This window comes from Thamnophis sirtalis, unplaced genomic scaffold (assembly GCF_051295495.1).
Source record: "Thamnophis sirtalis isolate CommonGarterSnake01/CBP01778 unplaced genomic scaffold, rThaSir2_p1.2 scaffold_2, whole genome shotgun sequence".
NCBI lineage: Eukaryota > Metazoa > Chordata > Lepidosauria > Squamata > Natricidae > Thamnophis > Thamnophis sirtalis.
This window is the reverse complement of record NW_028261382.1, coordinates 47,647,911-47,789,066: the sequence shown is the minus strand read 5'-3', so window position 1 is coordinate 47,789,066 and position 141,156 is coordinate 47,647,911. Positions and strand designations below refer to the sequence as shown.

At 46.5% G+C, this 141,156-nt stretch overlaps 6 protein-coding genes and 2 long non-coding RNA genes across 8 annotated transcripts in view; 3 read left to right on the top strand and 5 right to left on the bottom strand.

The window, feature by feature from the left end:
• LOC148048761 (uncharacterized) overlaps positions 1-2,117 on the bottom strand; it is a 2,687-nt gene extending 570 nt beyond the window's left edge. Inside the window, exons 1-2 of the long non-coding RNA XR_015695354.1 lie at positions 1,800-2,117; positions 829-945 (exon numbers count right to left, since the gene is read on the bottom strand). This is a non-coding gene — a long non-coding RNA (uncharacterized LOC148048761). The remainder of the gene's footprint in view (positions 1-828; positions 946-1,799) is intronic.
• A 10,797-nt stretch (positions 2,118-12,914) lies between these two features.
• LOC148048760 (cystatin-like) lies at positions 12,915-16,511 on the bottom strand. The gene is made up of 3 exons (XM_087703726.1): positions 16,232-16,511; positions 15,376-15,501; positions 12,915-13,227 (listed from the first exon to the last, which is right to left on the bottom strand). Exons 1-3 carry the CDS (start codon positions 16,442-16,444, stop codon positions 13,147-13,149), a joined length of 420 nt encoding a protein of 139 aa, XP_087559852.1. The 5' UTR covers positions 16,445-16,511; the 3' UTR covers positions 12,915-13,146.
• Positions 16,512-25,650: 9,139 nt separating this feature from the next.
• On the top strand, positions 25,651-33,432 carry LOC148048759 (cystatin-like). The gene is made up of 4 exons (XM_087703724.1): positions 25,651-25,933; positions 26,678-26,770; positions 32,306-32,338; positions 33,096-33,432. Exons 1-4 carry the CDS (start codon positions 25,718-25,720, stop codon positions 33,174-33,176), a joined length of 423 nt encoding a protein of 140 aa, XP_087559850.1. The 5' UTR covers positions 25,651-25,717; the 3' UTR covers positions 33,177-33,432.
• An 839-nt stretch (positions 33,433-34,271) lies between these two features.
• On the top strand, positions 34,272-35,415 carry LOC148048758 (cystatin-like). Its single transcript, XM_087703456.1, has 2 exons — positions 34,272-34,481; positions 35,224-35,415. Exons 1-2 carry the CDS (start codon positions 34,272-34,274, stop codon positions 35,413-35,415), a joined length of 402 nt encoding a protein of 133 aa, XP_087559582.1.
• A 7,588-nt stretch (positions 35,416-43,003) lies between these two features.
• Positions 43,004-44,922, bottom strand: LOC148048757 (cystatin-1-like). The gene is made up of 3 exons (XM_087703455.1): positions 44,713-44,922; positions 43,869-43,988; positions 43,004-43,081 (listed from the first exon to the last, which is right to left on the bottom strand). Exons 1-3 carry the CDS (start codon positions 44,920-44,922, stop codon positions 43,004-43,006), a joined length of 408 nt encoding a protein of 135 aa, XP_087559581.1.
• A 5,464-nt stretch (positions 44,923-50,386) lies between these two features.
• LOC148048756 (cystatin-like) lies at positions 50,387-52,344 on the bottom strand. Its single transcript, XM_087703453.1, has 3 exons — positions 52,129-52,344; positions 51,255-51,377; positions 50,387-50,464 (listed from the first exon to the last, which is right to left on the bottom strand). Exons 1-3 carry the CDS (start codon positions 52,342-52,344, stop codon positions 50,387-50,389), a joined length of 417 nt encoding a protein of 138 aa, XP_087559579.1.
• A 1,722-nt stretch (positions 52,345-54,066) lies between these two features.
• Positions 54,067-56,021, bottom strand: LOC148048755 (cystatin-like). Its single transcript, XM_087703452.1, has 3 exons — positions 55,806-56,021; positions 54,932-55,054; positions 54,067-54,144 (listed from the first exon to the last, which is right to left on the bottom strand). Exons 1-3 carry the CDS (start codon positions 56,019-56,021, stop codon positions 54,067-54,069), a joined length of 417 nt encoding a protein of 138 aa, XP_087559578.1.
• A 4,251-nt stretch (positions 56,022-60,272) lies between these two features.
• On the top strand, positions 60,273-103,684 carry LOC148048754 (uncharacterized). The gene is made up of 3 exons (XR_015695353.1): positions 60,273-60,397; positions 61,187-61,429; positions 103,408-103,684. It is a non-coding gene; the product is annotated as an uncharacterized LOC148048754 (long non-coding RNA).
• The last annotated feature ends 37,472 nt before the right edge of the window (positions 103,685-141,156 follow it).

Sequence of the window (141,156 nt, the reverse complement as noted above, 5' to 3'; positions counted from 1 at the left end):
CTTAGTTCTACGTTCCTTCTCTCCTTCATAAGTTTCCATCTGTTGCTTCATGTCCTGCTTTCTGCTGCTTTGGAAAATAAGTGGACCCCCCTTCCTCCTCTTTCTGGCAGCCCCTCAAATATTGGAATATCATTCTGCTGTCTCTCTTAGTCCTACTGCAACCTTTTTTGTACGTTTTTGCTTCAGCTCCCGAATCCTCTTTGTTGATTTTCCCTGCCCACTTTCCAGAGTCTCAAACGTATTTTTTTTAATATTGAGGTCACCAAAACTGGATGCAATATTCCAAGGGCGGCCTTATCAAGGCATTATAAAGCAGTGCTATTATTTCAGGTATTTCCATCCATTGCATCATATCCTGCCTTCAGGTGCTTTGGAGACCAGGTTCACCCCCGTTTTAAGAGCCGAGGTGGCGCAGTGGTTAAATGCAGCACTGCAGGCTACTGCTAGATCAGCAGTTCAGCGGTTCAAATCTCACCGGCTCAGGGTTGACTCAGCCTTCCATCCTTCCGAGGTGGGTAAAATGAGGACCCAGATTGTTGGGGGCAATATGCTGACTCTCTGTAAACCGCTTAGAGAGGGCTGAAAGCCCTATGAAGCGGTATATAAGTCTACTGCTATTGCTATTGCTATTTTCTTTGGGGCAGCCCCTCAAATAGCAAACACGGCTAATGTGTCCCCCCAAATGTTTTGCATTGAAATCGCCCATGAAAATAATTAAAATATCTTTTGCAGAGGGGGCTGCCAAAGCCAGACAAGGCAGGAGATCAAATAATTTAGTTCATCAATGAAACCACAAATAGATAATCGGAATTTGGCATCCAATCTCACCTTGTTTTTCCCTTGACCACATTCCTGGATCTTCAGATATGTCAACCTGCCGGCCTTCTTTTGACATGTTGTTTTCACCAACTCCACCTTAAGAAAGTAATCCTTCCAAGGAACCCCCTGGATTTCAAAAGGAGTACATGTCCTTTTAATTAATTCAGAAACATGATCGGCTTCATTGGTTACAACCAGTTAAGGACTTTATGCCTCGAGAGCAGCAAGGACATCCGTTCAAGCGGAAATATTTCTGTACCCGATACGAACAGCAGAAATCATGTCCTTTTGGGCCACGATAACAGTCCCTCCACTAGGACACCCCCTAAGCTCCCTCCAACACCCCCAAACCCTTCGAGCCCAGGTGGCACAGTGGTTAGGCTAACTCTGCCAACTGCCAGGAGTTCAATCCTGACTGGCTCAAGAGTGACTCAGCTTTCCGTCCTTCCAAGATAGATAAAATGAGGACCCAGATTGTTAGGGGCAAATATGCTGACTCTGTAAACCACTTACAGAGGTCTGTAAAAGCACAGTGAAGCAGTATATAAGTCTAAATGTTCGTTCCTTTGTTCCTTTGTTCGTTCGTTCGTTCGTTCGTTCGTTCGTTCGTTCGTTCGTTCGTTCCTTCCTTCCTTCCTTCCTTCCTTCCTTCCTTCCTTCCTTCCTTCCTTCCTTCCTTCCTTCCTTCCTTCCCATGGTAGATTGCAGGCTAATTCTGCTGACTGCCAGCTGTTCGATCCTCACTGGCTTAAGGTTAACTCAGCCTTGCGAATCAAAATGGGGAGCCAGATGGTTGGGGGAGCCAACTCTGTAAACCACTTAGACACAACTGTAATGCACCGTGAAGCTCTATATAAATCTAACCGCTTTTGCTATTGTTCCCAGAACAATCCCGAGTTCTTTAGCTACTCCAGGGATCCAACGAGGCTTCCCCACCCCCATCCCCACCCCAAATATCCTCCGCACCTCCAGACACACACCCTCGGCTCTGCCTTAAGAAGGCCCAGATGTTTGAAATAGTAGGGGCTGTCCCTTCTGCCCGCATTGTATTTCAGCACGGCGAAGGCGAGGGCTCTCTGCAGCACCGGATTAGTGAGGGGCACGTCGGAAAGATTCCCGGGCAGGTCCTGGAACAGCAGCAGGAGGGCGCCGAAGAGGCGGAGAAGGGACGGGACAGGCAGCCGGGAGCGCACCATGCGGCTGGCGAGAGAGAGGGTCGCTGGCAGGCGCAGAAGCAGACCGACCTCCACGGATTTGCTTTAGATGTGCAGGAGCCGCAGGTGGCAGCGGCGATCACCTGCGGGGGGCCACGCCCATTCTGCATAAGTCCCGCCCCCGTGGCGGGACCATCTCCGCTGCCCAGGTGCTCTCCGCCTCCGCTCGCTTTGGGTTCCCCTCCGGCCCAATTCTCCCCCCTTAGTTGAGGTTAGGACGAAGTGGGGGCGGGGGAAAGACAGTTGAGTTACTACTCGCGGTCTGCCTCCGCGCAGGTGAGTGCTGCTGCTACCTGCTACTCCTTGCACATCTAAGGCAAATCCGTGGAGATAGGTCCGTTTCTGCACCTGCCAGCGATCCTCTTTCTCGCCGGCCCCATGGCGCGCTCCCGGCTGCCTGTTCCGTCCCTCCTCGGCCTCATCGGCGCCCTCCTGATGCTGTGCCCGGAGCTGCTCCTGGGGAGACTTATACGCGTGCCCCACACCGATGCGGGGGTGCAGAAAGCCCTCGCCTTCGCCGTGGAGAAATACAACCAAGACAGTCGCGACATTGCCAACTATTTCAAGCAGCTGCGCCTTATTAAGGCACAGTCGCAGGTGTGTGCCTCGAGGGGGGAAGGGTTTTTTTTGGTGGGGGGGCAGTCTTGTTGGATCCTTGGTGCAGCCAAAGGACTCGGATTTGTTCTATAAACAATAGCAAGAGTGGTTAGACTTATATAGCGCTTCATGGTGCTTCACAGCCCTCTCTAAGAGGTTTACAGAGTCAGCCTCTTGCCCCCAACAATCTTGGTCCTCATTTTACCCACCTTGGAAGGACTATAGGTTGAGTCGACCTTGAGTGGGTCAGGATCAAACTGCTGGCAGCGGGCGGAATTAGCCTGTAATACTGCATTATAAGAGAAAGGAAGGAAGGAAGGAAGGAAGGAAGGAAGGAAGGAAGGAAGGAAGGAAGGAAGGAAGGAAGGAAGGAAGGAAGGAAGGAAGGAAGGAAGGAAGGATAACATTTAGACTTATATCCCGTTTCACAGTGTCTCTAAGCAGTTTACAGAATCAGTCTCTTGCCCCCAACAGTCTGCGTCCTCGTTTTACCGACCTCGGGAGGACGGAAGGCTGAGTCACCCTTGAGCCAGTCAGGATCAAGGCAGCTGACTCTAGCAGTTGGCAGAGTTAGCCTTTCAATGCTGCAGTCTACCCACTGCGCCACCAGGGCTCTTAGTAGAAGGGTTTGGGGGTGCTGGAGGGAGCTTAGGGGGTGTCCTACCGGAGGGACTGTTATGGTGGACCAAGAGGACAGGATTTCTGCTGTTCGTATCGCTTGAACTGATGTTCTTGCTGCTCTCGAGGCATTAAGCTCTTTCCGGGTTGCAACTGATGAGGCCGATCATGTTTTCCAATTAATTAAAAGGCCACGTACTTATTTTTTAAATCCAGGTGGAAAATAGGAAGGTAGTCAAATACCGTCTGAGGGTGGAGTTGGTGAAAACAACATGTGTAAAGAACGCCGGAAGTTTGACATATAAGAAGATCCAGGAATGTAAGAAAATTCGAGGGAATGAGGTGAGATTTCAGAATCCTTCAGAAAAGCTGTTAAAAACCTGGCTGTTCCGGCAGGCCTGGGGGTGTTGACCTTATTATGTAGGGCCCAGCCCCGATCAGAACGTATGCGTGTTGGGGAATTTTTAATTTTTTTTAATTTTTAATTTTTATTTTGTTTTTCTTTTCTTGTTCTTGTAAGCCGCCCGGAGTCCTCCGGGATTGGGCGGCCTATAAATCTCATAAATTGAATTGGATTGAATTGAGATCGGATGCCAAGTTCCGATTATGAATTTGCAGTTGGATTGATAAATTAAATCGCCTTGTTTGAGCTCAACAAGCCACCTCTGCTTAAGGAGATTTTAATAATTTCCACGGACGGTTTCAATTCAAAACGTTAGGGGTGTCACGTGAGTGGCATTTGCTATTTGGGGAGCTGCCCCATAGAAAACGGGGTCTTCAATGCAACTGAAGGCAGGACAAGAAACAACAAATGGTAAACATATGAAATAGTGGCACCGCTTTAAAATGCCTTGATAAGACAATACTTGGAATATTCCATTCAATTTTAGTCGCCATGATATTTAAAAAAAGATGTGGAGACTCTGGAAAGAGTGCAGAGAAGAGCAACAAGGATGATTAAGGGACTGGAGGCTGGAACGTATAAAAAACTGTTGCAGGAACTGGGCATGTCTAGTTTAATGAAAAGAAGGACCAAGAGAGACATGATAGCAGTGTCCCAATGGGGACACTTTGGACTTCCATCACTGGAAGTTTTGGTGAAGAGATACAACAAACACTTGTCTGAAATGGTACAGGGTCTCTTGCTTGAACAAGGGGTTGGACTAGACGACCTCCAAGGTCCTCGTTCCCTTCCAGGAACCAACCTGCCAATTTATAATTATACCGGGCGATTCACCGAATGAAATGAAGTTGGCAAAAACAATCTGTATTTGGACCTCCAAATGACTTCTTCTGCTCAGGCTAAGGATTCTGAGGGTGTCCAGCAGCCGAGCAACCTCTGGTGTGGAAGCTGAGTTCACACCAAGCTTTGATTCTTCTGACACAAATCAAGAATGAGACGGTTTGCTCCAGCACAAATTCACCTCTTCTGAGTGTCTGAAATTGTTCCTTGAAATCCAGGGAGGCCTTTAATTCCATTTCTCCTCTTTTCTATAATCTTCATCTTTGAGAAGAATCAATATTTTGCTTATTCAGTTAATTAATCTTAATAAATCCATCAGCATGATGTTCCTGCTTGTGTCCCTTTCTTGTCCCAATCCCATCCAACCTTAAAGTTGGACTACAAAGCACAATGGCTTGTCCAAGAAAGGGGGGATGGGGTCTCCCCTTGGCTTTTGGTATCCCCATCCATGAGGTCCTTTTTAACCCATGAGTGTCCCACCTGGGAGGAAGAGAGGCCATCAGAGACCCCTGAAGCATCCTTGGTGGGAACTGCAACAGCTGCCAGATGCTGAATGGGGAAGGAATTTGGTTCTTTCCCAAACTTCTGGAAACTTTAGCTGTGGTTGTTGGATGACAGTTTTCTTTTCGGGAACTACAATTAGCAATTTTCACCGAATTAATACTGTTTCTTGAGACCCCTCCCTCCCTCACATGATTAACCCCAAGCAGGAGACCCTACACCATGTCTGAGAGATGGGCACTCCAGTCTCTTCATGAAAGCTTCTTGAAAACTAACAGGAGCAGACGCTTAGTAACGTCCGTAGTAGGGGGGGAGAGGCTCCTCTTTCTTCTCCATGGCTTTGGGGAGGGGGCGACAATCCTGGTTGAGGGGGTATTTCCCCGCATCCCATTGTCCACGTGGAGCCTTGGCTTCTGCTTAGGTAATACAGAATTACCAGGAACGCTGGCGTTTTGTAGCAGTCCCGAGTAGTAACTTGATAGTATCCCTCGCCCTCCCACAACATACTTCAGCCTAACCTCAACTAAGGGGGAGAATTGGGCCGGAGGGGAACCCAAACCGCGCGGAGTCGGCGAGCCCCTGGGCAGCGGAGGCGGGCTAGCCACGGGGAGCGGGGCTTATGAAGAATGGGCGGAGCCTCCGCGCAGGTGAGCGCCGCTGCCACCTGCAGCTCCTTGCACATCTAAGGCAAAAACCTCAAGGCCGGTCTGCTTCCCTGCCTGCGACCCTCTCTCTCGCCAGCCCCATGGCGCGCTCCCGGCTACCTGTCCCCTCCCTCCTCGGCCTCTTCGGCGCCCTCCTGATGCTGTGCCCGGAGCTGCTCCTGTGGACTCCCTGGAAACTTTCCGACGTGCCCCACAGCGATGCGGGGGTGCAGAAAGCCCTCGCCTTCTCCGTGGAGCAACGAGGACGATAATGAGGCTGCCAACTATTTCAAGCAGCTGCGCCTTTGGAAGGCCCAGTCGGAGGTGTGTATCTGGAGGTGGGGAGGGGTTTTTTTTGGGGGGGCAGCCTCCTTGGGTCCTTGAAGTAGCCAAAGGATTCGGAATTGTTCTGAAAACTATAGCAAGAGTGGTTAGACTTCTATACCGCTTCACGGTGCTTTCCAGCCCTCTCTAAGCGGTTTACAGAGTCATCCTCTTGCCCCCAACAATCCGGGTCCTCATTTTACCCACCTTGGAAGGACTATAGGTTGAGTCGACCTTGAGTGGGTCAGGATCAAACTGCTGGCAGCGAGCAGAATTAGCCTGTAATACTGCATTATAAGAAGGAAGGAAGGAAGGAAGGAAGGAAGGAAGGAAGGAAGGGAGGGAGGGAGGGAGGGAGGGAGGGAGGGAGGGAGGGAGGAAGGAAGGAAGGAAGGAAGGAAGGAAGGAAGGAAGGAAGGAAGGAAGGAAGGAAGGAAGGGATAACATTTAGACATATCCCGTTTCAAGTGTCTCCAACCAGTTTACAGAATTAGTCTCTTGCCCCCAACAGTCTGGGTCCTCGTTTTACCGACCTCGGAAGGACGGAAGGCTGAGTCACCCTTGAGCCAGACAGGATTGAACTCCTGGCAGTTGGCAGAGTTAGCCTAACCACTGTGCCACCTGGGCTCGAAGGGTTTGGGGGGTGCTGGAGGGAGCTTAGGGGGTGTCCTAGTGGAGGGACTGTTATCGTGGCCCAAAAGGACATGATTTCTGCTGTTCCTATCGGGTACAGAAATATTTCCGCTGGAACTGATGTTCTTGCTGCTCTCGAGGCATAAAGTCCTTAACTGTTGGCAACCAATGAAGCCGATCATGTTTCTGAATTAATTAAAAGGACATGTACTCCTTTTGAAATCCAGGGGTTTCCTTGGAAGGATTACTTTCTTAAGGTGGAGTTGGTGAAAACAACATGTCAAAAGAAGGCCGGTAGGTTGACATATATGAAGATCCAGGAATGTGATCTGGGTCCTCGTTTTACCGACCTCGGAAGGACGGAAGGCTGAGTCACCCTTGAGCCAGTCAGGATTGAACTCCTGGAAGTTGGCAGAGTAAGCCGGCAATGCTGCAGTCTACCCACTCTGCCACCAGGGCTCTTAATAGAAGGGTTATGGGGTGCTGGAGGGAGCTTAGGGGGTGTTCTAGGGGAGGGACGGTTATCGTGGCTCAAAAGGACAGGATTTCTGCTGTTTGTATCTGATACAGAAATATTTCCGCTTGAACTGATGTTCTTGCTGCTCTCGAGCCATAAAGTGTTTTCCTGGTTGAAACTGATGAAGCCGATCATGTTTTGTAATTGGTTAAAGGGCTTACTTACTTATTATTAAATCTAGGTGGAAAATGGGAATGCAATCGTATATGGTCTGAAGGTGGAGTTGGTGAAAACAACATGTCAAAATAACACCGGAAGATTGACATATGAGAAGATTCAGGAATGTGAGCCATTTCCAGGGAATCAGGTGAGATTGAATGCTAAATTCTGATGATAAATTTGCAGTTTAATTGATTGCTCAGCAGCCGCCACCTCTGGTTAAAGAGATTTTATTATTTTAAATGACCATTGCAATTCAAAACATTAGGGATGACACGATAATGGCATTTGCTCTTTGAGTGGCTGCCTCAAAGAAAACGGGGGTCAATCTATTTTCCAAAAGACCTGAAGGCAGGACGAGAAGCAATGGATGGAAACACAGGCAATAGTAGCACTGCTTTATAATGCCTTGATAAGGCCATCCTTGGAATAATCCATCCAATTTTAGTCATATTTAAATATTTAAAAAGAGAGAGAGGGTAGGAGTAGGGGAGAGGTAAGGGAAGAAGGAAGGGGAAGGAGAGGAGGAAGGAAGGAAGCAGAGAAGGAAGGGAGGAAGAAAAGAAAGGGAAAATAAGGTGGTGTTACAACAGGCGCTAGGGATGATAAACAAAGCAACTCAAACTGTGTATTATAACCTTTTAAATGGAATAACAAAAGTATAAGAATGGCAAAGAAAAAGAATAACTATGTGAATGTATACCTATAATTGTATGTAAGAGAATAAATGATAGTAAGAAATATATAGCACAATATAGGTAAACAATATTTGGGTATAAATAGCTAAGTATAAATAAATATAGAATTGTACATAAAAAATGGATAACGAATAAGGGGACCGTGAATGCAAGAAAGAAATGTATAGAAGGGAAAACACTAACTGCAAAGAAACCGATACGGAACTGCTGTATGATATATGATGGAACTTCTTGTTCCTATGTTGTTTTAAGTCACGTGTTTGTTTTTGTTGATGTGCTTATGTGTTTAAAATAAAAATTAAAAAAAAAAGATTAAGGCCATCCTTGGAATATTTCATCCAATTTTAGTCGCCGCAATATTTTTTAAAAAAAGATATTCAGACTCTAGAAAGAGTGCAGAGAAGAGCAATAAAGGTGATTAGGGGACTGGAGGCTAAAACATAGGAGGAACGGTTGCAGGAACTGGGTAGGTCTAGTTTAATGAAAAGAAGGACCAAGGGAGACATGATAGCATTGTCCCAATATTTGAGAGGCTGCCACAAAGAAGGGAGGGCCAAGCTATTCTCCAAAGCACCTGAAAGCAGGAGAAAAGCAAGAGGTGGAAACTTTTGAAGGAGAGACACAATGTAAAAACCTTAGAACCTCCTTAGAACCTCCTTAGAACCTTCCTGACAGTGAGAAACAATTAGCCATGGAATTGCTTTCCTTCAAAAGTTGTGAGTGTTTTTGTTCGTTTGTGTATCTTTCATTGATATATTTTCCCTTAATGAACATTAAAACCCTCAATGTTTATCTGAACAGCATATTGTCTGGGTACAATTAGTTTTCAATAACACAAAAATGATAATCATAGTAGTATCCATAATATAGATATAATTAATAAACAATAATACTAGGATTAGCTGATCCATACTAGAAAACTTTCATTACATAATTATTCTTAAGATTTTAGTTTCTATAACCTCTGTTTCTATTAATTAACCATTGGTAAAAGAAGTCCCATGTTAAAAAGTTTTCTGTTTCTCCCTTCTCCTTTATTTTTAGTGTCAATCTCTCCATCCCTGCGGGTTCTAATATTTTTATTATGACACTTTCATCTGAAGGGATCTCTTCCTTTATCCACTGTTGTGCAAACAGAATCCGTGCTGCTGTCAACACATGTAAACTTAGATATGGACTCACTTCATTAGACTGTTCCGGGGAAATACCCAGCAGGAATATTTTTGGTTTAAAATCAATAAGTTGCTCTATCATTCTTTCTAAACATGTATGTATTTTAGGCCAGTAGTTTTTTTTTGCCTTTGGATTTCCATCACTGGAAGTTTTTAAGAATTGATACTACAAAGACTTGTCTGAGATTGCACAGGGTCTCTTCCTTGAACAAGAGGTTGGACTAGATGACCTCCAAGGTCCCAACTCTGTTTTTCTCTCTTCCCTTACAGAGAACACTCTGCCAATTTACAGTTGTACCCGATCCTTCGAGGAACATAATGATCTTGGCAGTCACCGTCTGTTCCTGATCCGGGCCTCCAAAGGAACCTCTTCTACTCAGGCTAAGGATTCTGAGGGTGTCCATCAGCCGTGCAACCTCTGGTGTGGAAGCTGAGTTCACACCAAGCTTTGACACAAATCAAGAATCAATATTTTGCTTATTCAGTTAATTAATCTTAATGAAGCTATCAGCATGATGTTCCTGCTTGTGTCCCTTTCCTATCCAAATCTCCTCCAACCTTCAGGTTTTGTCTCCCACAACACAAAGACACAATTGTTTGTCCAAGAAAGACTTTGCTTTGTCCAGAGTGGGGGAAATGGGGGTCTTGCCTGGGCTATGCAATCCATGAGGTCTTTTTGAGTGTCCCACCTGGAGGAAGAGAGGCCATCAGAGACCCCTGAAGCTTCCTTGGTGGGAACTGCAACAGCTGCCCCCCGGAGGGGAACCAAATCGCACGGAGGCGGCGAGCACCTGGGCGGCGGAGATGGTCCAGCCATCGGGGCGGGGCTTCTACAGAATGGGCGTGGTTTCCAGGCAGGTGAGTTTCACTGCCACCTGCGGCTCTTGCAGATCTAAGGCAAATCCGGGGAGGTCGGTCTGCTTCTGCGCCTGCCAGCGACCCTCTCCCTCGCCAGCCCCATGGTGCGATCCCGGCTGCCTGTCCTGTCCCTCCTCGGCCTCTTCGGCGCCCTCCTGATCCTCTCCCCGGAGCTGCCCGGGTAGCTTGACGACAAACCTTTCACTGATCATGATGTGCAGAAAGCCCTCGAAGTCGCCGTGCAGCAATACAACAAGGACAGAAGTGACAGCGCCAACAATTTCAAGATGCTTCTCTTTCTGAAGGCGCGGTATCAGGTGTGTGTTTGCAGGTGGGGGAGGATTTGGGGGGGGCAGCCTTGTTGGAGCAGCCAAAGGACTCGGGATTGTTCTGGAAACAATAGCAAGAGCGGTTAGACTTATATACCACTTCACGCTGCTTCACAGCGCTCTCCAAGCGGGTTAAAGAATTGGTTCCACCACAAAAGCGTGTGACTAAAGCGTGGTGACAAAACTGCACCGTCAAAACCGCGCGACAACAATGCGCCAACAACAGCGCGCTGATAGAAGCGCGCTGTAACATAACCCTAAAAATAGCCCTAAACCTAACCCTAAACTAACGCTACACCTACCCTAAACCTACCCTAAACCTAACTCTAAACCTTACCTTAAGTTAAATCGCGCTTCTGTCGGCGCGCTGTTGTGGGCTCGCTGTTGTGGGCGCGCTTAATCTACCGCGGTTATGTCGTGCCACGTCATAAGTTTCCATCCATTGTTTCTCGCCTGGCCTTCTGCTGCTTTGGAGAATAAGCTGACGCCCCTCCTCTTTATGGCAGCCCCTCAAATATTGGAATATTGCTATCCTGTCTCTCCTAGTCCCAATGAATTCCTGCAACCCTTCTTTATGTCTTTTTGTCTCCAGCTCCCTAATCCTCCTTGTTGCTCTTCTCTGCCCTCTTTCCAGAGTCTCAACATCTTTTTTTAATATTGTGGCAACTAAAAATGGCTGCGATATTCCAAGGGCGGCCTTATCAAGGCATTATAAAGCAGTGCTACTATTTCAGGTGTTCCCATCCATTGATTCTTATCCTGCCTTCAGGTGCTTTGGAAAATAGGTTGACCCCCGTTTTCTTTGGGGCAGCCCCTGAAATAGCAAACACGGCTAATCTGTCACCCTTAATGTTTTGAATTGAAGTAATCCATGAAAATCATTAAAACGTCCTTTTGCAGAGGTGGCTGCTGAGCTCAGACAAGGCAGGTTTGTTCAAATAAACCCCAAATAGATAACCGGACTTTGGCCATCCAATCTCACCTCCTGATTCCCTGGAAGTTTCTCACATTCCTGGAACCTTTTATAGATCAGCCAACCGGCCTTCTTTTCACATGCGGTTTTCACCAGGAGCACCTTAAGATGGACTTCCACCGAACCACCCACCTGGATTTAAAGGTAAGTACGTGGCATTTTAATTAATTAGAAAGCATGGTGGGCTTCATTGGTCGCAACCAGGAAAGGACTTTATGCCTCGAGAGCAGCAAGGACATCAGTTCAAGCGGAAATATTTCTGTACCCGATACGAACAGCAGAAATCCTGTCCTTTTGGGCCACGATAACAGTCCCTCCACTAGGACACCCCCTAAGCTCCCTCCAGCAGCCCCAAACCCTTCTATTAGGAGCCCAGGTGGCACAGTGGTTAAAATTCAGCATTACAGGCTAAGTCACCAACTGCCGGGAGTTCGATCCTGACTGGCTCAAGGGTGATTCGGCCTTCCGTCCTTCCGAGGTGGGTAAAATGAGGACCCGCTTAGAGAGGGCTGTGGAGCACCATGAAGTGGTATATAAGTCTAACCGCTCTTGCTATAGTTTCCAGAACAATCCCGAGTCCTTTGGATCCTATTCCAAGGATCCAACGAGGCTTTTCTCCCCCTCAAAAAAAACCCCCTCCCCATCCCCAGATACACACCTTGTACCGCTCTTTCCTAAGGCTCACCACCTTGTAATAGTTTGGCCAGTCCGTTCTCTCCCGGTTGTAGTGCTCCACGGCTATGGCGAGGGGTACCCGCACCTCCGGATCAGTGAGGGGCACGTATGGAAGTCTCCCCGTTAGGAGCTCCGGGGACAGCACCAGGAGGGCTGCGATGAGGCCGAGAAGAGACGGGACAGGCAGCCGGGAGCGCACCATGTGGCTGGCAGGCGAGGAAGCAGATCGACCTCCATAGAATTCCCTGAGATCTGCAGGAGCCGCAGGTGGCAGCGGGGCACACCCGCGTGGAGGCCACGCCCATTCTCCAGAAGCCACGCCTTCCGTGGCTACCCCACCTCCGCTGCCCAGATGCACGCCGTCTCCACGCCCTTTGGGCTCCCCTCCGGCCAAATTCTCCCCCCCCTAGTTGAGGTTAGGCTGAAGTCAGAGGGGTGGGGGAAGGGGGGGAGTCAGTTGAGTTACTACTCGCGGTCTGCTAAAAAACCTCACCGTTCCAGTATTAATTATGTTAAAAATTGTTGATTTTTGTTACCAAAAATAAAACTGTCAAACACATCAAACAACCCCAGCTAAAGTTTCCAGAAGTTTGGAAAAGAATCAAATTCCTTCCCCATTCAGCATCTGGCAGCTGTTGCAGTTCCCACCAAGGATGCTTCAGGGGTCTCTGATGGCCTCTCTTCCTCCCAGGTGGGACACTCATGGGTTAAAAAGGACCCCATGGACTGGGAAAGGCCCAGGGAAGGCCCCCATTTTCCCCCAATCTGGACAAAGCAAAGTCTTCCTTGGACAAACAATTGTGTATTTGTGCTGTGGGTGTCAAAACCTGAAGGTTGGAGAGGATTTGGACAAGAAAGGGACACAAGCGATATAATGCTGATAGCTTTATTAAGATTAATTAATTGAATGAGCCAAATATTGATTCTTCTCAAAGATGAAGATGATAGAAAAGAGGAGAGGTGGAAGAAAAGGCCTCCCTGGATGTCAAGGAACAATTTCAGACGCTCAGAAGAGGTGAATTTGGGCTGAAACAAACCGTCTCATTCTTGATTTGTGTGCCAGAAGAATCAAAGCTTGGTGTGAACTCAGCTTACACACCAGAGGTTGCTCGGCTGCTGGACACCCTCAGAATCCTTTGCCTGAGCAGAAGAGGGTCCTTTGGAGGTCCAGATCAGCCACAAAATGTGGTTGTCAACTTAATTAGCATTAGAGGGAGTATACGGTTTATAACGTTAAAATAGCAGAGTTGTTTCTGGAAGGGAATGAAAGAGAAAAACAAGGTTGGAAGGGACCTTGGAGGTCGTCTAGTCCAACCCCTTCTTCATACAAGGGTCCCTGCACCATTTCAGACAAACACTTGTCATTTCCCATACATTTCCAGTGAGGAACACCCACAACCCCTGGAGTCCATGGCTATTTTTTCTCACTGTTGGGAAGTTTCTCCTTAGTTCTAGGTTGATTAGATTAGATTTGAGATTAGATTTAATGAATTTATAGGCCGCCCAATCCCGAAGGACTGCAGGCGGCTTACAACAAATACATTTAAAAAACAGAAAAGTTAAAAACAAAGAAACATAGGTTAAAAAAAAAAGCCACAATATACACCCAGTCTAATCGGGGCTGGACCTCAGTCATGAGGTCAACAGCCCGGGGGCCTGCCAGAATATCCAGGTCTTAATAGCCTTTCGGAAGGCCATGAGAGTGGGGAGGGTCCGGATCTCTGGGGGGAGTTCATTCCATAGGGTCAGAGCAGCTACAGAGAAGGCCCTCCCCCGGGTGGTTGCCAGCCGACATTGTCTGGCTGACGGCACCTGGAGAAGGCCCACCCTGTGTGATCTTATCTTCTGCTTATGCACTCAGTGGAGGGGGCACCAGGCGGTGCTCCAGGTCTCCCTTGCATGCTACACAACCATTCTCTCAATCATGCCCCACTGTAGTCATTTAAAAACATACATAATTACAGTAACATAGCAGTATAAAATTAATTAGTTTAAATTAAAAGTGGGTTCATTCATCCTCATTCACACCACCCATTGCTTCTCTCCTTCATGGGTTTCCATCTGTTGCTTCATGTCCTGCTTTCTGCTGCTTTGGAAAACAAGTGGAACCCCCCCCCCCATCCTCTTTCTGGAAGCCCCTCAAATATTGGGATATGGTTGTCCTGTCTCTCCTAGTCCTACTGAATTCCTGCAACCTTTCTTGTATGTTTTTGCTTCAGCTCCCTAATCCTCTTTGTTGATCTTCTCTGCCCTCCTTCTATTATATAAATATATATGTGTATTGTATTGTATGAATGTTGTGCTTTTAACAATGTACTCTCTTATGTGTTTAATCTGTTTGTCCCCCCTTCCTTCTGAACTGTGAGCCGCCCTGAGTCCCCCCAGGGAAAAGGGCGGCATATATATATATATATATATATATAATATATATATATATATATATATATATATATATATATATATATATATATATATATATATATATATATATATATATATATATATATATATATATATATATATATATATATATATATATATATATATATAAGTCACAACCCCTGGTATGCCCAAATATGGGAGGAAGGTCACACTTCCACTCTCTGTCTTCGGCTCATCACAAGAGACCATCCAGACAGAAACCCAATATTTTTTACTGTTGCCTTTTTGTTACATTTGTTATATTTATGCTGATAAATAAATAAAGGGAGACTAGTATAGATCTATTTCAAGCTATTTAGCTCTCATCAGCTAGCCACACCCTTATTGGTTTTCTGTCTGGATGGTCTCTTCTGACGAGCCGAAGACAGAGAGTGGAAGTGTGACCTTCCTCCAATATTTGGGCATACCAGGGGTTGTGACTTTAAATATATACCTCTCACCCTGGCTGCTGATAAGGAGTCGAGCTCTGTAGCTCATGGTTAACACATCTGCCTAAGAGGCAATAGAGCACAGGTTCGATTCCCAATAAGGGTGTGGCTAGCTGATGAGAGCTAAATAGCTTGAAATAGATCTATACTAGTCTCCCTTTATTTATTTATCAGCATAAATATAACAAATATATATATAGTGGCGACCAAAGCTGGATGCAATATATTCCAAGGGGGGCCTCATCAAGGCATTATGAAGTGGTGCTACTACCTCGTGTGATCCCATCCATTGCATTTCCTCCTGCTTTCATGCGCTTTGAAGAAAGGCTGACCCCCCCCTTTTCTTTGGGGCAGCCCCTCAAATAGCAGACACCGCTATCGTGTCACACACCCCACCCTAATGTTTTGAATTGAAATCGTCCATTGAAATTATTAAAATCCCCTTTGCAGAGGTGGCTGCTGAGCTCAGACAAGGCAGGTTTTATCAATTAAACCGCTAATAGATAATCGGAATTTGGTATCCAATCTCACCTCCTGTTTCCCTGGAAGTGGCTGACATTTCTGGATGTTCCTATATCTTTTAACGAAACCAGCCTTCTTTTCGCAGATTGTTTCTACCAACTCCACCAGAAGATGATGTTCCGGCACATCACCTGGCTGGATTTAAAAAGAAAAACATGGCCTTTTAATTAATTAGAAATCAATGATGAGCTTCGTTGATTGCAACACGGAAAGGACTTTATGCCTCGAGAGCAGCAAGAACATCAGTTCAGGAGGAAATATTCCTGCATTAGATACGAACAGCAGAAATCCTGTCCTTTTGGGCCACGATAACAGTCCCTCCGCTGGGACACCCCCTAAGCTCCCTCCAGCACTCCCCAAATAGTTTCTATTAAGAGCCCCGTGGCACAATGGTTAGACTGCAGCCTCGAAGGCTAACTCTGCTAACTTCCAGGAGTTCGATCCCGACTGGCTCAAGGGTGACTCAGCCTTCACTCCCTCCCAGGTTGGTAAATTGAGGATCCGGATTGTTGGGGGCAAGAGGCTGATTCTGTAAACTGCTTAAAGACACTGGAAAGCAGGATATAAGTGTTCTTCCTCCCTCCCTCCCTACTTCCCTGGGGTTAGATTACAGGCTAATTCTGCTGACTTCCAGCAGTTCGATCCCGACCGGGTTAAAGTTAACTCAGCCTTCCGAGGTGTCTAAAATGAGGAGCCAGATGGCTGGGAGCAAGAGGCCAATTCTTTAACCCGCTTAGATAGGGCTGTGAAGTGGTATATAAGTCTAACCGCTCTTGCTATTGTTTCCAGAACAATCCCGAGTCCTTTGGCTACTCCAACAAGGCTGCCCCCCCAAAAAAATCCTCCCCCACCTGCAAACACACACCTGAAGCCGCGCCTTCAGAAAGCGAAGGACCTTGAAATAGTTGGCGCTGTCACTTTTCTCGTTGTATTTCTCCACGGCGACTTCGAGGGCGTTCTGCACCATTTTATCAGTGAAAGGTTTGTCTTGAATATACCCGGGCAGCTCCGGGGAGAGGATCAGGAGGGCGCCGAAGAGGCCGAGGAGGGACGGGACAGGCAGCCGGGATCGCACCATGGGGCTGGCGAGGGAGAGGGTCGCTGGCAGGCGCAGAAGCAGACCGACCTCCCCGGATTTGCCTTAGATCTGCAAGAGCCGCAGGTGGCAGTGACGCTCACCTGCGTGGAATCCACGCCCATTTTGTAGAAGCCCCGCCCCAATGGCTGGACCATCTCCTCCGCCCAGGTGCTCGCCGCCTCCGTGCGATTTGGGTTCCCCTCCGGCCCAATTCTCCCGCCTAGTTGAGGTTAGGGTGAAGGGGGGAGGGGGAGAGAGACAGTTGAGTTACAAGTTTCGGTCTGCTACAAAACGCCAGCGCTCCTGTCAGTCGTGTATTTCCTCAGCGTAAGTCAAGGTTAGGTCAGTCAGGTAAGAGAGGCGCGGAAGTAGAGAGACCTCGACGTGTTTGCCTTAGATCTGAAGGAGCCGCAGGTAGCCCGGCGCTCACGTGCATGCAAGCCACACCCCCATTACTACACCATCTCCGCTGCTTTGTAGTTACTGGGGGGGGGGACCTAAAGTTTCCAGAAGTTTGGGAAAGAACCAAATTCCTTCCCCATTCAGCATCTGGCAGCTGTTGCAGTTCCCACCAAGGATGCTTCAGGGGTCTCTGATGGCCTCTCTTCCTCCCAGGTGGGGCACTCATGGGTTAAAAAAGACCACATGGACTGGCAAAGCCCAGGGAAGACCCCCCCCCCCACTCTGGACAAAGCAAAGTCTTTCTTGGACCAGCCATTGTTTCTTTGTGCTGTGGGTGTCAAAACCTGAAGGTTGGAGAGGATTTGGACAAGGAAGGGACACAAGCAGAAACGTCACGCTGATAACTTTATTAAGATTAATTAACTGAATGAGACAAATATTGATTCTTCTCAAAGATGAAGATTATAGAAAAGAGGAGAAGTGGAGGAAAAGGCCTCCCTGGATTTCAAGGAACAATTTCAGACACTCAGAAGAGGTGAATTTGGGCTGAAGCAAACCGTCTCATTCTTGATTTGTGCCAGAAGAATCAAAGCTTGGTGTGAACTCAGCTTTCACACCAGAGGTTGCACGGCTGCTGGACACCCTCAGAATCCTTCGCCTGAGCAGAAGAGGCTCCTTTGGAGATCCAGATCAGTCACAGACTGTGATTACCAACTTCATTCGAACCAGCGGGAACATATTGTATATAACTTTAAAGTAGCATATTGGTTTGTGGAAGGGAATGAAAGAGGACAAAAAAGGTTGGAAGGGACTTTGGAGGTTGTCTAGTCCAACCCCTTCTTCATACAAGAGTCCCTGTACCATTTCAGACAAACACTTGTCATTTCCTATACATTTCCAGTGATGGAACACCCACAATCTCTGGAGGAAAGCAGTCCATGGTTAACTTTTCTCACTGTTGGGAAGTTTCTCCTTAGTTCTCTCCTTCATGGGTTTCCATCTGTTGCTTCATGTCCAGCTTTCTGCTGCTTTGGAAAACGGGTGGGCCCCTCCTCTTTCTGGAAGCCCCTCAAATATTGGGATATGGTTGTCCTGTCTCTCCTAGACCTACTGAATTCCTGCAACCTTTTTTGTATGTTTTTGCTTCAGCTCCCTAATCCTCTTTGTTGATCTTCTCTGTCCTCTTTCTATTACAGAAATATATATATTGTGGCGACCAAAGCTGGATGCAATATATTCCAAGGGTGGCCTCATCAAGGCATTATGAAGTGGTGCTATTATCTCGTGTGTTCCCATCCATTGCATTTTCTCCTGACTTCATGCGCTTTGAAGAAAGACTGACCCCCCCTTTCTTTGGGGAAGCCCCTCAAATAGCAAACACCGCTATCGTGTCACCCCCCCTAATGTTTTGAATTGAAATCGTCCATTGAAATTATTAAAATCCCCTTTGCAGAGGTGGCTGCTGAGCTCAGACAAGGCAGGTTTTATCAATTAAACCGCTAATAGATAATCGGCAATTGGCATCCAATCTCACCTCCTGTTTCCCTGGAAATGGCTGACATTTCTGGATGCTCTTAAATATCATATGCAAACCAGCCTTCTTTTTGCATCTTGTTTCCACCAACTCCACCAGAAGATGATGTTCCTCCCAAACATTTACCTGGATTTAAAAAGAAAAACAGGCCCTTTTCATTAATTAATTAGAAAATAATGATGAGCTTCGTTGATTGCAACCGGAAAGGACTTTATGCCTCGAGAGCAGCAAGAACATCAGTTCAGGAGGAAATATTCCTGCATTAGATACGAACAGCAGAAATCCTGTCCTTTTGGGCCACGATAACAGTCCCTCCGCTGGGACACGCCCTAAGCTCCCTCCAGCACTCCCCAAATAGTTTCTATTAAGAGCCCCGTGGCACAATGGTTAGACTGCAGCCTAGAAGGCTAACTCTGCTAACTTCCAGGAGTTCGATCCCGACTGGCTCAAGGGTGACTCAGCCTTCACTCCCTCCCAGGTTGGTAAATTGAGGATCCGGATTGTTGGGGGCAAGAGGCTGATTCTGTAAACTGCTTAAAGACACTGGAAAGCAGGATATAAGTGTTTTTCCTCCCTCCCTCCCTACTTCCCTGGGGTTAGACCGACCAACCCGGATTTGCCTTAGATCTGCAAGAGCCGCAGGTGGCAGTGAAACTCACCTGCGTGGAAACCACGCCCATTCTGTAGAAGCCCCGCCCCAATGGCTGGACCATCGCCGCCGCCCAGGTGCTCGCCGCCTCCGTGCGATTTGGGTTCCCCTCCGGGGCAGCTGTTGCAGTTCCCACCAAGGAAGCTTCAGGGGTGTCTGATGGCCTCTCTTCCTCCCAGGTGGGACACTCAAAAAGACCTCATGGATTGCATAGCCCAGGCAAGACCCCCATTTCCCCCACTCTGGACAAAGCAAAGTCTTTCTTGGACAAACAATTGTGTCTTTGTGTTGTGGGAGACAAAACCTGAAGGTTGGAGGAGATTTGGATAGGAAAGGGACGCAAGCAGGAGATTAAGATTGATTAACTGAATAAGCAAAATATTGATTCTCGATTAGTGTCAAAGCTTGGTGTGAACTCAGCTTCCACACTAGAGGTTGCACGGCTGATGGACACCCTCAGAATCCTTAGCCTGAGCAGAAGAGGTTCCTTTGGAGGCCCGGATCAGGAACAGACGGTGACTGCCAAGATCATTATGTTCCTCGAAGGATCGGGTACAACTGTAAATTGGCAGAGTGTTCTCTGGAAGGGAAGAGAGAAAAACAGAGTTGGGACCTTGGAGGTCATCTAGTCCAACCTCTTGTTCAAGGAAGAGACCCTGTACAATCTCAGACAAGTCTTTGTAGTATCAATTCTGAAAAACTTCCAGTGATGGAAATCCAAAGGCAAAAAAAAATACTGGCCTAAAATACATACATTTTTATAAAGAATGATAGAGCAACTTATTGATTTTAAACCAAAAATATTCCTGCTGGGTATTTCCCCGGAACAGTCTAATGAAGTGAGTCCATATCTAAGTTTACATGTGTTGACAGCAGCACGGATTCTGTTTGCACAACAGTGGAAAAAGGAAGAGATCCCTTCAGATGAAAGTGTCATAATAAAAATGTTAGAACCCGCAGAGATGGAGAGATTGACACTAAAAATAAAGGAGAAGGGAGAAACAGAAAACTTTTTAACATGGGACTTCTTTTGCCAATGGTTAATTAATAGAAACAGAGGTTATAGAAACTAAAATCTTCAGAGTAATTATGTAATGAAAGTTTTCTAGTATGGATAAGCTAATCCTAGTATTACTGTTTATTAATTATATGTATATTATGGACACTACTATGCTTATCATTTTTGTGTTATTGAAAACTAATTGTACCCAGACAATATGCTGTTCAGATGGACATTGCGGGTTTTAATGTCCATTAAGGAAAAAATATCAATAAAAGATACACACACGAACAAAAACACTCACAACTTTTGAAGGAAAGCAATTCCATGGCTAATTGTTTCTCACTGTCAGGAAGTTTCTCCTTAGTTTTTACATTGCGTCTCTCCTTCAAAAGTTTCCACCTCGTGTTTCTCCTGCTTTCAGGTGCTTTGGAGAATAGCTTGGCCCTCCCTTCTTTGTGGCAGCCTCTCAAATATTGGGACAATGCTATCCTGTCTCCCTTGGTCCTTCTTTTCATTAAACTAGACATACCCAGTTCCTGCAACCATTCCTCTGTTTCAGCCTCCAGTCCCCTAATCACCTTTATTGCTCTTCTCTGCACTCTTTCTAGAGTCTGAATATCTTTTTTTAAAAATTGCGGCGACTAAAATTGGATGAAATATTCCAAGGATGGCCTTAATCTTTTTTTAAATTTTTTATTTTAAACACATAAGCACATCAAAAAAAACAAAAACATGACTTAAAACAACATAGGAACAAGAAGTTCCATCATATATCATACAGCAGTTCTGTATCGGTTTCTTTGCAGTTAGTGTTTTCCCTTCTATACATTTCCATCTTGCATTCATGGTCCCCTTATTCGTTATCCATTTTTATGTACAATTCTGTATTTATTTATACTTAGCTATTTATAACAAAATATTGTTTACCTATATTGTGCTTTATATTCTTACTATCATTTATTCTCTTACATACAATTATAGGTATACATTCACATAGTTATTCTTTTTCTTTGCCATTCTTATATTTTTGTTATTCCATTTAAAAGGTTATAATATACAGTTTGAGTTGCTTTGTTTACCATCCCTAGCGCCTGTGGTAACACCACCTTATTTTCCCTTTCTTTTCTTCCTCCCTTCCTTCCTCCTCTCCTTCCCCTTCCTTCTTCCCTTACCTCTCCCCTACTCCTACCCTGTCTCTCTTTTTAAATATTTAAATATGACTAAAATTGGATGGATTATTCCAAGAATGGCCTTATCAAGGCATTATAAAGCAGTGCTACTATTGCCTGTGTTTCCATCCATTGCTTCTCGTCCTGCCTTCAGGTCTTTTGGAAAATAGATTGACCCCCGTTTTCTTTGAGGCAGCCACTCAAATAGCAAATGCCATTATCGTGTCATCCCTAATGTTTTGAATTGCAATGGTCATTTAAAATAATTAAAATCTCTTTAAGCAGAGGTGGCGGCTGCTGAGCAATCAATTAAACTGCACATTTATCATCAGAATTTAGCATCCAATCTCACCTGATTCCCTGGAAATGGCTCACATTCCTGAATCTTCTCATATGTCAATCTTCCGGTGTTCTTTTGACATGTTGTTTTCACCAACTCCACCTTCAGACCATATACGATTACATTCCCATTTTCCACCTAGATTTAATAATAAGTAAGTAAGCCTTTTAACCAATTACAAAACATGATCGGCTTCATCAGTTTCAACCAGGAAAACACTTTATGGCTCGAGAGCAGCAAGAACATCAGTTCAAGCGGAAATATTTCTGTATCAGATACAAACAGCAGAAATCCTGTCCTTTTGAGCCACGATAACCGTCCCTCCCCTATAACACCCCCTAAGCTCCCTCCAGCACCCCATAAACCTTCTATTAAGAGCCTTGGTGGCAGAGTGAGTAGACTGCAGCATTGCCGGCTTACTCTGCCAACTTCCATCAATCCTGACTGGCTCAAGGGTGACTCAGCCTTCCGTCCTTCCGAGGTCGGTAAAACGAGGACCCAGATCACATTCCTGGATCTTCATATATGTCAACCTGCCGGCCTTCTTTTGACATGTTGTTTTCACCAACTCCACCTTAAGAAAGTAATCCTTCCAAGCAAACCCCCTGGATTTCAAAAGGAATACGTGTCCTTTTAATTAATTCAGAAACAGGATCGGCTTCATTGGTTGCCACCAGTTAAGGACTTTATGCCTTGAGAGCAGCAAGAACATCAGTTCCAGCGGAAATATTTCTGTACCCGATACAAACAGCAGAAATCCTGTCCTTTTGGGCCACGATAAGAGTCCCTCCACTAGGACATCCCCTAAGCTCCCTCCAGCACCCCCAAACCCTTCGAGCCCAGGTGGCACAGTGATTAGGCTAACTCTGCCAACTGCCAGGAGTTCAATCCTGTCTGGCACAAGAGTGACTCGGCCTTCTGTCCTTCCGAGGTCGGTAAAACGAGGACCCAGACTGTTGGGGGCAAGAGACTGATTCTGTAAACTGCTTAGAGACACTTGAAACGGGATATGTCTAAATGTTATCCCTCCCTTCCTTCCTTCCTTCCTTCCTTCCTTCCTTCCTTCCTTCCTTCCTTCCTTCCTTCCTTTTATAATGCAGTATTACAGGCTAATTCTGCTCGCTGCCAGCAGTTTGATCCTGACCCACTCAAGGTCGACTCAACCTATAGTCCTTCCAAGGTGGGTAAAATGAGGACCAGGATTGTTGGGGGCAAGAGGATGACTCTGTAAACCGCTTAGAGAGGGCTGGAAAGCACCGTGAAGCGGTATAGAAGTCTAACCACTCTTGCTATTGTTTTCAGAACAATTCCGAATCCTTTGGCTACTTCAAGGACCCAAGGAGGCTGCCCCCCCCCAAAAAAACCCCTCCCCACCTCCAGATACACACCTCCGACTGGGCCTTCCAAAGGCGCAGCTGCTTGAAATAGTTGGCAGCCTCATTATCGTCCTCGTTGCTCCACGGAGAAGGCGAGGGCTTTCTGCACCCCCGCATCGCTGTGGGGCACGTCGGAAAGGTTCCAGGGAGTCCACAGGAGCAGCTCCGGGCACAGCATCAGGAGGGCGCCGAAGAGGCCGAGGAGGGAGGGGACAGGCAGCCGGGAGCGCGCCATGGGGCTGGCGAGAGAGAGGGTCGCAGGCAGGGAAGCAGACCGGCCTTGAGGTTTTTGCCTTAGATGTGCAAGGAGCTGCAGGTGGCAGCGGCGCTCACCTGCGCGGAGGCCCCGCCATTCTTCATAAGCCCCGCCCCCGTGGCTAGCCCGCCTCCGCTGCCCAGGGGCTCGCCGACTCCGCGCGGTTTGGGTTCCCCTCCGGCCCAATTCTCCCCCTTAGTTGAGGTTAGGCTGAAGTATGTTGCGGGAGGGCGAGGGATACCATTAAGTTACTACTCGGGACTGCTACAAAACGCCAGCGTTCCTGGTAATTCTGTATTACCTAAGCAGAAGCCAAGGCTCCACGTGGACAATGGGATGCGGGGAAATACCCCCTCCTCAAAGCCATGGAGAAGAAAGAGGAGCCCCTCCCCCCCCCTACTACGGACGTTACTAAGCTTCTGCTCCTGTTAGTTTTCAAGAAGCTTTCAAGAAGAGACTGGAGTGCCCATCTCTCAGAAATGGTGTAGGGTCTCCTGCTTGGGGTTAATCATGTGAGGGAGGGAGGGGTCTCAAGAAACAGTATTAATTCGATGAAAATTGCTAATTGTAGTTCCCGAAAAGAAAACTGTCATCCAACAACCACAACTAAAGTTTCGAGAAGTTTGGGAAAGAACCAAATTCCTTCCCCATTCAGCATCTGGCAGCTGTTGCAGTTCCCACCAAGGATGCTTCAGGGGTCTCTGCTGGCCTCTCTTCCTCCCAGGTGGGACACTCATGGGTTAAAAAGGGCCGCATGGATGGGCAAAGCAAAAGCCAATGGGAGACCCCCATCCCCCCTTTCTTGGACAAGCCATTGTGCTTTGTAGTCCAACTTTAAGGTTGGATGGGATTGGGACAAGAAAGGGACACAAGCAGGAACATCATGCTGATGGATTTATTAAGATTAATTAATTGAATAAGCAAAATATTGATTCTTCTCAAAGATGAACATGATAGAAAAGAGGAGAAGTGGAATTAAAGGCCTCCCTGGATTTCAAGGAACAATTTCAGAAACTCAGAAGAGGTGAATTTGGGCTGAAACAAACCGTCTCATTCTTGATTTGTGTCAGAAGAATCAAAGCTTGGTGTGAACTCAGCTTCCACACCAGAGGTTGCTCGGCTGCTGGACACCCTCAGAATCTTTCGCCTGAGCAGAAGAGGTTCCTTTGGAGGTCCAGATCAAATACAGATTGTGTTTGCCAACTTCATTTCATTTGGTGAATCTCCCCGTATAATTATAAATTGGCAGGTTGGTTCCTGGAAGGGAACGGGAGAGAAGAATAGACTTGGCGGGACCTTGGAGGTCGTCTAGTCCCGTGACACGACATAACCGCGGTAGACTAAAGCGCGCCAACAACACCGCGTTCCCTTCTCCCCCATAGTTGAGGCATTTTAGGTGTTCCCATCCGTTGTGTCTTATCCTGCTTTCAGGTGCTTTGGAGAATAGGTTGACCCCGTTTTCTTTGGAGCAGCCCCTCAAATAACAAACACACGAGGTAGTAGCACCACTTCATAATGCCTTCATAAGGACAACCCTTGGAATATATTGCATCCAGTTTTGGTCGCCACAACATAAAAAAAGAGTGGAGACTCTGGAAAGAGGCCAGAGAAGATCAACAAAGAGGATTAGGGAGCTGAAGCAAAAACATACAAAAAAGGTTGCAGGAATTCAGTAGGACTAGGAGAGACAGGACAACCATATCCCAATATTTGAGGGGCTGCCAGAAAGAGGAGGGGGTCCAGCCGTTTTCCAAAGCAGCAGAAAACTGGACATGAAGCAACAGATGGAAACCACAGCAGAAACACAAAATGGCTGGTCCAAGAAAGACTTTGCTTTGTCCAGAGTGGGCGGGGGGAATGGGGGTCTTCCCTGGGCTTTCCCAGTCGTTTTTATAACCCATGAGTGTCCCACCTGGGAGGAAGAGAGGCCGTCAGAGACCCCTGAAGCATCCTTGGTGGGAACTGCAACAGCTGCCAGATGCTGAATGGGGAAGGAATTTGGTTCTTTTCCAAACTTCTGGAAACTTTAGGTTCCCCCCCCTCACCCCCCCTCCCAGTAACTACAATCAAAGCAGAGGAGATGGTGTAGTCATGGGGGCGTGGCTTGCATGCACGTGAGCGCCGGGCTACCTGCGGCTCCTTCAGATCTAAGGCAAACACGTCGAGGTCTCTCTACTTCCGCGCCTCTCTTACCTGACTGACCTAACCTTGACTTACGCTGAGGAAATACACAACTAACAGGAGCGCTGGCGTTTTGTAGCAGACCGAAACTTGTAACTCAACTGTCTCTCTCCCCCTCCCCCCTTCGCCCTAACCTCAACTAGGCGGGAGAATTGGGCCGGAGGGGAACCCAAATCGCACGGAGGCGGCGAGCACCTGGGCGGAGGAGATGGTCCAGCCATTGGGGCGGGGCTTCTAAAAAATGGGCGTGGATTCCACGCAGGTGAGCGTCACTGCCACCTGCGGCTCTTGCAGATGTAAGGCAAATCCGGGGAGGTCGGTCTGCTTCTGCGCCTGCCAGCGACCCTCTCTCTCGCCAGCCCCATGATGCGCTCCCGGCTGCCTGTCCCGTCCCTCCTCGGCCTCTTCGGCGCCCTCCTGATCCTCTCCCCGGAGCTGCCCGGGTATATTCAAGACAAACCTTTCACTGATCATGATGTGCAGAAAGCCCTCCGAGCCGCCGTGCAGCAATACAACAAGCACAGAAGTGACAGCGCCAACTATTTCAAGATGCTTCGCCTTGTGAAGGCGGGGTATCAGGTGTGTGTTTGCAGGCGGGGGAGGATTTTTTTTTGGGGGGGGGCAGCCTTGTTGGGGTAGCCAAAGGACTCGGGATTGTCCTGGAAACAATAGCAAGAGCGGTTAGACTTATATACCACTTCACAGCCCTATCTAAGCGGGTTAAAGAATTGGCCTCTTGCTCCCAGCCATCTGGCTCCTCATTTTAGCCACCTCGGAAGGCTGAGTTAACTTTAACCCGGTCGGGATCGAACTGCTGGAAGTCAGCAGAATTAGCCTGCCATCTAACCCCGGGGAAGTAGGGAGGGAGGGAGGAAGAACACTTAGGCTTATATGCTGCTTTCCAGTGTCTTTAAGCAGTTTACAGAATCAGCCTCTTGCCCCCAACAAGCCGGATCCTCAATTTACCAACCTGGGAGGGAGTGAAGGCTGAGTCACCCTTGAGCCAGTCGGGATCGAACTCCTGGAAGTTAGCAGAGTCAGCCTTCGAGGCTGCAGTCTAACCATTGTGCCACGGGGCTCTTAATAGAAACTATTTGGGGAGTGCTGGAGGGAGCTTAGGGGGTGTCCCAGCGGAGGGACTGTTATCGTGGCCCAAAAGGACAGGATTTCTGCTGTTCGTATCTAATGCAGGAATATTTCCTCCTGAACTGATGTTCTTGCTGCTCTCGAGGCATAAAGTCCTTTCCGTGTTGCAATCAACGAAGCTCATCATTGATTTCTAATTAATTAATGAAAAGGGCCTGTTTTTCTTTTTAAATCCAGATAAGTCATTTGGATGAACATCATCTTCTGGTGGAGTTGGTAGAAACAATGTGCAAAAAGAAGGCTGGTTTAGTTGTAAGATATAGGAACATCTGCGATTTCTCCGCGGGTGGTTCATGAAGCCAATGAGGAAAGAAGACTCGGACACGAATTTCCTTCGGGACGAAACCGACCCAGAACGAAGTCTGGGGGCTTCTTTTATTGATCATACACAAGGGAGGGGTGGATTCACATAGCCAATGCGGACCAATCATGATTGTGCAAGCTTACAGTATATGGTAACTCATTTACTCTCATGTAGACTTGAAGAACACTCATAGTCAATAAACCTTTTATCATCATGCAAACATCCAATGCTTAATTAATGTTTGAGAGTTAAACAGTTGTAACCCCTGATTTAATCAGCGCTTAGTTACAAGTCTGTGGTTGCTGATCTGCTTAGTGTTAAGGGTACTGATTTAATCAACGCTTGGAGTTGGACAGTTTGCCTTACTGATCTAATCATATGGCCAATTATTGCTTTTAGTTTACTGATTTAATCATATGGTTAATTATTGCTTCTGTTCTATACGTGTTACAGTATGGCAGATGCATACCTGCACGTATATCGCAACATCTCCTCCTTTTGTTTTAAATTTTGAGGAGTCAGAAGGGAGTATCGTTTTTCTCTGGGTCTTCATCAGAGAATGCTGTTAGCAGGGCTTTGTGTTGTGAATCAAAGATTGCTGTGTTAATGTTTTTGTCCTGTGTCATACTTTCTACTGTGGACTGAATGATGATTCGGAGCACTGGGATTAAACAGGGTAAAAGGAGAAACCCTAGGAGCGCCATGCCTGCCATGAAGGCGGCTTGTTTCCAATTGCGAAAAATTCCTCCCAGGAAGCCTGCATCATCCATTAATCCTGTCCACTTTTGCACGGGTACGTGAACCAATTTCTGCAACTGAGATTGGCCACAACCTTGCCAGTTGAATCAATTTGAAGACAGCAATTTGTAAGATTAAATTTCCTACATACTCCCCTTTCTTTTGTTTTCTCTTCAAAACATGTGAGTGGAATGCACATGTGTTTAGCTTTCAACCATGAAGGTCTAGCAACGAGGGTACAAATTTCTGGAAAGAAATTTACAGTATCCAATTTTCCATGCCAATTAGTTTCAGATATCACTTTATATGAGCTTCCAGACAGGTTTTAAACAAGCAGAAATTCACAGCCTTGCTTTCCCTTTAAGGTATAGGCTGCCCATTTTAAAAGGGATGGTTCTTCAACCTGCCCTGGCTTTTATTTTAGTGAGGCCAAATTGAGTTTAGCTAATGTGCAAAAACTGTGTGTGGAAGAGATAGTTTCAATCTAATTCTGAATAGGCTCTTCTCTCTCTCTCTCTCTCTCTGTGTGTGTGTGTGTGTGTGTGTGTGTGTGCGTGCGTAGCTGCTTCTACAATACAGAAAATACAGACATTTTTGACAAACTTTCCCTCCCACTAGACATAAATCCAAGGTGTTCAGAATTGCTGTGCTATCATTCTCAAAATACAATTCTTACATGAATACATTAAACTGATTACAATATAAATGAGAAAAGAAAGAAACCTAACAATGAATTTCTGTGAAGAAAGCAAAGAAAGAGAACTTTAGGATCAATTTTCACCCTCCCCTATAGTCTTCTGGGGATAAAAGAAAGTCTTTTGGTCTTTACTTCTCCATCTCAGAGTCCATTCTTTCATATCTGCTGGATGGCATTAAGCTTAGCTTGCTGATAAGAGTGGTCAGTCAGGTAGAGTCTGTCCCAGGCTTGGGTAAGTTTTTTTCTCCCTCATGTCAGGTTTTATCAGAATGCAATCACCAGCAGCCAATTCAAATGTTAATGTTTATCTTTAGTCCCATGTTGTGGAATCTCACCCATTCTGTCCAAATGTGGAAATCCAAACATTATTCCAGAAGGCAGACAATGTAAATGATGTAAATTTCATGGAACAGGACATTCCCACTGCTTCTATGATTGAAACACTTTTGCAGTAAGATGAGTAAATTTTCAAAAGAGACAACAACTTGTGTTGCAAACAAACAAACAAAATATCATAGGGTAGAGTACCTTGACTCACAAGCTTTTAAAAATGCACTCAGATGTAGAAGAGAAAGGGAAGAAAAACAGCTTTTAAAAAATGCAATTAAAAAAAAGAGGTACTTTGAGTCAACACTCCAAAATATTAGATTCCATTCAGATGGAAGCAAATTCTCATCAAGTATGTTAAAACATTTACAAATGTAAGCAAAATATCTCAAAATCATTTCTGTTTATAGGTTTAATTAAGCATTTTAAACCTCAAAAATTTCCAGAAGGAAAAGAGAAAAACCAAAATTGCATTCAGAGCAGAAAAGGAAATGTAACTGCATAACTTTTATAGATGAAAAGATAACAGTAAAAGGTAAAGGTGAAGGAGCAAGTCACCCATTTACTCCAAATTTCTCAGAAGAGAGAGGAAATAAAAATTGTTTAAAATGAGCAGAAAACTTCAGCCACTCTTCAATGACCCAAAAAGAATGAGGGAAAGAAGGGGGGGGAATGCACAGAGGCATTCACAGGTATCTCATACACATGTTCACTGTAAAAATGAGCAGACACACACTCTCTCCCCACCTTTCCTGCTTCCCTCCAAAGAATGACTCAGAGGGGAAAAAAAAAGGGGGGGGGGTTTACGCAGGCAATCACAGGTCTTTGGATCTCTTCAGTTATCACTTTCGGGGACATATACATTCATACTGCAATCATGCTTGCTCATGCCAACCAATCATTATAATTATTTCAGGAAGCTTTTTCACAAGCCACCAAGCTTCATTTTATTTATTAGAGGATCTCACCCTCCTTTAGGTTTGGAAATGATAACACACAAGCATACACACACATACCATTAAACAATCTTGCAGCTTACTGTACATTTGCACTGCAATCAGACTGCTTGTGTAAATTAATTTCACACACAAAAATATCCCATTTCATTCTTCTTTCATACAAAGCAGTTATTATAATTATTTCAGGGAGCTGTACATAAGCCAATGAGCTCCATTTTCTATTATTAAGAGATCTCAACTTCCCTCCAGGTCTGAAAATGATTACACACACACATGCACACATACCATGAAACAACACTTTCAGGCCTGGGGGAGGTTCTGTCACTTTAAATCTTCAAATGTCTTTATTTAGCTAGCTGATCAAACATCAATTCAATTCAATTCTACATGTTATTAGATGCACACCTAAGAATTTTTTTTTAACAGACATTACATCAAAGTAATCAAGTCCAATTACCTAGGTCTTCCCATTCAGTCAGGCTTTAATCGCTTTGGGGAAGAAACTCAGTTAGAATTTCTCTTCAGTTCATCTGATGGTGGCCAGAAAATCAGCAAATTTGTTACAAAATCTAAATGAAAACTGTCTTCTAGGGGCCAGGTTTCGAGTAGCTTGGCCAGATAAATGTGCAGAGGGTTTTTACTCAGGGTGAAGGCAAACCTTTAGTAGGAATTTCCTTCATTTTATACATGCACACACAAGGCAACACTCTCCTCCTCCCCCAAAAGAAAAAATCTTTACTCACCTGAAGAGTAAATCTTCCAGGCCTGAAAAACATGAAAACAAGGTCCCCTCCCCCACAGAAAAGGCATTGTTGGGGGATTAAGGGTAAGGGAGGGGCTTGGGGAGGGTAGAAAGCTTGCAGGCAGAGTTAAAAAAAAGGTAAAATCATCAGTTACTAAACAGATAAACTGGTAACATTTATGGGGATATCACAGATGCAAAATGGGGTCTGGATTCACATGCTTCAGGAAGGAAATAAACAGGTAAAATCATTTAAACACACGATAGAAGCAAGGATGAAACTTTTCCTGTAAATGAACTTAGAACATTTCCTGGGTTGTTACTTTAAGGCAAAGGGAAGGAAGGAAGGAAAAAAAACACTTCTCTGTACTCTTTTGGGGGGGGGACAAACTGAGCGAAGGCAATTTCTGCCAGTTTAGACCTTGAGGGTGCACAAAGACTTAGGCACACATTTACACAAGAACAAGGAGAAAATAAGAAGGGAAAAAACAGAACTCTCAGGTTTTCACATCCTACATCCCCAGCACAAATCTGTTAAATTAGGGAAGGCACAAATCTTAAACAAACCACATAGAAGACAAAGAGACAAAGAGACAGGAGGAAAAAAAGAAACCTCAACATTTTTCCCTTTTCTTTTAAGTACCTTTATGTAGCCAAATTAGTTTTCCTGTATTATCACAGAACAACAGAAACAACAACAAAAATTTAAACTTTAGAGAATTAAAATTTAAAGGTACTCACCTTCTTTCCAGGCAGCCTTTGAGCTCAAACTCAAAACCCCTTTAAAACCTAGATCCAATGGTTAAGGCCAAGATAAAGTCCACCCACAGACTCAATGGGGTCTGTGCCGGCATGGGAGGCTTACCTGGGCCATATCCATTGGTTAGGCTAGCTTGGAGTCCCATCTGTGGGTCGCCAATTGTTGAGAGAAATGTCCTTCTGGGTTCAGCTCCAAGTGGGGAAGAAGACACTGGAGACATGGAGGCTGCTTGGAAAGATGGTTTACTGTTGGACAGGGCCACATGGCTTGAGCCCTGAACAGAAAAGGGGATCACATGTTTCAATGTTGATGGAGAAGAAGAGAGAAGGGAAGAGGAAGGGGCTTGCTAGGCTTTTTTGATAAGTAAACGCCATGTTGTTAAAACGCCCGGAGGGGCTCGGGGTTCCTCATGGAAGTAGGTGCCCAATTTTATCCATAAGGAGAGCTTTAAAGACCCCTTTTTCCGGGTAGATTGGACAATGATTTTAGACATCAGTCAATAAGTCAATTAAATGCTTTTGAGGGGAAAACGGGAAGCGACTTGCCCATCGCTTGAATAATTACACTAGAAAATTTAGATATCCCGAAGCTCATGAAGGTGTGCTTCCTGTTCTTTCGAGAAACCCGATCCCATACTCACGAATTGAGAGGGTGCTCCGTTCGCAGACGGCCGGCCCTGGGTGCGAGGCTTTTCCCGGCCGAGGGTGAGATGAGATGGGCAGCATGGATCATCACGTCGGGGTCACCAGATGCGATTTCTCCGCGGGTGGTTCATGAAGCCAATGAGGAAAGAAGACTCGGACACGAATTTCCTTCGGGACGAAACCGACCCAGAACGAAGTCTGGGGGCTTCTTTTATTGATCATACACAAGGGAGGGGTGGATTCACATAGCCAATGCGGACCAATCATGATTGTGCAAGCTTACAGTATATGGTAACTCATTTACTCTCATGTAGACTTGAAGAACACTCATAGTCAATAAACCTTTTATCATCATGCAAACATCCAATGCTTAATTAATGTTTGAGAGTTAAACAGTTGTAACCCCTGATTTAATCAGCGCTTAGTTACAAGTCTGTGGTTGCTGATCTGCTTAGTGTTAAGGGTACTGATTTAATCAACGCTTGGAGTTGGACAGTTTGCCTTACTGATCTAATCATATGGCCAATTATTGCTTTTAGTTTACTGATTTAATCATATGGTTAATTATTGCTTCTGTTCTATACGTGTTACAGTATGGCAGATGCATACCTGCACGTATATCGCAACAAACATCCAGAAATGTCCGCCACGTCCATGGAAACAGGAGGTGAGATTGGATGCCAATTGCCGATTATCTATTAGCGGTTTAATTGATAAAACCTGCCTTGTCTGAGCTCAGCAGCCACCTCTGCAAAGGGGATTTTAATAATTTCAATGGACGATTTCAATTCAAAACATTAGGGGGGGTGACACGATAGCGGTGTCTGCTATTTGAGGGGCTTCCCCAAAGAAAAGGGGGGGTCAGCCTTTCTTCAAAGCGCATGAAGGCAGGAGAAAATGCAATGGATGGGATCACACGAGGTAGTAGCACCATAATGCCTTGATGAGGCCCCCCTTGGAATATATTGCATCCAGCTTTGGTCGCCACAATTTATTTATTTCTATAATAGGAGGGCAGAGAAGATCAACAAAGAGGATTAAGGAGCTGAAGCAAAAACATACAAAAAAGGTTTCAGGAATATAGTAGGACTAGGAGAGACAGGACAACCATATCCCAATATTTGAGGGGCTTCCAGAAAGAGGAGGGGGCCCACCCGTTTTCCAAAGCAGCAGAAAGCTGGACATGAAGCAACAGATGGAAACCCATGAAGGAGAGAACTAAGGAGAAACTTCCCAACAGTGAGAAAAGTTAACCATGGACTGCTTTCCTCCAGAGATTGTGGGTGTTCCATCACTGGAAATGTATAGGAAATGACAAGTGTTTGTCTGAAATGGTGTAGGGACCCTTGTTTGAAGAAGGGGTTGGACTAGACGATCTCCAAGGTCCCTTCCAACCTTGTTTTTTCTCTTTCATTCCCTTCCAGAAACCAATCTGCTACTTTAAAGTTATAAGCAGTATATTCCTGCCAATGCCAATGACGTTGTCACTCACAGTTTGTGGCTGATCTGGACCTCCAAAGGAGCCTCTTCTGCTCAGGCGAAGGATTCTGAGGGTGTCCAGCAGCCGTGCAACCTCTGGTGTGTAAGCTGAGTTCACACCAAGCTTTGATTCTTCTGGCACAAATCAAGAATGAGACGGTTTGTTTCAGCCCAAATTCACCTCTTCTGAGCGTCTGAAATTGTTCCTTGACATCCAGGGAGGCCTTTTCTTCCACTTCTCCTCTTTTCTATAACGTTCATCTTTGAGAAAATCAATATTTTGCTCATTCAATTAATTAATCTTAATAAAGTTTTCAGCTTTATATTGCTTGTGTCCCTTTCTTGTCCAAATCCTCTCCATCCTTCAGGTTTTGACACCCACAGCACAAACACAAAATGGCTGGTCCAAGAAAGACTTTGCTTTGTCCAGAGTGGGCGGGGGGATGGGGGTTTTCCCTGGGCTTTCCCAGTCGTTTTTAACCCATGAGTGTCCCACCTGGGAGGAAGAGAGGCCATCAGAGACCCCTGAAGCGTCCTTGGTGGGAACTGCAACAGCTGCCAGATGCTGAATGGGGAAGGAATTTGGTTCTTTTCCAAACTTCTGGAAACTTTAGGTTCCCCCCCCTCCCAGTAACTACAATCAAAGCAGAGGAGATGGTGTAGTCATGGGGGCGTGGCTTGCATGCACGTGAGCGCCGGGCTACCTGCGGCTCCTGCAGATCTAAGGCAAACACGTCGAGGTCTCTCTACTTCCGCGCCTCTCTTACCTGACTGACCTAACCTTGACTTACGCTGAGGAAATACACGACTAACAGGAGCGCTGGCGTTTTGTAGCAGACCGAAACTAGTAACTCAACTGTCTCTCTCTCCCTCCCCCCTTCGCCCTAACCTCAACTAGGCGGGAGAATTGGGCCGGAGGGGAACCCAAATCGCACGGAGGCGGCGAGTACCTGGGCGGCGGAGATGGTCCAGCCAATGGGGCGGGGCTTCTACAAAATGGGCGTGGATTCCCCGCAGGTGAGCGTCACTGCCACCTGCGGCTCTTGCAGATGTAAGGCAAATCCGGGGAGATCGGTCTGCTTCTGCGCCTGCCAGCGACCCTCTCCCTCGCCAGCCCCATGATGCGCTCCCGGCTGCCTGTCCCGTCCCTCCTCGGCCTCTTCGGCGCCCTCCTGATCCTCTCCCCGGAGCTGCACGGGTATCTAGACAAACCTTTCACTGATAAAATGGTGCAGAACGCCCTCGAAGTCGCCGTGGAGAAATACAGCAAGGACAGAAGTGACAGCGCCAACTATTTCAAGGTCCTTCGCTTTCTGAAGGCGGGGTATCAGGTGTGTGTTTGCAGGTGGGGGAGGATTTTTTTTGGGGGGGGCAGCCTTGTTGGAGTAGCCAAAGGACTCGGGATTGTTCTGGAAACAATAGCAAGAGCGGTTAGACTTATATACCACTTCACAGCCCTATCGAAGCGGGTTAAAGAATTGGCCTCTTGCTCCCAGCCATCTGGCTCCTCATATTAGCCACCTCGGAAGGCTGAGTTAACTTTAACCCGGTCGGGATCGAACTGCTGGAAGTCAGCAGAATTAGCCTGCAATCTAACCCCAGGGAAGTAGGGAGGGAGGGAGGGAGAAAGAACACTTGGGCTTATATCCTGCTTTCCAGTGTCTTTAAGCATTTTACAGAATCAGCCTCTTGCCCCCAACAATCCGGATCCTCAATTTACCAACCTGGGAGGGAGTGAAGGCTGAGTCACCCTTGAGCCAGTCGGGATCGAACTCCTGGAAGTTAGCAGAGTTAGCCTTCGAGGCTGCAGTCTAACCATTGTGCCACGGGGCTCTTAATAGAAACTATTTGGGGAGTGCTGGAGGGAGCTTAGGGGGTGTCCCAGCGGAGGGACTGTTATCGTGGCCCAAAAGGACAGGATTTCTGCTGTTCGTATTTAATGCAGGAATATTTCCTCCTCAACTGATGTTCTTGCTGCTCTCGAGGCATAAAGTCCTTTCCGGGTTGCAATCAACGAAGCTCATCATTGATTTCTAATTAATTAAAAGGCCATGTTTTTCTTTTTAAATCCAGCCAGGTAGTGTGCAGGAATATCATCTTCTGGTGGAGTTGGTAGAAACAAGGTGCAAAAAGATCGCTGGTTTCGTTGTAATATTTACGAAGATCCAGAAATGTCCGCCACTTCCAGGGAAAGAGGAGGTGAGATTGGATGCCAATTGCCGATTATCTATTAGCGGTTTAATTGATAAAACCTGCCTTGTCTGAGCTCAGCAGCCACCTCTGCAAAGGGGATTTTAATAATTTCAATGGACGATTTCAATTCAAAACATTAGGGGGGGTGACACGATAGCGGTGTCTGCTATTTGAGGGGCTGCCCCAAAGAAAATGGGGGGGGGGGTGTCAGCCTTTCTTCAAAGCGCATGAAAGCAGGAGAAAATGGATGGGAACACACGAGGTAGTAGCACCACTTCATAATGCCTTGATGAGGCCACCCTTGGAATATATTGCATCCAGCTTTGGTCGCCACAATATATATATATATTTCTGTAATAGAAGGAGGGCAGAGAAGATCAACAAAGAGGATTAGGGAGCTGAAGCAAAAACATATATATATTAGTTTATTTATATGCCGCCCTTTTCCCTGGGGGGACTCAGGGCGGCTCACAGTTCAGAAGGAAGGGGGACAAACAGATTAAACACATAAGACAGTACATTGTTAAAAGCACAACATTCATACAATACAATACACATATATATTTATATAATAGAAGGAGGGCAGAGAAGATCAACAAAGAGGATTAGGGAGCTGAAGCAAAAACATACAAAAAAGGTTGTCCTGTCTCTCCTAGTCAGTAGGACTAGGAGAGAGAGGACAACCATATCCCAATATTTGAGGGGCTCCCATAAAAGGAGGGGGGTTCCACTTGTTTTCCAAAGCAGCAGAAAGCAGGACATGAAGCAACAGATGGAAACCCATTGGTCGCATTGACTGATGATCTCTGGAGAGCTAGGGATGGAGGCCATGCGTCCATCCTAGTTCTCCTTGACCTCTCAGCGGCTTTCGATACCATCGACCATGGTATCCTTCTGCGACGACTGCGGGAGATAGGGGTGGGCGGCACTGTCTTGCAGTGGTTCTCCTCCTATCTCTCGGACAGGTCGCAGTCGGTGTTAGTGGGGGGGCAGAGATCGTCCCTGAGGCCCCTAACTTATGGGGTGCCGCAGGGGTCGGTCCTATCCCCCCTACTATTTAACATTTACATGAAACCGCTGGGCGAGATCATCCGAAGGCACGGGATAAAATACCACCAATATGCGGACGATACACAGTTGTATCTGTCCGCCCCGTGCCAACTCAATGAAGCGGTGGACGTGATGAACCGGGGACTGGAAGCCGTTAAAGACTGGATGAGAGCAAACAAGCTGATACTCAACCCAGACAAGACCGAGTGGCTGTTGTGTTTCCCTCCCAAAAATTTGACCACCATACCATCACTCAGGCTGGGGGGACAAAATTTAAACCCCTCAGAAAGGGCCCGCAACTTGGGAGTCCTCCTGGATTCACAGCTAACTTTTGACCACCATCTCTCAGCTGTGACCAGGGGGGCATTTGCCCAGGTTCGCCTGGTGCGCCAGTTGCGGCCCTACCTGAATCGGGAGGCCCTCACAACAGTCACTCGAGCCCTTGTGATCTCTAGGCTGGAATACTGTAATGTGCTCTACATGGGGCTGCCCTTGAAGAGCATCCGAAGACTACAGCTAGTCCAGAATGCGGCCGCGCGAGTGATCGTGGGCGCACCACGGTTCGCCCACATAACACCGATCCTCCGTGAGCTGCACTGGCTACCTGTTGGTCTCCGGGTGCACTTCAAGGTCCTACTCACCACCTATAAAGCGCTCCATGGTAGTGGATCTGGCTATTTGAGAGACCGCCTTCTGCCAATTACCTCCCTGCGTCCCATCAGATCGCATAGAGTTGGCCTCCTCCGTATTCCATCCGCCAGTCAGTGCCGACTGGCGACTACTCGGAGGAGAGCCTTCTCTGTTGCGGCTCCGACACTATGGAACAATCTCCCCGTGGAGATTCGTACCCTCACCACCGTCCAGGCCTTCCGCACAGCCCTCAAGAACTGGCTAACCCGTCAGGCCTGGGGATAATCTTATTTCGCCCCTCCCGAATGCTGAGTGAATGTTGAGTTTTATTGTCTAATTTACTTTGTGCACATTTCTTTTTTCGTATTGTCCTACACTCCCCTTCCTTTTTGATTGTAAGCCGCCCTGAGTCCCCTCAGGGAAAAGGGCGGCCTATAAATAAATAAAACAAACAAACAAAAACAAACAAACCCATGAAGGAGAGAAGCAATGTGTGGTGTGAATGAGGATGAATGAACCCACTTTTAATTTAAACTAGTTAATTTTATACTGCTGTGTTACTGTAATCATGTATGTTTTTAAATGACTACAGTGGGGCATGATTGAGAGAATGGTTGTGTAGCATGCATGGGAGGACCTGGAGCACCGCCTGGTGCCCCCTCCACTGAGTGCATAAGCAGAAGATAAGATCGCACAGGGTGGGCCTTCTCCAGGTGCCGTCAGCCAGACAATGTCGGCTGGCAACCACCCGGGGGAGGGCCTTCTCTGTAGCTGCTCCGACCCTATGGAATGAACTGCCCCCAGAGATCCAAACCCTACCCACCCTCATGGCCTTCTGAAAGGCTATTAAGACCTGGCTATTCCGGCAGACCCCGGCCTGTTGACCTCATGACTGAGGTCCAGCCCCGATTAGACTGGGTGTATGTTGTGGCTTTTTTTTTAAACCTATGTTTCTTTCTTTGTTTTTAACTTTTCTATTTTTTAAATGTATTTGTTGTAAGCCACCCGGAGTCCTTCGGGATTGGGCGGCCTATAAATTCATTAAATCTAATCTCAAATCTAATCTAATCAACCTAGAACTAAGGAGAAACTTCCCAACAGTGAGAAAAAATAACCATGGACTGCTTTCCTCCAGGGGTTGTGGGTGTTCCATCACTGGAAATGTATGGGAAATGACAAGTGTTTGTCTGAAATGGTGCAGGGACCCTTGTATGAAGAAGGGGTTGGACTAGATGACCTCCAAGGTCCCTTCCAACCTTGTTTTTCTCTTTCATTCCCTTCCAGAAACCAATCTGCTACTTTAACATTATAAGCACTATATTCCCGCCAATGCCAATGAGGTTGTCACTCACAGTTTGTGGCTGATCTGGACCTCCAAAGGACCCTCTTCTGCTCAGGCAAAGGATTCTGAGGGTGTCCAGCAGCCGAGCAACCTCTGGTGTGCAAGCTGAGTTCACACCAAGCTTTGATTCTTCTGGCACAAATCAAGAATGAGACGGTTTGTTTCAGCCCAAATTCACCTCTTCTGAGCGTCTGAAATTGTTCCTTGACATCCAGGGAGGCCTTTTCTTCCACTTCTCCTCTTTTCTATCATCTTCATCTTTGAGAAGAATCAATATTTGGCTCATTCAATTAATTAATCTTAATAAAGTTATCAGCGTGATGTTCCTGCTTGTGTCTCTTTCTTGTCCAAATCCTCTCCAACCTTCAGGCTTTGATACCCACAGCACAAAGACACAATGGCTTGTCCAAGAAAGACTTTGCTATGTTCAGATTGGGGGTGGTGGTGGAATGGGGGTCTTCCCTGAGCTTTCCCAGTCCATATGGTCTTTTTTAACCCACGAGTGTCCCACCTGGGAGGAAGAGAGGCCATCAGAGACCCCTGAAGCATCCTTGGTGGGAACTACAACAGCTGCCAGATGCTGAATGGGGAAGCAATTTGATTCTTTTCCAAACTTCTGGAAACTTTAGCTGTGGTTGTTTGACGTGTTTGACAGTTTTCTTTTCAGTAACAACAATTAACAAGTTTTAATATTGTTTCTTGAAACCCCTCCCTCCCTCACTTGCTTAAATTGTGTCCTTGGCTCATGCTTAGGAAACACACAACCCGGGTAACAGATAAATGGAGGAGACCTTTCTGAGCCAACATGACTGGAGGAGGAATTCTGGGAGTTGAAGTCCACAAATCTTAAAGCTGTCAGGTTTGAACACCCCTGGGATTTTTTTTTCTAAAGGGTTAGGGATGCAAGGATCTTGTAACAACAGCTTTAAGACTTGCATGCTTCAAATGCCAGACTTTCTGAGCCAACATTTTCGTTGCTAAGCAGGACCGTTGTTAAGTGATACTGATATTATATAACACTTTTAATTAAGCGGGTACCTTGAATAAACATAACTTTGAGTTTCAAATAATGCTGATTTCGTTGTTGTCTTAGGTGACATCTGTGAAAAAAAGTCAGGTGCTCAGGCATGAAAATATGCCGCTCAAACACTATACTTTTCTGCTCACACTGAAATAAAATTAGAGGGAACATTGTTTGTAGGACATCTAGACCAACCCCCCCCCCCACACGCCATCTGCCCAAGCTTGCTTAAAATGTGTCCACGGATTTTTTCCCTTTAGATTTCTATTCAGAAAGATGCCCAGATGCCCCTTGGCTGTAAACTCTCAACGGGGGAGCGGGGACTTGCTCATCATGGCTTTGGGGGGGGGGGCGACAATACTGGTTGAGGAGGGGATTTTTCCCGCATCCCCGTTGTCCACGTGGAGCCTCGGCTTCTGCTTAGGAAATACACTAGCAGGAACGGTGAGGTTTTTTAGCAGACCGCGAGTAGTAACTCAACTGACTCCCCCGCCCTCCCCCCCCTCCGACTTCAGCCTAATCTCAACTAGGGGGGAGAATTTGGCCGGAGGGGCACCCAAAGGGCGTGGAGACGGCGTGCATCTGGGCAGCGGAGGTGGTGTAGCCACGGAAGGCGTGGCTTCTGGAGAATGGGCGTGGCCTCCACGCGGGTGTGCCCCGCTGCCACCTGCGGCTCCTGCAGATCTCAGGGAATTCTATGGAGGTCGGTCTGCTTCCTCGCCTGCCAGCCACATGGTGCGCTCCCGGCTGCCTGTCCCGTCTCTTCTCGGCCTCATCGCAGCCCTCCTGGTGCTGTCCCCGGAGCTCCTAACGGGGAGACTTCCATACGTGCCCCTCACTGATCCGGAGGTGCGGGTACCCCTCGCCATAGCCGTGGAGCACTACAACCGGGAGAGAACGGACTGGCCAAACTATTACAAGGTGGTGAGCCTTAGGAAAGAGCGGTACAAGGTGTGTATCTGGGGATGGGGAGGGGCTTTTTTTTTGAGGGGGAGAAAAGCCTCGTTGGATCCTTGGAATAGGATCCAAAGGACTCGGGATTGTTCTGGAAACTATAGCAAGAGCGGTTAGACTTATATACCACTTCATGGTGCTCCTCAGCCCTCTCTAAGCGGCTCCTCATTTTACCCACCTCGGAAGGACGGAAGGCCGAATCACCCTTGAGCCATTCAGGATCGAACCCCCGGCAGTTGGCAGACTTAGCCTGTAATGCTGAATTTTAACCACTGTGCCATCTGGGCTCTTAATAGAGGGGTTTGGGGGTGCTGGAGGGAGCTTAGTGGGTGTCCTAGTGGAGGGACTGTTATCGTGGCCCAAAAGGACATGATTTCTGCTGTTCGTATCGGGTACAGAAATATTTCCGCTTGAACTGATGTCCTTGCTGCTCTCGAGGCATAAAGTGCTTTCCTGATTGCAACCAAAGAAGCCCACCATGCTTTCTAATTAATTAATATTGGAAGAAGGAAGACTTGCCTACAATCCAAGAATGGACATTGAAAGTAACAAACTTAGCTGAAATGGCTAAAATATTGGCATATCTCAAAGATCATTCAAATGAGAGATATAAACGAGACTGGAAAAAATGGATTGACTATATACAAAATAAATACGGGACTAAGAAATTCCAGTTAGCCTATGCTTAAGATCAGAAATGATTTAAACTGTTAAAAGTTAGTTCAGTAAGAAGAAGCTAAGGTCAATCTAGAATGTCATTAATTTCTTTATTTCTTTTTTCTCAATAGATTTTAGACTGTGTTAGTTAAAAATCCATACCGGGTACGGGTTCTGGGAAGTCGGGGGGGGGGGGGGAAGGAGGAGGGGGGGGTGGGGGGGGTGGAGGGAGGGAGGGGTACACACAACAAAAAAAAATTGTACTTCAATGTTTTAATGATTGACAAATGACATATTTGTGTTTTTTTTAAAGAAAAATAAAAAAGTTCTGTTTAAAAAAAAAAAGGTTCCAGAAATGTGAGCAACTTCCAGGGAATCAGGAGGTGAGATTGGCCCTGGGCTTTGCAGTCCATGAGGTCTTTTTTAACCCATGAGTGTCCCACCTGGGAGGAAGAGAGACCACCAGAGACCCCAGAAGCATCCTTGGTGGGAACTGCAACAGCTGCCCGATGCTGAATGTGGAAGGAATTTGGTTCTTTCCCAAACTTCTGGAAACTTTAGCTGTGGTTGTTTGATGTGTTTGGCAGTTTTCTTTTCGGTAACAAAAATCAACAATTTTTAACAGAATTAATACTGTTTCTTGGACACCCCCCCCCCTCCCTCGTTTGCATAAAATGTATCCACGGATTTTCTCCTTTAGATTTCTCACATACACCCCAAGCTCCTTAACCCACGCACATCTATTCAGAAAGATGCCAAGATGCCCCTTAACTCTCCATGGGGGAGGGGGGACTTGCTCTCCATTGCTTTGGGGAGGGGGCGACAATAGTGGTTGGGGGAGGATTTCCCCGCATCTCCATTGTCCACGTGGAGCCTCGGCTTCTGCTTAGGAAATACACTAGGAGGAACGGGGAAATTTTCTAGCGGACCGCGAGTAGTAGCTCAGCTGACCCCCCCCTCCCTCTCCAACGACTTAACCTAACCTCAACTATGGGGGAGAAGGGAACCGAAGGGGAACCAAAATCGCGCAGAGGCGGCGAGCACCTGGGCAGCGGAGAAGGTCCAGCCACGGGGGCGGGGCTTTTGGAGAATGGGCGGGGCCTTCGCCCAGGTGAGCGCCGCTGCAACCTGCGGCTCCTGCAGATCTAAGGAAAATCCGTGGAGGTCGGTCTGCTTCGCCGCCTGCCAGCGACCCTCTCTCCCGCCAGCCCTATGGTGCGCTCCCGGCTGCCTGTCCCGTCGCTCCTCGGCCTCTTCAGCGTCCTCCTGATGCTGTCCCCGGAGCTGCTCGGGGATCTTTCCGACACGCCCGTCACTGATCCGAAGGTGCAGGTATTCCTCGCCGTAGCTGTGGAGCAATTCAACCAGGACAGAAGTGACAGCGCCAACTATTACAAGGTGCTGAGCCTTATGAAAGCGCAGTACAAGGTGTGTACCTGGAGGTGGGGAGGTTTTTTGGGAAGGGGGGGCAGTGGAAACTGTTGCAGTTCCCACGAAGGATGCTTCAGGGTCTCTATTGGCCTCCCTTCTTCTCAGGTGGGACACTCATGGGTTAAAAAAGACCACATGGATGGGCAAAGCAAAATCCAAGGGGAGACACACACACCCCAATTTCTGGACAAAGCAAAGTCTTTATTCAAAGACAAACAATTGTGTCTTTGTGCTGTGGGTGTCAAAACCTGATTTGGACAAGAAAGGGACACAACAGATATAATGCTGATAGCTTTTTTAAGATTAATTAACTGAATAAGCAAAATATTGATTCTTCTCAAAGATGAACAATATAGAAAAGAGAAGTGGAAGAAAAGGCCTCCCTGGATTTGAAGGAACAATTTCAGAAACTCAGAAGAGGTGAATTTGGGCTGAAGCAAACCGTCTCATTCCTGATTTGTGTCAGAAGAATCAAAGCTTGGTGTGAACTCAGCTTGCACACCAGAGGTTGCTCGGCTGCTGGACACACTCCGAATCCTTAGCCTGAGCAGAAGAGGTTCCTTTGGAGGTCCAGATCAGGAACAGCCGATGCCCACCTTGAACATTTTATCCTTTGGAGAACTGTATTCAATTATAAAGGTGCAAGTACGTATCTGGAAGCAAATGAGAGAGAAAAACAGAGTTGGAAGGGACCATGGAGGTCATCTAGTCCAACCCCCTGCTCAAATAGGAGATCCTGCTCCATTCCAGACAAACATTTCTTGTATCTCTTCATAAAAATGTCCAGTGATGGAGCACCCACAACTTCTGGAGGAAAGCAGTCCCATAATTAATTTTTCTCACTGTTGGGAAGTTTCTCCTTACTTCTACGTTCCTTCTCTCCTGCATAAGTTTCCATCTGTTGCTTCATGTTCTGCTTTCTGCTGCTTTGGAAAATAAGTGGACCCACCTCCTCTTTATGGCAGCCCCTCAAATATTGGGATATGATTGTCCTGTCTCTCCTAGTCCTACTGAATTACTGCAACCGTTCTTTATATGTTGTAGTCTCCAGCTCCCTAATCCTCTTTGTTGATCTTTTCTGCCCTCTTTCCAGAGTCTCAACATCCTTTTTTTAATATTGTGGCGACCAAAACTGGATGCAATATTCCAAGGCTCGCCTTATCAAGGCATTATAAAACTGTGCTACTATCTCAGATGTCCCCATCTGTTGCTTCTCGTCCTTCCTTCAGGTGCTTTGGAGAATAGGTTGACCCCCGTTTTCTTTGGGGCAGCCCCTCAAATAGCAAACACCGCTATCATATCACCCCTAATGTTTTGAATTGAAGTCGTCCATGGAAATAATTAAAACGTCCTTTGCCGAGGTGGCTGCTGAGCTCAGACAAGGCAGGTTTGTTCAATTAAACCCCAAATGGATAATCAGATTTTGGCATCTAAACTCACATCCTGAATCCCTGGAAGCTCCTTACATTCCTGGATCTTCTCATATGTCAGCCTATTGGTCCTCTTTTCACATGTTGTTTTCGCCATTACCACCTTAAGATAGAGTTTTGCCGGAGCCTCCTGGATTTAAAGATAAGTACGTGGCCTTCTAATTAATTAGAAACCATGATCGGGTTCAGGAAGCACTTTATGCCTCGAGAGCAGCAACATCAGTTCAAGTGGAAATATTTCTGTATCAGATTCAAACAGCAGAAATCCTGTTCTTTTGGCCCACGACAACCGTCCCTCCCCTAGAACACCCCCTAAGCTCCCTCCAGCACCCCCAAAACTTTTCTATTAAGAGCCCTGGTGGCACAGTGGTTAGAATGGAGCATTGCAGGTTAGTCTGCCAACTGCCAGGAGTTCAATCCTGACTGGCTCAAGGGTGACTCAGCCTTCCGTCCTTCCAAGGTTGGTAAAACAGGGATCCAGATTTTTGGGGGGCAAGAGGCTGACTCGGTAAACTGCTTAGAGACACTGTGAAGCGGGATATAATTTTCCTCCCTCCCTCCCTCCCTCCCTGGGGTTAGGTTGCAGGCTAACTCTGCTGACTGCCAGCAGATCGATCCTGACCGGGTTAAATTTAACTCAGCCTTCCGAGGTGGTTAAAATAGGGACCCAGATGGTTGGGAGCAAGTGGCCAACTCTGTAAACATCTTAGAAAGGGCTGTGAAGCACCAAGAAGCGATACATAAGTCTAACCGCTCTTGCTATTGTTTCCATGTTTCCAGAACAATCCCAGTCCTTTGGCTACTCCAACGAGGCTGACACCGCCCCCAAATCCTCCCCAACTCCAGACACATACCTCATATCGGGCCTTCCTAAGGCTCAGCACCTTGAAATAGTTGGCGCTGTCACTTCTGCCGTTGTATTTCTCTATGGCGGCAGCGAGGGGTTGCTGCACGTCTGGATCAGTGACGGACGCGTCCATAAAATGCCCGGGCAGCACCGGGGAGAGCATCAGGAGGGTGCCGAAGAGGCACAGAAGGGGCGGCACAGGCAACCGGGAGCGCATTATGGGGCTGGCGAGAGAGAGGGTCTCTGTCAGGCGCGGAAGCAGACCGACCTCCACGGATTTGCCTTTAGATCTGCAGGAGCCTCAGGTGGCCCCGGCGCTCACCTGCGCGGAGGCCACGCCCATTCTCCAGAAGCCCCGCCCCATGGCTGGACCATCTCTGCTTCGCAGGTGCTCGCCGCCCCTCCACGCTTTGGGTTCCGCTCCGGCCCAATTCCCCCCCTCCCAGTTGATGTTAGGATGAAGTCGGTAGGGGGAGGGCGGGGGTCAGTATCCAGGTGGGTAATGAGGATTTGGGGAGCCCCGGGATTGCCTCCCCTTCCCAAAACCCTGGAAAGCACGTCCTCCGCCCACGGAGAATTTACAGCCAAGGGGCAATTTGGCATCTTTCTGAATAGATGCGCGTGGGAAACGGAGAGTGGGATGTATGGGAGAAATCCAATGGAGAAACTCCCTGGACACATTTTATGCAAGCGAGGGAGGGAGGGGTTTCAAGAAACAGTATTAATTCTGTTAAACATTGTTGGTTGTAGTTATGGAAAAGAGAACTGTTCAAAGGCATCCATCAACCACAGCTAAAGTTTCCAGAAGTTTGGGAAAGAACCAAATTCCTTCCCATTCAGCATCTGGCAGCTGTTGCAGTTCCCACCAAGGATGCTTCAGGGGTCTCTGCTGGCCTCTCTTCCTCCCAGGTGGGACACTCATGGGTTAAAAAGGACCTCATGGATGGGGATAGCAAAAGCCAAGGGGAGACCCCATCCCCTTTCTTGGACAAACAATTGTGTCTTTGTGCTGTGGGTGTCAAAACCTGAAGGATGGAGAGGATTTGGACAAGGAAGGGACACAAGCAGAAACATCATGCTGATGGCTTTATTAAAATTAATTAACTGAATAACCAAAATATTGATTCTTCTCAAAGATGAAGATGATAGAAAAGAGGAGAAGTGGAGGAAAAGGCCTCCCTGGATGTCAAGGAACAATTTCAGACACTCAGAAGAGGTGAATTTGTGCTGGAGCAAACCGTCTCATTCTTGATTTGTGCCAGAAGAATCAAAGCTTGGTGTGAACTCAGCTTCCACACCAGAGGTTGCACGGCTGCTGGACACACTCAGAATCCTTAGCCTGAGCAGAAGAGGTTCCTTTGGAGGTCAAGATCCCGTACAGGCAGTGACTGCTACGTTCCGTGGAGAGCGGAGTATAACTTTGAAGTAGCAAGTTTGTTTCTGGAAGGGAATGAATGAAAAAAAAAAGTTGGATGGGACCTTGGAGGTTGTCTAGTCCAACCCTGTGCTCGAGCAGGAGACCCTTTCAGACAAGTGGCTGCATAATCGCTCCTTGAAAACAACCAGTGATGGAGCACCCACCACTTCTGGTGGCAAGTCATTCCACTGGTTAATTTTTCTCTCTGTCAGGTAATTTCTCCTTAATTCCAGGAGGCTTCTCTCCTTGATTAGTTTCCATCCATTGTGTCTTGCACTACCTTCTGCTTCTTTGGGAAATAGGTTGACCCCCTCCTCTTTGAGGCAGTCCCTCAAATATTGGGACATTGTTATGTCTCCCCTAGTCCTTCTTTTCATTAAACTAGACATACCCAACTCCCGCAACCATTCTTCATATGTTTTAGCCTCCAGTCCCCTAATCACCTTTGTTGCTTTTCTCTGCTCTCTTTCCAGAGTCTCAACATCTTTTTTTTAATATTGTGGTGACCAAAATTGGATGAAAGATTCCAAAGGCATTATAAAGCGATTCTACTATTTCATGTGTTTCCATCCAATGCTTCTCGTCCTGCCTTCAGGGGCTTTGGAGAATAGGTTGACCCCCGTTTTCTTTGGGGCAGCCCCTCAAATAGCAAACACCGCTATCGTGTCACCCCTAATGCTCTGAATTGAAATCGTCCATAAAAATTATTAAAATCTCTTCTGCAGAGGCGGCTGTTGAGCTCAGACAAGGCAGGAAATCAATTAATTTAATTTATCAATGGAACTGCAGATAGATAATCGGAATTTGGCATCCAATCTCACCTCCTGATTCCCTGGAAGTTGTTCACATTTTTGGAATGGCAGATTCCAATGTATCCTTATACATGTTGTTTCCACCAACTCCACCGTAAGATGGTATTCGTCCCTAGTACCCACCTGGATTGAAAAAGGAGTATGTGGTCTTTTAATCAATTACAAAACATGATCAGCTTCATCAGTTTCAACCAGGAAAATACTTAACGCCTCGAGAGCAGCAAGAACATCAGTTCAAGCGGAAATATTTTTGTATCAGATACAAACAGCAGAAACCATGTCCTTTAAGCCACGATAACCGTCCCTCCCCTAGAACACCCCCTAAGCTCCCCCCAGCATCCCCAAACCCCTCTATTAAGAGCTCTGGTGGCACAGTGGTAAAATGCTGGATTGCAGGCTAACTCTGCCAACTGCCAGGAGTTCAATGGTGACTCAGCTCAAGGGTGACTCAGCCTTCCGTCCTTCCGAGGCCGGTAAAACAAGGGCCCAGATTGTTGGGGGCAAGAGGCTGATTCTGTAAACCGCCTAGTGACACTGTGAAGCGGGATATCAGTCTAAGTGTCCTTCCTTCCTTCCTTCCTTCCTTCCTTCCTTCCTTCCTTCCTTCCTTCCTTCCTTCTTCCTTCCTTCCTTCCTTCCTTCCTTCCTTCCTTCCCCTCCTTCCCTTCCACTTAAAATGCAGTATTGCATCCTTATTCTTCCCACTCCTAGCAGTTCAATCCAGACCTGCTCGAGGTTGATTCAACCTTCCGTCCTTCCGAGGTTGATAAAATGAGGACCCAGATCTAAGCATCAAACAAGATGCGGACTTTGTAAACAGCTCAGAGAGGGCTGTAAAAGCATCGTGAAACAGTATATATCTCTAACCGCTCTTCCTATTGCTTCCAGAACAATTCCCAGCCCTTTGGTACTGGAAGGATACAAGAAGCTGCCCCCCTACCTCCCCCCGCCCCACCAATAAACCTCCCCATCTGCAGACAAACACCTGCGACTGCGCCTTCAGAACACACAACACCTTGAAACAGTTCGCGCTCTTAGGTCTGCGCCGATTGTATATCTGCGTGGCGAAGGCGACGGCATCCGCCACCCCCGGATGAGTGAGGGGCAAGTCCGAAAGACCCTCGGGGAGCAGGAGGGGCAGCTCCGAGGAGAGCACCAGGAGGGGGCCGAAGAGGCAGAAAAGGGTCGGGACATGCAGCTGGGAGCGCATTATGGGGCTGGCAGAGAGAGGCAGCCGCGGAAGCAGACCGACCTCCACGGATTTGCCTTAGATCTGCAGGCGCCTCAGGTGGCAGCGGCTCACACCTGCGCGGAGGCCACGCCCATTCTCCAGAAGCCCCGCCCCAAGGCTGGACCATCTCTGCTTCGCACGTGCTCGCCGCCCCTCCGCGCTTTAGGTTCCCCTTCAGTTCCAACCCCCCCCCCCCCCGCCTTGTTGAAGCAAGGGCTGAAGTCGGTGAGTGGAGGGCGGGGGAGACAATTGAGTTATTACTCGCGGACTGCTGCAAAACCTCTTCACTCCTGCTGGTGTATTTCCTAAGCTTCACGTGGACAATGAGGATGGAGAGGAAGCCTCCCCTTCTATAGCTGTTGCTCAGCGTCTCCTCCTGCTAGTTTTCAAGAAGCTTTCAAGAAGAGACCGGGCTGGCCATCTCTCAGAAATGGTGTAGGGTTTCCTACTTGGACGGCATGGGTGGGGTTGGACGAGATCCCATAAGACTAGATCCTATAAGATCCTTTCCATTAATCTGTTAGCGTTATTATGTTTTTCCTAAGCAGAAGCGTTCTCCTGTATAGTGAAATATCAAGGCAATTTCAGGGGGTTTCAATTCAATTCTCTATAATGTCTCGCTTTGGGTTCCCCTCCGGCCCAATTCTCCCCCCCCCTCCTCGTGACTCCTCTCCCTTAGGCTGAATTGGAGGTGGGGGGGGGGAGAGAGAGTTGAGTTACTATTTGCGGTCTGCTAGAAAACCTCAGAGCTCCTGCTAGTTGTGTATTTCCTGAGCAGAAGCCAAAGCTCCACGTGGACAATGGGGATGATGGGAAATCCTCCCCCAACTAGGATTGTCGCCCCCTCACCAAAGCCACGGAGATGAAGCTCCCCCACCCCTATATGGACGTTACTAAGCTTCTGCTCCTGCTAGTTTTCAAGAAGCTTTCAAGAGGAGACTGGACTGCCCATCTGTCAGAAATGTTGTATGACAGTGGTTCCCAAACTTGGCGACTTTAAGACTTGTGGACTTCAACTCCCAGAATTCTCCAGCCAGCAGAGCTGGCTGGAGAATTCTGGGAGTTGAAGTCCACAAGTCTTAAAGTCGCCAAGTTTGGGAATCACTGTTGTATGACATTCTTGGGAAGGGGGAGGTTGGACTAGATGACCTACAAGGTCCCTTCTGTTAATCTGTTAGCCTGGTTGTGTGTTTCCTAAGCAGAAGCGTTCTATTGTATAGTGAAATATTAAAGCAATATCGTTGGTTTTCAATTCAATTCCATTGAATGGAAGAGATCCGTGTCTGTGTTTTATTTTATTTTGTACACTGAAGAGGGCATTTAATTTCGTTGTATGAGGAGCCATGACAACAAAGTAAACTACTGCAACATAAGCAAGGCTACATTTACGCAAGTGGAAAATGAGGAATGGGGGGGGCAGGATGGTCTCCCCCTCCCCAAAGCCCCGGAGAGTAAGTCCATCCCCTCCTGGAGAGTTTACAGCCAAGGGGCATCTTATCATCTTCCTGAATAGATGTGCGTGGGATATGGACCTTGGGACGTATGTGAGAAATCTAAAGGAGAAAATCCGTGGAGACAATTTATGGGAGGGAGGGGTTTCAAGAAACAGCATTAATTTTGTTAAAAATGTTAATTGTAGTTACCAAAAAGAAAACTGTCAAAGGCATCCAACAGTCACAGCTAAAGTTTCCAGAAATTTGGAAAAGAACCAAATTTCTTCCTATTCAGCATCGGGCAGCTGTTGCAGTTCCCACCAAGGATGCTTCAGGGGTCTCTGATGGCCTCTCTTCCTCCCAGGTGGGACACTCATGGGTTAAAAAAGACCACATGGACGGCATTGGACAAAGCATTGTGTCTTTGTTCTGTGGGTGTCAAAACCTGAAGGTTGGAGAGGATTTTGACAAGAAAGGGAGACAAGAGATATAATGCTGATAGCTTTATTAAGATTGATTAATAGAATGAGTCAAATATTGATTCTTCTCAAAGATGAACATGATAGAAAAGAAGAGAAGTGGAATTAAAGGCCTCCCTGGATGTCAAGGAACAATTTCAGACACTCAGAAGAGGTGAATTTGGGCTGAAACAAACCGTCTCATTCCTGATTTGTGTCAGAAGAAGCAAAGCTTGGTGTGAACTCAGATTCTACACCAGAGGTTGCACGGCTGCTGGACAGCCTCAGAATCCTTCGCCTGAGCCGAAGAGGTTCCTTTGGAGGTCCAGATCAGACACAGAAGTTGTCCATGGTGAACATTCCATTCTTCTTTGAGCGGTTATTAACTTTAAAGGTGCAGGTTCGTATCTGGAAGCAAATGAGAGAGAAAAACAGAGTCAGATGGGACCTTGGAGGTCATCTAGTCCAACCCCCTGCTCAAATAGGAAATCCTGTGCCATTCCAGACAAACATTTCTTGTATTTCTTCATTAAAATGTCCAGTGATGGAGAACCCACAACTTCTGGAGGAAAGCAGTCCCTTGATTAATTTTTCTCGCTGTTAGTAAGTTTCTCCTTAGTTCTACGTTCCTTCTCTCCTTCATACGTTTCCATCCATTGTTTCTCATCTGGCCTTCTGCTGCTTTGGAAAATAAGTTGACCCCCCCACTCCTCTTTCTGGCAGCCCCTTAAATATTGGAATATGGTTGTCCTGTCTCTCCTAGTCCTACTGAATTCCTGCAACCGTTCTTTATATGTTTTTGTCTCCAGCTCCCTAATCCTCCTTGTTGCTCTTCTCTGCCCTTTTTCCAGAGTCTCAACATCTTTTTTTTAATATTGTGGCGACCAAAACTGGCTGTGATATTCCAAGGGTGGCCTTATCAAGGCATTATAAAGCAGTGCTACGATTTCAGGTGTTCCCATCCATTGATTCTTATCCTGCCTTCAGGTGCTTTGGAGAATAGGTTGACCCCGTTTTCTTTGGGGCAGCCCCTCAAATAGCAGACACGGCTAATGTGTCACCCCTAATGTTTTGAATTGAAGCCATCCATGAAAATAATTAAAACGTCCTTTTGCAGAGGTGGCTGCTGAGCTCAGACAAGGCAGGTTTGTTCAAATAAACCCCAAGTGGATAATCGGACTTTGGCATCCAATCTCACCTCCTGATTCCCTGGAAGTTCCTCACATTCCTGGATCTTCTTATATGGCAAGCGACCGGCCTTCTTTTCACATGTTGTTTTCACGAAGTCTACCTTAAGATGGAGTTCCGTCAAAGCACCCACCTGGATTTAAAGGTAAGTACGTGGCCTTTTAATTAATTAGAAAACATGATGGGCTTCATTGGTTGCAACCAGGAAAGGACTTTATGCCTTGAGAGCAGCAAGAACATCAGTTCAAGCGGAAATATTTCTGTACCCGATACGAACAGCAGAAATCATGTCCTTTTGGGCCACGATAACCGTCCCACCGCTAGGACTCCCCTAAGCTTCCTTCAGCACCCCCAAACCCTTCGAGCCCAGGTGGAACAGTGGTTAGGCTAACTCTGCCAACTGCCAGGAGTTCAATCCTGTCTGGCTCAAGGGTGACTCGGCCTTCCGTCTTTCCGAGGTCGGTAAAACAAGGACCCATATTGTTGGGGGCAAGATGCTGATTTTGTAAATCGCTTAGAGACGGCTGTAAAGTGGGATATAAGTTTAAGTGTTATTCCTCCCACCCTTCTTCCCTGTCGGCCTCCCTCCCTCCCAGTGGTTAGATGGCAGGCTAATTCTGCTGACTGCCAGAAGTTCGATCCCGACCGGGTTAAAGTTAACTCAGCCTTCCGAGGTGGCTAATATGAGGACCCAGATGGTTGGGAGCAAGAGACCAACTCCGTTAACCACTTAGAGATGGCAGTGAAGGACCATTAGGCGGTATATAAGTCTAACTGCTCTTGCTATTGTTTCAAGAACAATCCCGAGTCCTTTGGATCCTATTCCAAGGATCCAGCAAGGCTGCCCCCCTTCCAAAAAAACCTCCCCACCTCCAGGTACACACCTTGTACTGCGCCTTCATAAGGCTCAGCACCTTGTAATAGTTGGCGCTGTCACTTCTGTCCTGGTTGTATTGCTCCACAGCTACGGCGAGGAATACCTGCACCTCCGGATCAGTGACGGGCGTGTCGGAAAAATACCCGAGCAGCTCCGGGGACAGCATCAGGAGGACGCTGAAGAGGCCGAGAAGCGACGGGACAGGCAGCCGGGAGCGCACCATGGGGCTGGCCGGAGAGGGTTCCACCACAAAAGCGCGTAGGACAAAATCGCGCTCGACAAAAGCGCGCTGTGACGTCATCACAGCGCGACGAAAAAGATCGAAAAAATGTAAAAATAAAGCTAAAACCTTCCCCTTACCCCCCCAAACCTAACCCTAAACCTAACCCTAACCCTAACTCTTAACCTAACCCTAAACCTAACCCTAAACCTAACCGTTAAAGTAACGAAAAACGGAACGGTAACCCTTATCCTAACCCTAACGCTAACGCTAACGCTCTAAAGCTAACCCTAACCCTTACCCTTACCCTAACCCTAACCCTAACCCTAACCCTTACCTTTATGTGAATCGGCTTGCTTTAATTTAATTTTTATTAATTTTTATTTGAATTTTTCGATCTTTTTCGTCGCGCTGTGATGACGTCAAAGGCGCGATTTTGTCGATCGCGCTTTTGTCGTCCGCGCTTTTGACGGGTCACGGCCGGAGAGAGGGTCTCTGGCAGGCGGCGAAGCAGACCGACCTCCACGGATTTGCCTTAGATCTGCAGGAGCCGCAGGTGGCAGCGGCGCTCACCTGGGCAAAGGCCCCGCCCATTCTCCAAAAGCCCCGCCCCCGTGGCTGGACCTTCTCCGCTGCCCAGGTGCTCGCCGCCTCTGCGCGATTTTGGTTCCCCTTCGGTTCCCTTCTCCCCCATAGTTGAGGTTAGGTTAAGTCGTTGGAGAGGGAGGGGGGGGTCAGCTGAGCTACTACTCGCGGTCCGCTAGAAAATTTCCCCGTTCCTCCTAGTGTATTTCCTAAGCAGAAGCCGAGGCTCCACGTGGACAATAGAGATGCGGGGAAATCCTCCCCCAACCACTATTGTCGCCCCCTCCCCAAAGCAATGGAGAGCAAGTCCCCCCTCCCCCATGGAGAGTTAAGGGGCATCTTGGCATCTTTCTGAATAGATGTGCGTGGGTTAAGGAGGTTGGGGTGTATGTGAGAAATCTAAAGGAGAAAATCCGTGGATACATTTTATGCAAACGAGGGAGGGAGGGCGGGGGTCCAAGAAACAGTATTAATTCTGTTAAAAATTGTTGATTTTTGTTACCGAAAATAAAACTGTCAAAGGGATCCAGTAACCACAGCTAAAGTTTCCAGAAGTTTGGAAAAGAATCAAATTCCTTCCCCATTCAGCATCTGGCAGCTGTTGCAGTTCCCACCAAGGATGCTTCAGGGGTCTCTGATGGCCTCTCTTCCTCCCAGGTGGGACAATCATAGGTTAAAAAAGACCACATGGACTGGGAAAGCTCAGGGAAGACCCCCATCCCCCCCCACTCTGGTCAAAGCAAAGTCTTCCTTGGACAAACAGTTGTGTCTTTGTGCTGTGGGTGTCAAAACCTGAAGGTTGGAGAGGATTTGGACAAGAAAGGGACACAAGGGATATAATGCTGATAGCTTTATTAGGATTAATTAACTGAATAAGCAAAATATTGATTCTTCTCAAAGATGAACATGATAGAAAAGAGGAGAAGTGGAAGAAAAGGCCTCCATGGATGTCAAGGAACAATTTCAGACACTCAGAAGAGGTGAATTTGGGCTGAAACAAACTGTCTCATTCCTGATTTGTGTCAGAAGAAGCAAAGCTTGGTGTGAACCCAGCTTACACACCAGAGGTTGCTCGGCTCGGCTGCTGGACACCCTCAGAATCCTTCGCCTGAGCCGAAGAGGTTCCTTTGGAGGTCCTGATCAGGAACAGAAGTTGTCCATGGTGAACATTCCATTCTTCTTTGAGCGGTTTTTAACTTTAAAGGTGCAGGTTCGTATCTGAAAGCAAATGAGAGAGAAAAACAGAGTCAGATGGGACCTTGGAGGTCATCTAGTCCAACCCCCTGCTCAAATAGGAAATCCTGTGCCATTCCAGACAAACATTTCTTGTATTTCTTCATTAAAATGTCCAGTGATGGAGAACCCACAACTTCTGGAGGAAAGCAGTCCCTTGATTAATTTTTCTCGCTGTTAGTAAGTTTCTCCTTAGTTCTACGTTCCTTCTCTCCTTCATACGTTTCCATCCATTGTTTCTCATCTGGCCTTCTGCTGCTTTGGAAAATAAGTTGACCCCCCCACTCCTCTTTCTGGCAGCCTCTTAAATATTGGAATATGGTTGTCCTGTCTCTCCTAGTCCTACTGAATTCCTGCAACCGTTCTTTATATGTTTTTGTCTCCAGCTCCCTAATCCTCCTTGTTGCTCTTCTCTGACCGCTTTCCAGTCTCAACATCTTTTTTTAATATTGTGGTGACCAAAACTGGCTGCGATATTCCAAGGGCGGCCTTATCAAGGCATTATAAAGCAGTGCTACTATTTCAGGTGTTCCCATCCATTGATTCTTATCCTGCTTTCAGGTGCTTTGGAGAATAGGTTGACCCCGTTTTCTTTGGAGCAGCCCCTCAAATAGCAAACACGGCTAATGTGTCACCCCTAATGTTTTGAATTGAAATCATCCATTAAAATAATTAAAACGTCCTTTTGCAGAGGTGGCTGCTGAACTCAGACAAGGCAGGTTTGTTCAAATAAACCCCAAGTGGATAATCTGACTTTGGCATCCAATCTCACCTCCTGATTCCCTGGAAGTTCCTCACATTCCTGGATCTTCCTATATGGCAAGCGACCGGCCTTCTTTTCACATGTTGTTTTCACGAAGTCCACCTTAAGATAGAGTTCCATTGAAGCACCCACCTGGATTTAAAGGTAAGTACGTGGCCTTTTAATTAATTAGAAAACATGATGGGCTTCATTGGTTGCAACCAGGAAAGGACTTTATGCCTTGAGAGGAGCAAGAACATCAGTTCATGCAGAAATATTTCTGTACCCGATACAAACAGCAGAAATCATGTCCTTTTGATACACGATAACCGTCCCACCGCTAGGACACCCCCTAAGCTTCCTCCAGCACCCCCAAACCCTTCGAGCCCAGGTGGCACAGTGGTTAGGCTAACTCTGCCAACTGCCAGGAGTTCAATCCTGTCTGGCTCAAGGGTGACTCGGCCTTCCGTCTTTCCGAGGTCGGTAAAACAAGGACCCAAATCAGCATGAGGCTGATTTTGTAAATCGCTTAGAGACGGCTGTAAAGTGGGATATAAGTTTAAGTGTTATTCCTTCCACCCTTCTTCCCTCTCAGCCTCCCTCCCTCCCTCCCAGTGGTTAGGTGGCAGGCTAATTCTGCTGACTGCCAGAAGTTTGATACTGTCCGGCTTAAAGTTAACTCAGCCTTCCGAGGTGGCTAATATGAGGACCCAGATGGTTGGGAGCAAGAGGCCAACTCCGTTAACCACTTAGAGATGGCAGTGAAGGACCATCAGGCGGTATATAAGTCTAACTGCTCTTGCTATTGTTTCAAGAACAATCCCGAGTCCTTTGGATCCTATTCCAAGGATCCAACAAGGCTGCCCCCCCTTCCAAAAAAACCTCCCCACCTCCAGGTACACACCTTGTGCTGCGCCTTCATAAGGCTCAGCACCTTGTAATAGTTGGCGCTGTCACTTCTGTCCTGGTTGTATTGCTCCACAGCTACGGCGAGGAATACCTGCACCTCCGGATCAGTGACGGGCGTGTCGGAAAAATACCCGAGCAGCTCCGGGGACAGCATCAGGAGGGCGCTGAAGAGGCCGAGGAGCGACGGGACAGGCAGCCGGGAGCGCACCATGGGGCTGGCGGGAGAGAGGGTCGCTGGCAGGCGGCGAAGCAGACCGACCTCCACGGATTTGCCTTAGATCTGCAGGAGCCGCAGGTGGCAGCGGTGCTCACCTGGGCGAAGGCCCCGCCCATTCTTCAAAAGCCCCGCCCAATTCCTTCCGCATTCAGCATCTGGCAGCTGTTGCAGTTCCCACCAAGGATGCTTCAGGGGTCTCTGATGGCCTCTCTTCCTCCCAGGTGGGACAATCATGGGTTAAAAAAGACCTCATGGACTGCATAGCCCAGGGAAGACCCCAATTTCCCTGGATGTCAAGAAACAATTTCAGACACTCAGGAGAGGTGAATTTGGGCTGAAGCAAACCGTCTCATTCCTGATTTGTGTCAGAAGAAGCAAAGCTTGGTGTGAACTCAGCTTGCACACCAGAGGTTGCTGGGCTGCTGGACACCAGATCAGGTACAGACAGTGATTTCCAATTTCTGTGGAGGGCCGGATAGAACTTTGAAGTAGCAGTTTTGTTTCTGGAATGGAATGAAAGAGAAAAACAGAGTTGGAAGGGGCCTTGGAGGTCATCTAGTCCAACCCCGTGCTTAAGCCGGAAACCCTGAACCATTCCGGTCAAATGGCTGCATCTTGAAAACCACCAGTGATGGAGCACCTACAACTTCTGGTGGCAAGCCATTCCACTGATTAATTGTTCTCACTGTCAGGAAATTCAATTCCACGTTGCTTCTCTCCTTGATTAGTTTCCACCCTTTGTTTCTTGTTTTACCCACAGGTGCTTTGGAGAATAATTTGACTTCCTCATCTTTGTGGCAGCCCCTCAAATATTGGGACAATGGTATGTCTCCCCTATTCCTTTGTTTCATAAAACTAGACATGCCCAATTCCTGCAATTGTTCTTCATATGTTTTAGCCTCCAGTCCCCTCATCCTTTTTGTTGCTCTTCTCTGGGCTCTTTCCAGCATCTCAACATCTTTTTAATATATTGTGGTGACCAAAACAGGATGCAATATTCCATGTATGGTCTTATCAAGGCCTTATAAACTGGTGCTACTATTTTATGTGTTTCCATCCATGGCTTCTTGTCCTGCCTTCAAGTGCTTTGGAGAATAGGTTGACCCCTGTTTTCTTTGGGGCAGCCCCTTCAATAGCAAACACTGCTATTGTGCCACCCCTAATGTTTTGAATTGAAATCGTCCATGAAAATAATTGAAATCCCTTTTGCAAAGGTGGCTGCTGAGCTCAGGTAAGGCAGGTTTATCAATTAATTTATCAATTAAACTACAAATAGATAATCAGAATCTCACCTTACATGTGATACTCAAACTGTCCTTTTTACATGTTGTTTTCTCAAAGTCCACCGAAAGATGGTATTCATCCCTAGTGTCCACCTGGATTTAAAAATAAGTACATGGCCTTTTAATTAATTAGAAAATATGATCAGCTTCATTGGTTGTAACCAGGAAAGCACTTTATGCCTTGAGAGCAACGAAAACATCAGTTCAAGAGGAAATATTTCTGTATCCGATACGAACAGCAGAAATCATGTCCTTTTGAGCCACGATAACCGTCCCTCCATTAGGACACCCCCTAAGCTCCCTCCAGCACCCCCAAACCCTTCTATTAAGAGCCCTGGTGGCACTGTGGGTAGACTGCAGCATTGCAGGCTAACTCTGCCAACTGCCAGGAGTTTGATCCTGACTGGCTCAAAGTTGACTCAGCCTTCCATCCTTCCAAGATCGGTAAAATGAGGACCCAGATTGTTGTGGGCAAGAGGCTGACTCTGTAAACTGCTTGGAGGGTTGTAATGCTCTGTGAAGTGGTATATAAGTCTAAGTGCTATTTAAGTGGCATTGCTATTTTTCCTTCCTTCCTTCCTTCCTTCCTTCCTTCCTTCCTTCCTTCCTTCCTTCCTTCCTTCCTTCCTTCCTTCCTGTCATAATGCAGTATTGCAGGCTGACTCTGCCCACTGCCAGCAGTTCGATCCCGACTGGCTCAAAAGTTGACTCAGCCTTCCGTCCTTCCAAGCTCTGTAAAATGAGGACCCAGATTGTTGGGGGCAAGAGGCTGACTCTGTAAACTGACACTGTTAGAGACACTGTGAAGCGGGATGTCCTTCCTTCCTTCCTTCCTTCCTTCCTTCCTTCCTTCCTTCCTTCCTTCCTTCCTTCCTTCCTTCCTTCCTTCCTTCCTGTTATAATGTAATATGGCAACTGACTTTGCCCACTGCCAGCAGTTCGATCCTGACTGGCTCAAGAGTTGACTCAGCCTTCCATCCTTCCAAGGTCGGTAAAATGAGGACCCAGATTGTTGGGGGCAAGAGGCTGACTCTGTAAACCGACACTGTTAAGAGACATTGTGATCTTTGAGATATGCCGATATCAAAGATCATTCAAATGAGAGATATAAACGAGACTGGAAAAAATGGATTGACTATATACAAAATAAATACGGGACTAAGAAATTCCAGTTAGCCTATGCTTAAGATTAGTAATGATTTAAACTGTTAAAAGATAGTTCAGTAAGAAGAAGCTAAGGTCAATCTAGAATGTCATTAATTTCTTTATTTCTTTTTTCTCAATAGATTTTAGACTGTGTTAGTCAAAAATCCATACCGGGTACGGGTTCTGGGAAGTCGGGGGGGGGGGGGAAGGAGGAAGGGGGGTGGGGGGGTGGAGGGAGGGAGGGGTACACACAACAAAAAAAATTGTACTTCAATGTCTTAATGATTGACAAATGATGACATATTTGTGTTTTGTTTTTTTAAAGAAAAATAAAAAAGTTCTGTTTAAAAAAAAAAAGAGACATTGTGAAGTGGGATGCCCTTCCTTCCTTCCTTCCTTCCTTCCTTCCTTCCTTCCTTCCTTCCTTCCTTCCTTCCTTCCTTCCTTCCTTCCTTCCTTCCTCTTAGAATGCAGTCTTGCAGGCTAATTCTGCCCACTCCTAGCACTTCAATCCTAACCTGCTGCACGTGGACTCAACCTTCCCAAGGTTGATAAAATGAGGATTGAGATCTAAGCCAGTGTTTCTCAACCTTGGCAACTTGAAGATGTCTGGACTTCAAGTCCCAGAATTCCCCAGCCAGCGAATGCTGGCTGGGGAATTCTGGGACTTGAAGTCCAGACATCTTCAAGTTGCCAAGGTTGAGAAACACTGATCTAAGCATCAAACAAGATGCTGACTTTGTAAACAGCTTAGAGAGGGGCTGTAAAGCACCATTGAAGCGGTATATAAATCTAAGCCCTCTTGCTATTGTTTCCAGAACAATCCCGAGTCCTTTGATTACTCCAGCGGTCGAAGAGGCTGCCCACCTAACTACTCCCCCCCCCCACACACACAACAAACCTCCCCACCTCCAGACACTCACGTGCGACTGCGCAGTCACAACACGCACCACCTTGGAATTGTTGGCGATGTTACAACTGCGCAGGTTGAGGCAGAAAAGGCTCGGGACAGGCAGCCCGGAGCGCAGCATGGGGCTGGCGAGAGAGAGGGAGAGGGTGGCCGGCAGGCGCGGAAGCAGAGCGGCCTCCAGGTATCTGCCTTAGACGTGCAAAGGAGCCGCAGGTGGCAGCGGCGCGGAGGCCCCGCTCATTCTCCAGAAGCCCCGCCCCATGACCGGAGCCATGTTAAGAAAGGTGTCTAAAGTGAGACATGGTCTCGCTTAGCCAAGGGAATTGTGGTTTAATGGTGGCTTGTAAGACGAGGTCTGTCAGGGAATTCAGCAGCCGGGGTCTGAGACACTCAGACGAACTTGTAGTTTTATATAAATCAATATATTTTAGATCGAAACTAGAGAGTTCAGGCCCAACAGGAGCCTCGTGAGGTAAATCCACCCAGCGGGAATTCCCTGAGGTAAATTACAGAGCACCAAAGGTGAAAACGGCGGGGAAAAAAGGAACCGCCCCCTTCGCGCTCACAGCACCAATCACAGTTCAGATTTCCCGATGGACAGCTCTCCTCCACCAATTAGCTACAGCGGTGGGCTCTTACTCATTGCCCAACCCTTCACTGCTCCAGGTGTTCCGTTAAACACAGGTGGGCCTTGACTTGCGGCCACAATGGAGCCCATTGTTTCTGTTGCTAAGCGAGACATTGGCTAAGGGGGTTAGTGCAGCTAGTCTTCGACCTACAACCACAATTCAGAATGCCTGTATGTCAAGGACTGCCTTTATAGGAGCTATTTTTATTTATTTAGGGTTTTTTGAGCCCCCCCCCCCATTTCAACACGAGGTGACTCTAGGCAGCTTGCAAGGTTACATTTGTAATTTTAAAATGTAAAATTACACTGTAATTTTTTTAAAATTACAAAGGATAAAGCAATAGAAAAACACGTATAGAAGAACATTGGACTCAAATTTCTGTTGCTGAGGGAGACAGTTGCTGTGAGTCTTTTGCCCCATTTTATGACCTTTCTTGCCACCGTTGTTAAGTGAATCACTGCAATTGTTAAGTTAGTCACAACAGTGGTTAAGTGAATCGGGCTTCCCCATTGACTTTGCTTGTCAGGAGGTCACCAAAGGGGATGACATGACTGTGACCGTCATAAATGTGAGTCGGTTGCCAAGCGTCTGAATTTTGATTATGTGGTTGTGGGGAATGCTGCAATATGGTTATGTGCCTGAGAATCAGCCACAATTCATTTTTCCCCAGTGCCATTGTAACTTTAAACGGTCATTAAATGAATGGTTGTAAATTGAGGACCATCTGTAGGGGGTTGGACTAGAAGACCTTCAAAGTCCCTTCCAACTCTTGTTCTATTCCAAAGCTGTACAATTGTAAGCTGAGGACCACCTCCTTATTTCTCTCCTGGAATTTCACGGATAGGAAGCCAAGGAGGCTGGAAAACAGAATAGAATAGAACAACAGAGTTGGAAGGGACCTTGGAGGTCTTCTAGTCCAACCCCCTGCTTAGGCAGGAAACCCTACACCACTTCAGACAAATGGTTATCCAACATCTTCTTAAAACACCGGAGAGAAGGTGATGCAATGAAGGGATGCCAGCCCTTCAAGGTAGGCCAGGTCAGGAAACAGACCTAGATTCACTACTGGAGTTCCCAGTGTTGTAAGGGGTCTGAATTGGGGTCCTGGGTGGTGTATACAATTTTCTTATTTTTAAACTAGCAAAAAAAAAAAAAGCTTTCTTTTTGTCCTTCCTTCTGATCTCCTTGCAGGGCCTTTTCTGAGGTTCCGGGCAAAGCAATTCATTGACTTTCAAAATGATAAATGATTCAGGCTGGCTCAAGGCTCCAGGTGGTTGAGAGCCGATCCATCACTTGACCCTTGCCTGCTTCGGTCTCCTCGTTCCTTCGTCGCAAGTCCAGGAAGTTGGCTTATGAAATTTGCAGGGCCTCTCCAAGCCATCCATAGCTATTGCACCATTCCCTCTGGGGTTGTTCTGCTGCATTCTCTGGCAGGTAAGAAAGGAGAAAGAAGAGAAACTAGAACATTCATTGTCTGTGGTAAGAAGAAGGAAAGATGTTTAAGCTGTTTCATGTTTATGATGTTCAGTGATTTCTGTCCTTGCTAATTGGCCTCGTTTCCTCCTCATCTCTGCAGAGTACAGAGAAGAGAAACAAAGAGGATTAGGGGGCTGGAGGCTAAAATGTATGAAAAATGGTTGCAAGAATTGGGTATGTCTAGTCTAGGGAAGGGAAGGACTGGGGGTGATATGATAACACTCTTCCAATATTTGAGGGGCTGCCACAAAGAAGAGGGGAGGGTCAACTTATTTTCCAAAGCATCTCAAGGCAGGTGCTTTGCAAGCAACAGATAGAAACGAATCAAGGAGAGAACCAACCTAGAAATAAGGAAACAATTTCTGACAGTGAGGACAATTAATCAGTGGAACTGCTTGCCACCAGAGGTTATAGGGGCTCCATCACTGGAGGCTTTTAAGAAGCGACTGGACAACCGTTTGTTCAGAATGGTAATGGATTTCCTGGAAGTTCCCTTCCACCTCTTTACACTGCCTTTAAAAGCAGTCCTCAAGTTACAACCATTTCATGGCCAATTCAAAGTTACAATGGCACTGAAAAGAAGTGATTTACAACCAGTTCTCATTCAACCATTTCCACATCCCCATGGTCACATGATCATAATGTGGTTGCTTGGCAACCAGCATGTATTTATGACCATTGCATCAGCCCGGGGTCATGTGATCACCATTTGCAATTTTCCCCCATCAGCTTCTGACCAGCAAAGTCAATGTGTGAAGCTAGATTCGCTTACTGACCATATAATTCACTTAACAGCTGCAGGAATTGGCTTAATCATGACAAAAAAGGTCAATTTGGGCACAACTCACTTAATGACCATCATGCTTAGCAACAGAAATTCTGATCCCAATTGCGGTCATCAAGAACTACCTGTAGTTCTTTCAACTTTTTACTAAATTAAATATCAATTTAAATAGCAATAATACATTCTGGGTTAGTGCACTTGAGATTGTGATTTTATGTTATTTCAAAATGACTGGATTAGTTCAATATAATAGCTATTTTGCACCTGTCTTTCGCAGTACTCTTTTCAAATTTGGATACTGTCCCCTTTGTAAACAAATTACTAGTCTACATAGGCAGATTATCTATATAGAATCTCTAATCTGTGGTCTCCAAGCAGAAATTAGGTGTCCAATTCAGCCATTCCACTCAATGCAGATGCCACACTATCAGCCCCTTCTACCACAAAGATCCCACAGGAGAAGAGCGGTCTGGACAACCGTGGGATCTGGCAGGGTGAGAGCTGTGAACCATAGACACAAAGCTTTTGCTGTGACCCAGCATAACAGATATAGCGCCCTTGCTGACCTTAATGGGGACACTAAAGAGACGGGTCAAGGTAATAATAATGACTCAAATAAGTAGGGGATTGTGGTCCAAAATGAAGAAATTACTTCAGAAAGGCGAAATGGGAAACCGGGTATCACACATCAGTCGCACAAGAAGAGCAAGGTATGCAAAAGAGAAGTCACCTTCTGATTGGTGATTCAATCATAAGCGATGTAAATTTAGGAAAGGAGATGGAGGTTTTGAAAGAGGTCAGGTGTTTGCCAGGTGCAGAGACAAGAGGCGTATTCTTAAGATAGTTAAGAATGCAAGTAAGGACTGTGACGTTGATGCTATTATACATCTTGGCACATATGATCTGTCCCAAAAAGATGTTATTTCTGTGCAGAATGATTTCCAGAGCTTGGGGTATGAATTTAGTAGTATATTCTATTCCTCCAGCTGGACAAAGCAAAGTCTTTCTTGGACAAGCCATTGTATCATTATGCTGTGGGTGTCAAAACCTGAAGGTTGGATGGAATTTGGATAAGAAAGGTAAACATGCTGGAACATCATGATAATGGCTTTATTAGGGTTAAGGAACTGAATTTGCAAAATATTGATTCTTCTCAAAGATGAAAAATATAGAAAAGGGGAAAAGTGCAAGAAAAGGCCTCTCTGGATGTTGAGGAACAATTTCAGAAGAGGTGAATATGGGCTGAAGCAAATTGTCTCATTCTTGATTTGTGTCAGAAGTTCATCAGAGGTTGCACTGCTGCTGGACACACTCAGAATCCTTAACCTGAGCAGAAAAGGTCCTTCAGATATCGGTACAGGAGGAGATTGCAAAGTTCGGCGGAAAGTGGTGTATAACGTTTAAGTTGTAGATTGGTTTCTGGAAGGGAATGAGAGAAAAACAGGGTTGGAAGGGATGTTGGAGGTCATATTGTGGCGACCAAAACTGGATGCAAAATTCCAAGGGTGGTCTTATCAAGGCATTATAAAGTGATGCTACTATTTCATGTATTCCCACCCGTTGCTTCTCATCCTGCCTTCAGGTACTTTGGAGAATAGGTGTTCTTTGGGACAGCCCCTCAAATAGCAAACACTGCTATCCTGCCCCCCCCCCCCCCCCGCCGCGCTTACTGTTTTCAATTGATCCGTCCATGAAAATAATTAAAATCCCCTTATGGAAAGGTGGCTGCTGAAGCTTAGATAAGGCAGGTTTTTTTCTTTTTCTTTTTTCTTTTTTTTTTTTTCCTATACAATCACATGTTTACTGTGCAACCGAGGCATATAACATTGGGTAATAAACACAGCCCTCACTTTTATAGAAAATGCCCCCTACAATACAAACCCAATATACCGCCTTAGCCCACCATACACCCTCTTTCATCCCCCTCCAACTTTCATTCTTCCTTCTCTCATACCCCTCTACACCTACTTCCCCTCCCCCTCTATCTAACCCTAACCCTATCACTCCCTCTCTTAATCCATTCCCTCCCTTCCTTCTCCTCCTCCTCTCTCTCACCCTCTCTACTCTCCTCCTTCTTTCATTCAGCTCCTCCCTTCGGTATACTTCTATTACTTTCCAATATATTCAGTTTGTTCTGTTTTGACACTAACATTAAAAAAACCACAGTATACAAGTGCAATCATGATATAAAATTTAACACATTATATTTCCCCCCTCCCCCCCTCCCCCTAGATCCCCGCCTCCCTTCCCTCCCCCCGACTTCCCAGAGCCCATACATGGTATAACTTTTTGACAATCACAGTCTAAAATATCTCTACATTGAACTCAGCTTCTTGCTGTTACCCAAATTTTTAACAATTTAAGTTATTACCAATTTTAAGCATAAGCTATCTGGAATTTCCTAGTCCCGTATTTGCTTTGTATATAATCAATCCATTTTTTCCAGTCTCGTTTATACCTCTCATTTGAATGTTCTTTAAGATATGCTGAAATTTTTGCCATTTCGGCTAAGTTTGTAACCTTCAAAGTCCATTCTTGAATTGTAGGCAGGTCTTTCTTCCTCCAGTATTGCGCCACCAAGAGTCTTGCTGCCGTTATTAAGTACAGAACCAAATTAATCTCTACTGCTACAAAGTCAATACATATACCTAGTAAAAACAGTTTGGGAGTGAATTTTATCCTTTTTTTGAAGATATTTTGCAGGATCCACCAAATTTTTATCCAAAATGCCTTAACATTACAACATGTCCACCATATATGAAAATACGTAGCATCAAAAGAACCACATCTCCAACATTTAGGCTGAACATTTGAATACATAGAAGCAAGCTTTTGGGGATCTAAGTGCCATCTATAAAACATCTTATAAAAATTTTCTCTCAAATTTTGTGCTTGTGTAAATTTTACATTTCTTACCCATATTTTTTCCCATGTGTCCAGCATTATAGGTTCTTCAATATTCTGAGCCCATTTTATCATACAATCTTTAACCATTTCGGTTTCTGAGTCCATCTGTACTAATACATTATATATCCTCTTTATGTGCATTAAACTTTGATCTCTTATTTGTTTAAACAAGTTATCCTCAGCTATTACAAAACCTATTTTTTGGTCTATTTTCCACCTGGCCTGTAGTTGGCCATACTGAAACCACGTTTGAACTACCTTCTCTTTTTTAAGTACCTCTAAGGATTTTAATTGCAACATCCCTCTTTCTGTAATAAGAAGTTGTCTATAAGTGATTCTATCGTGTTTTTGTTCTATATTCATATTTTCAATTGCATGTCTAGGAATAGCCCACATGGGCAATTTGTCATTTAGTTTATGTTGATATTTTTTCCAAACCCGCAATACGGCATTTCTTAAAATATGATTTTTGAAATTCTTATCCAGTTTTTTGTTAAATAACAAGTAAGCATGCCAACCATATACCAAATCATGTCCCTCAATATTCAATATTTTGTCATTGGTTAAATGGATCCAATCACTAATTGCAGATAAAGCCACTGCATCATAATATAATTTTAAATTTGGTAATTTCAATCCTCCTCTTTCACGTACATCTTGCATTATTTTCATCTTAACCCTCGGCTTCTTTCCTGCCCATACAAATTTGTTGATACCCTTCTGCCATTCTAAAAGATTCACATCTCTTTTGAGTATTGGTAACATTTGAAACAAAAATAAAAATTTTGGTAAAATATTCATTTTCACTGCCGCTATCCTTCCCAACAAAGATAAATGCAGTTTCTCCCACCTTTTCATCTCCATTTGTATACTATGCCAGAGTGGTTCATAATTATGCTTGTATAATTTCCCATTTGAAGTTAAAATATTAACTCCAAGATATTTGACTTTTTTAACAACCTCACATCCTAACATCACTCCCAATTCTTCCTTCTGTTTGGTATTCATATTCATTGCTAATATTTTGGTTTTTCCTAAATTGATTTTAAATCCAGAGACTTGACCATATTGATTAATCGTATTCATTAAAACCTTACTGGATTCCTGCGGTTGTTTCAATATTATAACCAAATTGTCCGCAAAAGCGCGGACTCTGTATTCTTGCTGTCTGATCTTGATCCCTTTTAAAGCATCCAAGGCCCGTATCTTATTCAGCAATACTTCCAAACAATAGTGGGGACAAAGGACAACCCTGTCTTGTACCTTTTTCTATTTGAAAGGAATCTGTTAAACTTCCATTAACTATAATTTGGGCTTTTTGCTGCTGATATATTGCACCAATTGACCTTAAAAAGCCATCTCCTATCTGCATTTTTTGCAGTATCTTCAACAAGAATTGCCAATTGACTCGATCAAAGGCTTTCTCAGCGTCCAAAAATATGAATGCAGCAGGGATTTGATTATTCTTTCCCAAGTATTCTAAAGCATTAGTAATTAACCTGACATTGCTCTTCATCTGTCTGCCCTGTATAAAACCTGTTTGGTCAGTATGTATCAGTTGTTGGATAACCACCATTAGCCTATTTGCTAATATTTTGGTAAAATTTTTATAATCTACATTAAGTAATGAAATAGGTCTATAATTTTTCGGCTGAGTAAGATCTTGGTCTTCTTTGGGTGTCAACGATATGAACGCTGTCTTCCATGAAGGGGGCACTTTACCTTCCGATTGAATTTTATTAAATAATTCTCTAAGAGGTTCTACCATTTCTAACTGTAAGTTTTTATAGTAAACGGCTGTTAAGCCATCTGTACCTGGTGCTTTCCCTAGCTTTAATTGTTTGATTACCTGCAGGATTTCCCCAGAGGTTATTGGTTGGTTCAACCTATACTTATGTTCTTCGCTAACTAGGGGGATTTTCTCTTTATCTAAGTATTTATTTATATCTAAGTCCCTAATTTTGTCCCCTTTATACAACTCTGTAAAAAATTCTCGAAATCCCTTTTGGATCTCTTCCTGCTGAAACACTTCCTTCCCTCTGTAACACAATTTGGATACATTTCGAATTTTCCTTTTTTTCCTGATCTGATAAGCCAACCACCTACCGGGTTTATTTGCATTGCAGAAAGTATTATGTTTAGCATATAATAAACTGGTGGCTACCTGGTCAGAGATCAGCATATCAAATTGAGATTTTAATATGGAAATTGCTTCTTTAGTCTTTGTATTACCTGGGTTCAATATTAATTCCTGCTCTTTCCCTTTAATTTCCTCTTCCAATTCTTTACGTTTTTGCCCTTGTTTATGTCTATGTATTTTGTTTATATTTATCAATACTCCTCTCATATAGGCTTTGCTTGCATCCCATACATATTCCATAGGTGTACCCTTATTCATGTTAAAAACAAAGTATTCAGATAACAATTTTTTATAATCATTAACATAGTTTTCATATCTGAATAAATTTTCATTCAGCCTCCAGGACCTTCTAGTCTGAACTACCCTTCCCAGCTCCATCCAAACTGGGTTATGATCCGAAAGGACTCTGGCCGTAATCTTTGTCTTCTTCACCCTAGAAAGTAAATCATTAGTAATTAATATAAAGTCGATCCTTGAAAAAGATTGATGTCTGTCGGAGAAGAAGGTAAAGTCATATTCTTCTGCATGCCTTTCACGCCAAACGTCTCACAGTTCAAAGTCGTCCATCATGTCAAAAAAGGATTTGGGTAGTTTAGCTCGGAATTTAGCATTCGGGCGAGATGTCTTCTTATCTCTTTTGGTGTCAATCACGCCATTCCAATCACCCAATAGTATGCACGACTTAAAGTCCCACTGTACTAATTTAGCATGGAGATTTCTATAAAATCCATCTTGTTGTTGATTAGGAGCATAGATTCCCAAAAGCAATGTCTTTTTCCCTTCTAAGATTAAATCTAATGCGATATATCTTCCAAAGGGATCTGCTTCGATTAGCTCAGCTTTAATGTCTTTCCTTAAGTAGACTACTATACCATTTTTTTTTCCGTAGCAGAGGTCACAAAATGTTGACCAAGTTTGGGATTGAACAGATATTTTTGATCAGTTATTTTGATATGAGTTTCCTGCAAACAAATTATATTGTTCTTAGATTGTTTAAGATAATGAAATATTTTCTTTCTCTTCTGTGGAGAGTTCAGTCCATTAACATTCCATGTCAAAATCTTAGTTGTCATTTTTGGTTGCCTGAAGCTTTTTTAGAGCCTCCCGCATGGCCTGTCTCACCTTGGGTCTAGCTCCTCCCACAGCTTCTGAGCTTGTTGCTGTAGCTCCTTGGTCAATGGCCGAAGATTGTAAAGATTGTTGCATTATGGCTTGTTTTTCTGTTTGTCTGGTGGTCATATGGTTAGATCTTTGTTCCTTAACCCCTTGCCCTTCTGGGAGGGGGAGATGATACGTTTTGTCTGGTGATTGTGTAGTTTGCTGTTTCTCTTGTCCTGCTCGTGGTTTTTCTCCATATCCCGATGGTTCAGGGTGCCCCACTTTCAAAATCTTATGATAGAAATCTCGAGCTTTCCATACAGAGTTGAGACGATATCTTTGCTTATCAAATGTAACTATGATGCCAAACGGGGCATCCCATCTGTACTGTATCTGGCGCTTTCTGAGCTCTTCCACCAAAAAAGCATAATCTCTTCTAGCTCTTAGCATTTGAGGTGGTATCTCTTTCAAAACCATCAAATCCTGTCCGCCAATTTGAAGCTTGGTATTGTAGGACTCTTGTAATGTCTTATTTCTGGATTCTCTTGTAACAAAATATATTACCACGTCTCGGGGGAGTTGCTTTTGTTTTGCCGCCCAGGAGTTGACGCGAAAATTTTTATCAATCTGCCAATCAAAATTGGATCCCGGTCTTCCCACCAGACAGTCAAAGGCCTCAGAAAACATCTGCTTTAAGTTCTCCTGTCTCTCTTCACGCAGCCCCCTAACTCTTAATGCAAGTTCCATCTGGTTATACTGTATCATAATCATTTGTTTTTCAGCATTTTCAACTTTTCGTTCCACCTCTTCGGTTTTAGATGTCAAATTAGTTTTAGCTTCATTGAGAGTTTCTAAGTTCTCTTCCATTCCAGAAATATATTCTGTCAGTACGTTTACAATTCCCAACATATCATCATTCATTTTGGTAATCTTGGTATCAAATTTATCATATGAGATTTTTATCTCATTGCTTATCTCTTTCCTTATTTCATCTCTGAACTCTCTGAGAGCTTCCAAATTCTGTTCCCTTGATTCTCTAAACATTTCCAACAAAAATTCTTTTGTTAATACATCTCCACTAGAGAGGTTTTTTTCAATTGGAACCTGGCATCCAGTCTCACCTCCTGATTCCCTGGAAATTGCTTACATCTCTGGATCCCCTCATCACTCAATTTCCAAATGACCTTCTTTTCACATGTTGTTTTCACCAACTCTACCTTAAGATAGTATTCACGTACCTTCCCATTTTCTCCCTGGATTTAAAAATAAGTACATGGGCTTAATTACAAAACATGATTCGCTTCATTGGTTGCAACCTGGAAAGCACTTTATTCCTTGAGAGTAGCAAGAACATCAGTTCAAGTGGAAATATTTCTGTATCAGATACGAACAGAAATCATGTCCTATCAGTCCATGATATCAGTCCCTCCCCAGGACACCTCCTAAGCTCCCCCCTGCAGCCCCAAACCCTTTCATTAAGAGCCCTGGTGGCACAGTGGTTAGAATGCAGCATTGCAAGGTAAGTCTGCCAACTGCCAAGAGTTCGATCCTGACTGGCTCAAGGGTGACTCAGCTTCTGTCCTTCCGAGGTTGGTAAAATGAGGACCCAGATTTTTGGGGGCAAGAGGCTGACTTTGTAAACAGCTTAGAGAGGGGTATAAAGCACAGTGAAGCAGTATATAAATCTAACCGCTTTTGCTATTGTTTCTAGAACAATTCCAAGTCCTTTGGCTACTCTAAGGACCCAAGGAGACTGCTCACCTACATCCCCCCCCAAGAAACTTCCCTACTTCCAGACACACACCTGTGACTGTGCCCTCAGAACACGCAGCACCTTGAAATAGTTGGTGCTGTTATATCTGAGTCGGTTGTATTGCTCCATGGTGAAGGCGAGGACTCTCTCCACCCCCGGATCAGTGACTAGCAAGTCGGAAAGACCCTCTGGGATCCCCATTAGTAGCTCCTGGGACAGCATCAGGAGGGCGCCGAGGAGGCCGAGAAGGGAGTGCACCATGGGGCTGGCAATAGAGACAGTCCAGACGCAGGAGCAGGCCGACCTGTATTTTTCTTAGATCTGCAGGAGCCGCAGGTGGCAGTGACACTCACCTGCACAGAGACCCCGCCCATTTTCAATTCAGCCCAATTCTCAGGTTAGGCTGAAGTCAGGGTGGGTGGGGGGCAGTCTGGTACAAAATGTCACTGTTCCTGCTAGTTTTGTATTTCCTGAGCAGAAGCCAAGGGCGGCAGGATGGGGATTGGACTAGATGACCTACAAGACCCCTTACAGCTCTGTTAATCTGTTAGCCTGAATAAGTGTTTCCTAAGCAGAAGTCAAGGCTACCTTTATGCACCTGGATAATGAGGATGTGGGAAACCCATCCACCCCCTCTCCAAACCATGGAGATTCCCCCCCCACTCTGGACAAACCAAAGTCTTTCTTGGACAAGCCATTGTGTCTTTGTGCTGTGGGGGACAAAACCTGGAGATTGGACAAGATTTGGGCAAGAAAGGGACACAAGCAAGAAAATCATGCTGATAGCTGTCAGCCTCTGCTTCGCTTGCTTGCTATCGGCTGCTATAGAAATGGTGAGGGTGGGGGTATGGAATTGGGAAAGGGAGTTTAGTTGTTACCATCCTCTGCGCATGCGGATGCTTGATGTTTGGACACCCCACATGACACCTTAGGGAGTTGCAGATTGGACACTGGGCTGGGGTAACGGGGAGGGGGCTGGCAATCATTTGATATGTACGTGTTTGCGCCTTTCTGGCTCAGATCTTGCTTTCCTTTTTGCTGCTTTCAATTCATATCTAGTAAAAGTACTTTATCTCTATTCAAATGGAGTTGAGGTTCCTCTTTCTTGGATATTGAAGGAGGCATGCCTGACAATAGCTTTATTAAGATTAATTAACTCATTAAGCAAATATTGATTCTTCTCAAAGATGAAGATTATAGAAAAGAGGAGAAGTGGAGGAAAAGGCCTCCCTGGATGTCAAGGAACAATTTCAGACACCCAGAGAGGTGAATTTGGGCTGAAGCAAACCATCTCATTCTTGATTCTTCAGAAGAAGCAAAGCTTGGTGTGAACTCCAGAGGTTACTCGGCTAGATATACTCAGAATTTTTAGCCTGAGCAGAAGAGGTCCTTCGGAGGTCCAGATCATGTACAGACAGTGTATATCAAATTCGGCAAAGAGCGGGATGTCACTTTAAAGTAGCAGATTGGTTTCTGGAAGGGAACAAAAGAGAAAAACAGAGTTGGAAGGGACCTTGGAGGTCATCTAGTCCAACCCTCTACTAAAGCAGAAGATCCTGTACCATTCCAGACAAATAGCTGCACAATCTCTTCTTGAAAACCTCCAGTGATGGAGCACCCATCACCTCTGGTGGCAAGCCATTCCACTGGTTAATTTTTCTCATTATTAGAAAAAAATATTCTTAATTCCAGGAGGCTTCTCTCCTTGATTAGTTTCCATCCATTGTTTCTTGTTCCTTTGAAAATAGGTTGAACCCCTCCTCTTTGTGGCAGTCTCTAAATATTGGGACATTGTGTTGTCTCCCCTAGTCCTTCTTTTCATTAAACTAGACATACCCAACTCCTGCAACTGTTCTTCATATGTTTTAGCCTCCAGTCCCCTAATCACTGTTGTCACTGTTCTCTGCTCTCTTTTCAGAGTCCCAACATCTTTTTTTTTTTTAATATTGTGGTGACTGGTGACCAAAACTAAATGCAATCTTCCAAGTATTGTCTTATCAAGGCATTATAAAGCAGTGCTAATATTTCATGTTTCCATTGTTGCTTCTTGTCCTGCCTTCAGGTGGCTTGGAAAATAGGTTGACCCCTGTTTTCTTTAGGGCAGCCTCTCAAATAACAAAGACTGCTATCATGTCACCCCTAATGTTTTCAATTGCAACCATCCATGAAAATTATTAAAATCCCCTTTGCAGAGGTGGCTGATGAGCTCAGGTTTGTTCAATTAAACCACATATAGATAATCGGAATTTGGCATCCAATCTCACCTTCTGAGTCTCTGGAAGTTGCTCACATTCCTGGATCTTCTCATACGTGAGTTTATTGGCCTTCTTTTCACATGTAGTTTTTACCAATTCCACCCTAAGGTGGTATTCCGTCCAACCATCCACCTGGATTTAAAAATAAGTACACGGCCTTTTAATTAATTAGAAAACAGGATCAGCTTCATCAGTCTCAATGAGGAAAGCACTTTATGACTTGAGAGCAGCAAGAACATCAGTTCAAGCGGAAATATTTCTTTATCAGATATAGAGGACTGTAAAGCAGCAGGAAGCGCTATATAAGTCTAACTGCTCTTGCTATTGTTTCCAGAACAATTCCGAGTCCTTTGGCTACGCCCAAGATTCAAGTAGGCTGCGCACTTCTCTGCCTCCCCCCCAAAACTCCCCACCTCCAGACACTCACCTGTGACTGGGACTGCGCCGCACGCAGCACCTTGAAATAGTTGGCGCTGTCCTCTCTGTCCTGGTTGTACTGCTTTACAGCGAAGGCGAGGGCGTGCTGCACTTCCGGATCAGTGAAGGGCACCTTGGAAAGAGTCTCAGGGATCCCCATTAGCAGCTCCGGTGACAGCACCAGGAGAGCTTCGAAGAGGAAGAAAAGGGACGGGACGGGGAGCCGGGAGCGCACCATGGTGCAGGCGCTGAAGTAGACCGACCCTGATGTATTTGCCTTAGATGTGTAAGGAGCCGCAGATGGCAGCGGCATTCACCTGCGTGGAGGCCACGCCTATTTTCAAGAAGCCCCTCCCCATGGCTGTACCATCTCTGCTGTCCAGGTGCTCGCCGCCTCTGCGGGATTTGAGTTCCCCTCGGGTCCAATTCTTCCTCCTAGTTGTGGTTAGGCTGAAGTCGGGGTTGTGTATTTCCTAAGCAGAAGCATGGCTACCTTTAGCCACGTGGACAATGAGGATTTGGGAGCCCCAGGATTGTCATCCGGGCATAATAGGACTTGAGACCAGTCCCCCCCACCTCCTATGGAGAGTTTACAACCAATGGGCATCTTGGCATCTATCTGAATAGATGTGGGTGTTAATCTGTTAGCCTGGTTGTGGGTTTCCTAAGCTATTCCTAAGAATAAGCCCTCCCCTTCCTCTATGGAAGTTACTAAGCTGCTGCTTCTGCTAGTTTTCAAGAAGATTTTAAGAACAGACCGGACAGTTCTCTGTCAGAAATTGTCTATGGTCTCTTGCTTGGGCGAGGGGGGGACGATTGACTAGATGACCTACAAGGTAGCTTCTGTTAATCTGTTACCCAGGTTGTGTGTTTCCTAAGCATGTCGAGGCTACGTTAGAGAAGTGGATAATGAGGATTTGGGGAGCCCCAGGATTGTTGCCACCTCCAAATCCTTCCCCATGGAGAGTTTACAGCCAAGGGGCATCTTTCTGAATGGATGTGTGGGGGTTACGAAGCCAGGGGGAGGGGAGATGAGAAATCTAAAGAAGATGATCCGTGGACATATTTGAAGCAAGGGAGAGAGGGGTTTCAAGAAGGGAAATTTTGACTGCAAAGCAAAGCTGGTGAGAATCCCTTGATTAAGATGATGAATAGAATACAGAATAACAGAGTTGGAAGGGACCTTGGAGGTCTTCTAGTCCAACTCCCTGCTCAACCAGGAGACCTTATACCATTTCAGACAAATGGCTGTCCAGTCTCTTCTTGAAAACCTCCAGGGATGGAGCACCCACAACTTCTGGTGGCAAGCAGCTCCATTGGTTAATTGTCCCCACTATTAGGAAGTTTCTCCTTAATTCCAGGTTGCTTAGTTTCCATCCCTTGCTTCTCATCCTGCGTTCAGGTGCTTTGGAGAATAGGTTGACACCCACCCACCTACCCGTCTTTCCTGTGGCAGCCCTTCAAGATGATGCCACGTCTCCCCTGGTCCTTCTCTTCCTTAGATTCGACCTGCCAAGATCCCTCACTGAACGTTGAGACAATTAAACCTGCAGAATTGATTAGGGTGGGATACCTGGGGTTTCTCCCTTCTGCTTCTTAATAAATTTATTATTTTAGGGGAGGGCTTTTCATTGTTCTTTTGTGAGGCTCATGGAAAAAGCTTGCCTCTTGGATTTGTCTGGTGGGGGGCTGTGTAATGCTAGGAGGGGGTGTTGAATGGTTTGGGAGTGGGACCCAGGTGGGTTTGTGCAGCCGTTCACCGATGATGGGCGGCTAGCCTTGCGTAGCTTCGCAGGAGAGGGGATATGCTGGAGCCAGGGGTTGGACTAGAAGACCTCCAAGGTCTTTCCAACTCTTGGTATTGATGTCATCCTTCAATCTGGGAGCTAACCAACAAAACACATTTCAGTGTTAAGAAAAGTCTTCCACTTAAGGCAGGCTAAATCAAAGATGTAGGTACCGAACAGGTGGTACCCGACTCAGCAGGAGTAACTGCCAGAGGGATCCAGATGTCCCAGTGGATAACCTCTTAAATATGAGTGAGCCGTGTGCTACAGCTGCCAAAAAGGCCAACACAATCCTAGGCTACATCAAAAGAGGGATAGTTTTAAGATCACAAGAAGTGCTAATATCACTACACCACACTGGGTCAGGTCACCCTTGGAAGGCTGTGTGGGACTGAAGAGGGGAGGGTTGTTTTTGAGGGGTGCGTGGACTCATTGGGTCCTTGGAGTTAGCCAAAGGACTCAGAATTGCCCTGGAAACAATATAAAAGTGTTGGAGGGGGGGCTGGAAAGAGCTCAGGGGGTGTCCTAGCGTAGGGACTGTTATCTTGGATCAAAAGGACAGGATTTCTGTTGTTCGTATCTGATAAAGAAATATTTCCACTTGAACTGATCTTCTTGCTGCTCTCAAGGCATAAAGTGCTTTCCGGGTTGCGACTGATGAAGCCGATCATGTTTTCTAATTAAGTACAAGGCCACGTACTTATTTTTAAATCCAGTTAATTACTGTGGTCTGTGATGAGCGGCTTCCCTAAGCATAAGCATAAGCTACGTTTAGCCACGTGCACAATGAGGATGTGGGAAACCCATCACCACCAGATTGTCACCCCCTCCCCAAAGCCATGGAGAGGAAGCCCTCCCCCCTCATGGCTAGACCAAGTTTGCTGCCCAGGTGCTCTCCCGTCTCCATGCGCTTTGGATTCCCCTCCAGCCCAGTTCTCCCTAGTTGAGGTTAGGCTGAAGGGGAGGGAGAGGGAGTCTGCTGAGTTAATACTGGCAGACTTCTACAAAATGCCAGCTCTCCTGCTAGTTGTGCATTTCCTAAGCAGCAGCCAAGGCTACCTTTAACCCGGTGGATAATGAGGATTTGGGTGCCCCAGAATTGTTGCCCCTTCCCAAAGACCTTTAAGAAAGAGACTAGATGGCCCATCGGTCAGAAAGGGTGTAGGGTCGGTCTCCTGCTCTGGAGCCTCAAATCCCTTGGCCACCCAGGAAAAGAGCCACAAAAGTTGTGTTCTCTGACGCTCCCATGAGGAACCCAAGGATACATGTGTTTTCTGCGTATTAGCACCTTCCTTTCTCTCCAGCTGGTTTCTCTTTCCTTTCTTCATATCCTCCCTCCCTCCCATTCAAACCTCTCTTCCACCGTCTTTATTTCTCCTTCCTTCCTCACTCTGTCCCTCCATTTCAACCTATCTCCCCTTCCTTCCTTCCTTCCTTCCTTCCTTCCTTCCTTCCTTCCTTCCTTCCTTCCTTCCTTCCTCCTTTCATCCTCCCTCCTCTTCCCTTCCTTCCCTCCCTCATTCAATACACCTGAAGGCTGCCTGTTAATTATGCCTATTATCCCTTTCTCTCCAACCGGTTTCTTCTTCCTTCCTTCCTTCCTTCCTTCCTTCCTTCCTTCCTTCCTTCCTTCCTTCCTTCCTTCCTTCCTTCCTTCCTTCCTTCCTCCCTCCCTCCCTCCCTCCCTCCCTCCCTTCTGCTTAGAATGCAATGTTGCAGGCTAATTCTTTTCACTGCTAGCATTTAGACTCTGGGCCGCTGGAGGTTGACTCAAACATTCATCCTTCCAAGGTTGATAAATGAGGATCCACATCTAAGCATCGAACAACATCCCTAAATGGCAAGACATATTCATAGGCATAGGTATAGGCCTATAGGAAAAAACAGTATTAATTCTGTTAACACTTGTTAATTGTTGTTACCAAAAAGAAAATTGTCAAAGACATCCAACAACCACTGTTAAGGTTTTCAGAAGTTTAGAAAAGAACCAAATTTCTTCCTATTCAGGATCTGGCAGCTGTTGCAGTTCCCACCAAGGATGCTTCAGGGGTCTCTGATGGTCTCTCTTCCTCCCAGGTGGGACACTCATGGGTTAAAAAAGACCACATGGACTGGGAAAGGCCCAGGGAAGACCCCTATTTCCCACCCCACTCTGGACATAGCAAAGTCTTTCTTGGACAAGCTATTGTGTCTTTGTACTGTGGGTGTCAACGCCTGAAAGTTGGGTGGATTTGTACAAGAAAGGGACACAAGCCCACATCACAACAATAACTTTATTGTGATTAATTGAATGAATGAATGAATGAATAATTGAATGAGCCAAATATTGATTCTTCTCAAAGATGAACATGATAGAAAAGAGGAGAAGTGGAAGAAAAGGCCTCCCTGGACGTCAAGGAACAATTTCAGAAACTCAGAAGAGGTGAATTTGGGCTGAAGCAAACCGTCTCATTCTTGATTTGTGCCAGAAGAATCAAAGCTTGGTGTGAACTCAGATTCAACACCAGAGGTTGCTCGAATGTTGGACACCCTCAGAATCCTTATCCTGAGCAGAAGAGGTTATCCGGAGGTGGGCGTGAACTTCCGGTACAGGCGGTCATTGCGAAGGTCATTTCATTCGACGAAGAACCGAGCATAACTTTAAAGAAGCACCTTTGACTCTGGAAGGGAAATAATGGAAGAGAAAAACAGAGTTGGAAGGGATCTTGGAGGTCATCTAGTCCAACTCCTTGGTGATAACCTAGGGCATGGCATGAAAGCAACATAGCCAGAGAACCTATCCAACTTCTCTTTATTGTTCCAACTGGGCCCCCAAATTGTTCCCACAATCACTACCAAGCCTTGCCTGGACTGACTCTGCCCCTCCCCAGTTTCCCCCAAGGCCAACGGAGCCTTCCCCCCCCCACAGGTCACCTTCCCCAAAGATTCCAATTCCAATGGGGCCATGACACCCTCGTTCAAGGAAGAGACCCTGTACCATTCCAGACAAATGGTTGCACAGTCTCTTCTTGAAAACCACCAGTGATGGAGCACCCATCACTTCTGGTGGCAAGTTGTTCCACTGGTTAATTGTTCTCATTGTTAGAAAAGTCCTCCTTAATTCCAGGTGGCTGCTCTCCTTGATTAGTTTCCATCCATTGCTTCTTGTTCTGCCTTTGGAGGACCTTTGGAAATTAAGTTGAGCCCCTCCTCTTTCTGGCACCCCTTCAAATACTGGAATACTGCTATCTGCTAGACCTTAATTCATAGAAGTAGACATACCCAATTCCTGCAACTGTTCTTTATATGCTTTAGTCTCCAGCCACCTAATCTTGCATTGGAGAATAGGTTGACCACCCCTTTTCTTTGGGGCAATCCCTCAAATAGCAAACACCGCTATCGTGTCACCCCGAATGATTTGAATCGAATTCGTCCATAGAAATTATTGAAATCTCCTTTGCAGAGGTGGCTGATGAGCTCAGTCAAGGCAGGTTCTATCAATTAAACCCCAAATAGATAATTGAAATTTGGCATCCAATCTTACGTATGTGTCTGATGGAACACGGCTACAGTTTTGGATCCTTTCATAATTCTTTCTCGATATCTTTCGACATACTGTTTTAACCAGGTCCAGAATAAGACAGTATCTGCTCCGATTAGTCATCTGGATTAAAAATTTGATTAATTAGAATACATAATCGGCTTCATTGATTGCAACCCGGAAAGTACTTTATGCCTTGAGAGCAGCAAGAACATCAGTTCATGCGGAAATATTTCTGTATCAGATACAAACAGTGGAAATCATGTCCCTTTGGTCCACCATAACCGTTCCTCCCCTATAACACCCCCTAAGCTCCCTCCAGCACCCCATAACCCTTCTATTAAGAGCTCTGGTGGCAGAGTGGGTAGACTGAAGCATTGCCAGCTTACTCTGCCAACTTCCAGGAATTCAATCCTGTCTGGCTCAAGGGTGACTCAGCCTTCCGTCCTTCCGAGATTGTTGGGGGCAAGAGGCTGACTCTATAAACTGCATAGAGACACTGTGAAGCGGGATATAATCTTAAGTGTTCTTCCTTCCTTCCTTCCTTCCTTCCCTCCCTCCCTCCCTCCCTCCCTCCCTCCTTCCATCCCTCCTTCCTTCCTCCCTTTCTTCCATCCATCCTTCCTTCCTCCCTCCCTCCCTCCCACCCTCCCATCCACTTAGAATGCAATATTGCAGGCTAATTCTGCCCACTACTAGCAGCTAGACTCTGAGCTACTCTTGGTTGACTGAAACATCCGTCCTTGCGAGTTTGATAAAATAAGGACCCAGATCTAAGCATCGAACAAGATGCTCACTTTGTAAACAGCTTAGAGCCCTGTAAAGCACCGTGAAGCAGTGTATAACTCTAACTGCTGTTGGTATTGTTTCCAGAACAATTCCGAGTCCTTTGGCTACTCCAAGGACCAAAGGAAACTGTCCACCTACCTATCTCCAAAACCTCCCAACCTTCAGACACTTACCTGTGACTGAACCTTCACAACACGCTGTATCTTGTAATAGTTGCTGTCATTAATACTGTCCTTGTTGAATTGCTCCACAACGAAGACGAGGACGTTATGCACCCCCGGATCAGTGTCAGGCAAGTCAGAAAGAACCTCGTTGATCCCCAGTAGCTGCTCCGGACACAACATCAGGAGGGCACCAAAGAGACCAAGGAGGGACGGGGCATGCAGCTGGGAGTGCATCATGGGGCTGGCGAGAGAGAGGGTCGCTGGCAGGTCCAGAAGGTATTTGTCTTAGATCTGCAGAAGCTGCAAGTGGCAGAGAAACTCACCTGTGTGGAGGCCACGCCCATTCTCCAGAAGCCAAGCCCTCTGTGGGTAGACCACGTCCACTGCCCAGATGCACACCGTCTCCACTCGCTTTGGGTTCCCCTCTGGCCCAATTCTTACCCCTATTTGAGTTTAGGCTGAAGTCGGAGGGGCGAGGGAGGGGGAGTCTGCTGAGTTAATACTGGCAAACTTCTACAAAACGCCAGCTCTCCTGCTAGTTCTGCATTTCCTAAGCAGCAGCCAAGGCTACCTTTATCCAGGTGCATAATGAGGATTTGGGTGCCCCAGGATTGTGGCCACTCCCCAAAGATATTTAAGGAAGAGACTGGATGGCCCATCGGTCAGAAATGGTGTAGGGTCTCCTGCTCTGGAGCCTCAAATCCCTTGGCCACCCAGGAAAAGAGCCACAAAAGTTGCGTTCTCTGACGCTCCCATGAGGAACCCAAGGATACATGATGGGGGCACAATGGGCAGGTGGGCATATGTGTTTTCTGCGTATTAGCACCTTCCTTTCTCTCCAGCCGGTTTCTCTTTCCTTTCTTCATATCCTCCCTCCCTCCCATTCAAACCTCCCTTCCACCCTCTTTATTTCTCCTTCCTTCCTCACTCTGCCCCTCCATTTCAACCTATCTCCCCTTCCTTCCTTCCTCCTTTCATCCTCCCTCCTCTTCCCTTCCTTCCCTCCCTCATTCAATACACCTGAAGGCTGCCTGCTAATTATGCCTATTATCCCTTTCTCTCCCACCGATTTCTTCTTCCTTCCTTCCTTCCTTCCTTCCTTCCTTCCTTCCTTCCTTCCTTCCTTCCTTCCTTCCTCCCTCCCTCCCTCCCTCCCTCCCTCCCTCCCTCCATGTCTCCCTCCCTCCCTGCCCCCTCCCTTCTGCTTAGAATGCAATATTGCAGGCAATATCCAACAGCTAGCATTTAGACTCTGGGCCGCTGGAGGTTGACTCAAACATTCGTCCTTCCAAGGTTGATAAAATGAGCACCCACATCTAAGCATCGAACAACATCCCTAAATGGCAAGGCATATTCATAGGCATAGGCATAGGCTATAGGAAAAACCAGTATTAATTCTGTTAACACTTGTTAATTGTTGTTACCAAAAAGAAAATTGTCAAAGCATCCCACAACCACAGTTAAGGTTTCCAGAAGTTTAGAAAGTTTAGAAATTTCTTCCTATTCAGGATCTGGCAGCTGTTGCAGTTCCCACCAAGGATGCTTCAGGGGTCTCTGATGGTCTCTCTTCCTCCCAGGTGGGATACTCATGGGTTAAAAAAGACCACATGGACTGGGAAAGGCCCAGGGAAGACCCCTATTTCCCACCCCACTCTGGACATAGCAAAGTCTTTCTTGGACAAGCTATTGTGTCTTTGTACTGTGGGTGTCAACGCCTGAAAGTTGGGTGGGATTTGTACAAGAAAGGGACACAAGCCCACATCACAACAATAACTTTATTGTGATTAATTGAATGAGCCAAATATTGATTCTTCTCAAAGATGAACATTATAGAAAAGAGGAGAAGTGGAAGAAAAGGCCTCCCTGGACATCAAGGAACAATTTCAGAAACTCAGAAGAGGTGAATTTGGGCTGAAGCAAACCGTCTCATTCTTGATTTGAGGCAGAAGAATCAAAGCTTGGTGTGAACAGCTTGCACACCAGAGGTTGCTCAAATGCTGGGCACCCTCAGAATCCTTATCCTGAGCAGAATAGGTTATATGGAGGTTGGCGTACAGATGTGGAACAGGCGGTCATTGCCAAGTTCATATTGTTCGGCGAAGAACCAACCATAATTTTAAAGTAGCAGACTGGGTTCTGGAAGGAAAATAATGGAAGAGAAAAACAGAGTTGGAAGGGATCTTGAAGGTCATCTAGTCCAATCCCTTTGTGATGACCAGGGGCGTGGCACAAAAGCAACATAGCCAGAGTACCAGTCCAACTTCTCTTTATTGTTCCAACTGGGCCCCCAAATCATCCCACAGTCAATACCAAGCTTTGCCTGCACGGACTCTGTCCCTCCCCAGTTTTCCACAAGGCCAACGGAGCCTCCCCCCCCCCACAGGTCACCCTCCCCACAAATTCCAATTCCGATGGGGGCATGACACCCTCGTTTAAGGAAGAGACCCTGTACCATTCCAGACAAATGGCTGCACAGTCTCTTCTTGAAAACCACCAGGGGTGGAGCACCCATAACTTCTGGTGGCAAGTTGTTCCACTGGTTAATTGTTCTCATTGTTAGAAAAGTCCTCCTTAATTCTAGGTGGCTGCTCTCCTTGATTAGTTTCCAGCCGTTGCTTCTATTCTTGCCTTCAGATTCTTTGGAAATTAAGTTGAGCCCCTCCTCTTTCTGGCACCCCTTCAAATACTGGAATACTGCTATCTGCTAGACCTTAATTCATAGAAGTAGACATACCCAATTCCTGCAACTGTTCTTTATATGCTTTAGTCTCCAGCCACCTAATCTTCCATTGTTGCCTCTTCTCTGCCCTCGTTCCAGAGTCTCAACATCCTTTTTTAAATATTGTGGTGACCAACACTGGATACAATATTCCAAGGGTGGCCTTATCAAGGCCTTATAAAGCAGTGCTACTATCTCAGGTGTTCCCATCTGTTGCTTCTTGTCCTGCCTTCAGGTGCTTTGGAGAATAGGTTGACACCCCCCGCTTTTTTTCTTTGGGGCGGCCCCTCAAATAGCAAACACCGCTATCGTGTCACCCCGAATGTTTTGAATCGAAATCGTCCATAGAAATTATTGAAATCTCCTTTGCAGAGGTGACTGATGAGCTCAGTCAAGGCAGGTTCTATCAATTAAACCCTAAATAGATAATCGAAATTTGGCATCCAATCTTACGTTTATGAACCTTAGAAGACCTCTACATTTCTGGATCTCGCGATAACTCTTTTCCAATGTCTTTTCACAGTCTGTTTTAACCACCTGCGCCATAAGACAGTATTTGTTCCGATTAGTCACCTGGATTAAAAATTTGATTAATTAGAATACATAATCGGCTTCATTGATTGCAACCCGGAATGTACTTTATGCCTTGAGAGCAGCAAGAGCATCAGTTCATGCGGAAATATTTCTGTATCAGATACAAACAGTGGAAATCATGTCCTTTTGGTCCACGATAACTGTCCCTCCCCTATAACACCCCCTAAGCTCCCTCCAGCACCCCATAACCCTTCTATTAAGAGCCCTGGTGGCAGAGTGGGTAGACTGCAGCATTGCCGGCTTACTCTGCCAACTTCCAGGAGTTCAATCTTGACTGGCTCAAGGGTGACTCAGCCTTCCGTCCTTCCAAGGTTGTTGGGGGCAAGAGGCTGACTCTATAAACTGCATAGAGACACTATGTAGCGGGATATAATCTTAAGTGTTCTTCCTTCCTTCCTCCCTTCCTTCCTCCCTCCCTCCCTTTCTTTCTCCCTCCCTCCCTCCCTTCTGCTTAGAATGCAATATTGCAGGCTAATTCTGCCCACTGCTAGCAGCTAGACTCTGAGCTGCTCGAGGTTGATTCAAACATCCGTCCTTCCGAGGTTGATAAAATGGGGACCCAGATCTAAGCATCGTACAAGATGCTCACTTTGTAAACAGCTTAGAGCCCTGTAAAGCACAGTGAAGCAGTATATAACTCTAAATGCTCTTCGTATTGGTTCCAGAACAATTCCGAGGCCTTTGGCTACTTCAAGGACCCAAGGAAGCTGTTCACCTACCTACCCCCAAAACCTCCCCACCTCCAGACACTTACTTGTGACTGAATCTTTAAAACATACTGCAGCTTGTAATAGTTGCCGTCGTCGATATTGTCCTTGTTGAATTGCTCCACAACGAAGACGAGGGACGTTATGCACCCCCGGATCAGTGTCAGGTAAGTCGGAAAGAACCTCGGTGATCCCAGTAGCTGCTCCGGACACAGCATCAGGAGGGCACCGAAGAGACCTAGGAGGGACGGGGCATGCAGCTGGGAGTGCATCATGGGGCTGGCGAGAGAGAGGGTCGCTGGCAGGTCCAGAAGGTATTTGTCTTAGGTCTGCAGAAGCTGCAAGTGGCAGAGGAACTCACCTGTGTGGAGGCCACGCCCATTCTCCAGAAGCCACACCCTCCGTGGGTAGACCACGTCTGCTGTCCAGATGCACACCGTCTCCACTCGCTTTGGGTTCCCCTCTGGCCCAATTCTTACCCCTATTTGAGTTTAGGCTGAAGTCGGAGGGGCGAGGGAGGGGGAGTCTGCTGAGTTAATACTGGCAAACTTCTACAAAACGCCAGCTCTCCTGCTAGTTGTGCATTTCCTAAGCAGCAGCCAAGGCTACCTTTATCCAGGTGGATAATGAGGATTTGGGTGCCCCAGGATTGTCGCCCCCTTCCCAAAGTCATTTAAGGAAGAGACTGGACGGCCCATCGGTCAGAAATGGTGTAGGGTCTCTTGCTCTGGAGCCTCAAAGGAGGAAAGATAGAGTATTAATCCTGTTAAAAATTGTTAATTGTACTTACCGAAAAGAAAAATGTCAAACCCAGCTTGCACACCAGAGGTTTCTCAGCTGCTGGATACACTCAGAATCCTTAGCCTGAGCAGAAAAGGTCCTTCGGCGGTCCAGATTGGTGACAGGCTGTGAATATCAACTCCATTTTGAATGGTCGAGAACAAGTGGACTTTTAGTTCCTGAATGGGAATGAAAGAGAAATACAGAGTTAGAAGGGACCCTGGAGATCACCTAGTCTAACCCCCTTGTTCAAACAAGAGATCCTGTACCATTTCAGACAAGCGTTTGTCATTTCAGAAAATCTTCCAGTGGTGGAGCACCCACAACCTCTGGAGGAAAACAGTCCCATGGTTCAACTTCCTGGGAGGAGCCTGCTGGTGGTGGCAGCAAAAAAATCAGCTGCCTCCCGAATTCCTGGCTACATACCTGTTTAGAGGATCTTCCATCTGACGTTCTTATCAGGTTTTCTTATCCTTCAGGCAAGAAGGAAAGAAGAAATTGTTTTGCTGGCAAATGCTCTTCGATTTTTGCAGCTTTTGTGCTTGCAGGGAAAGGGGGGCTAGCCCAAGGCAGAACGGCTGTCTGTGCTGGGAACTTCAAACTGCCTTGTGCGGGACAAAGTAGGTCTCCCCCACTCAGTTCAAAGTTTTGTTTGATTTAATCTTATCACGAGCTGAATCCGTTTGCATGGACAATAATTGTTTATCAACACTTTAGCTTCTTTTCTTTTTCTCCTCCGAAAAATTATTTACTTAGAGGCTTTTAAAATGGCGGCGAGCAGGCTGGTTTCTCCGGTAATAACGAACACTTTTTGTTAATTCTCACAAGAATTCAAAACAAAAGAGATTGCTTATCATTTGTTTTGGTTTCACAATAGGCCAGCAGAAGCTTTTTAATTAGTTTCATTTTTACAAGAATTTCACTCCTTCATTAATCTTGCTTATCTGGAAGTTAAATGGTGATGAATCTGCTGAATGGTCTTGTTACAATGTTTACTCACTGAAAGTTTTGCCAAGCCTTAAACTTCAAAATAAAAGGGGAACTCAGCCTCTTTACTTAAAGCTGCATATTCAGGCAATAGAGTTTTATTAACTGCAGGCAGATAAATTTTGAAATGGCTTCAAAACCAAATATTAACTCAAAGTCATCACACTCTACTTCCAGGGGCACATCCTCAGTGCCTGGCACAAAGCTGCAGCCTCCGCTTCCTACGCCCGCTGCTGGGGATGTGTTAACGAAATAATTTTTCCTGAGCAATCTAAGCGAGACTCTTAATGCACAGACAATTAAAATGGAAGATAAGTTTAGAGATAATAGAGAGGTGGTAAAGCAGGAGAGAAAAGAGGAAATAAAAGAAATGAAAATAGAAATCAAAAGTGAAATAAAAGGACTTAAACAGGAGCTGTATGAGAAAATTGACGCTAAGGTTGGTAAAATTAGAGACGAAAAGCTGAGACTTGTAACTGTATTAACAGAACATATTTCTGGAATGGAAGATACTCTAGAGGTTCTTAATGATGCCAATGCTAACTTGACATTGAAAACAGAGGTGGTGGAACAAAAAGTGGAAAATGCTGAAAAAGAAATTATTATGATACAGTACCGACAAATGGAGTTCGCATTAAGAGTAAGGGGGCTGCGTGAGGAGAAACTGGAGAACCTGAAACAGATCCTATCGGAAGCTTTTGACCGCCTGATGGGAAGACCAGGGACCAACCTTGACTGGCAAATTGACAAAGCTTACCGCGTTAACTCCTGGCTGGCAAAGCAGAAGCAGCTTCCTTGAGACATCGTTATATATTTTACTACAAGAGAGCTTAGAAATATGGTACTGCAAGCGTCTTATAACACTAAGCTTCAAATTGGCGGTCAAGACCTGGCTGTTTTGAAAGAGATACCACCTCAAATGTTAAGAGCCAGGAGAGACTACGCTTTTTGGTCGAAGAACTCAGAAATCGTCAGATACAGTATAGATGGGATGCACCATTTGGCATCATATTTACATTTGATAAGCAAAGGTACCGCCTCAACTCTGTATGGAAAGCCCGAGATTTTTATTATAATATATTGAAGGTCGGATACCCTGCACCATCTGGACCTAGAGAAAGACCACAAGAAGGACAGGATAGACAGCAAACTATACAACCACCAGACAAGGAACAAAAACCTAGCCATATGACTACTAGACGTATGGAGAAACAAGCTAAAAAGCAACAGCATCAACAATCATCGGCCATCGATCAAGGAACTACAATAACAAATCTGGAAGCAGTGGGAGGAGCTAGACCTAAGGTTAAATAGGCCATGCAGGAAGCTCTAAAAATGCTTCAACCAACCAAAGATGACAACTAAGATTTTAACATGGAATGTCAACAGACTGAATTCTCCACAGAAGAGGAAGAAAATATTTCATTATCTCAAACAGTTTAAGAACAATGTAATTTGTTTGCAAGAAATTCATATCAAGTCAACTGATCAAAAATATTTGATCAACTCAAAACTTGGTCAACATTTTGTAGCTTCCGCTATGGAAAAGAAGAATGGTATAGTTGTATACTTAAGAAAAGATATGAAAGCTGAATACTTGGATGGAGTTGGGAAGGGTAGTGCAGGCAAGAAGGTCTTGGAGATTGAATGAAAACTTATGTAGATATGAAAAGTATATATATTTTTTTAAAATAAGTGTTTTTTAATTTTAGTTTAAAACAGGTATACATCTTTCTTTACATCTGTAAAAAATATATCAATCAATTACAGATAAGTTTTGGTACATCTCCTCCATAGTCAACCGACATAGCTCATATTAACTAAGGCATTATTATATATCCATTTTCATTTAACTGTAATTATTATTTAGCAATATTGATAAAAGTAATAATCTTGACCAATCCCTGCCCACACCGGTGGGAGAGGAAAAAATCAAAAAGAGAAAAGAAAAAAAGGAAAAAAAGGACAGATACAAATAAAAATTAAAATAAAAAATAAAAATAAAAATAATACAAAAAAGACAAAAACGACAAGAGACAAGGCAGGAAAATGAAACAAAACACAGGTGTCTATCATGAAAAAAAAAAGAAGTATATCAACTGGTTACAACATGCTTTGGTGCTTCTCTTCCATTAACTCATATTAATTCAAATATCTTAACTCGAATATTTACCATATCAACATCATTATACCTCCAGTTTTAATTACCTATGGTTGTTTAAACATCCTTCATCCTTAGCTATGCATTACATAATTAATCCATAATACATGCTGACAATTCATTTACTTATTTATAAAATCCTCTATTATCATCAAATCCTCATATCCTATTTTAGCTGGACATCCATAATATTTAGTTATATCATATATATTTAACATTTTCCCAGTATTGATTAACATTTGATTGTATGTATTTTATTTAGTTTTTAATAGTGATAATTATTGTATTTAATACTCTTTGTGTATAATCTTCCAATTGTTAGTTATCATATCAACTCCACATTATATACATTACTATCAGTATCAATTATTATTCAACTATATCTGTTACAAGAAAAAGCAATTAGGTTTAATTAGTTTTCAATTGTGTTCTTCAAACTATCAGCCAGTTCCAAATTGTATATATTACTATCCATATCAGTCATTTTTCAGCTATATCTATTACACATTAAGGTAATCAGATTTAGCTAGATTTTAAATTACGTTGTTCCATCTATCAGCCAGTGTCTCTCCAATAGCACGATCTTCTCCAGCCAATTGCCACACGTTGGATAAATTTACCAAATGTTTTCATAATCAAATCCAGACAAAGATATTTTGGCACCTTTGGACTCTGAATATCAGTGATGAAATAATAATAATGTTGTCCTAGGCTTGTAATATTTTCCAAATTAACTTTAATTCTCAAAGGTGGATTTTCCATTCCTCCTGCACACTGTCTTTTTAAATGAGTCTTCTTTATAGCTTCCCCCCTCCTTTCTTCCTCTGAGATAGACCAGACACCATTTCTCACATTTTCCGTTTGTATTTCAGGAGCATTTAAACATTCAACAATCTCAGTTTTTGCTTCATATTTTGAAATCAGATGATCCAATTTTCTTTCCAATCTTTGATAAGAATTATAAAGTCCTCTACATGCTGAAAAAAGTCTTTGAAATGAAATCTTAGAGGTATTTTGGGACGCCATGTTGTGTGTCGCAGTTAAATATTGCAAACTCTTTTTTTTTTTCCACAGACTTCTTAGTCTCTCACAGGCTGTGATTGTAAACAAAGCCGAGTAGTAAAGTAATAAAAGTGTCGAGTCATGACGGGCTAATTAGTAGAAAATAAATTTTACGATCCATTTAAGGAGATTCAGAGGGGGGAGGGTGTCGAGGAGTTTCTTGAAGCATTTAAGAAGTAAAGTAACCACCAGCCATAAATCCATTAGAAAACGCCAATTCGCCACTAAGTTTCCCTGTTCTTTGGTTTCAATTATCTTAAGTTTTTAACGCGGACAGTCTCTCTTGGATAATAAAATCAGCTTACCAGATGACATCACTTCTAGCATTCTTAGGGGCAGCCTGCAGTTTCAGTTAGCACGCAGCTAATCCAGAAAGGAATTGGCACGAGGAGTTAATACCCCCCCCCCAGAGATTTGCGGGTATCTCTGAGGTCTAGGGTCTCCCCACCTTCACTGTCGTCTCCGGGACAGCTAGAGTTCAAAGAACTCGTCCAAAAATCCTTCGGTATAGAGGAATTTCAGGAGTAGCCTGAAACTCCATCTTCTCACTGCTAAGCCCCGCCTTCTTCCAGATATGAAAAGTATATTAATGATTGTAAAAAATTACTATCTGAATATTTTGTTTCGAATATGAATAAGGGTATATCTATGGAATTTGTATGGGATGCAAGCTAAGCGTATATGAGAGGAGTCTTGATGAATATAAATAAAACACATAGAAATAAGCAAGGGTTAAAATGAACAGAACTGGAAGAGGAAATTAAGAGAAAAGAGCTGGAGTTAACAATGAACCCAGACGATACAAAGGTTAAGGAAGGGAGGTGTGGTTTTCTCGATGCTACATATTATCATATATGGTGGACCTGCCAAAAGGTTAAGCAGAAATGATTTAAACTGTTAAAAGTTAGTTCAGTAAGAAGAAGCTAGGGTCAATGTAGAATGTCATTAATTTCTTTATTTCTTTTTTCTCAATAGATTTTAGACTGTGTTAGTTAAAAATCCATACCGTGTACGGGTTCTGGGAAGTCGGGGGGGGGGAAGGAGGAGGGGGGTTGGGGGGTGGAGGGAGGGAGGGGCCACACACAAAAAATTGTACTTCAATGTCTTAATGATTGACAAATGACAAAATATTTGTGTTTTTGTTTTTTTAAAGAAATAAAATAAATATTTGAGATAAAAAAGAAAACGGTCCCATGGTTAATTTTTCTTAACATTAGGAAATTTCTCCTTAGTTCTAGGTTCCTTTTCTCCTTCGTAAGTTTCCATCCGTTGTTTCATGTCTTGCCTTGTGCTGCTTTGGAAAATATGTTCCCCCTCTTCTTTGTGGCAGCCCCTCAAATACTGGAATATTGCTATTGTGTCTTTGCTGCACCTTCTTTTCTAAAAACCAGATATACCCAATTCCTGCAATCGTTCTTTATATGTTTTAGCCTCCAGCCACCTAATCATCTTCTTGGCTCTTATCTGCTCTCTTTCTATAGTCTCAAGATCTTTTTTTGATATATATATTGTAGCGACCAAAACTGGATGCAAGATTCCAAGGGTGGCCTTATCAAGGCATTATGAAGCGGTGCTACTATCTCAGGTGTTCCCATCTGGTGCCTCTCGTCCTGCCTTCGGGTGCTTTAGAGAATAGATTGACCCCTGTTTTCTTTGGGGAAAATAGCAAACACCGCTATTGTGTCACCCCATATCTTTTGAAATGAAATCGTCCATGAAAATAATAACAAACCTCCTTTGCAGAGGTGGCTGCTGAGTTCAGACAAGGTAGGTTTAATCACTTAAACTGCAAAGAGATAATCAGAATGTGGCATCCAATCTCACCTCCTGATTTCCCGGAATTTCCACACATTCCTGGATCTTCTTATATGTCAACCTACTGCCCTTCTTTTCACATGTTGTTTTCACCAACTCCACCTTAAGATGGAGTTCCTTCCAACCATCCTCCTGGATTTAAAAATGAAAACGAATATGTGGCCTTTTAATTAATTAGAAACTATGATAGGCTTCATTGGTGGCAACCCAGAAACCATGTTACGCCTTGAGAGCAGCAAGAAGATCAGTTCAAGAGGAAATATTTCAGTTTCAGATACAATCAACAGAAATCCTGTCCTTTTTGGGCCATGATAAAAGTCCCTCCGCTAGGACATCCCCCCAAGCTCCCTCCAGCACCCCAAACCCTTCTATTAAGAACCCTGGTGGCACAGTAGTTAGAATGCAGCATTGAAGGCTAAGTCTGCCAACTGCCAGGAGTTCAATCCTGACTGGCTCAAGGGTGACTCAGCCTTCCGTCCTTCCGAGGTTGGTAAATTGGGGACCAAGATTGTTCGGGACAAGAGGCTGGCTCTGTAAACCATTTGGAGAGGACTATAAAGCACTGTGAAGTGGTATATAAGTCTAAGTGTTATTGCTTCCTTCCTTCCATTCGTCCTTTTTTCCTTCTTTCTTTCCTTCCTCCTTCCTTTTTCCCCTCCCCTCTCCCCTTCCTGCCTCCCTCCCCTTTCTTTCCCTCCCTTTCCTCTTCTTCCCCACCTCCACCACTCCCACTCTCCCCCTCTCTCCCTCATTCAATACGCCTGAAAGTTTCCCGGTAATTATCCCTAACTGGCAAGACATATTCATAGGCATAACAGGCCAATGAAGGAGAGTGTAGGAAAGAAACAGTATTGATTCTGTTAAATTTGTTAACTGTAGTTACCAAAAAGAAAACTACCAAACACATCAAACAATCACAGCTTAAGTTTCCAGAAGTTTGGAAAAGATCCAAATTTCTATCTATTCAGCATCTGGCAGCTGTTGCAGTTCCCACCAAGGATGCTTCAGGGGGCCTGATGGCCCCTCTTCCTCCCAGGTGGGACAATCATGGGTTAAAAAAGACCACATGGACTGGGAAAGCCCAGGGAAGACCCCAATTTCCCCCCACTCTGGACAAAGCAAAGTTTTTCTTGGACCAGCCATTGTTTCTTTGTGCTGTGGGTGTCAAAGCCTGAAAGTTGGAGAAGACTTGGACAAGAAAGGGACACAAGCATCATGCGGATAGCTTTATTAAGATTAATTAACCGAATGAGCAAAATATTGATTCTTCTCAAAGATGAACATTATAGAAAAGAGGAGAGGTGGAAGAAAAGGCCTCCCTGGACGTCAAGGAACAATTTCAGAAACTCAGAAGAGGTGAATTTGGGCTGAAACAAACCGTCTCATTCTTGATTTGAGCCAGAAGAATCAAAGCTTGGTGTGAACTCAGCTTGCACACCAGAGGTTGCTCGACTGCTGGACACCCTCAGAATCCTTAGCCTGAGCAGGAGAGGTTATTCGGAGGTGGGCGTGAGGTTTTGGTACAGGCGGTCATTGCCAAGGTCATTTCGTTCGACGAATAACCGAACGGTCTCCTGCTCTGGAGCCTCAAATCCCTTGGCCACCCAGGAAAAGAGCCACAAAAGTTGCGTTCTCTGATGCTCCCAAGAGGAACCCAAGGATACATGATGGGGGCACAAAGGGCAGGTGAGCTTATGTGTTTTCTGCATATTAACACCTTCCTTTCTCTCCAGCTGGTTTCTCCTTCCTTTCTTCATATCCTCCCTCCCTCCCATTCAAACCTCCCTTCCACCCTCTTTATTTCTCCTTCCTTCCTCACTCTGTCCCTCCATTTCAACCTATCTCCCCTTCCTTCCTTCCTTCCTTCCTTCCTTCCTTCCTTCCTTCCTTCCTTCCTTCCTTCCTTCCTTCCTTCCTTCCTCCCTCCCTCCCTCCCTCCCTCCCTCCCTCCCCCCTCCCTTCTGCTTAGAATGCAATATTGCAGGCTAATTCTTCCAACTGCTAGCATTTAGACTCTGGGCCGCTGGAGGTTGACTCAAACATTCATCCTTCCAAGGTTGATAAATGAGGATCCACATCTAAGCATCGAACAACATCCCTAAATGGCAAGACATATTCATAGGCATAGGTATAGGCCTATAGGAAAAAACAGTATTAATTCTGTTAAAACTTGTTAATTGTTGTTATCAAAAAGAAAATTGTCAAAGGCATCCAAGAACCACAGTTAAGGTTTCCAGAAGTTTAGAAAGTTTAGAAATTTCTTCCTATTCAGGATCTGGCAGCTGTTGCAGTTCCCACCAAGGATGCTTCACGGGTCTCTGATGGTCTCTCTTCCTCCCAGGTGGGACACTCATGGGTTAAAAAAGACCACATGGACTGGGAAAGGCCCAGGGAAGACCCCTATTTCCCACCCCACTCTGGACATAGCAAAGTCTTTCTTGGAAAAGCTATTGTGTCTTTGTACTGTGGGTGTCAACGCCTGAAAGTTGGGTGGGATTTGTACAAGAAAGGGACACAAGCCCACATCACAACAATAACTTTATTGTGATTAATTGAATGAGCCAAACATTGATTCTTCTCAAAGATGAACATGATAGAAAAGCGGAGAAGTGGAAGAAACTTGCGCATGTGCGAGACTGGAAGATGGCGCCCAGGCGTTCTGCTCCGGTCTGACGAGGCGAGCAAACGCTGAAAAAAAGCCTAAAACTGAACAACTTCGAGCCTCGAGGAGGGTCCTGGGGATGTCCGGAATTCGGGGGACCCGAGGAGCCCAGACCTTGGCGGGGGTCGCCGCTTCTGGGCGACCCTGGACTGCACAACTTCGGAGGTCTGTTTTGCCTGCTGGGAGCGGCCTGCGTTGTCCGGCGGTGGGGGGCGGCGGCGTTATGTCGGCGTCTCCCAGCGCCCTAGGCGATTTCATCTGGCTTGAAAGGGAGAGAGAACCAACTGAACCAGCCCAGACCTTTGCGGGGGTCGCCGCCTCTGGGCGACCCCGGACTGCACAACTTTGGTGGTCTGTGTGCCGTGAGCTGCCTGCATTACTCGGTGGGGGGGGGCGGCGCCACGTTTGCTGCAACGGTGGCGTTTTTCGGCGATCTAGGCGATTTCATCCTGCTTATTGAGCTGCCTCACTGGGGCTTCGTAAGATCACTATTGCTCCGGAGGGAGAGAGGACGAATTGAATTAGTGTGGGGACTGAGCAGATTGGATGGGCGGTTTTTCCTGACGTTGCATCGGCCCCTCCGGACGGCTCCCTTTATTATTCAGCCTCACTTCCCTCCCAGCATTGCCTCCTTCCTCCTTCGCCCCTGCTCGGTCAAGTGGCCCTCTGGACGCATTCTACTCTTTGCCCTCCCTAGTTGCGGTGAGGCTTTTCCCTGCGTTTTCCATCTGCCATCTGACGCCCTCCTACTGTGGCATTTTAACTTCTGGCCACCTCTGGTTGCGGATTTTGGACTTTCAGACCCGCTAGCTCAGTCCCATCTGGCTTCAAACATTATCAACACTACCTCCTGCCACTATCCCTGGATCTCTATCTGGGACAGCGCTTGTGGAAGAAGGCCCCCTGCTTTCCTCAATTGTTCCGGACTCTTTGGACCTATTCAGACCTGTAGAAGAGGGGGACACGAGTTACGCCCCTGTATACCTTCTCTGGACCATAACTGGATGCCAATTATTGTAACTATTCTAACCATCTCGATTACTGAGAGCCACCTGGCTCTGCCTGGACTCGCACCCTAATCAACTGCGCAATCTATCTTTTTTCTTCCTTTTCTCTACCTCTTCTCTTCTTACTTTGTATGGGATATGCTAGGGGTATGTATGTAACTGAATGAATGATCCCACTTTTATCGCCATTATTGTTGTAATTTCTGTGTTTTTTAACTATTACGTGGGGACTGTTTGGGGGAGTGTTTGAGTATGTATGATTCGGAGGGCCTGCCGGGAGTGGCGGGGGCTATGGGGGTGGTTGAGGGGACCAGAGACACAGGAAAGGGTCGGGGTATTGCGGTCGTAACAGGGAGGGGCAGATACGGCGGGGACTTTAGGGCAGGCCATTACCGGGGAAGGAGGGTTCGCTATATTGCAGAGATCCCTCCTTCCGGCCCTAGGAGTCCCACTCCAAGACCAGATGGCGTGAGTAGTCAGGACCCTGGTCTCAGGCTGTTGTCGCTAAATGCCAGGTCTGTTGTCCATAAAGCTCCTCTCGTCCGGGACTTAATTTTAGACGAGAGGGCAGACCTGGCATGTATTACTGAAACCTGGCTGGGCCCAGAGGGAGGAGTCCCCCTTGTAGAGCTGTGCCCAGAAGGATTTCAGGTGCTGCATCAGCCAAGAGCCCAGGGAAGGGGTGGGGGTGTGGCCGCCGTTATCCGGGAGTCGTTAGTTCCTCGTAGGGTCCCTGCTCCGGAGATTGTCGGGTGTGAGTCTTTGCTGTTAAAGTTGGACCTCAAGGGTCAAGTGGGTCTGCTGCTAACGTACCTGCCTCCCAACAGCGTTGCAGCAGCCCTCCCCTCGCTCCTCGAGTCGGTAGCCGAGCTGGCAATTGAGTTCCCTAGGTTGATGGTCCTGGGGGACTTCAATTTGCCGTCGCTCGGTGAAAACTCTGATGGGGCGCAGGAGTTCATGGCCTCCATGACAGCCATGGGCTTGACCCAAGTAATTCGAGGCCCAACCCATTCAGCGGGACACATGCTTGACCTTGTATTTCTCTCGGAGCAGTGGATTTGTGATCTTGGTCTGAGGGGGAGCGACATCATACCCCTGTCGTGGTCAGACCACTGCCTACTGAGGCTCGACTTCCGGAGGCCAAACCCCCACTGTAGGGAGGAGGAACCGACCAGGTGGTTCCGCCCCAGGCGCCTTATGGAGCCGTTAAGGTTCCAGACAGAGCTTGGGGTTATTCCTGACACTCTCGCCCACAGTCCGGTGGAGACTCTGGCTGCTGCGTGGCACTCGGCAGCATCGGAGGCCCTCGACCGGATTGCGCCACTGCGGCTCCTCCGAGGCAGCGGATCCCGGAGACCCCCTTGGTTCACCGAGGAACTCCGGGAGATGAAGCGCCGGAGGAGATGCCTAGAGCACCGTTGGAGGTCCGATAAGTCCGAATCGAACCGAGCAATGGTAACCACCTGCACCAGGGAATACACCAGGGCACTTAGGGCAGCAAAAAGATCTCACATAGCCACCCTGGTTGCATCCGCTGAGTCCCGTCCAGCCGCCCTGTTTAGGATAACCCGCTCCCTATTGAACAAAAGGGAGGCGGGGGAACCCTTGCAGGGCAGAGCTGAAGAGTATGCCCAATTCTTAGCGGACAAAATTGCTCGGTTTCGGTCGGACTTGGACTCCACCCCCGCAGTTCCAGCCGAGACACAGGGGGACCAAGTAGAACAGCTCTGGGTTGAGTTTCAGGATGTTACCCCCGGGGATGTGGACAAGGCCATGAGAGCTGTAAGTACCACCACCTGTGTTCTGGATCCGTGTCCCTCATGGCTGGTCACGAACTGCAGTGAGGTGACACGAGGCTGGATCCAGGCGGTTGTGACCGCCTCCCTTCAGGAGGGGAACTTCCCCGCCGCACTGAAAGCGGCGGTGGTGAGACCCCTCCTGAAGAAACCATCCTTGGATCCAGCTGTCCTTAATAGCTATCGCCCTGTCTCCAACCTTCCCTTCTTGGGGAAGGTTGTTGAGAAGGTGGTGGCCTTCCAGCTCCAACGGTCCTTGGAGGAAGCAAACTACCTAGACCCCTTCCAGTCAGGCTTCAGACCCGGTTACAGCACAGAAACCGCTTTGGTCGCATTGATTGATGATCTCTGGAGAGCCAGAGATGAAGGACATCCCTCCATCCTGGTCCTCCTTGACCTCTCAGCGGCTTTCGATACCATCGACCATGGTATCCTTCTGCGACGACTGCGGGAGGTGGGAGTGGGAGGCACCGTGTTACGGTGGTTCTCCTCCTACCTCTCGGACAGGTCGCAGTCGGTGTTAGTGGGGGGGCAGAGATCGTCCCCTAGGCCCCTAAATTATGGGGTGCCTCAGGGTTCGGTCTTATCCCCCCTACTATTCAACATCTACATGAAACCGCTGGGAGAGATCATCCGCAGGCACGGGATTAGATACCATCAATATGCGGACGATACTCAATTGTATCTGTCCGCCCCGTGCCAACTCAATGAAGCGGTAGATGTGATGAGCCGGGGTCTTGAGGCCGTTATGGACTGGATGAGGGTTAACAAGCTTGTGCTCAACCCAGAAAAGACCGAGTGGCTGTTGTGTTTTCCTCCCAAAGATCTGACTAATATTCCATCACTCAGGCTGGGGGGTCAAACTTTACACCCCTCAGAGAGGGTTCGCAACTTGGGAGTCCTCCTGGATCCGCAGCTGTCATTTGACCACCACCTAACGGCTGTGACCAGGGGGGCATTCGCCCAGGTTCGCCTGGTGCGCCAGTTGCGACCCTACCTGAATCGGGAGGCTCTCACAACAGTCACTCGGGCCCTTGTGATCTCCAGGCTGGAATACTGCAATGTGCTCTACATGGGGCTGCCCTTGAAGAGCATCCGGCGACTTCAGCTAGTGCAGAACGCAGCCGCGCGAGTGATCGCGGGTGCACCTCGATTCACCCGCATAACACCTATCCTCCGCGAGCTGCGCTGGCTGCCTGTCGATCTCCGGATGCACTTCAAGGTGCTACTAATCACCCATAAAGCCCTACATGGCAGTGGATCTGGATATTTGAGAGACCGCCTTCTGCCAATTACATCCCTGCGACCAATAAGATCCCATAGACTAGGCCTCCTCCGCATTCCATCGGCCAGCCAGTGTCGGCTGGCAACCACAAGGAGGAGGGCCTTCTCAGCAGTAGCCCCGGCCCTTTGGAACGAGCTCCCTGTGGAGATTCGTACCCTCTCCACCGTCCAAACCTTCCGCACAGCCTTGAAGAACTGGCTCGCCCGTCAGGCCTGGGGATAAGGATAGTTACCCCTCCCGAATGATGAATGTATGTTGCCTACCATTTTATTATATGTCTCTATCTTGTTGTTTGTATCCCCCCCTTCCCAGTTTTATGTGAGCCGCCCTGAGTCCCCTCAGGGAAAAGGGCGGCCTACAAATTCTAATAAAACTAAAAGGCCTCCCTGGACGTCAAGGAACAATTTCAGAAACTCAGAAGAGGTGAATTTGGGCTGAAGCAAACCGTCTCATTCTTGATTTGTGCCAGAAGAATCAAAGCTTGGTGTTAACTCAGCTTGCACACCAGAGGTTGCTCAAATGCTGGGCACCCTCAGAATCCTTATCCTGAGCAGAAGTAGTTATACGGACGTAGGCGTAGAGATGTGGTACAGGCGGACATTGGCAAGTTGAAATTGTTCGGCGAAGAACCAACCATAATTTTAAAGTAGCAGACTGGGTTCTGGAAGGAAAATAATGGAAGAGAAAAACAGAGTTGGAAGGGATCTTGAAGGTCATCTAGTCCAATCCCTTTGCGATGACCTGGGGCGTGGCACAAAAGCAACATAGCCAGAGTACCAGTCCAACTTCTCTTTATTATTCCAACTGGGCCCCCAAATCATTCCCACAGTCAATACCAAGCCTTGCCTGGACGGACTCTGTCCGTCCCCAGTTTTCCCCAAGGCCAACAGAGCCATCCTCCCCCACAGGTCACCCTCCCCACAAATTCCAATTCCGATGGGGGCATGAGACCCTCGTTTAAGGAAGAGACCCTGTACCATTCCAGACAAATGGCTGCACAGTCTCTTCTTGAAAACCACCAGTGATGGGGCACCCATAACTTCTGGTGGCAAGTTGTTCCACTGGTTAATTGTTCTCATTTAGAAAAGTCCTCCTTAATTCTAGGTGGCTGCTCTCCTTGATTAGTTTCCAGCCGTTGCTTCTTGTCTTGCCTTCAGGTTCTTTGGAAATTAAGTTGAGCCCCTCCACTTTATGGCAGCCCCTCAAATACTGGAATACTGCTATCTGCTAGACCTTAATTCATAGAAGTAGACATACCCAATTCCTGCAACTGTTCTTTATATGCTTTAGTCTCCAGCCACCTAATCTTCCATTGTTGCCTCTTCTCTGCCCTCGTTCCAGAGTCTCAACATCCTTTTTTAAATATTGTGGTGACCAACACTGGATACAATATTCCAAGGGTGGTCTTATCAAGGCCTTATAAAGCAGTGCTACTATCTCAGGTGTTCCCATCTGTTGCTTCTTGTCCTGCCTTCAGGTGCTTTGGAGAATAGGTTGACACCCCCCGCTTTTTTTCTTTGGGGCGGCCCCTCAAATAGCAAACACCGCTATCGTGTCACCCCAAATGTTTTGAATTGAAATCGTCCATAGAAATTATTGAAATCTCCTTTGCAGAGGTGACTGATGAGCTCAGTCAAGGCAGGTTCTATCAATTAAACCCTAAATAGATAATCAAAATTTGGCATCCAATCTTACGTTCATTTGGCCTGGAAGCCCTCCACATTTCTGGATCTCATGATAACTCTTTTCCAATGTCTTTTCACAGTCTGTTCTAACCATCTCCGCCGCAAGACAATATTTGCTCCGATTAGTCACCTGGATTAAAAATTTGATTAATTAGAATACATAATCGGCTTCATTGATTGCAACCCGGAACGTACTTTATGCCTTGAGAGCAGCAAGAACATCAGTTCATGCGGAAATATTTCTGTATCAGATACAAACAGTGGAAATCATGTCCTTTTGGTCCACGATAACTGTCCCTCCCCTATAACACTCCCTTAGCTCCCTCCAGCACCCCATAACCCTTCTATTAAGAGCCCTGGTGGCAGAGTGGGTAGACTGCAGCATTGCCGGCTTACTCTGCCAACTTCCAGGAGTTCAATCTTGACTGGCTCAAGGGTGACTCAGCCTTCCGTCCTTCCGAGGTTGTTGGGGGCAAGAGGCTGACTCTATAAACTGCATAGAGACACTGTGAAGCGGGATATAATCTTAAGTGTTCTTCCTTCCTTCCTCCCTTCCTTCCTTCCTCCCTCCCTCCCTTTCTTTCTTTCTCCCTCCCTTCCTCTAATTCTGCCCACTGCTAGCAGCTAGACTCTGAGCTGCTCGAGGTTGATTCAAACATCCGTCCTTCCGAGGTTGATAAAATGGGGACCCAGATCTAAGCATCAAACAAGATGCTCACTTTGTAAACAGCTTAGAGCCTGTAAAGCACAGTGAAGCAGTATATAACTCTAAATGCTCTTCGTATTGGTTCCAGAACAATTCCGAGGCCTTTGGCTACTTCAAGGACCCAAGGAAGCTGTTCACCTACCTACCCCCAAAACCTCCCCACCTCCAGACACTTACCTGTGACTGAAGCTTTAAAACATACTGTATCTTGTAATAGTTGCTGTCGTCAATTCTGTCCTTGTTGTATTGCTCCACGGCGAAGATGAGGACGTTAGCCACCTCCGGATCTGAGTCTGGCAAACTTCTACAAAACGCCAGCTCTCCTGCTAGTTGTGCATTTCCTAAGCAGCAACAAAGGCTATTTTGCTTCTCTTCTTGATTAGTTTCCATCCATTATGTCTTGTACTAACTTCTGGTTCCCTGGAGAATTGATTGACCCCCTCCTCTTTGTGACAGTCCCTCAAATATATCCAATTCCTACAACTGTTCTTTGTCTGTATGTTTTAGCCTCCAGTCCCCTAATATCCTTCTTGGCTCTTCCCTGCACTCTTCCCAGCATCTCAACATCTTTTTAATATATTGTGGCGACCAAAACTGGATGCAATATTCCATGTATGGTCTTATCAAGGCATTATAAAGTGGTACTACTATTTTATGTGTTTCCATCCGTGGCTTCTTGTCCTGCCTTCAAGTGCTTTGGAGAATAGGTTGTCTCCTGTTTTCTTTGGGGCAGCCCTTCAAATAGGAAACACCACTATCATGTCACCCCTAATGTTTTGAATTGAAATCGTCCATGTAAGTTATTGAACTCCCCTTTGCTGCTGCCCTCAGCCAAGGCAGCTTTCTTCAATTAATTAAATTTATTAATTAAAATGCAAATAGATTTGGCATCCAATCTCCCCAGAATCCCTGGAAGTTCCTCGCATTTCTGGATCTTCTTATATGTCAGCCTACCAGCATTCTTTTGACACGTAGTTTTCACCAACTCCACCATACGATGGTATTCCATTACCTTCCCGTCTTCCACCTGGATTTAAAGATAAATACGTGGCCTTTTAATTAATTAGAAAACATGATCAGCTTCATTGGTTGCAACCAGGAAAGGACTTTATGCCTGGAGAGCAGCAAGAACATCAGTTCCAGCGGAAATATTTCTGTACCCGATACGAACAGCAGAAATCATGTCCTTTTGGGCCACGATAATAGTCCCTCCATTAGGACACCCCCTAAGCTCTCTCCAGCAGCACCCCCAAACCCTTCTATTAAGAGCCCTGGTGGCACAGTGTTTAGAATGCAGCATTGCAGGCTAACTCTGCCAACTGCCAGGAGTTCAATCCTGACTGGCTCAAGAATGACTCAGCCTTCTGTGCTTCCAAGATGGATAAAATGAGGACCCAGATCTTTAGGGACAAGATACTGACTTTGTAAACAGCTCGAAGGATACAACGAGGCTGCCCATCTAAATCCCCCCCCCAAAATCTTCCCACCTCCAGACACACACCTGTGCCTGCATCTGTACAACACGCAGCAACTTGAAATAGTTGGCGCTCTCCTTTCGTCAGCCGTTGTGTTTTGCCACAGCAAAGGCGACGGCAAGCGGCACAATCGGATCAGTGAGGGGCACGTCGTAAAACCCCTCGGGGTCTCCCATTGGCATCTCCGGGAAGAGCACCAGGAGGGCGCCGAAGAGGGCGAGAAGAGACGGGACAGGAATCCCGGAGCGTACCATGGGGATGGCGAGAGAGAGGATGACTGGCAGGCGGGGAAGCAGACCAACGTCCACCTATTTGCTTTACATCCACAGGAGCCTCTGGCAGTGGCACTCACCTGCGAGGCGGCTACGCCCATTCTCCAGAAGCCCCTCTCCCATGGCTAGTCCATCTCCGCTGCCCAGGTGCTCGCCGTCTCCGCTCGCTTTGGGTTCCCCTTCGGTTCCATTCTCCCACCTAGTTGAGGTTAGGCTGAAGTCGGTGGGGGGATGGCAGGGGAGTCACTTGAGTTACTCCTCGCGGTCTGCTAGAAAACGTCAGCGCGCCTGCTAGTTGTGTATTTCCTAAGCAGAAGCCGAGGCTCCACGTGGAGAATGAGGATGCCGGGAAATTCTCCCACTCCAAACCAAGATTGTCCCCACCCCTGCAATGTTCCCTCTAATTTTTTTTCAGTGTGAGCGGAAAAGTATAGTGTGTGAGCTGCACAGTTTCATGCCTGAGCACCTAAGAGAGCCACAGTTTGAACTGCTGTTGCGTCTGCTGTCGCGTCTGCTGGACATTTGCGCAACCTTCCAAGCGTCAAGCGCCAATTGCGAGCGAGGTTTCAGCCCGATGAATGCCAGACATGAAAAGTGCCACTCAAACACTATACTTTTCCCCTCACCCTGAAAAAAAAAAGGCTCTCTGCTCAGCTTTTAGATTGTTAGACTGGCTAGAGAGAGACATGGCACCAACAGGGTCCTGGGTCCTGGCATTTTGCAGGCAACCTGTCCTCTCACATTCCTTTGGAATGCAACCCATCACATGTGAATTAGATTTTGCCAATTATCCTATTAAAAAATAACGCTATTATTCTAAAATATGACTAACTCAATATTAAAAACTGTAAATATGTAATGCTGATAAATAATAGCAGTAATTGTTATTTAGTATGATTAAAATCAGTATTGAGATATCAATATAATATCTATCGAAATTGACAATATACACTAAAATAACAATACAAATATATAATGTGGAATATAAATGTAATAAATATAATATATAAATGCAACATAAAAAACTCTCCACCTTTAAAGTAGTAAGATCAATTAAATAGTCTAGCAAGTTTGGACAATATGCTATATGTTATGTTACTTAAGAATATATATACCTCAGAATCAGATACAACATCCACATCATTTCCAACTGAGTCAATAAAATCATATGCCATGCCAAAACTATTTTAAATAAAGATATGAAATTAATCAAGTATTGCATTTATTTTTCAAAATGAATGTACACTTTTTTATTATTTAAGTTTTGTACCCTATCTTTTCTAACTAACGTTAACTTTACATCAGACTACAATACAAGTAATTAAATGAAGACTAAAATAAGTGTTTTGGCATATTGAGCTTTTTATATTTCTTTCTTATATTGCTTCCTTAGTTGAGAACTTGCTCCTCAGCTTACTTACGCATTAACTGTTTGTTGCTTTTATGGTTTATTCATTCACTGCTCCATCTTCAGTTTTTTTCACAGGGGGCAGGGCTTCCTTCCTCCCTTCCCTCCCTCCCTCCACTCCTTTGGCCACCAATTTTGATCCAATTCTCTCTCTCTCTCTCTCTCTCTCTCTCTCTCTCTCTCTCACACACACACACACACACACACACACACACACACATTCTTTGGGGGGGGGTTTGAATTACTCCGCCTCACTGCGCAAAGTCGGCTCAGCATGTGTTCGGCCCCCACTTACGCCGAATCAAATCTGCGGCCGGCGGGACCAGGGGGTTGCATTTCAAAGCCGCCAGTCCTCTTGCTTCTTCTCCTTCACCAGCAAAGCTCCCGCTGGCGTCCCCGCCCATGGCAGCAGCGCCTCTCCTTCCACGCGGAGCACCTGAGCTGGCCCCCGCATTATCCCTCCCCCTCCCTCCTCTGCTGTGCTTTTGAGGCCGTGGGAGTTAATAGGAAAGCGGCGGAGGTGGAGGCGGCGGCAGGGATAACCCAGAGCCCAGCTGACTCCGCTCGGAACACCTCAGCTCAGCTGGGCTCTGGGTTATCCCTGCCGCCGCCTCCACCTCCGCCGCTTTCCTACTAGCTCCCGCGGCCTCAAAAGCACGGCAGAGGAGGAAGGGGGAGGGATAACGCGGGGGCCAGCTCAGGTGCTCCGCGTGGAGGGAGAAGCACCACTGCGGGAGCTTTGCTGGTGAAGGAGAAGAAGCAAGAGGACTGGCGGCTCATCAAAACAAGTCTGGGGAGGTCCTTTGCAGGTGGCCAGTTCTAGGCGCCTGCAAAGAACTTCCCCACGTTTGCTTTACAGAAAACTCTGCGCGGCAGATAGAAACTGCTGCGCGGGCTTTTCTTGCTAGGTGCGCGGCCACGCAGGCGCGCACCTTAGAGGGAACAGTGGGGGACCTGTGGGGGAGGACGGCTCTGTTGGCCTTGGGGAAAACTGGGGACGGACAGAGTCCGTCCAGGCAAGGCTTGGTATTGACTGTGGGAATGATTTGGGGGCCCAGTTGGAACAATAAAGAGAAGTTGGACTGGTTCTCTGGCTATGTTGCTTTCGTGCCACGCCCCAGGTCATTACAAAGGGATTGGACTAGATGACCTTCAAGATCCCTTCCAACTCTGTTTTTCTCTTCCATTATATCCCTTCCAGAACCCAATCTGCTACTTTAAAATTATGGTTGGTTCTTCGCCGAACAAAATGAACTCGGCAATGACCGCCTGTACCACATCTGTACGCCAACCTCCATATAACCTCTTCTGCTCAGGATAAGGATTCTGAGGGTGCCCAGCATTTGAGCAACCTCTGGTGTGGAATCTGAGTTCACACCAAGCTTTGATTCTTCTGGCACAAATCAAGAATGAGACGGTTTGCTTCAGCCCAAATTCACCTCTTCCGAGTGTCTGAAATTGTTCCTTGACGTCCAGGGAGGCCTTTTCTTCCACTTCTCCTCTTTTCTATAATGTTCATCTTTGAGAAGAATCAATGTTTGGCTCATTCAATTAATCACAATAAAGTTATTGTTGTGATGTGGGCTTGTGTCCCTTTCTTGTACAAATCCCGCCCAACTTTCAGGCGTTGACACCCACAGTACAAAGACACAATAGCTTGTCCAAGAAAGACTTTGCTATGTCCAGAGTGGGGTGCCTTCAGGTGCTTTGCAGAATAGGTTGACACCCACCCACCTACCCGTGTTTCCTGTGGCAGCCCTTCAAGATGCCACGTCTCCCCTGGTCCTTCTCTTCCTTAGATTCGACCTGCCAAGATCCCTCACTGAACGTTGAGACAATTAAACCTGCAGAATTGATTAGGGTGGGATACCTGGGGTTTCTCCCTTCTGCTTCTTAATAAATTTATTATTTTAGGGGAGGGCTTTTCATTGTTCTTTTGTGAGGCTCATGGAAAAAGCTTGCCTCTTGGATTTGTCTGGTGGGGGGCTGTGTAATGCTAGGAGGGGGTGTTGAATGGTTTGGGAGTGGGACCCAGGTGGGTTTGTGCAGCCGTTCACCGATGATGGGCGGCTAGCCTTGCGTAGCTTCGCAGGAGAGGGGATATGCTGGAGCCAGGGGTTGGACTAGAAGACCTCCAAGGTCTTTCCAACTCTTGGTATTGATGTCATCCTTCAATCTGGGAGCTAACCAACAAAACACATTTCGGTGTTAAGAAAAGTCTTCCACTTAAGGCAGGCTAAATCAAAGATGTAGGTACCGAACAGGTGGTACCCGACTCAGCAGGAGTAACTGCCAGAGGGATCCAGATGTCCCAGTGGATAACCTCTTAAATATGAGTGAGCCGTGTGCTACAGCTGCCAAAAAGGCCAACACAATCCTAGGCTACATCAAAAGAGGGATAGTTTTAAGATCACAAGAAGTGCTAATATCACTACACCACACTGGGTCAGGTCACCCTTGGAAGGCTGTGTGGGTCTGAAGGGGGGAGGGTTGTTTTTGAGGGGTGGGTGGACTCATTGGGTCCTTGGAGTTAGCCAAAGGACTCAGAATTGCCCTGGAAACAATATAAAAGTGTTGGGGGGGCCCTGGAAAGAGCTCAGGGGGTGTCCTAGCGTAGGGACTGTTATCTTGGATCAAAAGGACAGGATTTCTGTTGTTCGTATCTGATAAAGAAATATTTCCACTTGAACTGATCTTCTTGCTGCTCTCAAGGCATAAAGTGCTTTCCGGGTTGCGACTGATGAAGCCGATCATATTTTCTAATTAATTACAAGGCCACGTACTTATTTTTAAATGCAGTTAATTACTGTGGTCTGTGATGAGCGGCTTCCCTAAGCATAAGCATAAGCTACGTTTAGCCACGTGCACAATGAGGATGTGGGAAACCCACCATCACCAGATTGTCACCCCCTCCCCAAAGCCATGGAGAGGAAGCCCTCCCCCCTCATGGCTAGACCAAGTTTGCTGCCCAGGTGCTCGCCCATCTCCATGCGCTTTGGGTTCCCCTCCAGCCCAGTTCTCCCTAGTTGAGGTTAGGCTGAAGGGGAGGGAGAGGAAGTCTGCTGAGTTAATACTGGCAGACTTCTACAAAATGCCAGCTCTCCTGCTAGTTGTGCATTTCCTAAGCAGCAGCCAAGGCTACCTTTATCCAGGTGGATAATGAGGATTTGGGTGCCCCAGAATTGTTGCCCCTCCCCAAAGACATTTAAGGAAGAGACTAGACGGCCCATCGGTCAGAAAGGGTGTAGGGTCTCCTGCTCTGGAGCCTCAAATCCCTTGGCCACCCAGGAAAAGAGCCACAAAAGTTGTGTTCTCTGACGCTCCCATGAGGAACCCAAGGATACATGATGGGGGCACAATGGGCAGGTGGGCTTATGTGTTTTCTGCGTATTAGCACCTTCTTTTCTCTCCAGCTGGTTTCTCCTTCCTTTCTTCATATCCTCCCTCCCTCCCATTCAAACCTCCCTTCCACCCTCTTTATTTCTCCTTCCTTCCTCACTCTGTCCCTCCATTTTAACCTATCTCCCCTTCCTGCCTTCCTTCCTTCCTTTCTTCCTTCCTTCCTTCCTTCCTTCCTTCCTTCCTTCCTTCCTTCCTTCCTTCTTTCCTCCTTTCATCCTCCCTCCTCTTCCCTTCCTTCCCTACCTCATTCAATACACCTGAAGGCTGCCTGTTAATTATGCCTATTAGCAAGCTATCTAGACCCCTTCCAGTCAGGCTTCAGACCCGGTTACAGCACAGAAACCGCTTTGGTCGCATTGACCGATGAGCTGTGGAGAGCCAGAGATGGAGGCCATGCCTCCATCCTGGTTCTCCTCGACCTCTCGGCGGCTTTCGATACCATCGACCATGGTATCCTTCTGCGACGACTGCGGGAGGTGGGGGTGGGAGGCACTGTGTTACGGTGGTTCTCCTCCTACCTCTCGGACAGGTCGCAATCGGTGTTAGTGGGAGGGCAGAGATCGACCCCTAGGCCCCTAACATATGGGGTGCCGCGGGGTTCGGTCTTATCCCCCCTACTATTCCACATCTACATGAAACCGCTGGGTGAGATCATTCGGAGGCACGGGATAAGATACGCGGACGATACTCAATTGTATCTGTTCGCCCCGTGCCAACTCAATGAAGCGGTGGACGTGATGAACCGAGGTCTTGAGGCCGTTATGGACTGGATGAGGGCTAACAAGCTTGTACTCAACCCGGAGAAGACCGAGTGGCTGTTGTGCTTTCCTCCCAGTAATTCGATCAGTGTTCCATCGCTCAGGCTGGGGGGTCAAACTTTATACCCCTCAGAGAGGGTTCGCAACTTGGGAGTCCTCCTGGACCCACAGCTGACTTTCGACCACCATTTGACGGCTGTGACCAGGGGGGCATTTGCCCAGGTTCGCCTGGTGCGCCAGTTGCGACCCTACCTGAACCGGGAGGCCCTCACAACAGTCACTCGGGCCCTTGTGACCTCTAGGCTGGAATACTGCAACGTGCTCTACATGGGGCTGCCCTTGAAGAGCATCCGGCGACTTCAGCTAGTCCAGAACGCAGCCGCGCGAGTGATTGTGGGTGCACCTCGGTTCACCCACATAACACCTATCCTCCACGAGCTGCGCTGGCTACCTGTTGATCTCCGGGTGCGCTTCAAGGTGCTACTTATCACTCATAAAGCCCTTCATGGTAGTGGGTCTCTGTACTTGAGAGACCGCCTCCTGCCAATTACCTCCCTGCGACCAATAAGATCACATAGATTAGGCCTCCTCCGAGTTCCATCTGCCAGTCAGTGCCGACTGGCAACTACACGGAGGAGAGCCTTTTCAGTAGTAGCTCCGACCCTTTGGAACGATCTCCCCGTGGAGATTTGTACCCTCACCACCGTCCAGACCTTCCGGACAGCCCTTAAGACCTGGCTATCCCGTCAGGCCTGGGGACAAAGATAACTGTCCCCACCCGAATGATGAATGAATGTTGTTTACTATTTTACTTCTATGTATTGTTGTGTCTATTGTCTGTATACCCCCCCCTTTATTTTATGTAAGCCGCCCTGAGTCCCCTCAGGGAAAAGGGCGGCCTATAAGTATTAATAAATACCAAATTCCAAATATCCCTTTCTCTCCAACCGATTTCTCCTTCCTTCCTTCCTTCCTTCCTTCCTTCCTTCCTTCCTTCCTTCCTTCCTTCCTTCCTTCCTTCCTTCCTTCCTTCCTTCCTCCCTCCCTCCCTCCCTCCCTCCCTCCCTCCCTTCTGCTTAGAATGCAATGTTGCAGGCTAATTCTTTCCACTGCTAGCATTTAGACTCTGGGCCGCTGGAAGTTGACTCAAACATTCGTCCTTCCAAGGTTGATAAAATGAGGACCCACACCTAAGCATTGAACAACATCCCTAAATGGCAAGACATATTCATAGGCATAGGCATAGGCTATAGGAAAAACCAGTATTAATTCTGTTAACACTTGTTAATTGTTGTTACCAAAAAGAAAATTGTCAAAGGCATCCAAGAACCACAGTTAAGGTTTCCAGAAGTTTAGAAAGTTTAGAAATTTCTTCCTATTCAGGATCTGGCAGCTGTTGCAGTTCCCACCAAGGATGCTTCAGGGGTCTCTGATGGTCTCTCTTCCTCCCAGGTGGGACACTCATGGGTTAAAAAAGACCCCATGGACTGGGAAAGGCCCAGGGAAGACCCCTATTTCTCACCCCACTCTGGACATAGCAAAGTCTTTCTTGGACAAGCTATTGTGTCTTTGTACTGTGGGTGTCAACGCCTGAAAGTTGGGTGGGATTTGTACAAGAAAGGGACACAAGCCCACATCACAACAATAACTTTATTGTGATTAATTGAATGAGCCAAACATTGATTCTTCTCAAAGATGAACATGATAGAAAAGAGGAGAAGTGGAAGAAAAGGCCTCCCTGGACGTCAAGGAACAATTTCAGAAACTCAGAAGAGGTGAATTTGGGCTGAAGCAAACCGTCTCGTTCTTGATTTGTGCCAGAAGAATCAAAGCTTGGTGTGAACAGCTTGCACACCAGAGGTTGCTCAAATGCTGGGCACCCTCAGAATCCGTATCCTGAGCAGAAGAGGTTATACGGAGGTAGGTTTTCAGCTATGGTACAGGCGGTCATTTCCAAGTTCAAATTGTTCGGCGAAGAACCAACTATAATTTTAAAGTAGCAGACTGGGCTCTGGAAGGAAAATAATGGAAGAGAAAAACAGAGTTGGAAGGGATCTTGAAGGTCATCTAGTCCAATCCCTTTGTGATGACCTGGGGCGTGGCACAAAAGCAACATAGCCAGAGTACCAGTCCAACTTCTCTTTATTGTTCCAACTGGGCCCCCAAATCATTCCCACAGTCAATACCAAGCTTTGCCTGGACGGACTCTGTCCGTCCCCAGTTTTCCACAAGGCCAACGGAGCCTCCCCCCCACAGGTCACCCTCCCCACAAATTCCAATTCCGATGGGGGCATGACACCCTCGCTTAAGGAAGAGACCCTGTACCATTCCAGAGAAATGGCTGCACAGTCTCTTCTTGAAAACCACCAGTGATGGAGCTCCCATCACTTCTGGTGGCAAGTTGTTCCACTGGTTAATTGTTCTCATTGTTAGAAAAGTCCTCCTTAATTCTAGGTGGCTGCTCTCCTTGATTAGTTTCCATCCATTGCTTCTTGTCTTGCCTTCAGGTTCTTTGGAAATTAAGTTGAGCCCCTCCACTTTATGGCAGCCCCTCAAATACTGGAATACTGCTATCTGCTAGACCTTAATTCATAGAAGTAGACATACCCAATTCCTGCAACTGTTCTTTATATGCTTTAGTCTCCAGCCACCTAATCTTCCATTGTTGCCTCTTCTCTGCCCTCTTTCCCGAGTCTCAACACCCTTTTTTTAATATCGTGGTGACCAACACTGGATACAATATTCCAAGGGTGGCCTTATCAAGGCCTTATAAAGCAGTGCTACTATCTCAGGTGTTCCCATCTGTTGCTTCTTGTCCTGCCTTCAGGTGCTTTGGAGAATAGGTTGACACTTTTTTTCTTTGGGGCGGCCCCTCAAATAGCAAACACCGCTAACGTGTCACCCCGAATGTTTTGAATTGAAATCGTCCATAGAAATTATTGAAATCTCCTTTGCAGAGGTGGCTGATGAGCTCAGTCAAGGCAGGTTCTATCAATTAAACCCCAAATAGATAATCAAAATTTGGCATTCAATCTTACGTTTATGAGCCCAAGACGAGCTCCACATCTCTGGATCTCATGATAACTCTTTCTCGATGTCTTTTCACAGTATGTTCTAACCATCTCTGCCTCAAGACAGTATTTGTTCCGATTAGTCACCTGGATTAAAAATTTGATTAATTAGAATACATAATCGGCTTCATTGATTGCAATCCGGAAAGTACTTTATGCCTTGAGAGCAGCAAGAGCATCAGTTCATGCGGAAATATTTCTTAATCCGATACAAACAGCAGAAATCATGTCCCTTTGGTCCACCATAACCGTTCCTCCCCTATAACACTCCCTAAGCTCCCTCCAGCACCCCATAACCCTTCTATTAAGAGCCCTGGTGGCAGAGTGGGTAGACTGCAGCATTGCTGGCTTACTCTGCCAACTTCCAGGAGTTCAATCTTGACTGGCTCAAGGGTGACTCAGCCTTCCGTCCTTCCGAGGTTGTTGAGGGCAAGAGGCTGACTCTATAAACTGCATAGAGACACTGTGAAGCGGGATATAATCTTAAGTGTTCTTCCTTCCTTCCTCCCTTCCTTCCTTCCTCCCTCCCTCCCTTTCTTTCTCCCTCCCTCCCTCCCTTCCACTTAGAATGCAATATTGCAGGCTAATTCTGCCCACTGCTAGCAGCTAGACTCTGAGCTGCTCGAGGTTGATTCAAACATCCGTCCTTCCGAGGCTGATAAAATGAGGACCCAGATCTAAGCATCGAACAAGATGCTCACTTTGTAAACAGCTTAGAGCCCTGTAAAGCACGGTGAAGCAGTATATAACTCTAAACGCTCTTCGTATTGGTTCCAGAACAATTCCGAGGCCTTTGGCTTCTTCAAGGACCCAAGGAAGCTGTTCACCTACCTACCCCCAAAACCTCCCCACCTCCAGACACTTACGTGTGAGTGAAAATTTACAATACGCTGCAGCTTGTAATAGCTGCTGTCGTCAGTTCTGTCCTTGTTGTATTGCTCCACGGCGAAGACGATGACATTCTGCACCCCCGATTCATTGACGGGCAAGTCGGAAAGACCCTCGGTGTTCCCCAGTAGCTGCTCCGGACACAACATCAGGAGGGCACCGAAGAGACCTAGGAGGGACGGGGCATGCAGCTGGGAGTGCATCATGGGGCTGGCGAGAGAGAGGGTCGCTGGCAGGTCCAGAAGGTATTTGTCTTAGATCTGCAGAAGCTGCAAGTGGCAGAGGAACTCACCTGTGTGGAGGCCACGCCCATTCTCCAGAAGCCACGCCCTCTGTGGGTTGACCACGTCCACTGCCCAGATGCACACCGTCTCCACTCGCTTTGGGTTCCCCTCTGGCCCAATTCTTACCCCTATTTGAGTTTAGGCTGAAGTCGGAGGGGCGAGGGAGCGGGAGTCTGCTGAGTTAATACTGGCAAACTTCTACAAAACGCCAGCTCTCCTGCTAGCTGTGCATTTCCTAAGCAGCAGCCAAGGCTACCTTTATCCAGGTGGATAATGAGGATTTGGGTGCCCCAGGATTGTCGCCCCTCCCCAAAGACATTTAAGGAAGAGACTGGACGGCCCATCGGTCAGAAATGGTGTAGGGTCTCCTGTTCTGGAGCCTCAAATCCCTTGGCCACCCAGGAAAAGAGCCACAAAAGTTGCGTTCTCTGACGCTCCCATGAGGAACCCAAGGATACATGATGGGGGCACAATGGGCAGGTGGGCTTATGTGTTTTCTGCGTATTAGCACCTTCCTTTTTCTCCAGCTGGTTTCTCTTTCCTTTCTTCATATCCTCCCTCCCTCCCATTCAAACCTCCCTTCCACCCTCTTTATTTCTCCTTCCTTCCTCACTCTGTCCCTCCATTTCAACCTATCTCCCCTTCATTCCTTCCTTCCTTCCTTCCTTCCTACCTTCCTTCCTCCTTTCATCCTCCCTCCTCTTCCCTTCCTTCCCTCCGTCATTCAATACACCTGAAGGCTGCCTGCTAATTATGCCTATTATCCCTTTCTCTCCAACCGATTTCTTCTTCCTTCCTTCCTTCCTTCCTTCCTTCCTTCCTTCCTTCCTTCCTTCCTTCCTTCCTTCCTTCCTTCCTTCCCTCCCTCCCTCCCTCCCTCCCTCCCACCCTCCCTCCCTCCCTCCCTCCCTCCCTTCTGCTTAGAATGCAATGTTGCAGGCTAATTCTTTCCACTGCTAGCATTTAGACTCTGGGCCGCTCAAAGGTTGAGGTTGACTCAAACATTCGTCCTTCCAAGGTTGATAAAATGAGGACCCACACCTAAGCATCGAACAACATCTCTAAATGGCAAGACATATTCATAGGCATAGGCCTATAGGAAAAAAACAGTATTAATTCTGTTAACACTTGTTGTTACCAAAAAGAAAATTGTCAAAGGCATCCAAGAACCACAGTTAAGGTTTCCAGAAGTTTAGAAAGTTTAGAAATTTCTTCCTATTCAGGATCTGGCAGCTGTTGCAGTTCCCACCAAGGATGCTTCAGGGGTCTCTGATGGTCTCTCTTCCTCCCAGGTGGGACAATCATGGGTTAAAAAAGACCACATGGACTGGGAAAGGCCCAGAGAAGACCCCTATTTCCCACCCCACTCTGGGCATAGCAAAGTCTTTCTTGGACAAGCTATTGTGTCTTTGTACTGTGGGTGTCAACGCCTGAAAGTTGGGTGGGATTTGTACAAGAAAGGGACACAAGCCCACATCACAACAATAACTTTATTGTGATTAATTGAATGAGCCAAACATTGATTCTTCTCAAAGATGAACATTATAGAAAAGAGGAGAAGTGGAAGAAAAGGCCTCCCTGGACGTCAAGGAACAATTTCAGAAACTCAGAAGAGGTGAATTTGGGCTGGAGCAAACCGTCTCATTCTTGATTTGTGCCAGAAGAATCAAAGCTTGGTGTGAACTCAGATTCCACACCAGAGGTTGCTCGAATGTTGGACACCCTCAGAATCCTTAGCCTGAGCAGAAGAGGTTATACGGAGGTCGGGGTACAGATGTGGTACAGGCGGTCATTGCCAAGTTCATATTGTTCGACGAAGAACCGAGCGTAACTTTAAAGAAGCACTTTTGATTCTGGAAGGGAAATAACGGAAGAGAAAAACAGAGTTGGAAGGGATCTTGGAGGTCATCTAGTCCAATCCCTTTGTGATGACCTGGGGCGTGGCATGAAAGCAACATAGCCAGAGAACCAGTCCAACTTCTCTTTATTGTTCCAACTGGGCCCCCAAATTGTTCCCACAATCACTACCAAGCCTTGCCTGGACTGACTCTGCCCCTCCCCAGTTTCCCCCAAGGCCAACGGAGCCTTCCCCCCCACACAGGTCACCCTCCCCACAGATTCCAATTCCAATGGGGGCACGACACCCTCGTTCAAGGAAGAGACCCTGTACCATTCCAGACAAATGGCTGCACAGTCTCTTCTTGAAAACCACCAGTGATGGAGCACCCATCACTTCTGGTGGCAAGTTGTTCCACTGGTTAATTGTTCTCATTGTTAGAAAAGTCCTCCTTAATTCCAGGCGGCTGCTCTCCTTGATTAGTTTCCATCCATTGCTTCTTGTCCTGCCGTCAGGTCCTTTGGAAATTAAGTTGAGCCCCTCCTCTTTCTGGCACCCCTTCAAATACTGGAATACTGCTATCTGCTAGACCTTAATTCATAGAAGTAGACATACCCAATTCCTGCAACTGTTCTTTATATGCTTTAGTCTCCAGCCACCTAATCTTCCATTGTTGCCTCTTCTCTGCCCTCTTTCCAGAGTCTCAACATCCTTTTTTAAATATCGTGGTGACCAACACTGGATACAATATTCCAAGGGTGGCCTTATCAAGGCATTATAAAGCAGTGCTACTATCTCAGGTGTTCCCATCTGTTGCTTCTTGTCCTGCCTTCAGGTGCTTTGGAGAATAGGTTGACCCCCCCCTTTTCTTTGGGGCAATCCCTCAAATAGCAAACACCACTATCGTGTCACCCCGAATGATTTGAATCGAATTCGTCCATAGAAATTATTGAAATCCCCTTTGCAGAGGTGGCTGATGAGCTGAGATAAGGCTGTTTGTATCTGATACAGAAATATTTCCGCATGAACTGATGCTCTTGCTGCTCTCAAGGCATAAAGTACATTCCGGGTTGCAATCAATGAAGCCGATTATGTATTCTAATTAATCAAATTTTTAATCCAGGTGACTAATCGGAACAAATACTGTCTTAAGGCAGAGATGTCTAAAACAGACTGTGAAAAGACATCGAGAAAGAGTTATCGCGAGATCCAGAAATGTAGAAGTCTTCTAGGGCTCATAAATGTAAGATTGGATGCCAAATTTCGATTATCTATTTAGGGTGTCATGCCCCCATCGGAATTGGAATCTGTGGGGAGGGTGACCTGTGGGGGAGGACGGCTCTGTTGGCCTTGGGGAAAACTGGGGACGGAGAGAGTCCGTCCAGGCAAGGCTTGGTATTGACTGTGGGATGATTTGGGGGCCCAGTTGGAACAATAAAGAGAAGTTGGACTGGTTCTCTGGCTATGTTGCTTTCATGCCACGCCCCAGGTCATCACAAAGGGATTGGACTAGATGACCTTCAAGATCCCTTCCAACTCTGTTTTTCTCTTCCATTATATCCCTTCCAGAACCCAGTCTGCTACTTTAAAATTATGGTTGGTTTTTCGCCGAACAAAATGAACTTGGCAATGACCGCCTGTACCACATCTGTACGCCAACCTCCATATAACCTCTTCTGCTCAGGATAAGGATTCTGAGGGTGCCCAGCATTTGAGCAACCTCTGGTGTGGAATCTGAGTTCACACCAAGCTTTGATTCTTCTGGCACAAATCAAGAATGAGACGGTTTGCTTCAGCCCAAATTCACCTCTTCTGAGTTTCTGAAATTGTTCCTTGGCGTCCAGGGAGGCCTTTTCTTCCACTTCTCCTCTTTTCTATCATGTTCATCTTTGAGAAGAATCAATGTTTGGCTCATTCAATTAATCACAATAAAGTTATTGTTGTGATGTGGGCTTGTGTCCCTTTCCTGTACAAATCCCGCCCAACTTTCAGGTGTTGACACTCACAGTACAAAGACACAATAGCTTGTCCAAGAAAGACTTTGCTATGTCCAGAGTGGGGTGCCTTCAGGTGCTTTGGAGAATAGGTTGACACCCACCCGCCTACCCGTCTTTCCTGTGGCAGCCCTTCAAGATGATGCCACGTCTCCCTGGTCCTTCTCTTCCTTAGATTAGACCTGCCAAGATCCCTCACTGAACGTTGAGACAATTAAACCTGCAGAATTGATTAGGGTGGGATACCTGGGGTTTCTCCCTTCTGCTTCTTAATAAATTTATTATTTTAGGGGAGGGCTTTTCATTGTTCTTTTGTGAGGCTCATGGAAAAAGCTTGCCTCTTGGATTTGTGTGGTGGGGGGCTGTGTAATGCTAGGAGGGGGTGTTGAATGGTTTGGGAGTGGAACCCAGGTGGGTTTGTGCAGCCGTTCACCGATGATGGGCGGCTAGCCTTGCGTAGCTTCGCAGGAGAGGGGATATGCTGGAGCTAGGGGTTGGACTAGAAGACCTCCAAGGTCTTTCCAACTCTTGGTATTGATGTCATCCTTCAATCTGGGAGCTAACCAACAAAACACATTTCAGTGTTAAGAAAAGTCTTCCACTTAAGGCAGGCTAAATCAAAGGTGTAGGTACCGAACAGGTGGTACCCAACTCAGCAGGAGTAACTGCCAGAGGGATCCAGATGTCCCAGTGGATAACCTCTTAAATATGAGTGAGCCGTGTGCTACACCTGCCAAAAAGGCCAACACAATCCTAGGCTACATCAAAAGAGGGATAGTTTTAAGGTCACAAGAAGTGCTAATATCACTACACCACACTGGGTCAGGTCACCCTTGGAAGGCTGTGTGGGTCTGAAGGGGGGAGGGTTGTTTTTGAGGGGTGGGTGGACTCATTGGGTCCTTGGAGTTAGCCAAAGGACTCAGAATTGCCCTGGAAACAATATAAAAGTGTTGGGGGGGCCCTGGAAAGAGCTCAGGGGGTGTCCTAGCGTAGGGACTGTTATTTTGGATCAAAAGGACAGGATTTCTGTTGTTCGTATCTGATAAAGAAATATTTCCACTTGAACTGATCTTCTTTGCTGCTCTCAAGGCATAAAGTGCTTTCCGGGTTGCGACTGATGAAGCCGATCATGTTTTCTAATTAAGTACAAGGCCACGTACTTATTTTTAAATCCAGTTAATTACTGTGGTCTGTGATGAGCGGCTTCCCTAAGCATAAGCATAAGCTACGTTTAGCCACGTGCACAATGAGGATGTGGGAAACCCACCATCACCAGATTGTCACCCCCTCCCCAAAGCCATGGAGAGGAAGCCCTCCCCCCTCATGGCTAGACCAAGTTTGCTGCCCAGGTGCTCTCCCGTCTCCATGCGCTTTGGGTTCCCCTCCAGCCCAGTTCTCCCTAGTTGAGGTTAGGCTGAAGGGGAGGGAGAGGGAGTCTGCTGAGTTAATACTGGCAAACTTCTACAAAATGCCAGCTCTCCTGCTAGCTGTGCATTTCCTAAGCAGCAGCCAAGGCTACCTTTATCCAGGTGGATAATGAGGATTTGGGTGCCCCAGGATTGTCGCCCCTCCCCAAAGACATTTAAGGAAGAGACTGGACGGCCCATCGGTCAGAAATGGTGTAGGGTCTCCTGTTCTGGAGCCTCAAATCCCTTGGCCACCCAGGAAAAGAGCCACAAAAGTTGCGTTCTCTGACGCTCCCATGAGGAACCCAAGGATACATGATGGGGGCACAATGGGCAGGTGGGCATATGTGTTTTCTGCGTATTAGCACCTTCCTTTTTCTCCAGCTGGTTTCTCTTTCCTTTCTTCATATCCTCCCTCCCTCCCATTCAAACCTCCCTTCCACCCTCTTTATTTCTCCTTCCTTCCTCACTCTGTCCCTCCATTTCAACCTATCTCCCCTTCATTCCTTCCTTCCTTCCTTCCTTCCTTCCTACCTTCCTTCCTCCTTTCATCCTCCCTCCTCTTCCCTTCCTTCCCTCCGTCATTCAATACACCTGAAGGCTGCCTGCTAATTATGCCTATTATCCCTTTCTCTCCAACCGATTTCTCCTTCCTTCCTTCCTTCCTTCCTTCCTTCCTTCCCTCCCTCCCTCCTTCCCTCCCTCCCTCCCACCCTCCCTCCCTCCCTCCCTCCCTCCCTCCCTCCCTCCCTCCCTTCTGCTTAGAATGCAATGTTGCAGGCTAATTCTTTCCACTGCTAGCATTTAGACTCTGGGCCGCTCAAAGGTTGAGGTTGACTCAAACATTCGTCCTTCCAAGGTTGATAAAATGAGGACCCACACCTAAGCATCGAACAACATCTCTAAATGGCAAGACATATTCATAGGCATAGGCCTATAGGAAAAAAACAGTATTAATTCTGTTAACACTTGTTGTTACCAAAAAGAAAATTGTCAAAGGCATCCAAGAACCACAGTTAAGGTTTCCAGAAGTTTAGAAAGTTTAGAAATTTCTTCCTATTCAGCATCCGGCAGCTGTTGCAGTTCCCACCAAGGATGCTTCAGGGGTCTCTGATGGTCTCTCTTCCTCCCAGGTGGGACACTCATGGGTTAAAAAAGACCACATGGACTGGGAAAGGCCCAGGGAAGACCCCTATTTCCCACCCCACTCTGGGCATAGCAAAGTCTTTCTTGGACAAGCTATTGTGTCTTTGTACTGTGGGTGTCAACGCCTGAAAGTTGGGTGGGATTTGTACAAGAAAGGGACACAAGCCCACATCACAACAATAACTTTATTGTGATTAATTGAATGAGCCAAACATTGATTCTTCTCAAAGATGAACATTATAGAAAAGAGGAGAAGTGGAAGAAAAGGCCTCCCTGGACGTCAAGGAACAATTTCAGAAACTCAGAAGAGGTGAATTTGGGCTGGAGCAAACCGTCTCATTCTTGATTTGTGCCAGAAGAATCAAAGCTTGGTGTGAACTCAGATTCCACACCAGAGGTTGCTCGAATGTTGGACACCCTCAGAATCCTTAGCCTGAGCAGAAGAGGTTATACGGAGGTCGGGGTACAGATGTGGTACAGGCGGTCATTGCCAAGTTCATATTGTTCGACGAAGAACCGAGCGTAACTTTAAAGAAGCACTTTTGATTCTGGAAGGGAAATAACGGAAGAGAAAAACAGAGTTGGAAGGGATCTTGGAGGTCATCTAGTCCAATCCCTTTGTGATGACCTGGGGCGTGGCATGAAAGCAATATAGCCAGAGAACCAGTCCAACTTCTCTTTATTGTTCCAACTGGGCCCCCAAATTGTTCCCACAATCACTACCAAGCCTTGCCTGGACTGACTCTGCCCCTCCCCAGTTTCCCCCAAGGCCAACGGAGCCTTCCCCCCCACACAGGTCACCCTCCCCACAGATTCCAATTCCAATGGGGGCATGACACCCTCGTTCAAGGAAGAGACCCTGTACCATTCCAGACAAATGGCTGCACAGTCTCTTCTTGAAAACCACCAGTGATGGAGCACCCATCACTTCTGGTGGCAAGTTGTTCCACTGGTTAATTGTTCTCATTGTTAGAAAAGTCCTCCTTAATTCCAGGCGGCTGCTCTCCTTGATTAGTTTCCATCCATTGCTTCTTGTCCTGCCGTCAGGTCCTTTGGAAATTAAGTTGAGCCCCTCCTCTTTCTGGCACCCCTTCAAATACTGGAATACTGCTATCTGCTAGACCTTAATTCATAGAAGTAGACATACCCAATTCCTGCAACTGTTCTTTATATGCTTTAGTCTCCAGCCACCTAATCTTCCATTGTTGCCTCTTCTCTGCCCTCTTTCCAGAGTCTCAACATCCTTTTTTAAATATCGTGGTGACCAACACTGGATACAATATTCCAAGGGTGGCCTTATCAAGGCATTATAAAGCAGTGCTACTATCTCAGGTGTTCCCATCTGTTGCTTCTTGTCCTGCCTTCAGGTGCTTTGGAGAATAGGTTGACCCCCCCCTTTTCTTTGGGGCAATCCCTCAAATAGCAAACACCACTATCGTGTCACCCCGAATGATTTGAATCGAATTCGTCCATAGAAATTATTGAAATCCCCTTTGCAGAGGTGGCTGATGAGCTGAGATAAGGCTGTTTGTATCTGATACAGAAATATTTCCGCATGAACTGATGCTCTTGCTGCTCTCAAGGCATAAAGTACATTCCGGGTTGCAATCAATGAAGCCGATTATGTATTCTAATTAATCAAAATTTTTAATCCAGGTGACTAATCGGAACAAATACTGTCTTAAGGCAGAGATGTCTAAAACAGACTGTGAAAAGACATCGAGAAAGAGTTATCGCGAGATCCAGAAATGTAGAAGTCTTCTAGGGCTCATAAATGTAAGATTGGATGCCAAATTTCGATTATCTATTTAGGGTGTCATGCCCCCATCGGAATTGGAATCTGTGGGGAGGGTGACCTGTGGGGGAGGACGGCTCTGTTGGCCTTGGGGAAAACTGGGGACGGAGAGAGTCCGTCCAGGCAAGGCTTGGTATTGACTGTGGGATGATTTGGGGGCCCAGTTGGAACAATAAAGAGAAGTTGGACTGGTTCTCTGGCTATGTTGCTTTCATGCCACGCCCCAGGTCATCACAAAGGGATTGGACTAGATGACCTTCAAGATCCCTTCCAACTCTGTTTTTCTCTTCCATTATATCCCTTCCAGAACCCAGTCTGCTACTTTAAAATTATGGTTGGTTCTTCGCCGAACAAAATGAACTTGGCAATGACCGCCTGTACCACATCTGTACGCCAACCTCCATATAACCTCTTCTGCTCAGGATAAGGATTCTGAGGGTGCCCAGCATTTGAGCAACCTCTGGTGTGGAATCTGAGTTCACACCAAGCTTTGATTCTTCTGGCACAAATCAAGAATGAGACGGTTTGCTTCAGCCCAAATTCACCTCTTCTGAGTTTCTGAAATTGTTCCTTGACGTCCAGGGAGGCCTTTTCTTCCACTTCTCCTCTTTTCTATCATGTTCATCTTTGAGAAGAATCAATGTTTGGCTCATTCAATTAATCACAATAAAGTTATTGTTGTGATGTGGGCTTGTGTCCCTTTCCTGTACAAATCCCGCCCAACTTTCAGGTGTTGACACTCACAGTACAAAGACACAATAGCTTGTCCAAGAAAGACTTTGCTATGTCCAGAGTGTGGTGCCTTCAGGTGCTTTGGAGAATAGGTTGACACCCACCCGCCTACCCGTCTTTCCTGTGGCAGCCCTTCAAGATGATGCCACGTCTCCCCTGGTCCTTCTCTTCCTTAGATTTGACCTGCCAAGATCCCTCACTGAACGTTGAGACAATTAAACCTGCAGAATTGATTAGGGTGGGATACCTGGGGTTTCTCCCTTCTGCTTCTTAATAAATTTATTATTTTAGGGGAGGGCTTTTCATTGTTCTTTTGTGAGGCTCATGGAAAAAGCTTGCCTCTTGGATTTGTGTGGTGGGGGGCTGTGTAATGCTAGGAGGGGGTGTTGAATGGTTTGGGAGTGGAACCCAGGTGGGTTTGTGCAGCCGTTCACCGATGATGGGCGGCTAGCCTTGCGTAGCTTCGCAGGAGAGGGGATATGCTGGAGCCAGGGGTTGGACTAGAAGACCTCCAAGGTCTTTCCAAGGTGGCGCAGTGGTTAAATGCAGCACTGCAGGCTACTGCTAGATCAGCAGGTCAGCGGTTCAAATCTCACCGGCTCAGGGTTGACTCAGCCTTCCATCCTTCCGAGGTGGGTAAAATGAGGACCCAGATTGTTGGGGGCAATATGCTGACTCTCTGTAAACCGCTTAGAGAGGCCTGAAAGGCCTATGAAGTGGTATATAAGTCTACTGCTATTGCTATTGCTATTTCCAACTCTTGGTATTGATGTCATCCTTCAATCTGGGAGCTAACCAACAAAACACATTTCAGTGTTAAGAAAAGTCTTCCACTTAAGGCAGGCTAAATCAAAGGTGTAGGTACCGAACAGGTGGTACCCGACTCAGCAGGAGTAACTGCCAGAGGGATCCAGATGTCCCAGTGGATAACCTCTTAAATATGAGTGAGCCGTGTGCTACACCTGCCAAAAAGGCCAACACAATCCTAGGCTACATCAAAAGAGGGATAGTTTTAAGGTCACAAGAAGTGCTAATATCACTACACCACACTGGGTCAGGTCACCCTTGGAAGGCTGTGTGGGTCTGAAGGGGGGGAGGGTTGTTTTGAGGGGTGGGTGGACTCATTGGGTCCTTGGAGTTAGCCAAAGGACTCAGAATTGCCCTGGAAACAATATAAAAGTATTGGGGGGGGGTGGCTGGAAAGAGCTCAGGGGGTGTCCTAGCGTAGGGACTGTTATTTTGGATCAAAAGGACAGGATTTCTGTTGTTCGTATCTGATAAAGAAATATTTCCACTTGAACTGATCTTCTTGCTGCTCTCAAGGCATAAAGTGCTTTCCGGGTTGCGACTGATGAAGCCGATCATGTTTTCTAATTAAGTACAAGGCCACGTACTTATTTTTAAATCCAGTTAATTACTGTGGTCTGTGATGAGCGGCTTCCCTAAGCATAAGCATAAGCTACGTTTAGCCACGTGCACAATGAGGATGTGGGAAACCCACCATCACCAGATTGTCACCCCCTCCCCAAAGCCATGGAGAGGAAGCCCTCCCCCCTCATGGCTAGACCAAGTTTGCTGCCCAGGTGCTCGCCCGTCTCCATGCGCTTTGGGTTCCCCTCCAGCCCAGTTCTCCCTAGTTGAGGTTAGGCTGAAGGGGAGGGAGAGGGAGTCTGCTGAGTTAATACTGGCAAACTTCTACAAAACGCCAGCTCTCCTGCTAGCTGTGCATTTCCTAAGCAGCAGCCAAGGCTACCTTTATCCAGGTGGATAATGAGGATTTGGGTGCCCCAGGATTGTCGCCCCTCCCCAAAGACATTTAAGGAAGAGACTGGACGGCCCATCGGTCAGAAATGGTGTAGGGTCTCCTGTTCTGGAGCCTCAAATCCCTTGGCCACCCAGGAAAAGAGCCACAAAAGTTGCGTTCTCTGACGCTCCCATGAGGAACCCAAGGATACATGATGGGGGCACAATGGGCAGGTGGGCATATGTGTTTTCTGCGTATTAGCACCTTCTTTTTCTCCAGCTGGTTTCTCTTTCCTTTCTTCATATCCTCCCTCCCTCCCATTCAAACCTCCCTTCCACCCTCTTTATTTCTCCTTCCTTTCCTCACTCTGTCCCTCCATTTCAACCTATCTCCCCTTCATTCCTTCCTTCCTTCCTTCCTTCCTACCTTCCTTCCTCCTTTCATCCTCCCCTCCTCTTCCCTTCCTTCCCTCCGTCATTCAATACACCTGAAGGCTGCCTGCTAATTATGCCTATTATCCCTTTCTCTCCAACCGATTTCTCCTTCCTTCCTTCCTTCCTTCCTTCCTTCCTTCCTTCCTTCCTTCCTTCCTTCCTTCCTTCCTTCCTTCCTTCCTTCCTTCCTTCCTTCCTTCCCTCCCTCCCTCCTTCCCCTCCATCCCTCCCACCCTCCCTCCCTCCCTCCCTCCCTCCCTCCCTTCTGCTTAGAATGCAATGTTGCAGGCTAATTCTTTCCACTGCTAGCATTTAGACTCTGGGCCGCTCAAAGGTTGAGGTTGACTCAAACATTCGTCCTTCCAAGGTTGATAAAATGAGGACCCACACCTAAGCATCGAACAACATCTCTAAATGGCAAGACATATTCATAGGCATAGGCCTATAGGAAAAAAACAGTATTAATTCTGTTAACACTTGTTGTTACCAAAAAGAAAATTGTCAAAGGCATCCAAGAACCACAGTTAAGGTTTCCAGAAGTTTAGAAAGTTTAGAATTTCTTCCTATTCAGGATCTGGCAGCTGTTGCAGTTCCCACCAAGGATGCTTCAGGTGTCTCTGATGGTCTCTCTTCCTCCCAGGTGGGGACACTCATGGGTTAAAAAAGACCACATGGACTGGGAAAGGCCCAGGGAAGACCCCTATTTCCCACCCCACTCTGGGCATAGCAAAGTCTTTCTTGGACAAGCTATTGTGTCTTTGTACTGTGGGTGTCAACGCCTGAAAGTTGGGCGGGATTTGTACAAGAAAGGGACACAAGCCCACATCACAACAATAACTTTATTGTGATTAATTGAATGAGCCAAACATTGATTCTTCTCAAAGATGAACATGATAGAAAAGAGGAGAAGTGGAAGAAAAGGCCTCCCTGGACGTCAAGGAACAATTTCAGAAACTCAGAAGAGGTGAATTGGGCTGGAGCAAACCGTCTCATTCTTGATTTGTGCCAGAAGAATCAAAGCTTGGTGTGAACTCAGATTCCACACCAGAGGTTGCTCGAATGTTGGACACCCTCAGAATCCTTAGCCTGAGCAGAAGAGGTTATACGGAGGTCGGGGTACAGATGTGGTACAGGCGGTCATTGCCAAGTTCATATTGTTCGACGAAGAACCGAGCGTAACTTTAAAGAAGCACTTTTGATTCTGGAAGGGAAATAACGGAAGAGAAAAACAGAGTTGGAAGGGATCTTGGAGGTCAGCTAGTCCAATCCCTTTGTGATGACCTGGGGCGTGGCATGAAAGCAACATAGCCAGAGAACCAGTCCAACTTCTCTTTATTGTTCCAACTGGGCCCCCAAATTGTTCCCACAATCACTACCAAGCCTTGCCTGGACTGACTCTGCCCCTCCCCAGTTTCCCCCAAGGCCAACGGAGCCTTCCCCCCCCCCCCACAGGTCACCTTCCCCACAGATTCCAATTCCAATGGGGCCATGACACCCTCGTTCAAGGAAGAGACCCTGTACCATTCCAGACAAATGGCTGCACAGTCTCTTCTTGAAAACCACCAGTGATGGAGCACCCATCACTTCTGGTGGCAAGTTGTTCCACTGGTTAATTGTTCTCATTGTTAGAAAAGTCCTCCTTAATTCCAGGCGGCTGCTCTCCTTGATTAGTTTCCATCCATTGCTTCTTGTCCTGCCGTCAGGTCCTTTGGAAATTAAGTTGAGCCCCTCCTCTTTCTGGCACCCCTTCAAATACTGGAATACTGCTATCTGCTAGACCTTAATTCATAGAAGTAGACATACCCAATTCCTGCAACTGTTCTTTATATGCTTTAGTCTCCAGCCACCTAATCTTCCATTGTTGCCTCTTCTCTGCCCTCTTTCCAGAGTCTCAACATCCTTTTTTAAATATCGTGGTGACCAACACTGGATACAATATTCCAAGGGTGGCCTTATCAAGGCATTATAAAGCAGTGCTACTATCTCAGGTGTTCCCATCTGTTGCTTCTTGTCCTGCCTTCAGGTGCTTTGGAGAATAGGTTGACCCCCCTTTTCTTTGGGGCAATCCCTCAAATAGCAAACACCACTATCGTGTCACCCCGAATGATTTGAATCGAATTCGTCCATAGAAATTATTGAAATCCCCTTTGCAGAGGTGCTGATGAGCTGAGATAAGGCTGTTTGTATCTGATACAGAAATATTTCCGCATGAACTGATGCTCTTGCTGCTCTCAAGGCATAAAGTACATTCCGGGTTGCAATCAATGAAGCCGATTATGTATTCTAATTAATCAAATTTTTAATCCAGGTGACTAATCGGAACAAATACTGTCTTAAGGCAGAGATGTCTAAAACAGACTGTGAAAAGACATCGAGAAAGAGTTATCGCGAGATCCAGAAATGTAGAAGTCTTCTAGGGCTCATAAATGTAAGATTGGATGCCAAATTTCGATTATCTATTTAGGGTGTCATGCCCCCATCGGAATTGGAATCTGTGGGGAGGGTGACCTGTGGGGGAGGACGGCTCTGTTGGCCTTGGGGAAAACTGGGGACGGAGAGAGTCCGTCCAGGCAAGGCTTGGTATTGACTGTGGGATGATTTGGGGGCCCAGTTGGAACAATAAAGAGAAGTTGGACTGGTTCTCTGGCTATGTTGCTTTCATGCCACGCCCCAGGTCATCACAAAGGGATTGGACTAGATGACCTTCAAGATCCCTTCCAACTCTGTTTTTCTCTTCCATTATATCCCTTCCAGAACCCAGTCTGCTACTTTAAAATTATGGTTGGTTCTTCGCCGAACAAAATGAACTTGGCAATGACCGCCTGTACCACATCTGTACGCCAACCTCCATATAACCTCTTCTGCTCAGGATAAGGATTCTGAGGGTGCCCAGCATTTGAGCAACCTCTGGTGTGGAATCTGAGTTCACACCAAGCTTTGATTCTTCTGGCACAAATCAAGAATGAGACGGTTTGCTTCAGCCCAAATTCACCTCTTCTGAGTTTCTGAAATTGTTCCTTGACGTCCAGGGAGGCCTTTTCTTCCACTTCTCCTCTTTTCTATCATGTTCATCTTTGAGAAGAATCAATGTTTGGCTCATTCAATTAATCACAATAAAGTTATTGTTGTGATGTGGGCTTGTGTCCCTTTCCTGTACAAATCCCGCCCAACTTTCAGGTGTTGACACTCACAGTACAAAGACACAATAGCTTGTCCAAGAAAGACTTTGCTATGTCCAGAGTGGGGTGCCTTCAGGTGCTTTGGAGAATAGGTTGACACCCACCCACCTACCCGTGTTTCCTGTGGCAGCCCTTCAAGATGCCACGTCTCCCCTGGTCCTTCTCTTCCTTAGATTCGACCTGCCAAGATCCCTCACTGAACGTTGAGACAATTAAACCTGCAGAATTGATTAGGGTGGGATACCTGGGGTTTCTCCCTTCTGCTTCTTAATAAATTTATTATTTTAGGGGAGGGCTTTTCATTGTTCTTTTGTGAGGCTCATGGAAAAAGCTTGCCTCTTGGATTTGTGTGGTGGGGGGCTGTGTAATGCTAGGAGGGGGTGTTGAATGGTTTGGGAGTGGGACCCAGGTGGGTTTGTGCAGCCGTTCACCGATGATGGGCGGCTAGCCTTGCGTAGCTTCGCAGGAGAGGGGATATGCTGGAGCCAGGGGTTGGACTAGAAGACCTCCAAGGTCTTTCCAACTCTTGGTATTGATGTCATCCTTCAATCTGGGAGCTAACCAACAAAACACATTTCAGTGTTAAGAAAAGTCTTCCACTTAAGGCAGGCTAAATCAAAGGTGTAGGTACCGAACAGGTGGTACCCAACTCAGCAGGAGTAACTGCCAGAGGGATCCAGATGTCCCAGTGGATAACCTCTTAAATATGAGTGAGCCGTGTGCTACAGCTGCCAAAAAGGCCAACACAATCCTAGGCTACATCAAAAGAGGGATAGTTTTAAGGTCACAAGAAGTGCTAATATCACTACACCACACTGGGTCAGGTCACCCTTGGAAGGCTGTGTGGGTCTGAAGGGGGGAGGGTTGTTTTTGAGGGGTGGGTGGACTCATTGGGTCCTTGGAGTTAGCCAAAGGACTCAGAATTGCCCTGGAAACAATATAAAAGTGTTGGGGGGGTGGCTGGAAAGAGCTCAGGGGGTGTCCTAGCGTAGGGACTGTTATTTTGGATCAAAAGGACAGGATTTCTGTTGTTCGTATCTGATAAAGAAATATTTCCACTTGAACTGATCTTCTTGCTGCTCTCAAGGCATAAAGTGCTTTCCGGGTTGCGACTGATGAAGCCGATCATGTTTTCTAATTAAGTACAAGGCCACGTACTTATTTTTAAATCCAGTTAATTACTGTGGTCTGTGATGAGCGGCTTCCCTAAGCATAAGCATAAGCTACGTTTAGCCACGTGCACAATGAGGATGTGGGAAACCCACCATCACCAGATTGTCACCCCCTCCCCAAAGCCATGGAGAGGAAGCCCTCCCCCCTCATGGCTAGACCAAGTTTGCTGCCCAGGTGCTCGCCCGTCTCCATGCGCTTTGGGTTCCCCTCCAGCCCAGTTCTCCCTAGTTGAGGTTAGGCTGAAGGGGAGGGAGAGGGAGTCTGCTGAGTTAATACTGGCAGACTTCTACAAAACGCCAGCTCTCCTGCTAGTTGTGCATTTCCTAAGCAGCAGACAAGGCTACCTTTAACCAGGTGGATAATGAGGATTTGGGTGCCCCAGAATTGTCGCCCCTCCCCAAAGACATTTAAGGAAGAGACTGGTTGGCCCATCGGTCAGAAAGGGTGTAGGGTCTCCTGCTCTGGAGCCTCAAATCCCTTGGCCACCAAGGAAAAGAGCCACAAAAGTTGCGTTCTCTGATGCTCCCATGAGGAACCCAAGGATACATGTGTTTTCTGCGTATTAGCACCTTCCTTTCTCTCCAGCTGGTTTCTCTTTCCTTTCTTCATATCCTCCCTCCCTCCCATTCAAACCTCTCTTCCACCGTCTTTATTTCTCCTTCCTTCCTCACTCTGTCCCTCCATTTCAACCTATCTCCCCTTCCTTCCTTCCTTCCTTCCTTCCTTCCTTCCTTCCTTCCTTCCTTCCTTCCTTCCTCCTTTCATCCTCCCTCCTATTCCCTTCCTTCCCTCCCTCATTCAATACACCTGAAGGCTGCCTGCTAATTATGCCTATTATCCCTTTCTGTCCAACCGGTTTCTTCTTCCTTCCATCCTTCCTTCCTTCCTTCCTTCCTTCCTTCCTTCCTTCCTTCCTTCCTTCCTTCCTCCCTCCCTCCCTCCCTCCCTCCCTCCCTCCCTCCCTCCCTCCCTCCCTCCCTTCTGCTTAGAATGCAATGTTGCAGGCTAATTCTTTCCACTGCTAGCATTTAGACTCTGGGCCGCTGGAGGTTGACTCAAACATTCGTCCTTCCAAGGTTGATAAATGAGGACCCACATCTAAGAATCGAACAACATCCCTAAATGGCAAGACATATTCATAGGCATAGGCCTATAGGAAAAAACCAGTATTAATTCTGTTAACACTTGTTGTTACCAAAAAGAAAATTGTCAAAGGCATCCAAGAACCACAGTTAAGGTTTCCAGAAGTTTAGAAAGTTTAGAAATTTCTTCCTATTCAGCATCCGGCAGCTGTTGCAGTTCCCACCAAGGATGCTTCAGGGGTCTCTGATGGTCTCTCTTCCTCCCAGGTGGGACACTCATGGGTTAAAAAAGACCCCATGGACTGGGAAAGGCCCAGGGAAGACCCCTATTTCCCACCCCACTCTGGACATAGCAAAGTCTTTCTTGGACAAGCTATTGTGTCTTTGTACTGTGGGTGTCAACGCCTGAAAGTTGGGTGGGATTTGTACAAGAAAGGGACACAAGCCCACATCACAACAATAACTTTATTGTGATTAATTGAATGAGCCAAACATTGATTCTTCTCAAAGATGAACATGATAGAAAAGAGGAGAAATGGAAGAAAAGGCCTCCCTGGATGTCAAGGAACAATTTCAGAAACTCAGAAGAGGTGAATTTGGGCTGAAGCAAACCGTCTCATTCTTGATTTGTGCCAGAAGAATCAAAGCTTGGTGTGAACAGCTTGCACACCAGAGGTTGCTCAAATGCTGGGCACCCTCAGAATCCTTATCCTGAGCAGAGGAGGTTATACGGAGGTTGGCGTGCAGATGTGGCACAGGCGGTAATTGGCAAGTTCATATTGTTCGGCGAAGAACCAACCATAATTTTAAAGAAGCAGACTGGGTTCTGGAAGGGAAATAATGGAAGAGAAAAACAGAGTTGGAAGGGATCTTGGAGGTCATCTAGTCCAATCCCTTTGTGATGACCTGGGGCGTGGCACGAAAGCAACATAGCCAGAGTACCAGTCCAACTTCTCTTTATTGTTCCAACTGGGCCTCCAAATCATTCCCACAGTCAATACCAAGCCTTGCCTGGACGGACTCTGTCCGTCCCCAGTTTTCCACAAGGCCAACAGAGCCGTCCTCGCCCACAGGTCACCCTCCCCACAAATTCCAATTCCGATGGGGGCATGACACCCTCCTTTAAGGAAGAGACCCTGTACCATTCCAGACAAATGGCTGCACAGTCTCTTCTTGAAAACCACCAGTGATGGAGCTCCCATCACTTCTGGTGGCAAGTTGTTCCACTGGTTAATTGTTCTCATTGTTAGAAAAGTCCTCCTTAATTCTAGGTGGCTGCTCTCCTTGATTAGTTTCCATCCATTGCTTCTTGTCTTGCCTTCAGGCTCTTTGTAAATTAAGTTGAGCCCCTCCACTTTATTGCAGCCCCTCAAATACTGGAATACTGCTATCTGCTAGACCTTAATTCATAGAAGTAGACATACCCAATTCCTGCAACTGTTCTTTATATGCTTTAGTCTCCAGCCACCTAATCTTCCATTGTTGCCTCTTCTCTGCCCTCTTTCCAGAGTCTCAACATCCTTTTAAAAATATCGTGGTGATCAACACTGGATACAATATTCCAAGGGTGGCCTTATCAAGGCCTTATAAAGCAGTGCTACTATCTCAGGTGTTCCCATCTGTTGCTTCTTGTCCTGCCTTCAGGTGCTTTGGAGAATAGGTTGACACCCCCCGCTTTTTTTCTTTGGGGCGGCCCCTCAAATAGCAAACACCGCTATCGTGTCACCCCGAATGTTTTGAATCGAAATCGTCCATAGAAATTATTGAAATCCCCTTTGCAGAGGTGACTGATGAGCTCAGTCAAGGCAGGTTCTATCAATTAAACCCTAAATAGATAATCAAAATTTGGCATCCAATCTTACGTTTATGTGCCCTAGAAGACCTCTACATTTCTGGATCTCGCGATAACTCTTTCTCGATGTCTTTACACAGTCTGTTCTAACCATCTGCGCCATAAGACAGTATTTGTTCCGATTAGTCACCTGGAGTAAAAATTTGATTAATTAGAATACATAATCGGCTTCATTGATTTCAACCCGGAAAGTACTTTATGCCTTTAGAGCAGCAAGAACATCAGTTCATGCGGAAATATTTCTGTATCAGATACAAACAGTGGAAATCATGTCCTTTTGGTCCACGATAACTGTCCCTCCCCTATAACACCCCCTAAGCTCCCTCCAGCACCCCATAACCCTTCTATTAAGAGCCCTGGTGGCAGAGTGGGTAGACTGCAGCATTGCCAGCTTACTCTGCCAACTTCCAGGAATTCACTCCTGACTGGCTCAAGGGTGACTCAGCCTTCCGTCCTTCCGAGGTTGTTGGGGGCAAGAGGCTGACTCTATAAACTGCATAGAGACACTGTGAAGCGGGATATAATCTTAAGTGTTCTTCCTTCCTTCCTCCCTTCCTTCCTTCCTCCCTCCCTTCCGCTTAGAATGCAATATTGCAGGCTAATTCTGCCCACTGCTAGCAGCTAGACTCTGAGCTGCTCGAGGTTGATTCAAACATCCGTCCTTCCGAGGTTGATAAAATGAGGACCCAGATCTAAGCATCGAACAAGATGCTCACTTTGTAAACAGCTTAGAGGCTTGTAAAGAATGGTGAAGCAGTATATAACTCTGAACGCTCTTTGTATTGGATCCAGAACAATTTCGAGGCCTTTGGCTACTTCAAGGACCCAAGGAAGCTGTTCACCTACCTACCCCCAAAACCTCCCCACCTCCAGACACTTACCGGTGACTGAAACTTTAAAACATGCTGTAGCTTGTAATAGTTGCCGTCGTCAAATTTGTTCTGGTTGTATTGCTCCACGGCGAAGACAAGGACATTATGCACCCCCGGATCAGTGACAGGCAAGTCGGAAAGAACCCCGGTGTTCCCCAGTAGCTGCTCCGGACACAGCATTAGGAGGGCACCGAAGAGACCTAGGAGGGACGGGGCATGCAGCTGGGAGTGCATCATGGGGCTGGCGAGAAAGAGGGTCGCTGGCAGGTCCAGAAGGTATTTGTCTTAGATCTGCAGAAGCTGCAAGTGGCAGAGGAACTCACCTGTGTGGAGGCCACGCCCATTCTCCAGAAGCCACGCCCTCTGTGAGTAGACCACGTCCACTGCCCAGATGCACACCGTCTCCACTCGCTTTGGGTTCCCCTCTGGCCCAATTCTTACCCCTATTTGAGTTTAGGCTGAAGTCGGAGGGGCGAGGGAGGGGGAGTCTGCTGAGTTAATACTGGCAAACTTCTACAAAACGCCAGCTCTCCTGCTAGTTGTGCATTTCCTAAGCAGCAGCAAAGGCTATTTTGCTTCTTTCCTTGATTAGTTGCCATCCATTATGTCTTGTACTAACTTCTGGTTCCCTGGAGAATTGATTGACCCCCTCCTCTTTGTGACAGTCCCTCAAATATATCCAATTCCTACAACTGTTCTTTGTCTGTATGTTTTAGCCTCCAGTCCCCTAATATCCTTCTTGGCTCTTCCCTGCACTCTTCCCAGCATCTCAACATCTTTTTAATATATTGTGGCGACCAAAACTGGATGCAATATTCCATGTATGGTCTTATCAATAAAGTGGTACTACTATTTTATGTGTTTCCATCCGTGGCTTCTTGTCCTGCCTTCAAGTGCTTTGGAGAATAGGTTGTCTCCTGTTTTCTTTGGGGCAGCCCTTCAAATAGGAAACACCACTATCATGTCACCCCTAATGTTTTGAATTGAAATCGTCCATGTAAGTTATTGAAATCCCTTTGCTGCTGCCCTCAGCCAAGGCAGCTTTCTTCAATTAATTAGATTTATTAATTAAAATGCAAATAGATTTGGCATCCAATCTCCCCGGAATCCCTGGAAATTCCTCGCATTTCTGGATCTTCTTATATGTCAGCCTACCGGCATTCTTTTGACACGTAGTTTTCACCAACTCCACCATAAGATGGTATTCCATTACCTTCCCATCTTCCACCTGGATTTAAAGATAAATACGTGGCCTTTTAATTAATTAGAAAACATGATCAGCTTCATTGATTGCAACCAGGAAAGGACTTTATGCCTGGAGAGCAGCAAGAACATCAGTTCCAGCGGAAATATTTCTGTACCCGATACGAACAGCAGAAATCCTGTCCTTTTGGGCCACAATAATAGTCCCTCCACTAGGACACCCCCTAAGCTCTCTCCAGCAGCACCCCCAAACCCTTCTATTAAGAGCCCTGGTGGCACAGTGTTTAGAATGCAGCATTGCAGGCTAACTCTGCCAACTGCCAGGAGTTCAATCCTGACTGGCTCAAGAATGACTCAGCCTTCTGTGCTTCCAAGATGGATAAAATGAGGACCCAGATCTTTAGGGACAAGATGCTGGCTTTGTAAACAGCTCGAAGGATACAACGAGGCTGCCCATCTAAATCCCCCCTCCCCAAATCTTCCCACCTCCAGACACACACCTGTGCCTGCATCTGTACAACACGCAGCAACTTGAAATAGTTGGCGCTCTCCTTTCGTCGGTCGTTGTGTTTCGCCACAGCAAAGGCGACGGCAAGCGGCACAATCGGATCAGTGAGGGGCACGTCGTAAAACCCCTCGGGGTCTCCCATTAGCATCTCCGGGAAGAGCACCAGGAGGGCGCCGAAGAGGGCAAGAAGGGACGGGACAGGAATCCCGGAGCGTACCATGGGGATGGCGAGAGAGAGGATGACTGGCAGGCGGGGAAGCAGACCAACGTCCACCTATTTGCTTTACATCCACAGGAGCCTCTGGCAGTGGCACTCACCTGCGAGGTGGCTACGCCCATTCTCCAGAAGCTCCTCTCCCATGGCTAGACCATCTCCGCTGCCCAGGTGCTCGCCGTCTCCGCTCGCTTTGGGTTCCCCTTCGGTTCCATTCTCCCACCTAGTTGAGGTTAGGCTGAAGTCGGTGGGGGGTCAGTTGAGTTACTCCTCGCGGTCTGCTAGAAAACGTCAGCGCGCCTGCTAGTTGTGTATTTCCTAAGCAGAAGCCGAGGCTCCACGTGGAGAATGAGGATGCCGGGAAATTCTCCCACTCCAAACCAAGATTGTCTCCCCCCTGCCCCAAAGCCACGGAGATGATCCCCTCCCTTTATGGACGTTACTAAGCTTCTGTTCCTGTGAGTTTTCAAGAAGCTTTTAAGAACAGACTGGGGGGGGGGACAACTAGCACCTTGAAGCGCACCCGGAGATCAACAGGCAGCCAGTGCAGCTCGCGGAGGATAGATGTTACGTGGGTGAAACAAGGTGCACCCATGATCGCTCGCGCGGCCGGATTCTGGACCAGCTGAAGTCGCCGAATACTCTTCAAGGGCAGCCCCATATAGAGCACATTGCAGTACTCTAGCCTAGAGGTCACAAGGGCACGAGTGACTGTTGTGAGAGCCTCCCGGTTCAGGTAGGGACGCAACTGGTGCACCAGGCGAACCTGGGCAAATGCCCCCCTGGTCACAGCTGACAAATGATGTTCAAAAGTCAGCTGTGGGTCCAGGAGGACTCCCAAGTTGCGGACCCTATCTGAGGGGCGTAGTATTTGACCCCCCAGCCTGAGAGATGGAACACTTGGCCAATTAGTGGGAGGGAAGCACAGCAGCCACTCGGTCTTATCTGGATTGAGTACAAGCTTGTTAACCCCCATCCAGTCTCTAACAGCCTCAAGGCCCTGGCTCATCACGTCCATCGCTTCATTGAGTTGGCACGGGGCGGACAGATACAACTGGGTATCGTCCGCATACTGGTGGTATTTTATCCCGTGCCGTCGAATGATCTCGCCCAGCGGTTTCATGTAGATATTAAAAAGAAGGGGGAACAGGACCGAACCCTGCGGCACCCCATATGTTAGGGGCCTAGGGGTCGATCTCTGCCCTCCAACTAACACCGACTGCGACCTGTCGGAGAGGTAAGAGGAGAACCACCGTAAGACAGTGCCTCCCACCCCCACCTCCCGCAGTCGTCGCAGAAGGATACCATGGTCGATGGTATCGAAAGCCGCAGAGAGACAAAGGAGTACCAGGATGGAGGCATGGCCTCCATCCCTGGCTCTCCAGAGATCATCGGTCAATGTGACCAAAGCGGTTTCTGTGCTGTAGCCAGGCCTGAAGCCTGACTGGAATGGATCAAGATAACTGGCTTCCTCCAAGGACCGCTGGAGCTGAAAGGCCACCACCTTCTCAACAACCTTCTCCAGAAGCCCTGCCTCCATGGCTGGACCGTCCCCGCTGCCCAGGTGCTCCCCGCCTCCTCCCGCTTTGAGTCCCCCTCTCGGTCCAGTACTTACCCCTAGTTGAGGTTAGGGGGAAAGTAGATGAGGGGATGGCGGGGGAGTCAGTTGAGTTACTCCTCGCGGTCTCATAGGACACATCAGCGCTCCTGCCAGTTGTGTAGTTCCTAAGCAGAAGCCAAGCCTCCACCTGGACAATGAGGATGCGGGGAAATTCTTCCCCTCCAAACCAGGATTGTCGCCCCTTCCCCAATATAATTCAATATCAGGGGTTTTCAATTCAATTCTATAGATAATAAAGTAAACTACTACTACTGTATAAGGCTATGTTTAACCAGGTGGATAATGAGGATTTGGGGAGCCCCAGGATTGTCACACACCCCTCAAAGCCCTGGAGAGTTTCACCCAAGGGGCATCTGGGCTTCTTTCTGCATGGGATACGGAGCTATTTTTTTTGGGGGGGTGGGGAATGAAAAATCTAAAGAATATGATCCATGGACACATTTGAAGCACGGGAGGGAGGGGTTTCAAGAAGGGAAATTTTGACTGCAAAGCAAAGCTGGTGAGAATCCCTTGATTAAGAGGATGAATAGAATACACAATAACAGAGCTGGAAGGGACCTTGGAGATCATCTAGTCCAATCCCCTGCCCAAGCAGGAGACCCTGCACCATTTCTGACCGATGGCAGTCCAGTCTCTTCTTGAAAGCCTCCAGTGATGAAGCTCCCACAACTTCCAAAGGCAACATCTGTTCCATGGGTTGATTGTCCTCACTGTCAGGAAACTCCTCCTTATTTCCAGGTTGAAACTCTCCTTGGTCAGTTTCCATCCATTGTTCCTTCTCTGGCCTTCGGGGGCTTTGGAGAATAGCTTGACCCCCTAACTCCTCTCTAGGGCAGCCCCTCAAATATTGGAAGACTGCTCTCCTCTCTCCCCTGGTCCTTCTCTTCCCTAGACCAGCCATGCTGAGAATTTAACAGATTAACAGATTTCCCTTCCACTTTACAGGTCGTCTAGTCCAACCTCATGCTCAACCAGGAGACCCTACACCATTTCTGAGCAATGGCAGTCCGGTCTCTTCTTGAAAGCCTCCAGTGATGAAGCTCCCACCACTTCCGAAGGCAACTTTTGTTCCATGGGTTGATTCTTCCCACTGTCAGGAAATTCCTCCCTATTTCCAGGTTGAATCTCTCCTTGGTCAGTTTCCATCCATTGTTCCTTGTCTGGCCTTCAAAGGTGCTTTGGAAAATAGTTCGACTCCCTCCTCTCTGCGGCAGCCCACCAAATATTGGAAGACTGATATCATGTCTTCACTGTTCCTTCTCTTCGCTAGATTAGCCATGTCCAGTTCCTGCAACTGTCCATTGTATGTTTTCGCCTCCAGTCCCCTAATCATCCTGGTTGCTCTTCTCTGCATTCTTTCTAGAGTCTCAACACTTTTTTTATGTGTGGTGATCAGAACTGGATGCAGGATTCCAGGTGTGGCCTTACTAAGACTTAATAGAGTGGTATTAGTACCTCCCTTGATCTTGATTGTATCCCTCTGTTAATGCAGTTTAGGATTGCATTGGCTTTTAGTCTTTTAGTCCCCCCCCCCAGCTCAACCAGGGGGTGATACCATTTTAGACAAATGGCTGTCCAGTCTTTTCTTAAAAACTTCCAGTGATGAAACCCATACCACTTCTGGTGGCAAGCTGTTCCACTGGTTAATTGTCCTCAGTGTCAGGAAGTTTCTCCTTAATTCCAGGTTGCTTCTCTCCTTGATGAGTTTCCATCCCTTGCTTCTCGTCCTGCCTTCAGGTGCTTTGGAGAATAGCTTGACTCCCTCTTCTTTGACGTTCTAGTATCGCTTTATACCACACTGGGTCAGATCACACTTGAAAACTTGTGTGGGTCTGGAGATGGGAGGGTTTTTTTGAGGGATGGGTGGGCTCATTGGGTCCTTGGGGTTAGCCAAAGGACTCAGAATTGCTCTGGAAACAATAAAAAGATTTGGGGGTGCTGGAGGGAGTTTAGGGTGTGTCCTAACGGAAGGACTGTTATTATGCACCAGAAGGACATGATTTCTGTTGTTCGTATGACTATAACCATGTTGCTTGCATCTTTAACATTTATATAAGTATACTACTAATATAAGTGGTATGGTTGTCTTGCTTATTAGTAACCAATGACTTTCACTTTAACTTGTCTTTTGATTCTTGATGAATGTATTCTATTCTATTTTATTTTTCTTTATGTACACTGAGAGCATATGCACCAAAGACAAATTCCTTGTGTGTCCAATCACATTTGGCTAACAAAGAATTCTATCCGATTCTTATTTTTAAATCCAGGTGATTACTGGAGTCAAATACTATCTTACTGTGGAGGGGGTTGAAACAGAATATAAAAAGGAGAGCAGCAAGACAAAGATATATCAGAAGATCCAGGAATGTGAGCAACTTCCAGGGAATCATGAGGTGAGATTAGATGCCCATTTCTGATTATATATTTGCGGTTTAATTGATCAAACCTGCCATGTCTGAGCTCAACACTCACCTCTGCTGAAGGAGATTTTAATTATTTTCATGGACAATTTCAATTCAAAACATTAGGGGGAGACATGACAGCTCCCATATTCCAGGGGCTGACTTTGGCTACATGAAGGACCCAGCTGGCTGGGGAATTTTGGGAGTTGATGTCCACACATCTGGCTTTACACTGGCAAATCTGTGAAATTGCCCAGAAGGTCTCACTTGTGTCACTCTCTTGAGAACATGTGTCAGGAATGTTCCAATTGAATTCTTATAAGAGCAAATATTGAACTTGGTGGTGTGAAGGATATTGACAATGTCAGTGTTCTCTGCCAAATTAGAATAGAATACAATAGAATAGGATTCAGAATAGAATAGAATAGAAATAGGAATAGGAAGGAATACAATAGAATAGGATTCAGAATAGAATAAAATAGAATAGAAAAGAAATAGGAATAGGAATAGGAATAGGAATAGGATTAGGAAGGAATAGAATAGAAACAGGAACAGGCTCTGTAAACCATTTGGAGAGGATTATAAAGCACTGTGAAGTGGTATATAAGTCTAAGTGTTATTGCTTCCTTCCTTCCATTCGTCCTTTTTTCCTTCTTTCTTTCCTTCCTCCTTCCTTTCTCCCCTCCCCTCTCCCCTTCCTGCCTCCCTCCCCTTTCTTTCCCTCCCTTTCCTCTTCTTCCCCACCTCCACCACTCCCACTCTCCCCCTCCTCTCTCCCTCATTCAATACGCCTGAAAGTTTCCCGGTAATTATCCCTAACTGGCAAGACATATTCATAGGCATAACAGGCCAATGAAGGAGAGTGTAGGAAAGAAACAGTATTGATTCTGTTAAATTTGTTAACTGTAGTTACCAAAAAGAAAACTAGCAAACACATCAAACAATCACAGCTTAAGTTTCCAGAAGTTTGGAAAAGATCCAAATTTCTTCCTATTCAGCATCTGGCAGCTGTTGCAGTTCCCACCAAGGATGCTTCAGGGGGCCTGATGGCCTCTCTTCCTCCCAGGTGGGACAATCATGGGTTAAAAACAAAGACCACATGGCAAAGCCCAGGGAAGGCTCCCATTTCCCCCCCACTCTGGACAAAGCAAAGTCTTTCTTGGACCAGCCATTGTTTCTTTGTGCTGTGGGTGTCAAAGCCTGAAAGTTGGAGAAGACTTGGACAAGAAAGGGACACAAGCATCATGCGGATAACTTTATTAAGATTAATTAACCGAATGAGCAAAATATTGATTCTTCTCAAAGATGAACATTATAGAAAAGAGAAGTGGAAGAAAAGGCCTCCCTGGACGTCAAGGAACAATTTCAGACACTCAGAAGAGGTGAATTTGGGCTGAAGCAAACCGTCTCATTCTTGATTTGAGCCAGAAGAATCAAAGCTTGGTGTGAACTCAGCTTGCACGCCAGAGGTTGCTCGACTGCTGGACACCCTCAGAATCCTTAGCCTGAGCAGGAGAGGTTATTCGGAGATGGGCGTGAAGTTTTGGTACAGGCGGTCATTGCCAAGGTCATTTCGTTTGACGAAGAACCGAGCGTAACTTTAAAGAAGCACTTTTGATTCTGGAAGGGAAATAATGGAAGAGAAAAACAGAGTTGGAAGGGATCTTGAAGGTCATCTAGTCCAATCCCTTTGTGATGACCAGGGGCGTGGCACAAAAGCAACATAGCCAGAGAACCAGTCCAACTTCTCTTTATTGTTCCAACTGGGCCCCCAAATTGTTCCCACAATCACTACCAAGCCTTGCCTGGACTGACTCTGCCCCTCCCCAGTTTCCCCCAAGGCCAACGGAGCCTTCCCCCCCACACAGGTCACCCTCCCCACAGATTCCAATTCCAATGGGGGCATGACACCCTCGTTCAAGGAAGAGACCCTGTACCATTCCAGACAAATGGCTGCACAGTCTCTTCTTGAAAACCACCAGTGATGGAGCACCCATCACTTCTGGTGGCAAGTTGTTCCACTGGTTAATTGTTCTCATTGTTAGAAAAGTCCTCCTTAATTCCAGGCGGCTGCTCTCCTTGATTAGTTTCCATCCATTGCTTCTTGTCCTGCCGTCAGGTCCTTTGGAAATTAAGTTGAGCCCCTCCTCTTTCTGGCACTCCTTCAAATACTGGAATACTGCTATCTGCTAGACCTTAATTCATAGAAGTAGACATACCCAATTCCTGCAACTGTTCTTTATATGCTTTAGTCTCCAGCCACCTAATCTTCCATTGTTGCCTCTTCTCTGCCCTCTTTCCAGAGTCTCAACATCCTTTTTTAAATATCGTGGTGACCAACACTGGATACAATATTCCAAGGGTGGCCTTATCAAGGCATTATAAAGCAGTGCTACTATCTCAGGTGTTCCCATCTGTTGCTTCTTGTCCTGCCTTCAGGTGCTTTGGAGAATAGGTTGACCCCCCCCCTTTTCTTTGGGGCAATCCCTCAAATAGCAAACACCGCTATCGTGTCACCCCGAATGATTTGAATCGAATTCGTCCATAGAAATTATTGAAATCCCCTTTGCAGAGGTGGCTGATGAGCTGAGATAAGGCTGTTTGTATCTGATACAGAAATATTTCCGCATGAACTGATGCTCTTGCTGCTCTCAAGGCATAAAGTACATTCCGGGTTGCAATCAATGAAGCCGATTATGTATTCTAATTAATCAAATTTTTAATCCAGGTGACTAATCGGAACAAATACTGTCTTAAGGCAGAGATGTCTAAAACAGACTGTGAAAAGACATCGAGAAAGAGTTATCGCGAGATCCAGAAATGTAGAAGTCTTCTAGGGCTCATAAATGTAAGATTGGATGCCAAATTTCGATTATCTATTTAGGGTGTCATGCCCCCATCGGAATTGGAATCTGTGGGGAGGGTGACCTGTGGGGGAGGACGGCTCTGTTGGCCTTGGGGAAAACTGGGGACGGAGAGAGTCCGTCCAGGCAAGGCTTGGTATTGACTGTGGGATGATTTGGGGGCCCAGTTGGAACAATAAAGAGAAGTTGGACTGGTTCTCTGGCTATGTTGCTTTCATGCCACGCCCCAGGTCATCACAAAGGGATTGGACTAGATGACCTTCAAGATCCCTTCCAACTCTGTTTTTCTCTTCCATTATATCCCTTCCAGAACCCAGTCTGCTACTTTAAAATTATGGTTGGTTCTTCGCCGAACAAAATGAACTTGGCAATGACCGCCTGTACCACATCTGTACGCCAACCTCCATATAACCTCTTCTGCTCAGGATAAGGATTCTGAGGGTGCCCAGCATTTGAGCAACCTCTGGTGTGGAATCTGAGTTCACACCAAGCTTTGATTCTTCTGGCACAAATCAAGAATGAGACGGTTTGCTTCAGCCCAAATTCACCTCTTCTGAGTTTCTGAAATTGTTCCTTGACGTCCAGGGAGGCCTTTTCTTCCACTTCTCCTCTTTTCTATCATGTTCATCTTTGAGAAGAATCGGCTTACTCTGCCAACTTCCAGGAGTTCAATCTTGACTGGCTCAAGGGTGACTCAGCCTTCCGTCTTCCGAGGTTGTTGGGGGCAAGAGGCTGACTCTATAAACTGCATAGAGACACTGTGAAGCGGGATTATAATCTTAAGTGTTCTTCCTTCCTTCCTCCCTTCCTTCCTCCCTCCCTCCCTTTCTTTCTCCCTCCCTCCCTCCCTCCCTCCCTTCCGCTTAGAATGCAATATTGCAGGCTAATTCTGCCCACTGCTAGCAGCTAGACTCTGAGCTGCTCGACGTTGATTCCAACGTCCGTCCTTCCGAGGTTGATAAAATGGGGACCCAGATCTAAGCATCGAACAAGATGCTCACTTTGTAAACAGCTTAGAGGCTTGTAAAGCACGGTGAAGCAGTATATAACTCTAAATGCTCTTCGTATTGGTTCCAGAACAATTCCGAGGCCTTTGGCTACTTCAAGGACCCAAGGAAGCTGTTCACCTACCTACCCCCAAAACCTCCCCACCTCCAGACACTTACCGGTGACTGAATCTTTACAACATACTGCAGCTGGTAATAGCTGCCATCATCAATTTTGTCCTTGTTGTATTGCTCCACGGTGAAGACGATGACGTTATGCACCCCCGGAGCATTGATGGACACGTCGGAAAGAACCTCGGTGGTCCCCAGTAGCTGCTCCGGACACAGCACCAGGAGGGCACCGAAGAGACCTAGGAGGGACGGGGCATGCAGCTGGGAGTGCATCATGGGGCTGGCGAGAGAGAGGGTGGCTGGCAGGTCCAGAAGGTATTTGTCTTAGATCTGCAGAAGCTACAAGTGGCAGAGGAACTCACCTCTGTGGAGGCCACGCCCATTCTCCAGAAGCCACGCCCTCTGTGGGTAGACCACGTCTGCTGCCCAGATGCACACCGTCTCCCCTCGCTTTGGGTTCCCCTCTGGCCCAATTCTTACCCCTATTTGAGTTTAGGCTGAAGTCGGAGGGGCGAGGGAGGGGGAGTCTGCTGAGTCTGGCAAACTTCTACAAAACGCCAGCTCTCCTGCTAGCTGTGCATTTCCTAAGCAGCAGCCAAGGCTATTTTGCTTCTCTTCTTGATTAGTTTCCATCCATTATGTCTTGTACTAACTTCTGGTTCCCTGGAGAATTGATTGACCCCCTCCTCTTTGTGACAGTCCCTCAAATATATCCAATTCCTACAACTGTTCTTTGTCTGTATGTTTTAGCCTCCAGTCCCCTAATATCCTTCTTGGCTCTTCCCTGCACTCTTCCCAGCATCTCAACATCTTTTTAATATATTGTGGCGACCAAAACTGGATGCAATATTCCATGTATGGTCTTATCAAGGCATTATAAAGTGGTACTACTATTTTATGTGTTTCCATCCGTGGCTTCTTGTCCTGCCTTCAAGTGCTTTGGAGAATAGGTTGTCTCCTGTTTTCTTTGGGGCAGCCCTTCAAATAGGAAACACCACTATCATGTCACCCCTAATGTTTTGAATTGAAATCGTCCATGTAAGTTATTGAAATCCCTTTGCTGCTGCCCTCAGCCAAGGCAGCTTTCTTCAATTAATTAGATTTATTAATTAAAATGCAAATAGATTTGGCATCCAATCTCCCCGGAATCCCTGGAAATTCCTCGCATTTCTGGATCTTCTTATATGTCAGCCTACCGGCATTCTTTTGACACGTAGTTTTCACCAACTCCACCATAAGATGGTATTCCATTACCTTCCCGTCTTCCACCTGGATTTAAAGATAAATACGTGGCCTTTTAATTAATTAGAAAACATGATCAGCTTCATTGATTGCAACCAGGAAAGGACTTTATGCCTGGAGAGCAGC

Coding starts and splice junctions, on each gene's coding strand:
- LOC148048760 (XM_087703726.1), bottom strand. CDS start 16,444: ATGGTGCGATCCCGGCTGCCTGTCCCGTCCCTCCTCGGCCTCTTCGGC. Junction 15,502..16,231: donor TTCTGAAGGCGCGGCTTCAG/GTGTGTGTTTGC, acceptor TTTTAAATCCAG/CCAGGTGATGTGCCGGAACA. Junction 13,228..15,375: donor CACTTCCAGGGAAACAGGAG/GTGAGATTGGAT, acceptor ATTCCCTTCCAG/AAACAACTCTGCTATTTTAA.
- LOC148048759 (XM_087703724.1), top strand. CDS start 25,718: ATGATGCGCTCCCGGCTGCCTGTCCCGTCCCTCCTCGGCCTCTTCGGC. Junction 26,771..32,305: donor TTGTAAGATATAGGAACATC/TGCGATTTCTCC, acceptor GCAACAAACATC/CAGAAATGTCCGCCACGTCC. Junction 32,339..33,095: donor CACGTCCATGGAAACAGGAG/GTGAGATTGGAT, acceptor ATTCCCTTCCAG/AAACCAATCTGCTACTTTAA.
- LOC148048758 (XM_087703456.1), top strand. CDS start 34,272: ATGCGCTCCCGGCTGCCTGTCCCGTCCCTCCTCGGCCTCTTCGGCGCC. Junction 34,482..35,223: donor TTCTGAAGGCGGGGTATCAG/GTGTGTGTTTGC, acceptor TTTTAAATCCAG/CCAGGTAGTGTGCAGGAATA.
- LOC148048757 (XM_087703455.1), bottom strand. CDS start 44,922: ATGCGCTCCCGGTTGCCTGTGCCGCCCCTTCTGTGCCTCTTCGGCACC. Junction 43,989..44,712: donor TTAGGAAGGCCCGATATGAG/GTATGTGTCTGG, acceptor CTTTAAATCCAG/GAGGCTCCGGCAAAACTCTA. Junction 43,082..43,868: donor AGCTTCCAGGGATTCAGGAT/GTGAGTTTAGAT, acceptor ATTTGCTTCCAG/ATACGTACTTGCACCTTTAT.
- LOC148048756 (XM_087703453.1), bottom strand. CDS start 52,344: ATGGTGCGCTCCCGGCTGCCTGTCCCGTCGCTTCTCGGCCTCTTCAGC. Junction 51,378..52,128: donor TTATGAAGGCGCAGTACAAG/GTGTGTACCTGG, acceptor CTTTAAATCCAG/GTGGGTGCTTTGACGGAACT. Junction 50,465..51,254: donor AACTTCCAGGGAATCAGGAG/GTGAGATTGGAT, acceptor ATTTGCTTCCAG/ATACGAACCTGCACCTTTAA.
- LOC148048755 (XM_087703452.1), bottom strand. CDS start 56,021: ATGGTGCGCTCCCGGCTGCCTGTCCCGTCGCTCCTCGGCCTCTTCAGC. Junction 55,055..55,805: donor TTATGAAGGCGCAGCACAAG/GTGTGTACCTGG, acceptor CTTTAAATCCAG/GTGGGTGCTTCAATGGAACT. Junction 54,145..54,931: donor AACTTCCAGGGAATCAGGAG/GTGAGATTGGAT, acceptor ATTTGCTTTCAG/ATACGAACCTGCACCTTTAA.